The sequence below is a fragment of the Ursus americanus genome, chromosome 36 (genome assembly GCF_024610735.1).
Source record: "Ursus americanus isolate L20-20 chromosome 36, mUrsAme1.1.p, whole genome shotgun sequence".
Classification (NCBI taxonomy): Eukaryota; Metazoa; Chordata; class Mammalia; order Carnivora; family Ursidae; genus Ursus; species Ursus americanus.
Window position 1 is genome coordinate 19320250 of NC_142162.1, and position 144179 is coordinate 19464428.

At 37.5% G+C, this 144179-nt stretch overlaps 2 protein-coding genes and 1 long non-coding RNA gene across 5 annotated transcripts; 1 reads left to right on the forward strand and 2 right to left on the reverse strand.

Moving 5' to 3' along the window:
* Positions 1-8451: 8451 nt before the first annotated feature.
* AQR (aquarius intron-binding spliceosomal factor) lies at positions 8452-92312 on the reverse strand. The gene is made up of 35 exons (XM_045815898.2): positions 92046-92312; positions 89288-89344; positions 86274-86314; positions 80857-80892; positions 78016-78136; positions 75901-76041; positions 74439-74507; positions 73999-74099; positions 70440-70516; positions 67218-67282; positions 65932-66048; positions 64286-64399; positions 62595-62698; positions 59412-59514; positions 56628-56748; positions 53387-53528; positions 50087-50265; positions 46876-47043; positions 44884-45053; positions 41005-41246; positions 39489-39635; positions 38633-38702; positions 36087-36197; positions 33486-33595; positions 30696-30831; positions 28417-28626; positions 26511-26648; positions 22651-22722; positions 21403-21590; positions 20559-20730; positions 18248-18418; positions 14355-14440; positions 12810-12984; positions 10257-10370; positions 8452-9068 (listed from the first exon to the last, which is right to left on the reverse strand). Exons 1-35 carry the CDS (start codon positions 92118-92120, stop codon positions 8736-8738), a joined length of 4476 nt encoding a protein of 1491 aa, XP_045671854.1. The 5' UTR covers positions 92121-92312; the 3' UTR covers positions 8452-8735.
* A 2165-nt stretch (positions 92313-94477) lies between these two features.
* Positions 94478-103274, reverse strand: ZNF770 (zinc finger protein 770). Of its 3 annotated transcripts, XM_087859109.1 has the most exons (3): positions 103156-103274; positions 97998-98803; positions 94478-97862 (listed from the first exon to the last, which is right to left on the reverse strand). In XM_087859109.1, the coding sequence occupies exons 2-3, from the start codon at positions 98748-98750 to the stop codon at positions 96672-96674; spliced, it is 1944 nt and encodes a 647-aa protein (XP_087715235.1). In that variant the 5' UTR covers positions 98751-98803; positions 103156-103274; the 3' UTR covers positions 94478-96671. The 3 variants fall into 3 exon arrangements, with proteins under 3 accessions (XP_087715235.1, XP_045671870.1, XP_045671867.1); XM_045815914.2 differs by having other exon boundaries at positions 94478-98803; XM_045815911.2 differs by having other exon boundaries at positions 94478-98803; positions 103074-103244.
* Positions 103275-103310: 36 nt separating this feature from the next.
* LOC148107046 (uncharacterized) lies at positions 103311-114755 on the forward strand. The gene is made up of 4 exons (XR_015723176.1): positions 103311-103378; positions 103887-103962; positions 108801-108992; positions 109731-114755. It is a non-coding gene; the product is annotated as an uncharacterized LOC148107046 (long non-coding RNA).
* Positions 114756-144179: the final 29424 nt, after the last annotated feature.

A 144179-nucleotide genomic window follows, 5' to 3' on the forward strand; every position in this document is an offset into this window, starting at 1 on the left:
TATAATCATCTTGATGAATACAGAAAAAAAACTGTTAAAATTCAACATTCATTCATGTTGAAAAAAACCCACTTGGCACACTAGGAATAGAAGGAAGCTCTTAAAATCCGATACAGAGCATCACAAATGCAACAGCAAACACTGATTAGTGACATAGTGAAAGACCGCCCCAAGAGACTGAGAAAAAACAAAGATACTCATTCTGATGGCCTCTACTCAACATTGTGTTGGAAGGCCTCAGTAGGTTAATAAGGCAGAAAAGGGAAATACAAGGTATATCATTAAAAAGGAAATAAAAACTATTAAGATTATAAATAGAAATCAAAATACCGTCATTCACAGATGACAAAATTATGTGTGTAAAAAATCCAAAAGAAACCACAGTTAAACTATAAGAAAAAGTAAACTATAAGAAACACTGAATTCATCAATATCAGCACATACCAAGTCAACATACAAAAATATATTGTATTTCTATATACCAGTAACAAATACAAAATGTAATAAAATGTAATAAAAAGTACCATTTACAATAGCATAAAAAAAAAATACCTAGGAATAAATTTAACAAAAGGTGGCTAAGACCTTTGTATAGAAAACTACAAAACATCACTGAGATTAAAAGGCTTAAGTAAACAGGAGATGCCGTGTTCCTAGATCGTAAAGATGTCAATTTCCCCCAGATTGATTTATAGATTCAATGCCATCCCAGTAAAAATTTCATCAAGTTTTTCCATTGTTTCTGTTTTTTCTTTGTTGAATTGACGAGATGATTCTAAACTTTATACACAAAGACTAAGGCCAGTATCTTGAAGCATATACACAACCAAACACCACTATTATATAGTGACAGTAATTAAAGCAGTGAAATGTTGACATAAGAAAACTATACAGATGAAACAAGTTCAGAAATAGACTTACCCATAAACTATCACCAGATTTATGACAAAAATGACATTATAGTGTAGCAAGGGAAAAGACGGTCTTCTAATAAATAGTGCTCAATCTTGATCCCTATCTCACACCATATGGAGAAATCTATTTGAAAGTACAAAAAAAAAAAAAAAGCACATTCTGTATGATTCCATTTATATAAAGCTCAAAACCAAAACGAATCATGGCAGAAGACAGGATATTTATTTGGCAGGGATAATGACTGGTAAGGGGCCTGACAGTAAATTTCCGGAGCTGGCAATGTTCTATTTCTTGATTTGGGTGATGATTATATGACTGTATTCACTTTACAAAAATGTACAGATTTGTTCACCTGACTTGTGTACCTTTCCATATATATAATACACTTCACTAAAAAGTCTACTTAAACACAAGAAAGTAGTCTATACATGGTTGGCATCAAACCAAAGGAGTTTGTACATTTCACAAATAAAATACCCTCCTTCTATTGTCATTTTTTCCCTAAAAATTATGTCAGTGTTTCACACAATGTATTACCAGATATATCCCTTGGGATCTCAAAATGCCTACTGATACATAGCACATCCTGCTTTTTTGCAAGGTCCCATTAACTTAGGAACTCCTCAATACTGATATTTTCAATCTGTTCTGAGAGTGCCAAATCTGATGTCAGAGATCTTTACATTCCTTTGTCCAGCATTTGACATTTCAGGATAACCAGGTCAGAGTCAGGTGACTCCTGTAATTCAATTCTAGACAAGGACCAATAATTGCACTTCCTATGCCCAATATTAATAGTACTATTGGCAGTTTAAGAGAACCACCTGGCCAGTTTAATTCCTTAAGTATCAGTGACCGCCGACATTCATGACTCTTCACCAAAGCCAGGGCTGTGTTCCCGCAGAGGAAACACATTCTCTCCTTCCTTAGGTGAGCCCATTCACTCACTAACAGTTCAGCTAGACGAAGAGTTACAATGGTAGCTTCTAAAAAACTTATCACTATTGATTTTGTAATTGTATGCGTGTCTTGCTTTGAGTTAACAATAGATTTTTACTCCTGCGAACTTTAACTCACATAGATTTTTCTTTTCAGCTCCTAAGTGTGCTGAGGGTCCATACAGTTAAAACACAGTGGTCCATACAGTTAAAATGGGTGGCTGAAACAGGTAATGTACAATGGCAATTTAAAGAGCAGGTTTTGGTAAATCTTACCTTTCCCCCTTACTACATGTTACACTTTTAAAACTGTTGTTTAACCTGTTCTGACTGTGCTTACAAAAAAACCAACAACTTTAAAAAAGTGAGAGGCAAGCAAACCATAAGAGACTCTTGGAGAACAAACTGAGGATTGATGGAGGGAGGTGGGTGGGGGATGGGCTAGATGGCTGATGGGTATTAAGGAGGGGACTTGGTATGATGAGCACTGGTGTTATATGCAAGTGATGAATCACCGAATTCTACTTCTGACACCAATATTGCACTGTATGTTAACTAACTAGAATTTAAATAAAAATTTGAAAAAAAAAAAAAGATTATTTAGAAGGTCTTCCCACACAAAGACTTTAGGCTTTAGCATTTCAGAGACACAGATTAAGTACTGTTTACTAGAGTTTCTTCCCGTTCTATGTTTCTCATACCTTTTTCAGAACAAAACAAGCATTAATTTGGCTTTCACCCATAAGTATAAACATTATAAACATCAAAGCATACTTTCTATAGATGTCTCATATTCTATCCTGATCTTGGCAACCTGGTATGCCTCTGGTGCTCCAACCATGAGAGGAATTCTTTGGGAAGCTAGCCTTACTCATATGCAGAGTGTAGGTGTGGCTCCTTTTACTTTGTCTCAAGCAAATAGGTTTAAAGAACAGCATCCTAAGGGATTTGCCTGAAAGCTGGAGGGTGGTTCTAGTCCCAGTTCAACTAACTGTAGTGTCCTAGGCAAATCACCCAAACCTTTGTGTTCTTTTGTGTTCTTATCTATGAATTAATGGGGTCGTTTCTGGCATTGTTGCCTGTCATACAGTAGGCCCTCAATGGCCTATGAATGCATAAGAATTAAATGCTTTCAAAGACATTTTCCAGCTTTTTTACATATTTAACTCAATTCATTTCTGTGAAAAGTAGTAAGCCAGCAAAATAAAATGCAAATTAACCAGGTCTACTCCTGTTCCACTACTATTCTTGGGACAGTCTGGGATTAGAAGAACCCACAGGAAGGTGCTATTGGAAGCAAAGGGGTAATGAGAATTCAGTAGCACAATAAGCACATTTATTCATGAACAACTGAATTAAAAGAAAAAAAACCCCTCCCAAATGGCCATAATGAACCAATGAACTAAAGTAGAAAAAGATAGTATTTTATATAATCAATTCTTATCCAGAACTCTGAATTTTTTGAAAAATGTCAGTAGAATCAATTTCTCAAAAGAGTTTTTTATATTAAACCAGGCATCCCCCAAGGAGAAGCGGCTACCATTGAGGCTCTTGAACTGAGATTTACTGCAAGAAGAGGTAAGTGGTAGGTGAGTGTATTACATAAGCCAAAAATGGAGAGGAAGTCATCTCTGGAGATGAACCAAGAGAGAATTCAACATGTCTGATACAAGGTAACTTTTGGGGTCCTTTATGTTAAACTTTCTTAGGAAGGGGGGATTTTCTTCATTTTCTATATTTGCCTTTATTTTCTTCTGTTATTTCTGGCCCATTCTTCTTGCCCATTCTTTTCCTTTCTTGAAACTTAAAACTTTTCAAAGAAACACACATTTAAAGGGCTGAGAAAACAAGGTATATTGGAAATATGAACTGTTCTTACACTGCACGGTAAAGAATGAGAAAGGCCTAAAGTGTGAAATCCTGGGGTCTAAAATTAAAATCTAAACAGAGAATGCTCAGTGACCTTTTCTTAGGAGGCTCACATGAAAGAATGTCATGGTACACTGATCAAACTTTGATTCATCTGCATTTTCAGGATGTTGCTATTAATACCATATTACACTCAAGAAATTACACTACAATGCGACATTTTGTACAAATCACTTCACCTCCAGTTTCCTCTTTAGCTGTGTTACTTCAGACTCTGGTTCATTAGGAAAAAAAAAGAGAGAGAGAGAGAGAGAGAGTGTGTGTGTGTGTGTGTGTGCAGGGGAGGAAAAACTTTAACTTTACCTTTTTAGGGTTGGTGACTGAGGCCTGTGAGTTAAATGGACAAAAGACAGGTTAACAGAAGAAGCAAACAAACTTATTTGATATTTAAAACTTTACTTTCATGGGGGCTACGCGGAAAAGAAAAACCCCAAGGAATCTGTTAGGCTCAGAAGCTTATACACTGTTTTAACAAAGAGTGATAAATTGTGACCCAAGCAGGCAAACAAAAAGGGGGGTTGGACTTTTAGAGGTGGCAAATGGAGGGAAAGTAAATATATGGACAAAACTAATGGAAAAGAAGGGTTATTTTAGTAAGGTTTATTTATGTAGACTCATCTCAGTGCCATCTGTTTCTAGTAATAAGGGTTATTTTCCTCTTCCTAGTACAGAAGAGAGGGGACACCTTTACAAATGAAAATTTATGTCACTTTTACAAAGGGACATTGATGCCCTGGTTGTTGCAGAAGCAGAGGACAGAGAATTCTTCCTGCATCTGCTGCTTCTCAATTGCCTTTAGGTTGAAATAATCCTTTTGCCAAAGTGGCATATTTCAGGGTGGCATATTATAATCCCCTTAATTTTCTAAGGGGAAATCAAAGTTCAAGTGCTCCAGTAGAGATACTGGTTCCCAAACTACTGTATTCCACAGTTAGTTTCCTAAAGTGACTTAAAAAAAAAAAATGCTGGGTTAAACAAAGTTAAACATGATTTTTTTCCCAGCCGGAGTTCTCAGAACCTTTAATTAACTAACAATGCAACATGATTCTGCAAAAAGGGAATAATTTCATTGTGTTCCCCAGGCTTATTTGACCACGGAGCATGTTTTTCAGGATTTTTCAAGACAAGTGTTTTCCTGTAATGTATGTTGCGAAGTAATGCGATTAGCCACCCTTGCATGTAAGGGCAGAAGTTTCAGCAGACACTGAAATAAGTATAAGCCAAACTAACTGAATAAAGGTGGTGCGGTGTCCATCAGCAGGAACCACGCTACTTTCTGAGTCATGCTCCAGGGACTAAGCTCTGGTTTGTCCCTAGGAAGAAAAACTAAAGTGTCCAAAACTTCTGGATCCTATTAAATTAAAACTCCTTCTCGGGCACTGAAGAGTACTGATGGATGAAGAAAAAATGGTCTCACGTGTTCATTCCCATCCTTGGCTCAGTACAGCTCCAGTTGCATTATTCTTAAACATCTATTAACATGATTGCTTCGTAATTACAAAGGCTAACTGCCAAGCCTTTTTCACAGGAAGCAAGGCACTGCTTGTCTTTAGCTGCTCTTCTGGCTCACGCAAAAGGGTCAGCTTTTAAGAAATCTTTTCAATCTTATGGTAACTGAAGAAACATCTCTAAAATGTCATTTGAGTGACTGCAAGGTAAAAAGGAAAAGGCACATTCAAGGCACAGAGCTAACTGAATGCAACAATTAGATGATTTGGAGTTGGGGGAGTGCAGGTCAGATCTGACGGAAGGCATCAGACGCATGATGGTACCTGGTGTCTTCCCTCTGGTTATCCTGTTCTGTCAGAATTTTAATTTCAGCAGAGACCATCCTCAATTCAGATTCCCAATCAGTTGACTTGATCCTCGATCCTCTGTTGTCAACTGCTGCCACGTGTCCCCTTCATCTTCCTCCATGCTCTCGGAATAGGGGCAAAGCTAAGCGCCCAGGTCAGAGGATTGGTTGGCAATATCCTATAATGTCTCAAGGATTTGGGAAGAAAAGGGAGAGAGAAGGACTAGTATCTACTGAGCATCCAGGTGCCAGATATCTTCACAAACATTACTTCATTCACAAATAGACCTTTTTCCAATTTTGAGAAGAAAGAAAACCGGGGCTTAGAAAGGTTCTAAAACGAATCTGAGGTCAAACCAAATGCTGATGAGCAAATGAGGTAAAATTTGAGCCAGGTCTGCATGAGTCCAAAGTCAGTTTTATAATACCATGCTGTTTCCTGACCATAAAAAACTCCACTTATATAGGCGCATGAATGACCCACTTATGCCATTTTCCTCGGTATCTAGTGCAACGTCTCAATTTTTATCATCACACTAACTTCAAGAGACCTGATAATGTTTAGATCATCTCATTCATTTACCCAAATCAATGGAGCTATTTATTCTCAACTGCTGGTAATGAACTTCCTTAACTCAGCATTTTCTGGAAAAAAGTCTACATACTTGGAATTGCTTCATTTCATGCTCATTCTCTTGCACACATCTTTTTGGTTTGCTTTTAAAAATAGATTCCAAAATTATGACATATTCAGATCTGAAAAACAGGATGGAGGGCAATGAGAACACTGATCTGAAATGGTCACATGGCTGGAGTACCTGTGTCTGTTGTAATCCCGATAGAAAACTCTTGAATTTATGAAGCAATCACGCTTGTGTGCTTGATTGAAAAGAACAGTAAACAAAACACAGCCCTAGGACTGTAGACTTGGATTCTACCCCCTCTTCCACAGTTGCCACCCTGGTTAAGACTATCTGATTCAGTTTCCTCATTATTTAAAATAAGAATTGATCTCTTAAGTTCCTTAAAAATTCCATAATTCTATAGTCAACTATAACTCACTGACCATTAAAATAACTCAAATCCCAACATGACTGTCCTTTTTAAAATTTCTTTGACAAAGGCGAAGGACTCACCTGTCTTCCAGTTAAATTTTCTCTTTAGCGTGACAAAAAATCAAACAGCAAAGAAAAAAGCAAGTCACTACCTAGACAGAGTGATATATGGTGCCTGGAAAATGGTTTACTTAATGAGAAAGCAGTGTAATAGTTTGCATATTTTGGTTGCAGGTATCATGATTTATATCCTCTAAAGGGTAGAGAGAAAAATCAATCTCTTCCAGGAAACACAGTAATACAGTAAAGCTTCTTTACCTCTCACTTGGCCTGCTACTAGAATATTCACAGAATGAGAATAATTCTGTTGAGTGCTATTCCTCATACAGATGCCCACAACACCTGCTTCCAAATTCTTAGCATCAGAGAAATTATGTAACACACTATCTGGCTCAGTCCTTACTCCGGCGGTACAAATAGACCAAGGTTTCCTAGGACAGTTTCCCTGGCATGCACTTTCCTTTTCCTGTGTTCTGATGCAGTAACACCTTGTTATATGAGGGCCTGACTCGTCTCCACCACAGCTAGGGCCGAGGAAACGCTAGTCGGTCAAAGATATCATTGACTTGATTTTCTCGGTTTCATCTCCTTATGAACTCATTCCTTCAAAACGTCAGGATCAGAAGCATGTCAGTGGCAGTGTGCAGTTCTTGCCTATTTTTTCAAAGGTTCTTTGAACACTGTCAAGCCTTTAGGTGGAGGCATTAGAGGGGATATTTTGGGGAAATGCTCCCCATCAGCCACACCAGCAGATGCCGAAATGGGGAAGAGAAGTAGTGGGCACGTTCTCCCAACCTTCTTCATCTCTTTTCTGGCCACTATGCCCAGGAAACTTTAGAAGCAGAGGTCCCATGTCAGAAAACACTGGTCACACTCACTATCAACCCCAACATCACAGACTCATCACTCTACCTCTCATTCATGCTGAGGACAGGTACAACACTCTCAGAACAATGCTTCTCGAACTACACAGTGCATATAAATCACCTGGGCACTTTGCTGAAAAGGAGATTCGGATTTAATAGGTCTGGGGTAGAGTCCAAGCTGCTACAGTTTTAACGGGCCTCAGTGGATGCTGGTTTGCAAACCACACTTGAAAAGCAAGGTCCTAGTATCTCTGCCCTCCCAAATCTTGAGCACATTCTACCTTAAGGTCTCCTTGTGGCTGGTTATCTATCAAGAGACCTAAACAGAGCAGAAGACTCAGAACCTCTGCCTTGTGAGAATTCTATCCTACACGGGGGAGTTAAGTTCACTGACTTTCACTGCCTGGATTCTGGATCTTTCTTCTTGCCCAAATGGATTTGCCAGCTTCTTCTTGCTTAGCTGAATGACATATCCTGACTCAGCCTTACCAGCTTGATTTGATGCCATTCTGCCAGCAGTGCAAACATTAGGTGCACTTACTAAAATACAGATACCTGGGCCCTAACTGTGAGATTTGATTCATTAGGTTTAGACTGGTCCCCAAGAATAAACAGACATCCTAGGTGGTTCTAATACATTATGAGACGTGGAGGAAGGAAACTCAACTGACTGGAGAAATCTGTATCTATCTGTGACTGTTAATGCCTCTGTATCAAGAAAGGCAGCCAAGAAAGGTAGGAAAAAAGGAAACACAACTTGAGTATCTGATACTATGAGAGAAGAAACAACTTCCTCCCAATTAGACCACTTAAGGGCGTTTATAGTTAATTTTGGTGTATTCTGTCCTTTTCTTTAGAGAAGTTCACTGAAAATGGAAAGTACGTCTTGTGTATTTATAGGAAATTCTTTTAATATAGGTATGATTACAGATACATTCAATTATAAAAATATCAAAGGAATGGCTATTTGCCCTTCTGACTGAACAAATGAAACTGAGGTTGTTCACACACATACAATTTTCTTTTAAATACATCCAAGAAGACAAACACTGAGATCGGTTACCAAAAGAACACTAATTAGTACCCTGAAAGAGCAGAGCAAATATAAAATACAAAAAAGTAGCTTTACTTAGACTTTATGAAAGAAATGTCCTCCCTAAGAAAGGCCACGGTTGGGCTACTTGGTCTCCTCTGGGGCCGGTGTGACATCTTGAGGGGCGTGAGCCTCTGCTGACACAGCTACAGGTCCTGCCACAGCAGCAGTGGTGTCAGATGCAGCAGGGGTGGCTTCCGAATGAGAACTAGCTCCTGTCTCACTGGGGGTGCTCTCCGTCTGACTGCAGGTGGCCTCATTCCGAGAGGCTGACGATTCTTGACTGGAGGTGGCATCTGTCAGACTGGATAGGTCAGTTTGAGCAGGACTGGCCTCTTCTTCGGTTTCCAGCTCTGTTTCCTGACTTTGCAATTCCTCACCTTCTTCTACCATAGCAGGTGGCAGCTGTAATAAAGTCTAATGAAAACCAGAAAACACCAATATGAACTCCAATGAAAAAAACACTGGCTTACAAAGCTAAGCTCTCACATGTACTTACTAATAGCTACCGTTCAATTGAAAGTTCTCTAAAACACTGCTGGCCATTTTATAGTAAAAACATAACTCTGATGGCAATGGCCTAGGTCTTGCTGACTCCAAAGATCAAAGTATGTATTAAATCTTCAGAGAAGAAAATAATACGAAAATCTATTAGCTTTTTTAGTAAATAAATTCGCTGTAACACTTCTGCAAAAACAGTGGCTGATTAGGACTAATCCACACAACTGAAGCAAGGGCCAACCTCAATCAAGGAGCCATGTGAAGGGTGGGGAAGAACCAAGCCTTCAGACAAAACCACCGCAGAGAGGGAGCAGCATGGCACGAAGCTTCTGTCCGCACTCAAGCAGAACACGGGAGCAGCTCTCTGTGCTTAGCCTCTCCTTTAGAACGGCTAAAATAAAAAGACCACCCATAACAAGTGCGGGTGGGCATGTGGAGCACCCGCAGCTCTCGCGCACTGCTGCTGGGAGTGCGGTGCAACTACTTCACAAGTGGGTGGGCAGTTTCTTAAAAAGCTGAACACATATTACTCTATTTTTCAGCTATTCTGCTCCTAGGGATTTACCCCGAAGAAAATACAAAGACTGGTACAAGAATGTTCATAGCAGCTTTCTTTGTAATAGCCAAAGTTGGAAAGAACCCAAATGTTCATCAACAGGTCAATGGGTATACCTGGTAGGTCCATATAATGGAATATTATTCGGCAATAAAAAGGAAGGGGCTACAGAAGGAGGGTAAGATCCCTGGCTGCCTAGAAAAGGTGGGAAAGGGACTGGTGAAGGATGAGAAGGGCTACCAAGGGGCACGAGGAAACTTTTGGAGATAATGGGTATGTTCATGATCTTGATTGTGGTGATGGTTTCACAGGTATATACATATGTCAGAACATATTAATTTAGATGCTTTAAAAACATGTGGAATTTACTGTAGGCCAAATTACATCTACATAAAGGTGTTATAAAAATATGGATGTTACATGAATAATGGCAACCTTGTTTGGTTTAGCTGGTTTCCCACAAGGAATTGAGTACTTTAAAGGTGTAGTCTGCAAAGAAGACTCCTTCTCCAACAAGAAAAGTAAGAGTGAATTCTGAGAAAGCGCACCTGATGATAATGATGCGTGGTCTGTATCAAATGCAGGTACATGTTGTATACAAAGTTTGCCATCTGGGGCATGTTCTTTATTATCTGTACTTCGTGAGATGGTCGCTCTCCATTCTAGAAGGCAAAGAGAAAGTTAGGGACACTGAAAGATTTGATATGCTAAAAGCGAACATTCCAGGTGCCCATGTCTCCACCTCATGGATAAGCACTACTAGGGTTTGGAAGACATCAGAATAGTACCAGAACGTTAAGATGAAAGTGTGAGAGCCCCATAACGACTTCATAAAGAGAAGAGAGATTCGATTTGAATTTAGCAAAAGGTAGAGACTAGAAGAGAACGAAAGTACTACCTCTTAATTTCAGGCTGGAAAGTAAAACAGGAGTTTGGGTCTAGGAACCCATTTGGAAGAGGAACAGATACATGGTCATTTGAGTAGAGAGAAAAATCAACATGGCCCGAAGTATGATCTCTACTACCTTATATGCTCCAAAGGCAATTTTCAAGTTTATTCAGAAAGAAAATATTAAAACTATTTTCCCTATTTATGTTTTTCTAAAAATAAGCTAACATTACTGTTATTTAATTTACAGAATGTTAGTCATGAGGGTGAATATTCAAAAGGTTTTTTTACTAATGAAGGGCACGGTCGGATACTGAAGTCCAAACTTTGTGGTACGTTTCAGAACTACTGGGGAGGGCTGTTAAACTGTGAGGCTGGCTCCAGCTCCCAGAGACTGAGATTCGGCAGGTCTGACCGAGAACGAGGGGATGCTGATGCAGTAGTTTCTGAACCATCTGAGAAACACTGCTCTACCAGTGCAGGTCAAGTGGTAAAGCGAATGAAGACCATAAAAAACTTGCACTTCTCCCTAAGCCATCCTAAAGATGAACAAGTTTCCTATTTATGGCCAATTATAAACTGTTTACATAGAGTCTCACCCTTTCTTACTGTAGATGACAGTTCAGAAAACCATAAAGGTAAAAAACTTCTATCAAGAGAAGTATTTTTACCATAAAGCAACGAATTAGCGCACATAACGTCAGAAATAGTAAGTGTATTAAATAGTATTTCTCAGAATTAAGCAGGATGGCAGTATCACACGTAGGCAGGTGTTCTTTTGATAGCGGTCACTTTCTGCGAGGGTCACACCTGTGTGCAAAGACTGCCATGCTGTTACAACTACGAAACACGGCCTTCACAACATGGAAGATTTTGTGTTTGGTTTATTTGTTTGCTTATTTTCTGGTGGCTCTGCTGGGAGCTGCCTCTTCTGAGACGCAGGCACTAGCTGTGCAGCCCTCTCTGCCTCCGACACGGGTCTCCTGAGCTGAAGATGGGGAGATGCTCTTAGACCTTAGTCCCCCACGTGTTGGGTAAAGCACTGGTTTTCAAGCCTTCTGTTCACTGGCACTGCCTGATCTCCATGTGCCTCCACTTGCCCCTGCGGCCTCTGCGTAAGAAGACTGTGCCTCAGACCTTGCATTAGGAATCTGCCTGTGTGATAATCAGCCCACAAAAGATTGAAGACTCTGAGCTACAGGACTACGTCCAGATTTCAGAGGCTGACATACAAGGCTTCACATGGCCCCACCCCATCATATCATTCCATCTTATCCTTCTATTCCTCCACAGCAGCATTTCTTAAAAAAAAAAAAAAAAAAGTACTCAGCCTTAGTATAAAACAGACACACATAATCTCATCTTTTTCTTCAGAGGGAGAGAAAGAAGTGTACTGTGAACATTTAAAACACCTTTATTTAAAACCCAAATGGACCTCTAAGACACTGTATTAAATGAAACATGCAAAGCCCAAAAGTCACAACCTAAAGATGAGTTAGTATGCTAACCTTTATGAAAGAAAGAAAACAATATAAGAAAATAAACACGTATTTGCTTCTTTATGCAAAAGGAGTATAGGAAGGATAAACCTGAAACTAAAGGGACTGGAGAGGCGGGTGGGAAAGGGGAGCAATGAGGAGGGATATGAAAAGGGTAGCAGGGATGAGAAAGGAGGGGAGTGGCACTTCTGAGTATGTCCTTTGTTGCTGTCCCCTCCTACATTCTCCAAAGTGTAGGTTTCTGAAGGGTTCTCCAAGAGCTAAGCCATTTATTACTCTGTTTTAATTAGTTAAGTTCTCCTTAAAGAGCTGAACAGAGGCAGTATAGTACAGTGATTAACATGGATTCTGGCGTCACACTGCCTGGGTTTTCAAATCTTGGATTCTCCATCTATGAGATGCATGACCAAACCACTTAGCTTTGGTAATCCCGTTTCCTCATGTGTAAAATGGGGTTAATAAGAAAACCAACCGAACAGGACTATTAAGTGAGATGAAATGAGATAACGTATGGAAAGACTAACTGCCTGATACATAGCGAATACTCAGTAAACGTCAGCATGTATTATTATTTTGCACAGGAAGTCTAATTCAGTTCCACAGTGTAAGGAGCACTCTACGCCAGTGATCGGATGATCCAGGTGAGGCTGTTCCTAGCTACTGTGGCCGTCTATAGGAAAGTGCTGCTCTACACCATGAAGAAAGAGTCCTACCTTTCTGCTGGTTGGGAAAGGTTCTGTTGGAATTATATGCAAATGAAGTGGACGGGCAGTAAGCTGGCTGAAAGCTGGAGTTAGTTCAAAACAGTTCTGGAAGAGGGATACTCTTGCGAAGATATACAGTCCAAGTCTGGCTCTAGACATGGCCACAACTAAGCGACGGACATCCCTTTGGGAAACAAAAGTAATTAGCATAGTTCAAGATTAATAACATATGTACGCAGCTTTTTTTTAATTTACTTATTCTACTAAATATTCCATTAAGCTATGGCAATAAAAAGTTAAGCTTCTTAAAAACTTGAAGAGAATACATTCAGTTAATCAATATTAAGTGACTAGTTAAACCAAGTAAAGCTACTGCTTTATCACTAACCTCTATGTTGATGTTTATGTTTTTGTGAGGGGAGAAATCATGACTAATGCACTGATTAAAAGGTCTAAGTAGCTACATTAGAATTATGGAACAAGAAGTCAAGTCACAAGAATGTGAAAAAGACAAAAGCACGACACAGTAAGAAAAAAGATGGGAGGGGATGAGGCATTATTCACGTCTTCATACTATGATTTTGGAGATTTTAATTATGTAAATCATAATGATGCCCCATTCAGACAGCAGCTCTAAATCTCAATGCGGAAAAAGAACTGCTTTTTAGAAAAATTCGTCTCCAAATACATGTTTGATAAGTAAGCAAAAATAAACTATTTTAGGATGCAATAGTTTTGAAACAATTTCTCAAAACATTACATCTTTGTTTACTCTTATGTAAAAGTTATCAGTCTAATGGAACTTGATCACTGGGCTAAGCTCCAAATAGATTTTGACTTAATGACAACATTATAACAGCTTGGAGACTTTTCCCTTTATATCTCCTAAATAAAATAATAAATAGCTTGGAGACTTTTCTCTTTATATCTCCCAAATAAAATAATAAAATGAACTCTCATTATATGTTAGTATGTCATATGAGATGAAGGTTTATATAAAACTAAACAGCTGCTTTGTAATAAGAAGATATTATTCCCATAAATCTCTAGCACATAAATACATCACAATAAATGATAAAAATAGATTATTGTTTGTTTTGACAATTCTTAATCCTGGGAGAACAAATGGTTCCTTTATCCTCTAACAGTGAAGCTGAAAGACTGTGTGGGAAAAAAGTCAGAAATCCTGTGCAATGAAAAACATACTCTGAAGACTCTTTTTACCACCTTACCTCTTTTAATTTCTGACACTGTTTCCAACAAATTTAAGATATATATTAAGATTTTATTATAAAATGCTATCTTTTGAGTGTTACTTCAGACTAAAAAGTAAATGTACTAAAATATTTAAGACTCAAAAAATTCAGAAGCAATGACAATAGTTAACTCTATGAAGAATCTGATATTGTTACACTGCAACAAAAAGCTTGCCAAATGCTGCCGTAACAATTAATTATGTTTTAAACTTAAAAAAATTTAAACCCACTAAGCCCAAGAAGTTCAAAATTGAAGCAGATAATACATCTCAATAATATAAAAGTTTTCCTTAGGTACCTCAGATGGCCCACTGCCCTGGTTCGTACTAGAGAAAGAAGAATATAATCATTCTGTTGACCTTGAAATCTGTCAACAGTTGTCACCTAGGAAGAAAAAATGGGAAAAACGGTATATTTTCAAAAGTGCTTAAATAATATGCTAGAAATAAAAATCTTATCATTAAAATAATCAACCTGAAGAGAAAACATGATCATATACTTGGAATTGCGAAAACCAGTTAATGAACACTAGGAAGTAAACCTCGGTAACCAGATTCGGCTATGTCCCTACGTTACTGCACTTACAGCACTGATCTTTACCTCTGCGGACAACCCAGTGACTATCTGTGGAATTAACTGTCTTTCCCCTACTAGACTGCCCAACTCCACGGATGCAGGGACCTGCTAATCTTATTACCTGGTATCCCAGCGTGATGCCCAGCAGTATAACTTAGTATGCTCACTTATTATTTAACATATTCTTAGTTCTCATGGATAGCACCCTTCTGACACACAAAAAATAAGTAATTTTCATAGTGCTTCTTGTTCAGTTTGAAACTATACGTACAAATAGTAAAGTTCATGCAGGTTTCAGTCTGATATTGGCACTCAGGCATTTCTCTTTTTCACTAACTCAACAAAAAAAGTTTAAACGCTTATCTGCACAGGCTATAATTCATGGTCCGTACCTTAAGGAATTTTATAAAACATTTCTTTTTAATCAACTTCACAGAAGTATAATTTACATATAATGAAATGCACTCACTTGAAGTGCCTACTTTGATAAATTTTGACAATATATGCTCCTAGATAAGTGAAGATTTCCATTACCTCAGGGCTCTTTGTAGTCAAAACCATATCCCCAAGCCCTGGGCGAACACTGATCTGCTTTCTGTCACTATGGATTACTTTTTGTCTAAGATTCCTTAAAAATGGAATCGTATTCTTTTTTGTTTGGCTTCTTTCACTTGGCATGTTTTCGAGATTCATCCATGCACTGTGTCCGTTAGAAGTTCCTACCTTTTGACTGTTGAATAGTATTCTGATGAATAGATGTACCACATTTGTTGATCCATCTACCTGTTCACGTCATTTGGGTTGTTTCTGGTTTGGGGTTTTGTTTTGTTTTAAATTTTGATTCCAGTGTAGTTATCATACAGTGTTATATTAGTTTTAGGTGTACAATATAGTGATTCAACAATTCTACACATCACCTGGTGCTCGTCATGGCAAGTGCACTCCTTTTTCCCCAACACCTATTTCACCCAACCGGCCATCCTCCTGCCCATCAGTTTGTTCTCAATAATTGAGTGTTTCTTAATTTGTCTTTTTCCACCCTTTGCTTATTGGTTTTGTTTTTTGAATTCCACATCAGTGAAATCATATGGTATTTGTCTTTCTCTGACTTACTTTGCTTAGCATTACACTCTCTAGCTCCATCCATGTTGTTGCAAACGGCAGGATTTAATTTTAAATGGCTGAACGATACTCCATGTGTGTACGTGTATACACACACACACACACACTCACATCTTTATTCATTTATCAATCGATGGACACTTGGGCTGCTTCCTTAATCCGGCTATTGTAAATAATGCTGCTATAAACACAGAGGTGTGTGTACCCCTTTGAATTAGTGTTTTTGTATTCTCTGCGTAAATACCCAGTATGTGATTGCTGGATCATAGGGTATTTCTATTTTTAACTTTCTGAGGAACCTCCATACTGTTTTCCACAGTGACTGTAGCAGTTTCCATTTGGTTTGGGGTTATCTTGAATAAAGCTGCAATTCATAGTGTAAGTATTTTTGTGGACATATGTTTTTCACCGCTCTTGAAGGAATATCTAGGAGTGAAATTGCTGAGCTGTATGGTAAGTGTATGTTTAACCTCATGAGAAACTGTCAAACTGTTTTTCAAAGGTGCTGTACCACTCCACACATTGACCAGCGTCGTTCCAGATTCAGAGTTCTAGGTGCTCCCATCTTTGTCAACAACTGGTACACTGTCAATCCTGTCAATTTCAGCCAATCTATTTGGTGTGCAGTGTAACTCACTGTAGTTTTAACCTGCATTCCTCTGACACAGAATGATGGTAAGCACTTTGCATGTGCTTACTGGCCACTGCTATGTCTTCCTGTGTGAAGTGTCTATTCGTTCGCCAATTTTGTATTGGGCTGTCTTTATTTAACAACGACTGTTATAGGAGTTCTTATATTTTGGATTTAAGTCTTTTGCTCTTACGTTTGGATGTAATCCCCGAAAATTTCTGTTGCCAATCTGACCATGTGGAGAGCTTGTCTGAGAACTGGGCTCACACGCTCAGAATGGCAGAGCAGAAGGATGAAATGAACCTCGGTCTCTGATGACATCATGGAGTCGCTCTGTAACCCAGCCCTGGAGCCGTTTCACTTTTGTCTTCTTGTTACAAGAGGATAACTTTCCTTTATTATTTAAGTTTTTCTGTTATAAATAAAAGGACTCAGATACTGAGGTTGTTCTACTTCTAAGCTTTCTATATTTCAAAGTTATTAGTTTTTCATTTTTACTTTCTACATGGAGTGTTCAGTGTGTCCTTGCACTCCTTTCAACTGTTTCCATTTCTGTGTTTTTATTTTCTTCTAGCGCACATTTCATCTCTTCCTGAGTTATTAAATTTCTCTGCTTTGTAGTCTTCCCCCATAGAAATGGTTACTTCATTAAACATTTTAAAATTCACAGCCAAATGTGTATTCAAAGTTTTCATCTGTTCCAGGCCAACGTGTTTTTGAAGCAAATGTCTTGTCGGTATGTTTTGATGCCCTCCTTTTTCTCTATATAAATCGAGCTTGAGCTAGGTTCCTTTTTCTCACTATTTAATCGCTGAATAAATGGTTTCTTAGATTACCTATGTGCCAGAGGCTAAGGTGGGGTGAGCTGGATGGCTTCCTAAAGGCTGGGTGGTTTTCACAACAGAAGGTTCTCTTTTCCTCTGCTCCTGTAGAGACAAGTCTGCTTTTGGGTGAGCATGGCTCACATGGAGGCTTCTTAGAACCAATTTGGGACCAGAAAGGCTTCTGCTCACCCCAATTCCCACATTCATTGTTCAGTAACAGGAATGTGGCTCTTATGCTTCAGAGTGTGCCACTCACCTTCAGAAAGTGTTTTTGCTGCTTTCAAGACTGCTCCTCTAAATTCTCTTCTTCCCACATTTTCTTCCTGATCTTAGTCACCTGATCTGTGTCATTTCACTAAAAATGTCTTTTGTCTTTCCCTCCTCCCATTTTCCTGTTACTTTTGGATCATTTCCAAGAAAAAGTGAAAGAGCTTCTATACAGCCATGTCTACAATCAAAATCTTAATTTCATCATTAGTAATAGATTTGTTATTCTAACCCTTCAGTCCTTTATTGATATAATCAAGCATCTTCATATTTATTTGATATTACTCCATACTACACAAAAAATAAAAAAAGTATAAAACAATAATCCTCAGGTCTGAAGGTACTCTACAATCTTCCCTCACTCTCAAGAAAGAACACACATACAATAAAAAGCAGTACAAATTATACCTCTGCAAAATAACAAAATAAAAAAATGCCACAATCCTATTTCTACTATAACAGTACATAAATAATATAATTTCATTATCTTTCATTTTATCAACAAAAAGTTTTAGGATCATTTATTTCTGATTACCATAAAAAAAAATCTTCAATGTGGTAATTGAGATAGAAGTTCACAGCAAACCCATAACACTGTCAGACAGGCCTGTGAGAGAATTATTTATAGTTCCTATTATTTCATTTTCTTACGTCTTAAAAGGATATAGCAAAGAGACAAAGTAGAACAATATAAATAACTCGTAATAAAGATAAATTTTCCCATCTTGCCAGCACGATGAGTAAGAGAACCTATCATATTCACAAAACTACCTTATTTGGTCTTCCAATCAATGGATTGCTTCCACATCGTCTATTGATGATGTCACGAATAAGATGCTTCTGCCCATTATATGTTGTCAAAATACTGATCTTATCAGCAGGGTACCCAAGTAAACACATGTACATAAAAAGTGCCACGACATACTCTGCTTCTCCAAGATTCTGTAATGTAAAAATGATCAGATTAGGCATTTATTTTTCTTTTGTTTCAATTTTGCAGAAAGAATGGTTAACTGGCACAATTGTTCATTTATCACACCTCAAGAAGTGAACTCAACTTGGACAAGTGAACAGCTTTCATAAAACTAAAGAATAATCCTATCCTAGGTTAACACTGATAAATAAAAAGAGTATATATGGAATAACCATAAAGTAAAAGTTACCAACTTAAAGGCTTAATATTTCTGGGACCACAACAGTCATAACACCGATCAGTAATACTGTGCTACGGTGTACTGCAACTGGAGGTGTAAAAGAAATCTTAATACAAAGAAGCAAGGTGACCATCTAAGAAGCCAGGAGAAAATCTAGTCTAACAGCCCATGTATCCAGCAGTACTGTAATGGACTCTCAAAATTTGGGGTATTGTTTTTTCTTTTTCCTTACTCTTCTTAGTATTTTTTGTGTTTGTTCTCCCCTTATAGAGAGACCACTCTCAGTGGGGAGAGGATGCGGCCTCAAACTGGTTGTCTGGCTTACATTTATGCTTAGCTGAACCTGAAAGCGACGAAGCATACACAAGGCTGCTCTGCCCAGTACAGCAGAGACTAAATTAAAAGCATTAGATGAGAGAAGAAAGTAAAACAAGAACATAAAACATAACATGAAAATCAAAAAAGGAAGACAAGCTGGTTTTCATGTAAAGGCAAAAATAAAATTCTGGAACACCTTCAGGAAAATCATTTAAATATATTCTGGTTCTTGGTTATGCTCTCACAGCTTGAGTTAACCTCTTTCATTTAACTTTTCTAGTTCTTTGGAAGACAGGAGGGAAAAGAAGTCACATGTCTGTAAATCTTTCCACTGTCTGTACTGATAGCAAACTACCTTTATCTAAGCATCAGCTCTATTAGTATAGATAAAAACAAAACAAAACAAAAACAACCTTTTGGTGTATATGCTGCTGGATCTTTTTATAGACATTATCTGTATATACTTCTATGTTTTGCTGTTCCTCTTAATAAAATCAGATGGGGCGCCTGGGTGCCTCAGTTGGTTAAGCATCTGACTCTTGATTTCAGCTCAGGTCATGATCTCAGGGTTGTAGGATCAAGCCCTGTGTCAAGCTCCATGCTCGGGGGAGTCTGCTTGAGATTCTCCCCCTCTCCCTCTGCAGCCTGCACTCCCCCACCCCCACTCTCTCTCTCTCCTAATAAATAAATATAAATCTTTAAAAAAAATAGGACACTATAAAATATATTTTGCAACCTAGTTTTTTTCATTTAATATTTAACATAAACATTTTTTCAGTAAACAAAGTTATAATGTTATCATACTCAGTGCCTATTCATTATATGGAATAGGCAATAATGTAATTAATCCCTACTGATAGGTACTTTGGTTTCTCATTTCTAAAATAATATGCAGTGAAAGAAAAAGATCTGATGGACATTTCAGTATATAAGTTTTTGCAAACTTGTCCATTTATTTTTTAGGATAAATTCTTCAGAGTGAGGACACTGCTTTTAATACATACTGACAATCTGTTCACCAAACTGCTTTCCTTCCAGCATTGGTTGAGTATAGAATTTCCCTAAACCTACTCCACACTGAGTATTATCAGAGGTGAAAATGCAGTCCAGTGGCTTATACTTGCTACAAATCTCTTTTTTTGTGAACTGCATATTCTTAACCTTATTCATTTTTCTGTTGGGGTGTTGATTATTTTAAAAAGTGATTTATAGGAGTTCTGTATATATATTCAGAATTCAACCCACAGTCTGTTAAGTCTTGGAAATAAATTTTGGTCTCCAATCAATATTTTTCTTTATGATTTCTGTTTTTGGTAATGAGCTTAAGACCTTTCTTACCCTAACGTTATCTATTATAAATATATATATACTATGTCTGTATATATTATATATTAAATCAGTATCTTCTTCTTTCTAGTGTGTTTATAGTTTCTTTTCTTTGGTGTATATATCTTGAATCTACCTGAAACAGAAATTTTTGTGTTGTGTGTGAAGTGGGAACTTAATTTTGTTTTTTCAATGGCCAGCCAAATGGTTCAGTATTACTGATTTAGGTAGTAATTCAGCTAGTTAATGCAAAATAAACTTAAAAGTTTTATGTTTTTTCTTACCTGATAAAAATAAGGATTAGGTTCAGACTCTCCCACTCCTTGAAAATCTTCCACATTGATGAGCTGGAAGTCGTAAAGCAGGCCAGCATTTGCTGTACTAAACTCTGGCAAGAGCTGCACGTGGGGTAGGTTTCCCAGATTCTTGTATCGCCAGTTGTAGAGGTTACATAAGCTTTCCAAAGACAACCCCCCGCAACAGGAAATATTAGTGATGCAAAATCTCCTTTTAATATACATAAGGGGGTTCCTAAGGAGCTGTGCTCTTCCTTTTAATTTTCATGTTCACCATTTTGCACTCATCTTTTTAGCAATAATGGTTTTTCAACTTGCCTCCCTGCTTCAAGTGACCAAAGGTCAGAAGACTTGATATTATAGAAATGAAGCTCTATTGTGTTCTGAGGTAAATGCTATCTTTACTCCTTAAATAAAAAAAATTAGGGAAGAGTCTGTAAATTGAGGAATATTTTGAGGTAATTATGAGATAGGGCCTGTACACTTAATGTAAGTAAGAACTGGTGTGTTTTCCTCTTGTTCACCTTTTGCTTTAGATTTCAAAATGATATTCATATTAACGATATATCTTCTGGGGGCATGGAGAAAGAGGAAGGGACCGTGAAAAGAAGCTTTAGTTTACAAGTCATATAAATTAATCTCAGTGAATGAAGTGCAGAAATAACTCAGTCAGTTCACACGCCATGCAGAAAGCAATACAGGTGCTTTCAGATTTGTAGATGGCAGGTTCCTAGACAACAGAGAACTCTAGAGTCTCTACTGAATATGCTATCAAATAGTTGGATCGTGGAGCTGGGGTCCTTAAATAAAGGAGTACTTAAGGCTCCTTCACCTTGCCCTGGCTCTTCCTTGGGCATCAAGGTCCACAGTAGGAACTCCAACCCGGACAAAGCGAGTGAAGAGAGACTGCTCCATGTTTGAATACTTCTGAAAGGCCATATTCTTAATGACTGGAGGCAACTGGTGATGATCACCGATCATAATCCAGCGTTTCAGTCGGCTAAAACCATCTTGAGGGTTCTAGAAATGAAAAGTGAAGAGATGACAAAATATTCTGATCAATATATTGTCCTTTTAGTCTCTAATTAGTCGCTCAAGAGTCCCGCTATTTAAAAAACGGCTTTATTGGCTTACTAATTCTTATTCAGCAGCTCCACAGAGAGAAAGCTGGAAAATTTACAGAATGACTTGTGAACCACAAATACGTGCCATCACCCTTGTGACTGACAGTGGGTGAGGGAAGGTGGAGGGATTGAGAATGCAAGTGTGGAATTACCCTAATTGACAGGTAAGGCAAGCCAAAGGGGTCTGGGAGACTCAGGTCAGAATTAGGCAAAGGGTGCCCAAGCAGGGAAGTGGACAAATGTCAAAGTAGATGCTTTGTATTACAATTATGCCAAGAGCCAGTCTGAAAACCCCCAAAGCAGTAAAAATTACGTTTTTAATTTCCCATACTACTACTTCGATTTTCTACTTTACACATCTCCTTGTTCCTTGAAACATACCCTGATAAAACGCATGCCAAGTCCCAAATAACTTGGCTTATAAAACAACTTTTAGAACCCAATTTATCTATAAATTAAAGCAGTCTCTATTCTTAAATTGGGAATTCCACATTTTGTTTTTAATTCTTCCACAGTAAAGACTATTGTACGATAAGAAATATTCTTAAACATCGGTATTTAGCTCAGAAAAATTTAGGCATAAAATAAAGAAAAGCAATGTACTCAGTGAACATCAAAAACAATTCTAGAACCAACTCTAACAAAAGAAATGAAAAAAATAGCTCATCTACCCTCCAGACTGCATAACAATGTAATTTTCTTGATTAAAATTACTAAGTCTTTTCAAAACTTAAAGATAAACTACGAATTTTTAAATAGTACTCCCGGAAACAAAACAAACTACTAAATAACCAGTGAATAGATTAAAGGAAGTTTATAGGCTTAAAATAGAATAGCAAACATAATGAAGTTAAAGAGAATATATAATTATGACAATTAGCACCCCAAAACTGTGTAGCTTTTTGACACTGCCCCCCGGAATCCTTCTTTCTTTGTCTCAGATCTCCACTTCTTACCTGTAGAAGAAGGGGTATAAAAGTTTCTATCTCCAGGATCTGTGCAGCCTCTTCCATTAAAATGTTGTCATACTGAGAAATGGAGAAAAACGAAAGCTTGTCAAAAAGACAGCTTGAAAGCCAAACAACTACCACCATAACTATAACAACTATCCAAAAAAAAAAAAAAAAAAACCCCAAATAATTTCAGATTAAAAAAAAATCATACAAATTATTCAAACAGAAAGTTCATGATCTTTTTTATCACGATGCCCCTGCTTTTTTAGTTCAAGTCTGTAACCGCAGGGAAGACCCCTGAACATACAATTCTACCTTGAAGAGATCCTGCATCATTTCTTGCACTGCATACCAATTAAGTTATTTTCAATTCAGTTCATTAAGTTCTACATAAGCAAGAATCTATTTATGATTATATATGAGGTCATTTCCATTGGTACTCTTACCCTAGGTAGCATTTTGGGGTATTTTTTCTCCCCTTATGAATCCCACCCAGCACTTGACGATCTACCTCTGTTACACTTCTGGATTCAGTCTGTCATCAAAGCATGCAATTTTGTCTTCAAAACTCTTTCTCCATTTCTACTACCACCACCACTAAAATCTAAGCCACTGCTCTGACTACTGCCAGAAGTCTTTTACTAGCCCCTCCCCTTCCTGGTTTACCTCCCCTAAAACACTGATACAACTGGCATCAGATCATGTCACCAACTGGTTTCAAACCCTTCATTAGCTTCCAATTACCTTAGGAAAAAAATCCCTGAACATGGCCTGTAAGAGATGTATTAATCTATATTAATACAGGCCTATATTCAATTTGGCCTGTCTTCCTCTCCTATCTTAAATGCCACATTCTCCTTTACTAATTCAACTTCAACCACGTTGGCCTATTTCATTTTCTTAGAAATGGCAAAACCACTCTGGCCTTAGGCCCTCTGCAATACTACTCACTCTTCATTTTTTGTCTGCTTGGGTCTTCCTCATTCTTAAAGTACCAGCTTAAAACCCACTTTATCCACATATTCTCTGACCTCCCAAGTTAAAACTGATTTCACAGAACTCTGTTCCTTTGTCTCACAGCACATCACAATTTGTAGTTCTATCTGTATATTTACTTGTTTGATGCCTGCATCCTTCCACTAGCCCAGTTTCCAGTAGCATCAGGCACTGCACATTTGTAAAATAATGTAAAATCAAGTCTTTCTTCAACATAAGGAAATTTCATTCTCTCTTTGATGATTACTGCTCTCCCATCTGCTCAATTCTCTTCTAGATCTATTCTCAACATGTTTTCCTTCCCCTCCACTTCTAATTCTGCTTGTTACTTAGTGTGACATCCTCTTCCTTGTCTTACTGGTAAAATACCTTCTTTGAGAATCTCACTAAGGACAAATTAGAGTTCCTTTGTTTTGTGTTTTTAAAGTTTTCTCCTCTTATTTTGTTTCCTAGGAAGGTGGAAGGTAGGAGCATATTTACTCTTAATGCTTAATTAACTCTTTTATTTTTTATTTATTTTATTATGATTATTTTTTCAGTTTCAGCTATCCTGCCAGGCTACCCTATTAACTCTGTTTTTAAATGAATTGTTTACATACACTATAATTTCTGTTACTCATTTTTACCAAACTGTGCTTGCATCTCTTTGTCTAAGACAAGTAGCTGACATGAATTTCCATTGGACATCCAAAGATGAAAGTTAAGGTTCAATTCTGTACTGTTATTGAAAATACCTAAAAGTATGTGGACAGGTGTCTTCTCTAGCTCTATCTGATGCTGAATTTCCCTATTACAAGGATTAATTAGGTCATCCTCATGGGAGCTTAGGAGGAGGAGTTCTAGGATCCACATTTTCTCACACATCCCTGTGTGGACTCTGAAGATAACAGACACGATATGCAAAACAGAGTGGCAGCAGCTCAAGATGGCTTAAAGAGCCTGCTCTCTGAAAAATAACTCTGAAAACCTAATGCAATTTAACTTACAAAAAATGTATCTATAGATTCTGCTTTTTAAAAAGTGATTTTAATCACAAAGCAAAATTGTGATTAAACCTCACAACCATATTGGGCATATTAAGGAAGGAAAAGACCACATGACTTTGTATGCATGTCTCCCCGGGGCCTGGCACAGGGTCAAAAGACAATGTTGAAAATGCAAATTTATTTATTTATTTATAAATAAAGATTTTATCTATTTATTTGACAGAAAAAGAGAGAAAGAGCGTAAACAGGGGGAGCGGCAGGCAGGGGGAGTGGCAGGCAGAGGGAGAAGCAGGCTCCCCGCTGAGTAGGGAGCCTGATGTGGGGCTTGATCCCAGAACCCTGGAATCATCACCTGAGCCATAAAGGCAGATGCTTAACCAACTGAGCCACCCAGATGCCCCTAAAATGCAAATTTAACATTCTTTATTGATACAGATAAAAAGAACACAGAAAATACTAAGAGTTGAAAGAATGGTTAATCAGGGGAGTAGGGGACTGCCCTTTCTTCATGTTAAATACTCTACAAGTTTTTAAATGCTTAAACTAGATGTAGGGGAAGTTTGATAAAAATAAAACTTCAAAATTAAAAGTATAAAAGATCTAAGGAATACTATCAGCGCTCATGCTAACTATGTACGTATAGCACTATGTAAGTAAATGGTTAATGGAAGTTTGATAAGCTCCAAGTCGTGTTTTCAAGAATATGATGTGAAAAGCTGCCCAACACCATAAAATGTTAATTATGATTGCATCATTTCCTTTGTTATTAAACTGATATGATTTAATATCAAATACAAAGCATATTGTATATGTCAGCTCCAAGAACAAAACAGTTAGGTGAAAAATTCTCACTAATAATTTGCAAAAGGGTAAGTTCACACCACTACCGTAAGTTCACAGTACCTTTTAAGAAATTATCATGCTCGTGCTAACCTTGCAGCTGAGGAACCTTCCATCCAAGACAGCAACTACTCTATCACCTTGAATTTATTTAGCACTTATCCTCCAGTGAGCTCACAACATTTAAAAATTGTCACTTACATTAATAACAAATGCTATGCTAAATTTGAATTCAAACCAGTATGCAAACCCTATTTTAAACAACAGATAAACCAACTGCAGAGAAGTTAAATGACTTGCATTAAAGTCAGAGTTTAGGCCAGTATCACTAGCAAAGTTATAAAGAGTCTGCAAGTTCAAATTTACTGCTTATTTATTACATTCCACTTTAAACGAGTCATGGGTTATCAGGCTCTCCTGTCTTTATCATATGATGAAATCATTTTAATATCTCATCTACAGTCTTATAAAGAAGTGTATTCCATATCCTTATATGGAAGGCCTTCCATCTACTGAATGAACAAGTAAGTGAGAGTGGATGTGTATTTAAAACATGAACAATGTAAGCATATAAATGTGTAATAGGTGAAAAACATTGTCAAATATTATATTTATAGCTTTTAGTTATGTTTGGAGATTTTTTAACATAGTGAAAACAAATCAAGTTGCTTTAACACATATTAGAATTTGGTTAGACAATGATAGCGTTATGTTACTTAATGGACATATTACTGTTAAGCAGACTTCGAAAAATCAGACTTAGAGTTCACTAATCATATAAACATCAGAGGTTATCATCACTTTCAGAAGAGACATTTTTAAGTAATTATAAATATGAACTTCAATAAGAGGTAAGCCAATCTTCAAGGGAAATGGCCTTGGTAAAGGAAAGGAAAGGAAGAGAAAAGGAAAGGAAAATTTAAATAAATAAAAATTAAAAAAAAAAAAAAAGGAAAAAGAAAAAGAAAAGGAAAGGAAAGGAAAGAGAAACCTAACAGTTGAATAGATGCTCAACTGAAGAATGAAACTGTAAGCCCCCACCTTGAAACCTAGCTTGACTAAATCATGTCGTTTTAAGGCAGCGTGAGTACAAGTCATAGCAATGATTTTGGCTTCTTTCACCAGGAGGTATTTAGATCTGTCCAGTCCGCTTCGAAGCAGTTCAGAAGCTCTGAATTCCTATGGGAGTGGGGGGTCAGTGAGAGAGTATTTTAGAAAAATAAACATGTTTCATGCATACATTTATACAATCCAGTTTATCAGACTTAATTCTGGATTAACATAAATATATCATAAACTAAGCCTAATGAATCACAATTCTGTTCATTATTAATTAGGTACTAATTAAGTTCATATAATAACTGATACTCAAGCTAGAATTTGGACTGTTGTTTTATATAAGGTAAAATATTGACAGTTATCAACAAGAATACTGAATAAATATCTATCACCACGGTATCTACTCAAGGTCCCACTACGAAAACAGAAACTTTTTCAAATATTCATAACAAAGGGAATTTAATGCAGGGGTCTGGTTCCATAGCTGACAAAGGAGCACAAAAGCCAGCCAGGGAATGAATGGTTGAGGTAAGCCGGAGATTAGCGATAGCAGGAAGTTTGACTATTCCTATGCTAGGACAGATAAGGGAAGGAGGCAGTGTTACCAGAGCCCAGGGACTGGGGTACCAGAATAAGCTAGAAAACAATCACAGCATCCAGGCCAACAGAAACTGGAGCCATGGAAGAGATGAAACCCAAGACAACTGGTAGAGAAATATCGTAGCTTCTCTATTTCAGCCACCTTTTTATTGGCTAAACCCAGCCAGAAGTCAGCTGATATGGGAGGCCAGGAAATTAAACCTCCAAGAATCAGCCCCACCTCTGATCATGCAGAGTCCCCCACAGAGCAGGGCAGAAGAATGGACAATAGATATTAAGCGAGAAGCAAACAAGCCCAAGCAGAGTACCTCATATCAAGTATTATAAATTCTGAACATTATGTCATACGTTAGATATTTTTAACATTTTTGTTTTTAAATAAAACATGAGAGATACAGGAGAAGTACTCTGTTTAAATCTCTCCCCACCCCCACCCAAGACAGCTACTATTATGAATTAAATGTTTTTATCCTTTTACTTTATTATAATCATAAACATACTCTAATAATGTTTTGTAGGTTCTAAAATTTTATTTATTATTATACCATATATTTATTATTCTGTACCCACCACCTACCTACCTACCCCCCTACCTATATCATACATCGGTATTTATTGAACATATACTATGCGCCAGATACTCCTCTAGGAAATAGAGATATCATCTTACCTAAAAGGTAGAAAGATAAAACAGACAAAGTTATTGCCCGTTTTACCTGGAGGAATCCTAAATCATCTTACTGAGGAATCTGAGACTGAATGTGATCCCTTACTGGCTCTGCTAGAGTCTTCAAATGATGTTTTCCATAGAGAATGATAAACGAGGAAAGCACGGGAGGTGGTTTATGTGCCTGGATTCCAGACATTTTCTTCTCTTCTTATTTTACCTTAATACTCAAGATAAATCAACCTGCCTAACAAAGCTACCACACTTTTTGCCACTGGTCAAAAAGTATGAAGAACTCAGAAGGGCCATGCGGCAGTCTCAGATTCCAATTCAAAGAAACACTGTTGACTCTCTTGAGGGAAGCATTCCTTTCTTCAATGCTAGGACTTTTACACCAGAATAGTCAGAATAATGGGGATTCAATTTATATCTTAATTTTTACTCACTTCTTGAACTAAAACTATAAATGTTTTCAATAATCTCACTTAAAAGTAACAATCGGGTTTGTAAGATGTGAATATTCCACATTTACTTCATTGAAAACAAAAAAGAGCAACAACAAGAAAACCAACTAAACTTAAAGCCTTTAAAGGCAAGTTAAAAAAACCTGAGAATCCTTACCTCAAGCTGAGTGAAGATTTTCTTAATATGCCTGAAACATCCTTCAGCAATCTCCATGTCTTCTTCATAAGATCGGCCTTTAAAAATGGGTTGAGGGGCGTTTGCAAAGTACTCATGAAAAGGGAAGAAAGTGGAGACTTCCGTGACATCTGGCAGCGTATTACCTTTATTTTTCACTTTGCTGATATATTCTTCCCAACGAGACATGACCTATGAAAAAAAGGGATTTGAGATTAAGTTTCCTAGGTAACTATTATGTTTTAAATGACAAAATAAAAAAAAAGAAAGCTAGTAAAAATAAGATCTACTAAGTAAAGGGAAAGAAAAAGAAAAGCAATCCCTTACCTAACAAGACTATTTCTTATCCGAGTCACTGACATATTGCCCTTTTTAAAAAGTGACCTTTAAGATTATAGAAAAAAGTTTCTTTAATCAAAAATAGAAAAACTAGGGGCGCTTGGGTGGCTCAGTCAGATGTCCGACTCTTAGTTTCCGCTCAGGTCATGATCTCAGGGTCGTGAGATTCAGTTGGGTTCTGTGCTGGGTGTGAACCCTGCTTAAGATTCTCTCTCTCCCTCTGCCTTGCTTCCTCACACCGCCCACCACACACTCTCTCTCAAAAGAAAAAAATACATGTGTATATATAAGGATAAATAAAAATATAAATAATTTATAACTATATATAAACTGGAAAGAATCTCAGGGTCATCTATGGGACCTTATATCAGACATTTCAGATTCTCCATGTATACTCCAAACAGTATTACTGATGCTTAGAAAACAAACAAAAAAACTAATTCTCTGGACAAAGAAATTCTGTATTTTTTCATTATCTCAGTTTTTCTCCATAAACGGTAAGTCCCACTTTAGCGGCATTTTAGTAAATGCCAACCCGTCTTCCAGACCTTTACATTTTTCCAATTCTCTTTAGTATATTTACAAAGCACTTCTGTTAAACTGAGTATATATTTGAAAACTCATTTTATGACTTTTGTGATATAGTTCAACTACATACTGGTATGTTTTACTATGCCTCTACCATGCGGTTCCTACTTAATCTCAATTTTGGTAATTCTCCCAGTCAGGGTTTCTCCAAGTGTGGTTCTTAGGCAGAACATCTGAGAGGCTAAATAAAGATGTAGACTCCTGGATGCCACCTCCTACTGAAAAAGAATCTCCGGGGACAGAACTTGACAATTTCCTTTCAAAATAACTTTCCCAATGTGATTCTTACATGTTGAAAATTGTTGATCTGCACTGTGAAGCTTCAAGTTCTTTTTTTCCAAATCGATTATTTAAGCCTCCACAAATTTATAGATTATTTCTCCTACTTTTAAAGGTAGTTTTCACTGAGAGCCTAGTGATTTTTATTTTGTGCCAAATATATATTTAGGCATGTTCTTTACTCCATTACTCAAAGTGATGAGTCCAATGCAGGCTACTTTGCAAGATAATTGTATATCTTCTCTGTGTCACATGAAACCATGAAATCTGATCATTTTGAATGGATTGAATTGGTCTGTGTATCTACTTACGAGCGTTCACCTATTCTTTCATACACATTTTAAAATTTCTATGTTACAATTTGGACTTAAAATATACAAATATCATGAGTACAAAGAGAACAAAGTTATATAAAATTCTCCATTATACGATTATGCCTTAATCTGCTTAAAATTATTTGTAAACTAACTGACTATTAAGGTTTACTTTTGTTCATTTAATTTAGTTTTCTATTACTCAATGGTTTTCACACCTAAAAAATTAACCCTAACCAAAGCAAAAGCACACCTCTAAATTGAAGTCAAAAGAATTTTTAACTTAAATTCCTACTTTGAAATTAGTTCTAAAACATAATTTATTTTTGGAAATTTGAAAGGAGAGTATGTTTTTCTTCATTAGTTGATTAATATGAATAGAAGTAGGTTAGAGAACTGTACTTTGTTACCACTGGGTAGCAAGCATATTTAGTTATATTTCTACAGTAATGAAAACAAAGAGAGACTAGAAAATTTGTCAGTAGCAAGAAAGAAAAAAGAAAAAAATTTAAAAAGTAGCAACATTGGCCTTTCAGTGAATGAGTCATCAAGTGAAGCTATTTAGCCAAGAAAATCAAAGATAATAGGAAATACAAACATTTAATATTCACAAATATAGCTTTGGCAACAGCATACATTTTAATCTACTCAACGAAAAAATAGGCTTTCAAGAAGGATTTCAAGAACCCATCCCGGTTTCCAACTGAAGACCATATGATTTAAAAACTCTTAATTTCTTACCTGATATAAGAAGAAATAGCCTGCAGTTTCACAAGTATATGAAGCATCTCCTGGAACCCCTAGACTCTTTTGTAATCTTTTGACTTCTTCTAAAAGTTCTATTCTTCGAGCCAGGACATAATTAACTCTTCCATATCTAGAAATTTCAATTAGGCAAAAAAGCAAAATTATGTAATGAAGAGATTTTTAAGGAAACTGACAGCAAAACGTTTAAGAAAATCGTATAAGAAAATCGTAATGGGGTGGCTTGGGTGGCACAGTCAGTTAAGCATCAGGCTCTTGGTTTCAGCTCAGGTCATGAAAACGAGCCCCTCCCTGGGCTTCATGCTCAGCACAGAGTCTGCTTGAGATTCTCTCTCCCTCTTCTTCTGCCCCCCCCATCTCTCTCTCAAATAAATACATCAATCTTTAAAAAAAATAATAAAAACTATAAATGGCCAAATAGAAAAAAAATACCAGTAGAAAACACTGTTTATATTTAATATAAGTGGTAGCTCTTGGATCAGTGTTGATCTGCAAACATGTCAGTGGTCTGTGAGGGAGGAAAATCAACTGTATTACCAAATGCACCATTTAATTCTTTTTTTTTTTTTTTTTTTAAATAACAAGGTCTTCACAAAGAGGGAAACAGGACAGTGCCTTCTGGTGCTAGTTCATCTCATCACAGACCAAGAATACATAGTTTACAGATTGGCTGCTTTGAATGACCCGGTTTAACCTATCATAGAAGTAGATTAGTTCTAAAGGCTTCGGGAAGTAATTTTAAAATGTATTTGATCATTCTTTGTTATCCTAGCATGTAGCCAGGCACCTGAACCTAGTAGGTTCATAAATATTTGCTGAATGAGTAAGAAAACTGGAATTTGAGGAGTACCTGGCTCAGAGGCACGTAATTAAGAAAAAAGCAGTGAATCAGAATTCTTTCCACAATAACAAAGTGCCTCCTCTAACAACCTTTTAACATTACACAAAAAATAAAATAGTATAAACACTGCTGCTGTCATGTTTAAGGACTGGACAAAGAGAGAAATCTTGAATGCCCCACAGATCAGAAATTCACCTTTGAGGCAGCAAGAATGATGGAGAATAAAGGGATATAAAACAGAGTCTATGTTTTAAGAATTTTCCAACTTAGAAGGATATAAACGTTACACCAGGTAACCTCTTTCTGTTTGGTTATCTAGAGCTTAATATACTTTTTCTGTAATCAACACTTTGGTAATGAGAAAAAAACTGAAGATGCTTGTAAGATACCAAAATTCTTGTGATATAGGGTTAAATTTAAAAAGTAATATACAATGGAACTCTATGTACTATTTACTCGATTACTCTGTAAATCTAAAACTATACTAAAAAAATAAAATCTTAATTTAAAGAAGCAATGTATACAATTATAAATAATAGCATGTTTACAGATGATTATTAAGAAGACTAACAAAAAGTTGTTTTGGAGTAGTGGAATTATGGATGACCATTCCCTTTCTACTATCTCACAAAGTCTGAAAATTTTTCTTTAGGGAAAATGATATTACTCTTATTATGAAATGATACTATTTTCCTTTTTAATTACAACAAAAGGAGAGAAATGAAAGAGTAAGTCCAACGAAATGAGCACACACCTACTAAGAACCTGGGGCTTGGCTTATGTATCAGAAAGCAAAAAATATTTTTTTCTTCAGAAACTTGGTATTACCTTGGTATTTTAAAGTTCTACTGTTCTATTACAATATTTAAAAAAAAACTATAAATTCTACTGCAGTGTAATTATAATTACAGTATTTAGCATTTCACCAGCACCTTTATGTTCACTGAATGCTGGATTATTAAATTTTAGAGTCTAGACCACTTTTGTAAGTTGAATATGAGGAAATATTCACAGCAGGAATTCAGAGAAGTATCTCTGGCTAATCCAAAATTAAGAATCCAGAGCCCCAAATAACTTAATGGGTGTTTTTCTTTGTCCTATGATTTTTTAGAAGCTAACAAATGTCTGGTGAGCTCTCTGATAAAAGAACTCAAAATAGATGCAACATAATAATTTAATACTCCTTCAGCTCTTTTGATGTCTATGATCAATTTAGTCAAGGGCCACGTTTAATAGCCAAAGGCTGTATTAAATATGTGCAGCTGTCTTTTATGATGATTATCTGAAATCATGCTTTAAAAATGTATTTAAATATAAATATATGAACTATTACAATGAAAGTTTGAAGAGAAAACCTAAAATACTAACAGCAGAAGAAATCTGATTTGTAAAATGTTAATCACTTTATTTCATGTAATGTTAAATATAAAGTCCAGCTAAACAGCAATTAACTAACTGTCATAAGACTTCTAACCCCAAAGCTTATACTGTCATTAATCTTCAATCGTGTTTCATTAAATGAACCAACTTCTTAATTGATACCTAAAATATACACAAGTTAAATGTCTGGATGAAATGTGGAGAGAAAATCAGGTAAGCTAATACAGTTTGAGTTGGCAACATTAAAAATTACCTCAATAAGTAGAGAACAAATGGCAATTTGTAATTTTAAAAAGATGAACAAGATAACTCTCTTTACTGAAATAACTGTATTCTTTAGAAAAAAGTGGCATAAACACACAGAACTGGAGTTGAGGGAGATTATGACCAGACTTTTAGGTGAACTCCAAGTAGGTTATGCTAGAACCTTTCAGAATCAAGTTATATTATTCATGACACTTGTCTCTTGGTGTTTTTTTAATAAAGAAAAAGAAGGTTAAAAATTGTTTTGTATGTCATTTCAAGACTCATCCCCGTTTGCCCACCTGCTGAAATCTTTCTCTGTCTCCAGCTCTTCTTCCCCATGACCAAGACGCAGCAGGTGGCGCTCATCAATGTCTAAAGCCATGATCTTCTCAAACAACTGGTTCAGGGCCTGGAGAATAAAACAAAAAGGATAAGGATGAATTTTAATGAACCAGCAGCTCCTTTAAAAGTAAGGAAAACTAACATTTAGAAGGACAGAAAAGAATGAGCATTGTCCAGTCAGATAAGAATCAACTTCAAAACACAGAAAGAAACAAGTCTTACGTTAGGTCATTTACAATTTAAACAAAACAGTGTTTTTCTTGATTTCTGATATTGTTGCCTACATATATTTGGCCAACTGAATAACTGAAAACCATAAAAATCATCTAATCATTAAATATTTGCTTCTAATTTATGAAAAAAAGAAAGGCTTTAGATCAGTTTCTGTTTTCCCCAAATAGTAAGAGTTACTAAAATAATTAATAAACACACCAAGATTTCACTCAATCGAATATCCATGGGTTGCAGAAAACTGAAACATTTTTGTGGTTGGAGGACTCTCAGGCAGTGAGTGTGTAGGTGGAATATAACAAGAAGACCAAACACTGGAAAGATAAAGCGCATCATTCAAATCTTAGGCCAAAGGTCTAGAGTTCTCTATATACAACAATGAGCAGAGCACTTATTCATTGCAAACTATTCTGATGGAGGCCATCTAGAAGTCACTCCTTTCTACCTATGAAATGCTCATATTTAGGGTTCCCTTAAATCCTAGTATTAATTACCTAAAATCTGCAGTTACAGTGTTTTGTAGAAAGGCAAAAGTTTCATAGTGCGGAAACATAATGCTAATTTTAAAGACATCATTTAAAAATCAGCCAAACATCTCTCTTAACTACGATCAATCTAACCCCACCCATGAAGACAACATCCAGTCTTATAAATATCCAGGTTATATAATGTAAAAACAGATATCCTTTGCTATCAAAATTCTAGCAATTAGAGCTCAGATACTGAAGAAATTAACACAAATTTTCAGAAAAAAATTCCCCACTATCCAAACTTGATGCTCTCCATCCACAACCTGGGATCCAATGGATCAGACTACGTGGCATTACTCACTATCCACACTCAGGAACCACAAAGATTTAGGGAACAAAAAATACTCCCACACTGAACTCTCAGAAAAAACTGCAAGACTTCATTATGAATTAAAGTAATACTGAAGAATTGTTTGCAGTTAAGTATGCAAACGAAGATCTGACAAATGAAACAACTGTACAAAGCAACCAATCAACAATTTAATAGACATCACTGAGGATGGTATGATTATCGAGGATCATTCATTAGCAAACAACGAAGTCTTCGGTCATATTTGCAAAACAACCTTCTCTGTAATTATACTATGCAAGTCAATCATAAGTAGAAGATCCTACGGAAAGTCATTATCAAGTTATGACAAAACTTACTAAAAATACTATGTTAAAACAACAAAAGATGAATTACTCTTTATTCATCTTAAGAATCTGGAAATAGGTAAGATTATTACAGATTAAATTTTACTAAATAGAAGAAAAAAAGGCCTTTATATAATTTGTATCTTTTATTAAGATAAAGCCTCAGTCAACCTTTTCCCTTGCAAAATGGTTGTAAGCCACCATTGCTTACAAACTTCAAAGATACAAAAAAAAGTGAATGAACTGGATAGCATTAATCTTAAAAACCTGTAGATTAAAAGTTGACAAATAACAGAATTAAGTGACATTTTGCATTCTAAAAAGCCAGTGCTTCTTTGTAGATCAACTCTTTCAAAGAAATGGCCAACTGAAATCATTAGTGAGAGAACGTAAGTACCTTCGGAGGTTAGACTATCCTGCAAGTTTCATGATGTTCTGAGAGCTGCCTGTCACGTTTTACAAAAGAGCTACTGAATGTTAGTTGTCTTACTCATTTCTATGATAGTTGACAGCTTTAGAAGAACTACCATAGCACACACATAGATGTAAAGATAATTTTTCAGATGTTATGTGAAAAAAGTTTGTTTTTATTACTTAGTTTATAAATGCCTTATGTATTGAATCTACAGCATAAAATCCATGTAATACATACTCATATGTAGACTTCATAAGGATATACAACTTAATCCAGTATTAATACATTTGAGCCTTAGTCTTTTGGTAATATTCGTTCTACTGAAGGATGAATAATGTTACCAGTAATGGTAATGCTTTCAATCTCAAAGTAAAAGGTTTAGCTTAGCATGGAAGATGGTGGGAGGTGGGGAGCAATGTAATTTAATCCAAATATTTACCATACATCCAGTATTCTTCTTAGCTTTCCCACATTTTGACCCTCTCCATTAGAAATAAAAGATTGTTTTATATTTTCATAATATAGTCCAGTCATGACCAGTAACAATCCAAGAGTGACTCAACAGCAAACACTATACTCATCAGCCTTCCAGTATTCTATCGTACCTATGATCAGGTTATCATATAAGCAGAAATCTCCACTGTTGTTTCTTTCATTCATTCCCCACTCCTTTATCTCCCCTACCATCCATCCTATATATGTGTGTGCACATGTGTATATACACACACACACACACACACTCTTACCTGATTAGAATGAGTAACAATCAGAGTCCTCTGCTCTGGGAAATTATGGTAGATGTTGGATATGATTTGGACTGCAACGTCTGTTTTTCCAGTACCTGGTGGACCCACAACCTAAAAAGGAGATGAACACATATCAAACTACTAAGTAATCACATTGTTAGAAAATGGACATTCTAACACAGATAAATTTTAAAAATTGCTGGATGAGTTCAATAACGGAATGGACAAGATAGTCAGTGAATCTGAATATAGAGCAACAGAAATCACCGAACCTAAAAAATTAGCAGAAAGAAAAGATTGAAAACAAACGAATAAACAGAGCATTATGAATCTAAAAGGTCTAACATTTATGTTACTGAGGTCTTAGAACAAGAGGAAAAAGTTTATGGTATAGAAAAAATATATGAGGAAATAATGGCTGAAAATTTCTAAAATCTGGCAAAAGACTTAAATCTACAGACTTAGGAAGCTCAGCAAACTCCAAACAGAATTATCCCAAAGAAATCCAAGCCCAGACACATCATAATTAAATAGCTGAAAACTAAAGAAAAATTCTTAATAGCAAAAAATGATACATTACATGTAACAAAAGGATGTTTCAAGTGACTGAGGGTTTCCCTCAGAAACCATAGAAGCTAGAAGTAGAATAATATTTTAGAAGTGCTGAAAGGAAAGAATGCCATAGAATTCTATGTCCAGTGAAAATCTTTAAAGAATGAAGATGATTTAGAGACACTCTCCCATGAAGAAAAACAAAGATATTTCACTGCTAGCAGACCTACTCTTAAAAGTGGTAAAAGAGTCCTTCAGACAGAAAGGAAGTGATACCAGAGCAGACTTAAAATATCAGGAATGAAAGATAAATGGCAAATTCACATAGGTTCTTCTCCTCTAGAGTTCTTTAAAATGTTTGACTTTCTGGGGTGCCTGGGTGGTTCAGTCGGTTGAGCGTCTAACTTCTGATTGCAGCTCAGAACATGATCTCAGGATTGTGAAATCGAGCCCCGTGTCAGCTCCTCACTCAGCGCAGAGTCTGCTTGAAATTCTCCCTCTGCCCCTCCCCCTGTTTGTGTGCACACGCATACTCTCCCTCTCTCAAATAATTTATTAATTAAAAAAAAGTTGGACTTTCTAACACTGTCTGACAGTATTTCCAAAGTATATAGATGTAATATCCATAACTACAACATAAAAGGGAAAGGGACCTACATGGAGGTAAGGATCCTTTATTCAACTTAAGAGACAAAATAGTGATTCAAGTAGACTGTGAAAAATTAAGTATCTATACTGTAATTCTCTAGAGCAGCCACTAAGAAAAAAATATATATGAGATATAAAAGAACACAACAGATAAATTAAAATGAAAACACTAAAATCTATGTAAATAACCCAAAAGAAGGTAAAAACAAAAAAAGAGAAACAGGAACACAAAACAAAGAGAACAAAGAGAACAAACATAAACAATAAAATGGTATGCCTAAATCCAAACATATCAATTGCTTTTAATGTAAATGGTCTAAACACACCAATTAAAAGACAGAGACTGTAATAACAAAGAAAATAACGTAGCCCAACTAGATGCTGTTTACAAGAAGTTCGCTTCAAACATTAATAGGTAGGTTAGAAAATAAACTAATGGGAAAAGACATACCATGCAAACACTAATCAAAACAATACTGCAGTAGCCTTATTAATATCAAAGTATGTTTCAGAACAAAAAAAATTACCAGCGATGAAAAAAGGCATTACATAATAATAAATCCATCAATTCATCAAGAAGACATAACCTTAAATGTGTATATATCTATCCATAAAGCTTTAAAAAACATGAAGCAAAAACTGAAAGTAATGAAAGGAGAAACAGATGGATATGTTATTGTAGCTGGACACTTTAATACTCCTCTTTAATCAACAGAAATAGTAGATGGAATATGAGCAAGGACAGAGAAATACTGAACCAAATGAATCTGACATATACAGGACACTCCACCCCAAAACAATAAACACTCTTTTTAAGTGTGTCGAAATATTCACCAAAACAGAGCACATCCTGGACCACAAAACAAACTTGAGCAAATTAAAAAAATAAAAAATTGAAATCACACGAAGTATTTTCTTTGACCATAAAGGACTCAGACCAGAAATTAGTAAGTGGAAGATTAATAGGAAAGTTTCTAAATATTTGGAAACTAAACACATTTGTAAATCAAATTCAGCAGGCTTTATCTGTAAAAGGCCAGCAAGTAAACATTTCAGGCTTTGCAGGCCATAGAATCTCTGCTGCAAGTATTTTAACTCTGCTGTTCCAGCACAAAACTGGGCAGGGGCAATTTATAACCAAATAGGCATAGCTATGTTCCAATAAAACTTTATTTATGAATACTGAAATGAGCAGTAAGCAAACTCTCCACATGCAAACAATGCCACAATGACTTACAAATGCTCAAATCCAGTTGGGTTTTTGTGCTTCAAAAATACTCTAAACATCTGAGGCCTACTTCTTGTCTGAATCCATGTAAAAACACGTGTAACAATAATTTGCTTACCATCGTTAGCCCAGGCTGCATTCCAGCACGGATAGCCTCTATCTGTGTGTGAGTGAACTGAATTGTATTACTGCAAATAAGAATAAATAAAAAGTTGGTTAAAAACACAGATGAACAACAGTTAGTAAAAATTTAGACAACAATGACCAGAGGTCTAAATGTGTCCTCTGTATACACCCTTGTTCCCCTAAATACTTCTTCCCCCCCACCAGCCCTTTGGGTGGGTGTGAGTGTGCATGGGAGTATATGCGGTAAAACAAAAACCAAAAAACCACGAGATCACCCTCTGCTGCATAGTACAGTATTGTTAACTATACGAACAATGTTGGAAGGCAAATCTCTAGTACTTTTATATCTTACATGACTGAACCAATCTCTTCTGAATGATTTCCTTCACCTCCACCCCCTACTGACCAGCTAAAACTGAATGAATCTTAAGGAAAGAAAAGACTACAGTTATTTTTCAATACACATCCTGCATTTCACTTAGAATGTCAAAGTTCCAGTTCCTATTCTAATACCAAATATAATGCCACTTATATAGTCATGGCGCCCATGCATGAAGGTAACTGATACAGATAGCACATGGTCATGAAGAAAGAGTGCTGTGCTCAAATTAAGGTAGCCCTTTAATATTTATTTCTCATAGTACCTCAAAATGTTTCTTTTGGAAATAGGACTACAGAATGGCCAAAAATGTCTGAGCTATTCAGCTGTCTGACAGAACACAAGGAAAGAGGGTCCAGAAACAGAAGTTTCCTGGGGTTTGTAAAGGGTCAGTAAAATTTAAACTATTATTAATCCAAAATAACAAACTATTATTCATTATTTCAATTAACACATACAGTAAAATTACCGTTTGGGTTGGTTGTAAGGATAAGGACCCCTATTAGGAATGACATGAGGCTCAACAATTAAGGTTTTTGCTTCTTCAGTATCTTCATCTTCACCATCTGCATCTTTCCTTTTCTTCCCTTTTCCACTCCTTACTGGAAAAGTTATCCTACAAGACCAAAACCGTTGTTCACATTTTTACCATTAACAACATTTACCAAGCACCTACCTTGTGCATGACATTGTATGGAGTATAACCAGATCAGAAAGAAACATATATGGCTTGAAGGAAGTCACTATCTATACATACATTCTGAAAAGAGTAGACTTAAAAGCACTAAAAGGTGTGTTGATGGTGTTCAGATTAGAAAAAATCAACTGATTAAGGGAGAATCAAAGACCCAAGTAGCATTTCTATACTTATATCCATGAACTGTAAAGTGATTTACACATTGTCCCTCCTTAAATCGGAAAAGGCTTCATGGGAGAGATGGCATCAAAGATGAGTTTTAAAGAACTTAAACATGGGAGGGAAGATATTCTGAGAAGAAGACTACAGGTTCAAGTACAAGTGGACAGTTTTGCCAGAATGGATACAATAGAGAAAATAAGGCTAGAGAGACAGGCTGAAGCCCTGTTTTGACACCCTTGGAATATCAAGCCTTTAATGCAGAAATTATTTTTTTTTGTAAGGTTTTATTTATTTATTTGAGAGAGAGCACAAGCAGGGGGGTGGAGGGGAAGGACAGAGGAAGAGGGAGAAGCAGACTCCCCGTTGAGCAGGGAGCCCAATGCGGGCTGATCCCAGGACCTGGAGATCATGGGCTGAGCTGAAGGCAGTCGCTTAGCCGACTGAGTCACCCAGGAGCCCTAAGGCAGAAGTTCTTAGCCTGGGGTCAGGGACACCTCAGGAGGTGACTCCCCCTAGTACCTGGGGGAGTCAATGAATACATTAAAATTAAACTAAAAAAAAAAAAAAGGATTCTCTATGTGTACTTTTTCCATGTAACAGAATTCAGGGAAGAGTGATGAGTTGCTGCTCTAGGTACTTTGTTCCGTTTCTACTGAAAATTAAAACCAGAGTTCCTTTAACATGAACTATAACTATATTGTGACTATTTAAGTTTTGTGAAAGCAAGTAAAGTTAAGAGAAAAATAGGATTTTTTTCCTGAAAACAAAAGAAAGTTCAACATCCCATGACTATGTCCATTAATTAGGAAATATACCAGATTATACATAATAGACAAAGACATATTTCTTCAGTCAAATGCTAAAATATGTGTATATAATGCTCTTCAGACAACAAGCGTTTACTGATCCTTTATTAGACGTGAGGCTACTTCTATTATGGTCTTAAAATCGTTTTCTGTACTAAGAAATAGAGACAAATAAAATAAATTTATCGCAGTCATTATATGGTGAAGGGAAAGACTGTCCAAACAAAACCAAGATATTCCAAACTTTAGCTACAGTCCTATGGCCTATCTCACACTGCCTACAGAAAGCTTGAAAGGAGCATATCCAGTTCCGACTTTACCTGAAAGGGGGTATCTGCAGAGCTGGGTCATCCACAGTTACTTTAACATTATGACCAGGAAAGCTGGTCTTTAAATGCTCAATGGAGAGAAACGTATCATTGAAATCAAGAGTGGCAATCTGATTGGGCATTTTTGAATAATGTGCACTACTTGGATCCCCGTAACCTAAAATGATGTCGTGCAGCCAGTCAGGTACCACGCAATCAGTATTCATCAGGTTCCGAATGGTCTCCAGCACAGCCTGTCAGTGAAAGGACAGAAAAGGGTTGTGTCAAAAAGCCATCTCAAACATTTGCACTTCAGTGGAATGCAGAGCTGGCTGCACTAATCCAGAATTCCCGAGTGTTTCAGGGCAAGAAGCTATTTTCTGCTGACAGGTGCTTGGCTAGACTGAATCAACAGCTATATTTTCAGCTGATACCATACACTGAGTTAAACAAAAGACCAAACTTAGCAAGGACAGTTTATCCGTTAGGAGTTCATTTAGACAGAATGTCATTTTAAATGAGTTCATCACTTGACTCCCGTTGGGTAGAATGAAAATCCGATCAGGACTACAAAACAACAAAAAAATATTATAGAACAAACCCTTAAAGAGGATGCTTCCTCTTAGAAATTCCTGGAGTCTTTTCTTCTTTATATTCCATAGTTCCTCAAAGCTAAGATGACACACAACCAGAAGCCTATTAATACAGGCCTCAGTTGTGAAACATAATTTAAAAATATTAAAATTAACACTGTTAGGAGAAATAAAATTAGAAATAAATAAAAAATAGAAAGAAAAAAGTGAAATGTCAAATACATTTCAAAATGAAACATTCTATAATAAAAAGTCATTATAGTTATTAACATACATTGTCAAAATTACCAAAAGTCAAGGCAAACTTTCAGACTTTCTAATAATTACTTTGACAAAGTGCTCTATCCCATATATGGAAATCAGAAGGCTAGGCTATTAATTACAGAGACTAAAATAGCAAAGCCAGCCATTTTTATGTCATAAACGCTATACACGACAACAGGACAACCGAGTAACAGGATAGGGTATGTTAATCACACTCTTATCACATGACCTTATTTTTTTGCACTAATCACTACCTGAAATTCTCTTATTCAAGTACTTAGTTACCTGTTATCATCTGTCTAACCCCCACTAGAATATCACTTCCACGAGAGCAGGGATCTGGGAAGTTTGACCCTGAGAGGGGTAAATCACTGGATGGACAGATAAATGAGTATGTTCACATAATGAGAGTAAGACAAGAGCTCTACTCGCTAAGAAAGAATTTTAGTAGGGAGATGAAATATGTCTGTAAGCAATGACACAAAACAGCAGAATGTGGTCAATAATACAGAATATTACAAAATACAACGGGAACACAGGTCCAAGTAGGCGAGAGACGCATGCAGGGGAGACTTTTGACCTTAGGAATGGTTTCATGGAGGAAAGTGGCATTTCAATTTAGCTCAAAGCAAAGGATCTGTGAAGGAGCCTTGGTTTATTTCATCATTAATGGAAAGTCACAGAAATGTTTTGAGAAGCTGACTGAAATGATCAGTGGAGGCATATGAAAAACAGGTGGCTGACCAGGAGGAGAACAGGGCTAGGGCAGAGGAAGCGATTTAGTGCAACTAGTTGGGCAATGGAATAGCCACGTCAGAACAGGCTGTACGAACTGGGGAAGAGAGAAGGAAATAAGGGATGCTGCCCAGGTATGTAACAAAGCACTGACGACACCAAAAGGACATCTGTCCTTTCCCAAACACAGGAGACTTAATCACTGCCCCTGTTTCTTGGATCAGAATCTGAATGCCTCTTTTGACCTCCCATGACACTTTTGTTGTTGTTGTTGTTTTTTAAAGTTTATTTATTTATTTTTTTAGTAATCTCTACACCCAGCATGGGGCTCGAACTCACGACCCTGAGATCAAGAGTCGCATGCTCTTTCAACTGAGCCAGTCAGGCGCCCCTTCCATGACACTTTTATCTGCATCCTTCTTATGACTTTTGGCACTTTCTAACATTTCATGGTAATTATTTGTTTATATTTTTAACTGCCTTATTAGTAGTCTAAATTCCCTAAAAATATTAGCTGTGTCTTACTCATCTTTATTGGCTCCATACAACTTAGCACAATGCCAGACACACGGTTGGGCATTAAATAAAATGGTCAAATGAATGAACATAAGGAAGGAACTTTCTTCGTTTTTAGGAAAGTGACTGAGATTCAATCATTACTGAGAAACAAAACAGAGACAAACAAATGAGACCCTGCCTTCACAGACCTGTATTCTAATGGTGAAGTCAGATAAATAACAAATATAGAGTCATCAGATATAAAAAAGGCTGTGAGGAGAAATAAAGATAATCGGATTAAGAATGAGGAGAAGGGGAGATGCTCCTTTAGGTGAAGTTTCTAGAAAAAAGCTTCTCTCAGGAGGTAACATCTAAGCATAGTTGCCCACCTGCAGTGAGGGAGCGAACCACGTAAATACCTGGGAGGAAGACTGTGCTGGTATAGGGAAGACCACGGACAAAGGCTTGGATCCTTAAAGAACAGCGGAAAGGTCAGGACATCTGGCATGGAGTGAATCAGGGAATGGTGTTAGAAAATGATGCTGGGAGGGGTGGCCGGAGGACAGATAATGAAGGAGCCTCTTGACTATGGTAATAATTTTCTCCTGTGATAGGAAACCATTAAAGAGTGCTGAACAGGGTACCGAGGCATAATTTATATTCAGTCGCTATGTAGAGAATAGCAGAAGGGGAGGAGCCGTCAAGAATGGAAGCAGGGAGGGGCGCCTGGGTGGCTCAGTCGTTAAGCGTCTGCCTTCAGCTCAGGGCGCGATCCCAGAGTCCTGGGATCGAGTCCCACATCGGGCTCCTCCGCTGGGAGCCTGCTTCTTCCTCTCCCAATCCCCCTGCTTGTGTTCCCTCTCTCGCTGGCTGTCTCTCTGTCATATAAATAAATAAAATCTTAAGAAAAAAAAAAAAAAAGAATGGAAGCAGGGAAGTGAGAGATGAAGGTGACTCGGACGAGGTGTCAGTGGAGGTGGTGAGCTAACCAGACTGATTGATGGACTAGATGCGCAGCGTGAGACAAAAAGAATCAAGAGTACTTCTGTTGTTTTGTCTTTTACAATAGGGCAAAATGCGGAATAAATTCCTTTATATGTGAAGTCGTTTTTTTTTAATCACAAGAACAGGAAAAAAAAGGTAATAAACTGATAATGCATAAGAAGCACTATGTTTTAGGGGAGAGAAAAAAGAAAGGTACTTGTGCAGAAGGTAGTGTTATCAAATGCTAAAACCATTCAATGCTTACATTTTATAATATAGTAGTTTCAAATAATTAAAAAATCTTTTGTCAAAACCCCTTATCTCCATTAAATTATAAAAGTAAAATTCTCTAGCCCCCAAACCTCCCTTTTCCTGCTAATGAGTAAAACACGTTATATCATAAAGTAATTCAGAGCCACGGGGTTTCACATCTGTATTCATAAAGTGATTTGGAAGTGCACTTACTTTTGATTTAAAAAAGAACTCCCAGTAAACAAATAAACAAGCCGTTTCCTTTACCTTATACTGGCTATCCTGGGCATCTAATATACAAAAAGCAAGGAAAGAGGCTGACCTGGATTAATTTATATTGTAAGTTTCTAAACTCATCTAAAGACAAAATAGATTTAGTAAGTAAATCTTAAGTTTTTATATTTAAGTCTACATGTTAAGAATATAAAAGAATTGTTTACAAGCAGAATAAAAGCAGGGATCATTTCCTTAATAAAACATTCTTCTACCTAGTATCCACGGATTTGTGTTCTAGAAGTTACTCAATTAGGACACAGTGTTTTCAGTTATATAGCCTAAAAATTACCTTAAAGTTATTTTCCTTTGGTTTCCTCCTCATTATGATATTGAAAGTTTCATACACATCTTCTGCTCCATTTTGTATAGTATTTGTCATATCTTGTTGATACTGGTTTGGATCCAAGAACACTCTAAATGTCCTTGACTCTCCTCTAAGATTGGGTCTTGGCTCAGGTCCTAGACATTTTGAAAAAGTGCGGTAAGTGAAATATATACTTTTCAAGTATCAAAGTCAGTCGGCAGTATTCCTTTTCTAGAAATGATGAGTAAACTGTCCACACTGAACCCCAGTCCTTCCCCTGAGCAGAATGTTTTCCACTCATCCATCTCAAATGCCTAGAAGCTGAAAATATTTTCTTCTTTCCCTAAATTCTTACCATTTCTTCCCCCGAAAAATGTTTGTGATGTGATGTTTATGATGCAGTGCCATGGACTGCAATTACCTGTATATGTTCTCAACCAAAGTAAGAGCATCGAAGTCAAACAGCGTTACTTCTGTCAGTTACTTATAGCGCCTGCTACAGCCTTACCTAGAGTAAGCATTCAACCGATCACTCTCTTCATCCTTCCACATTCCACTCCTAATTATCACCAGTGTAAAAGGAAATTTCATATACTAATAGCTGATAGCTCAGAGGCTTTTTCTTGCCCCTTTGCCTCTTCTCCTTACTTTTGTCTTAGCTGCCTAACTGGTCCCAATATGTGGCCTTATGTTTATTCCACCTTTCCTATTTTCTTTTATTCCAGCGATAAGATCAGTTTAGTTTCAGCCCTTTTAGCAATGGTGCAATCTTAAAATCACAGGTAGTAGAAGCTAATTCAAGTTCTGAGAGAAGTTTGGCAAACAAATTGGAAAATAAGCACTGGATATAATGCAATTATAATTTAACAGTAAGTATAACAAAAAAGTCAGGACAACATACGAAAGAATTTCAAAGAAAAGTCAATGATAACCCTAAGAACTCAAAGAACTGACTAATCTTATATGGCAGTATTTCTAAATGGGGTAATGTCTGCATGTTAGGTATGACAATTCCTTCTACAAGGCAGCTCTGTTTAAACTTTTTCTTTTTGAGAGAGAAAGAGAGAGAGTGGGGGCATGTGTGTGCACGTGAGAGGGGGATGGGGGAGAGGCAGACAGAGAGGGAGAGAGAGAATCTTAAGCAGGCTCCAAGCTTGGCACAGAGCCCAAAGCGGGGCTTGATCTCACGACCCTGAGATCATGACCTGAGCGGTAATCAAGAGTTGGACACTTAACTGAGCCACCCAGGTGCCCCAAGGCAGCTCTGTTTAGATGTTTAGCATCCCTAGCCCCCATCCATCAAATGCCAATAGCTCACCATCCCCTACTACTATCCTGAGCACATAACAAGATAAATACCATGATGGGGCGCCTGGGTGGCACAGAGGTTAAGCGTCTGCCTTCGGCTCAGGGCGTGATCCCGGCATTATGGGATCGAGCCCCACATCAGGCTCCTCTGCTATGAGCCTGCTTCTTCCTCTCCCACTCCCCTTGCTTGTGTTCCCTCTCTCGCTGGCTGTCTCTATCTCTGTCAAATAAATAAATAAAATCTTAAAAAAAAAAAAAAAAAAAAGATAAATACCATGATACATTTCAAAATGCAGGGTAGTGCTATTCCCAACTGAGAGCCACTGCTACAATGAATCAAATCAATAAAACTAAAGAAGGAAGAATTAGGCAAATATGTGTTTAGAGGTTTTAAAAAAGCAATGCTGTAAAGTATTATAAAAGGAAAGTTTTAAATAAAGGTAATTTCAAAAGCTCCTGTCCTTTCCAATATCTAACAAAAAGTTTAGAAACCATATTATTTATTTCTAAAAGTGGGTGGTAGGTACCTTACACATATTTTACATATAATCCTTTGTGTTGATTTAGTACGTAAAGTAACTAAAAAATATTACCTAAGACACAAAAAGAAAAAAAGGCACAGAAACTTATTATGTACACACACTCTTTCAAAATTACAGATCGCCATACCGTCTTCAATGACACGCCCTTTATCATCCAGCATGCCCTGGATTTCACAGCCTCTGACATAAACCAGGCCAATCTGCTCAATAAAAGGTCTCCTCCGGTCAAACTTAGTACCGTAAGGCTTCGTGGGCCGTACAGTAATTAAAAAACATACATCATGCTTACGAAGACCTGGTAAAACATAAAGACATTTTCACTTATTAGAATGTTATTGCTTTTAGTCTTTTGTTGGCAAATTCTCATCCTCTTAAGAGAGATAAGAAACATTTAAAGTACCAGAGGTGATCAGTGGTTATATTTGCATTGTAATATAATTACGGGTTTTCCTATAATCTTTAAAATTCAATGTTTGACAGGAATAATTAAAATGAAAATTTCTCTTTATATTAAAATTAGAAACTTTTATGCCATGAATACACTACTGAATAAGCCCTCCAAGTCATGTTACAGCTCCAAAATTGGGTGCTCATCATCATTCTTATTTTTAGCATTCTTAATAAGTAACCAAAAATATGGTTGGCATATAATCCATCTGTATCATATTCAGCAGGTTTCTAACATCAGTTTAAACTATCCATCACTGTCATTCCAACAACAGTCTAACTGCATTCCCTGAAAGAGGTCAACTCAAGAATAATTCATCAAGGCACAAAAGCATTGTTTACAGATACAATATTGAGAACATGGTTGAATATATATAGTTTCATTTGGCAAATAAAAATTTTTATAAGTAAATGTCAAGAAATAGGAAACATGTGCCCAAGTCCATAGCTTCTCAGTCATTAGACCAAATACTGGACTCGACTGGATCCCCAGCTCTATTAAAAGTAGAGATACAGAAGACAAGGGACAGAAATTTAGACCACATATCCATGTGATGTCAAACCACTTCATCTTCATCGCTTTCCTGATTCGTTTTGTTAGCCACTGTAGGACATAAATGCAAACAAACAGTCTGCTTGCTCATAACTTTGGTAATAAGATATACAACTAAATCAAATCAGCAATGTCAGTGTGTGGCTAACAGTACTGAGACCATTCTGGTTTGTTTTAATATGGAGTGGGGTTTAAATGTGCTAGTAATAACTGCTCTGATTCATAATAATTACTTTATTGTTTATTTCCCAACAAATTAGAAGCAGGAGAAGCAACGAGAACTAAGAGGAACTGTTCTACTGAGTTGTGCTGCCTTTCGGACTCTGATCTGCACAACTCATTACAACGTCTAAGTCTTCGAGTGAAAGGGGTGGCCCTGAGATTTAGTACCGACCAGTGTCACTTTTTGGCATCACTGAGGGATGACTGCCTGTTCCCTACTAAGGCAGATCATCTCCCTGTGGGGCATCTCAGATCTACATTTAAAAAAACCCTTATGTAATAGCTCAACTACCTTTCTCCTTTAAACCATTATGTATCCACTCCATCCTGGCTGTGCCTTCCGGAGCAGAATCCAGTTATTTCTGTGTCGTTAATTCAGTTTCCTTAATTTTAAATGGGGTAATGGAGAAGATATGGCCTGAACTTCATTACCTTTTTGAAGGAATAAGAAGAATGTTTTATGTATTTAGCTTAAACTCTTCAAAACTACAGGACAAATTTCTACAGGACAATATTCATTACTACTTACAGAACCTCCCTCTCATTTTTTGCCTCCGTTTTCTAATTAGTTACTCCATTTGTGATCAACACAGGGAGTGATTTTGGCTTTGGCCTCCCAGAAAACATTCCTCTCCCCACCGTGCCCTATCCTATGAATCACCTGTTCCACAATACCCTACTGTACTCTCTCCTGCCCATCAAAAATTTATCCACTACATTTCTCATTCTATCAGAGAATCGTTAAAAGAACGAAAGGGGGGAAAAAGACTGTTTAATGTCCTTCTGATAAAAGTCTCCGAAGTAATGACGAAAAGGAGTTTAGGTAACTGTGTAAAACAGTATTTATTTTAATACCTTCTTAAAAGCCAAAGGTAGTAAGTATAAAACCTTTTCCAGCAACTTAATGTCTTTCTTAAGATTTAGCAACAATAAAAATATACAGTATTCTAGACGTGTAACACACTAGATTAGATTGGAACTCTTTGAAGGATATAGGAATCACAAAAACAATCTGTCACAAACTACAACCACTACAGTGGCCATTTGTTAAACATGTGGCCAGCTTTGCTGCTGGATTCCTTCAGAATTACTAGATAAACATACCATATAGTCCCTATGGCTATAAACAGCTATATTAGGAGTAATATTTTCTGAAAACTGATCCATTAAGGGACTATCCCTTTCCCTCTGGCATGCCAAGAAGGTGGAAGAAGATAAAATCTCCCAGCTACTGTTTCTCACAACAGAAGAGCAAGCAAGAGCTCTCACAGACAGCTGGGAGAAAAATATAAAAGTGCCACTTAAAAATTAGGTCATGCGTCATTTCTGGCACAGGTGTTATCAATGCTTTCAGTCTCTACTTGGCTTAGTAACTCTGAACATATCTGCCTCTAAATAAAATTCCTTGTGACACAGAACTCCTGTCCCTAAAATCTTGCCTAGGAAAGAATAGGGGAAATAACTGCTCTAATTTCCCTGCATCTATTATTTATCCTTGAATACACTTAATATCACTAATTCTTCATCTAACTTCCTCCTTTGGTACAAATTGTTAAAATATTATTATTTCTTTCTGAGTTGTTTTACCATATCCCCTTCAAATTCCTTTTGAGTTTGTCTAATTTTGATTTTGTATCTTTATATTCCAGCAACTGTATGCATCCCTAGTCTCTTCACTTTGGTGGCTTTTTATCTCTTAAAAATGCCAATTTTCCTTACTAGCTCTGCATGTGTGCAAGTTATACGTGGGTTTCCCCCTTTCTTGAGTGAACAGTAATACTTTGATTCTCTTTGTATTGGTCCTACAAATTCATAAATATTATCTTACTAAATTTGGGATTTAAAGAGCTCTACTTTCAGCTTTGCAAACTCCAATTTTCAAAATACTGTCATTTGCATGCTATTTTGTTTTTTCCTAAAGTATTAATACATTCAATATAAGTTCTTGTATGATTCTTGATATTTTTACTACTAATAATTATAAAGACAACTTTTAAAGATAAAATTTCATAAATGTTTAGGAGAGTAATGCTTAGTAAAAGTGCTTCATCAATTTTCTAAGTCTATAAACTAAAAAAGCAAAAATGTAACTTTATTTTTTGAAATAGAAAATTACCTTCCCATTCATCTTTGATGTGATCTCTGACATTCAGATTGATGGTAACATCCGCACGAACTCGGGTTGGCCAGTTTTCACCTATGTTGGGCTTGGCAACCTCAACTACAGTGAAAGCTACAATAGGCTGGGCCATTCGTGCCCAACCACCAAACACTACACCACCATACTCAGATTGCCTGAAAACCAAAGAAGTGCATGATTACTCCAACAAAAAATGACTTTTCCCCAATTTTTGTCAAGTAAAATTAGTAAGGAGGAACACAAACTTAGTTACTAAGCCCTGACATTAATAACTCTTATTTCTAAACTTTAAAAAAAAAAATTAAGTCCCGATATATAGGGAATACATTCAATAGGATGAATAGGCAAATATGGTCCAATGAAGAAAAGGAAGTAGAGAGGAGTATCCCACATACACAGAAAAAAATTTAACTCTACATTCGTAAGAGTGGAGGCATTTTGCCAAAGAATAATCTATTATAATAATAATTATAAAATATAAAAATATAAAATATTACTATTTTTATTATAATCTAGATTATTATAATAATTCTTACCCTTTTCCTCTCTTCATCAAGATAGTCTCAACTGTTTACATTTTATGTATTTAGGTATTTCTACAAGCTGTTTTAGAACAAGGTAGAATTTTAAAAATTAAAAACAAACCAACAAATAATAGTATCTATACAAATGCTTCCTTTAGGGCGTAATATTTGAGTCATTTAAAAGATACTGCCATGGATTGGGGGTAAAAGTAATCAAGCTAGGGGCGCCTGGGTGGCTCAGTCATTAAGCGTCTGCCTTCGGCTCAGGTCATGATCCCAGGGTCCTGGGGATCAAGCCCCGCATCGGGCTCCCTGTTCAGCGGGATGCCTGCTTCTCCTTCTTCCACTCCCCCTGCTTGTGTTCCCTCTCTTACTGTCAAAGAAATAAATAAAATCTATTAAAAAAAATAATCAAGCTAGTTGTAATAATCAGAATTACTAATATTCAAATATCATTCTTTCTTCTTATGTTAATCTAACTGGTGCTTTAGATTTTACATTAAGTCTGGGAAATTTATAACATAAATACTGCAGCAGCACTCCAAAACTGGGAAGTACTGCCAAAAATGACACGCTTACACAGATAAAGAAAAACTACATCCCAGGTAAAGGCTTTGTGCTGTAAGAAAAAACTGTAGAACTTCACAACATCAAAGAGTGAAACTAATTAAAAATAAATGTTCTGCATCCAGTGACTTGCTTAGGACAGGGAATTTCTAAAAGATATTGCCTTGTGTCTAACCCTTTTTAATAACTATCACCTCCTTCATTTCCTACAATTTTACTACATATAGATTACATACCATAAAATTCATTCACTGTGAATGCACAATTCAATAATGTCTAGTAAATCTGCAGAGTTGTGCATCCATCACCACAATCAAATTTGAGAACATTTCCATCCTGTGGATAAGAGATCCCTCTCATCTGACTACAGTCAGTCCTGTTACTACCCCAGGCAACCACTGACCTATTCTTCCCAACTCTTTTTTCCTCCCTTATAAAATCTACCTGCAACATGAAGGATTAAAAAGGAAAGATTTCTGCCTCTCATAAGTACCCTCTCCCTTATGTTGCTCGGCGGTTTCAGCAGCCTGAATACATGATCATTAGTATCAAGTGCTGAGTAAAATTTATGCCCCTACTTCTCCACCTTCAGCACATAAGAAACAGGAAGAAGCCTGGCCTCTTTTTAGATCTCATCCTTTTTAAAAGCCTTCAATAATGGGCAATTAGGAATGAAAATCTAGAAAAATTTATTATCGTAAGTTAACTTCCAAAAGTGACATTTTCTTTCCCTTAGCAGAAAATAGTATAATTTGAAAAAATGTCCTTTACTAATAGACCATAAGAACAATTAAGTATTTTTGCTTTATTGGCATTTAAGTAAAATATAAGTGAATTCTATTTGATAAACTGCTAGTTAATAATCCCTAGTTTGCAAAATGGCCAAAATTAGGTCCAGAATCTGAGCATGTAAACCCAAGGTAACCGTAAACTGAAAGGAAGCTTTCTGATCAAGTACACCCCCGGGGTGCCGACAATGGGCACTAATTCCAGCAAAGCTGTGGGCAGGGATGATCAGCCAGCAAGTACACAAACCTCACAGTGCTAGCCTGCCTACTGACTCAACTGGTTATTATGTTGTGTTTTATAGTCTCACCCAGAATAACTTGTCACATAATAACCAATTAAAAAATAGAACTGTGTATGAAATAAAACGTGGAAGTGAAAAAAATAGATCATAATCATAGTGTCCACGTAGCTCTTTGTAATTAGTCAGGAGAGAAGCCTGGAAGATACCTGAATCCGTTCACATTCAAAAACTGTTATGCTTTTCATACAGAATGCAGTATAAGTGTATGTGTAAGCATGGTGTGACCAGAATGTAATAAAAATTCATTTTATAGAATTAATGTTACTAGTTTATAGTCATTATATATAACTTACCCTCATCAATTTCATACATAGAATGAAATAGTGAATGAAGGACATTTATCTTATATTAGTCATGTCTAAAAATCAAAATGGACCTTCGCAGATCTCATAATGCAGAGCTGCCTACGATAACTAGAATGCAAGTCTTTTCTTAGCTAACAGAATCCCAGACATGAGCTAGCAAGTGGGGAGCTGAGTTTAAGCATAAGACTTCCTCAAATGAAAAGACCTGCTCAACTGGCCCCCAAAGTAAATCCTGACGGTTTAGTTTCTTCAAGGTAATCTATGGATGGAGGACCAGGGGAGACTTTGCAACGTCTCTGTGATGCTCAGCAATGCTCCTCATCTCTTGCCAAGTTCTTTAGAGAGGCTAACTGAGATACTGGTGACAGCCACAAGAGCAGCTGGGGTAGAAGACCCCTTTATCATAAGCGCCCAGAGCTTAAACCATCCTGCCCTAGTACACGCCTGCTGGTCAGCCCATACCCTCCCTCTTTACCCTTTTGCTAATGTCCAACCTACTGTCCCCTCTACAGTTCTCCCCGCACCATCCTCCAAGAATGAAGATCTCTCCTCCCTTATCCCCATTCTCCCAGCCCCACCCCCAAGTACCCAGATACATATCATGTATTTTAGCTCTTTTGATATACTCTAATCCACATTAGAGAATTTCTCAAAGAGTAAATATCTTATATGTTGGAGGGCATCTTCATGCCAGGCATACTGCTTCTAAATACACTTATGAGGTTTCTGACAGAAGTTATGTCAGTCACTGTTTGCACCTCTTCATGACAAGTGGAACCAATTTACTAACCATGGCTTCATTCTGCTGACACTATCCTCGATGTCCTGCCTAATTTCGTAAGTTGATTCTAAGCGGAAGAGATTAAAATTCCTTAAGAGGTAATCATGAAGAGTCAAAAACTGCAAATTCAACTTGGGAAGAGCAAGACAACCTGAAAAAGAAAACAACATCCACATTTGAATTAGTCTTTTAATCAGACAGCTGCACCATGTATAAAGAAATGCACTACAAATTTGGTGAGAGTTTAATTTAATGATGTCTGAAATATAGCATATTTGATAAGGTCCTATTTTTATTTTCACACAGAAATTGAAAAACCAAGTTAACAAATGTTATCTATTAAGAGTTGGGAAGGATAAATCTCATTAATACATATAACAGTGCATATGGCCATAAACTAAGCCCATGACAAATTTACCATGAAAGCTAATTAGTCAGTATATTACGACGTATTACTCTATCTCCAATGAGCACTATTGTACTCTGAATCTTTGCTGTTTGGCTAGACTTCAAGGATAAGGTATTGGTATGCTATGCCTGGAGTTATTTCCCTTCTCCGACTGTATTAATGAACAATATTCTTTCTAATATCTCTACTAACTGCTATTTCCCTCGGGTAATAAGTGAATAGGCACTCAGCTGCAATACCAAAAGGGTTTAAAAAAAAAAAAAAAAACCTCAAAATAAACACATTTTACTGGAAAATCATATTATTTTCATCATCTGTATCCATTCTTACCAAAGTAATAACAAACCTAATGGCAAAAAAACATCAATGTAAAAAAAAATTTTACATCATTTATGTTAGCAAATTCTGATTTATAATCTTTCTCAGTATCTTTCAGGCCAGAAGCTGAAGGAGTATCTCTTTGGACAGCATAATTTTATTAAAAAAAAAAAAAAGAATTAAAATGTCACCATTTTACAAATGCCACTGAATTAACAAATCTAGCCATTAAGCAGCAATGGCTACTTATGTCACACACACACACACACACAACCACCAGACATTCTGAGCCTCTTATGAAAGAATACAGCACCACCAAGAATCTTGCCAGACAGAAAACGTCAGCCTGACCAAGCCTCTGCATTCAGCTGCCAATCTGCAAGAAAAGTAAAGAGCAGAGAGACATACTCAACTGTACACTGAGTAGTCAATTAGAAAAAACTAGACTGTGGGAAACCATACAAATCAAACAACTCAGGATCTTCAAAAGAAAAGGAAGGGCTGCAGAGGGCATTTGTGAAGTTAAAAGACATTTTAAAAATGGAAAAGATTGACTATCATACATGGATGCACAGTAGGTGATAAAACTATGAAGAATATATAGTGATTGCTATAGAAGTAAAAAAATGGTTACTTTCAGGTGGAGGGAGAAGCAGCAACTGGGAAGGAGCCTATGGGAAGGCTCTGGGATAGCTAATAAGGTGGTTATTTCCCTTATGGTAATTCGTTAAGCCCTATGTTTACATTGTGTGGCTTTCCATATTTGTGTTTATTTTCTTAAAAAGGTTCAAAATGAGGGTGAAAAAATTTTACAAGGATTTTCTTTACAATTCTTAACTGATTTTTTTTTAAATATCTGTACCAATTTCACACTTATTTTCTCTTCTTGGGAGCTAGAAGCAGTCTGCATAAACGTTCCGTATTAGCTTTGATCTTTGCCTATTTATTAGCATCAGACATTGAGCCCCTAAACAAAGTGCCATCCATGGTCACTAAAAAACAATGGCATGACACAGCCAAGTATCTGAAGACAGCTTTATTACAGTTAAACCACTTGACAACTAATACTGTTCTGCCATACTTTCCTTAACCTTCATTAATTACAGGAGGGAGAGAAGAACAATACTTCATATCCTAAGTAAATGTATTTTAAACCCAGAGCAGCATCACTGAGTAGCACCAAAAGCTAGATGTAGGACTATGCACATGTTTAAGGACACGTAAGCTCTGTACTGACAAGAGAGAATACTAAGAAGCATCTGCCTTTTAGGAACTGATCAGACAGAGTTAGATACATGGGTCGTAAATGCTTTTAGCATGAACAAATTAGAAAAGTGAAAAAACAAGGCACTGACCTTTGTAAGAACAACAACAACAAAAAATACGAAGACTGCCTATTCTGAAATCTAGCACGACTTCGGTGCCCTGGCTTTCCTGAAGTTACAGCTTCAGGATAGGACTCTGAAGTACCCATTTTTTCTTTTAAGTAAATTAACACTGGTGCTGTCTATAACATAGCCAAACTTCTCATAATGATGCCGTTGCTCAAAAAACTTCCTTAATTTTTTTTTTTAAATATGCCTTCAAAATATGTCAGAATGTACTTCAGCATACACTCAACTGTGGCAAATTCTCATCCTTAGCAGATGAACAAAGCATTTAGGAACAAATCTGTTGAAATAGATAAGTAAACAAACCAGGGAATAACTACTTTTAATCAACACTAAGGGTTTATTATTAACTAATGACAATTTTGGGTGGTCATTAGTTGGCTTAACAAGGAATTCAAAAGAACTTCTAAAAAAGGCTTTGAAAAAAACACTACTAAACAAAGCCTTTCACAGTGACATAATGAGAGCTAAACTTCTACTATTAGGTCTCCTTAAAATATAGTTTTCATGCTTACGGTCCTATTTTATAAAGGATGATATATGGATGTATATATATGTATATTGGGATGATATATGGATGTATATATCACATCCATATATGGATATATATATCACATCCATATATGGATATATATATCACATCCATATATGGATATATCACATCCATATATCATCCCAATATATGTTTACACGTGTGTGTCCGAGCATGTGTGTGCAGCACACGCGCGCGCGCACACACACACACACACACACAAATTAGGGCATGGTTAAATTTAATAAAAATCCAAGGAGCGCCTGCCTTCAGCTCAGGGCGTGATCCCGGCGTTCTGGGATGGAGCCCCACATCAGGCTCCTCCACTGGGAGCCTGCTTCTACCTCTCCCACTCCCCCTGCTTGTGTTCCCTCTCTCGCTGGCTGCCTCTCTGTCAAATAAATAAATAAAACCTTTAAAAAAAAAATCCTTAATACTATGCATTCAATATACTGAATAGTTTCTAGTTTTAAAACTGAACTTGAGGGTACCAGAAAATGATCCTAACGCATGTAACAGATAGGAGTATTTTTAGTTACATCTGATAAATTCTACACTAAATTTCATGGTACACCTGAATCCTGTACTTCTCTGCCATACCTTCCCCAGAATAGTACTCAGTTGGGACAATATTTTCATCCCATATGATTTTCTCAGTTGGATACAAAGGCATCTGGTTCAACTGCTGAATCTGAGAAATTCGACGTTCATGACGAGATACCTGAAAGAAGCAGGACCATGCAGAAAGTTAGAAGCACATCATTTTTTAATCAAAATAATGTATGGAGAAATTCACATAAAGTACAGAATGAGAAGTTTCATGTCTTTCAGTTATGGTAGCACTTAAAATGAGGTTTTTTTTCCTTTTTCTACTTTCTCCATAAATCAAAGACGAGAGAGGCATCAATTATGATGGGCTTTGGAAAATCAGGCAGATCAGAGTTCAATGCCAAGTACCTCTAATTTATGAGCTACGTAAAAACTGGGCACGTTCCTTCAACTTCCCTGATCTTAGCTTCTTTTTCAGTAAAACAGATAAAATACCAATCACCTCTCGGGTTTCTTATGAAAATGAAACGGCATACACAGCATCAAAGTGCCTGGCATATGCCAAGCCCTTAAAAACCACAGCACTTAATATTCACCAATATTAAGCCCTAAGTCCTAGATTATAGTTTTCATTCTTCTACTAATTAAACAATCTGGAAAATTCTGTTTATTAAAAAACCTGGGGGTGCCTGGGTGGCTCAGTCGGTTAAGTGTCTGACTCTTGGTTTCAGCTCAGGTCGTGATCTTCAAGTCAGGAGACAGAATTCAGCGCTGGGCTCCGTGTTCGAGGGGAATCTGCTTCCCCTCTCCCTCAGCCACCACCCCCCACCTTGCTCACGCTGTCTCTCTCTCTGAAATAAATAAATCTTAAAAAAAAAAAAAAACCCACACACAAAAACACCTGGCCTCAGTTTTCCTTGTAAAATGAGAGTTGGACTTCATGACCTCTATGTAGATTTCCATTGTTAATATTACAGTCATCTATCTCAAACACAGAAATAAGCTTGTTACCTAAATAACATGTTAAAATAATGATACATGTGAAAAATGTGTCACATTCTCTTCAGTGGAGACAGTATTATTTTAGGAAAGAAAATAGTGAGATATCATCTAAATAATACTCATATTTCTACTTCTTTATCATAATTCAGATTTTAGAAGAAGCCAAAGCCTAAGGAAATCCTTTGAGAGAGAGAGGAAATGAAAGATAATGCTGTAGCGCTATAAATTTTTAAAAATGTTTTCTTTTTGGCATAAATATTTAAATTTCAAGGATGAAATCTTAGGTGTAAGACTGTAAAAGGCATAGGATCAGCCTTATACTTAAACCTATTTTCCATTAGAAAGATTCCTAAAGAAATCCTCATTTCTTTGTATAGTAAGGATTTATTATTAATTCCCCAAACCTGACTTATGAGAAAAGATTTCATGTTGTCAGAAAATAGGACTAGGCATTTTTGGAAAGCATTTGTAGTCAGAAATAATGAGAAGAAGGCAAAGATGGTGACCTAAGACATACATTTCACTTAAGTAAACATATCAATAAAAAAGTATTTCCCATACTTGAATAAACTTAAAACTCTAAGAATTTCTCTCCAACTGGCACTTAAACACCTGTCATTAGGCTTAAAACACCTGCTACCAACAGCTTCTGGTTACCTCCCCAAAACTAGCATTATCATCTTCTGTACAGTAAGAGACTGTATCTCACACCCTATATTAAAAGTATTAGCTTGGAATATAAGTCACAAAACTGTGTGCCCATTATGGTGCCATTCATGTAAAAAAAATGCATATACACACCCACACAGTGTACGTTTGTAGAGTTATAAAAAAACAAACTAAAAACTACTCAACCTATAGCATAGCAGACAGAAAACAAAAAATTAAAACAAGCTATTATTTCTTTTACCCACGCAACTGCAGAAATTGGGATGACTCCTAACATCCAGTGCTGGTAAGAGCTTAAGGAGACACACTCTAATACACTGTTGGTAGGAACACACATCTTTCAGAGGATAATTTGGCTGCATCTTATCTTTTAAATAAGCACATGCTTCGATCAAATAATTTCACTTCTAGGTACCCTCCTAAATGTCCACACATGGGCACAAAGCGGCATGTGTGAGGATCACATCATTACTTGTAAAAGTGAACATTGCAAACAACTTAGATATTGATAGTGGGGATATAATTACTCATGCATCATATGAATTATTTTACTAGAGCTAAAATACATTCCTTTCTCTCAATTTTTTCTGTGAACCTAAAACTGCACTAAAAAATAAAACCTTACATAAAAAGTATTAGTTTGAGTTAAAGTCCATTATTTTCCAAAATGACTGAAAAATCCCTTAGTATTCTTAAACCACTAAGTTAGTGGCTGACACAGAAGCTGCTCATAAATGTTTGCACAGAATGAATTCATGCCATAAAGCAGTTTTAAAAGGTAAAAGACTTGGGGCGCCTGGGTGGCACAGCGGTTAAGCGTCTGCCTTCGGCTCAGGGCGTGATCCCGGCGTTGTGGGATCGAGCCCCACGTCAGGCTCCTCTGCTATGAGCCTGCTTCTTCCTCTCACACTCCCCCTGCTTGTGTTCCCTCTCTCGCTGGCTGTCTCTATCTCTGTCAAATAAATAAATAAAATCTTTAAAAAAATTTTTTTTAAAAAGGTAAAAGACTTAAGAAATCTAATGGATAAGAAATCTGATAAAAATTAAATGATGATATAATTGTAAAACAGGTAGCAATGACCTACTTAACCTTTAGTCCAGGAAAAAATTTGTATCAATCCATGTCTTTAAGATAGGGAACATTTAAAGAACATTAATATTTACCAGCAATTCTAGAAGAAATTCTTTATCAAAAGTTGTGTCTTCATTTTTAGGAAGAGTTGGTAACAAGCAGAGGTATGATGCCACCTGGTGGAGTGTATTTGAACTGCAGAATAAGGAATATTCAGATCAGAATATTTTATTAACTTATTTTACTTCATTTTTGAAACACGTAATTTTATAGACTGATTAAAAAGTTTTACCTAGCAAATGTAATCCTATGATATTACAGCAAATAAAAAAATCAGCAATGAAAGCCCCCTTAATACAGGTTCTCAAAGTGTCTTCTGCAAACCCCCTGTGGTCCTTGAGACCTTTCTAGTAAGTCTGCAAGAACAATACTTTTTTCTATTAATACTAAGACATTATTTGTTTTTCTCACTATCTTTACATACACAGTGAAAAGCAGTGGTGGGTAAAACTGCTGGCACAGGTGAAGGCAGTGGCACCAACCAGGACTATAAGGAGCCATAGCATTCCTTATGGCCACATGCAGAGGGGGAAAAGAAGCCACTTTCGTTTAAGAATGCCCTTAATGAAGCAGTAATATTAATGTATTAATTAAAAGTAAACTTCTACTTAAAATTTATTACTAATGTAATTAAATTTGGACTCTTGAGTATCTGTTTTTAAAAAATTCTGTGTGACAAGATGGGAACTACACATTTTACACACAATTTTTACTTGAAAGAACTAATGACAAACCACGGTTATTCAGACTTTTCAAATCTGAACAAAATAAACCAGTAACTTTAAGGAAAACAACTGACAGTATTGTTACCAAAGATAAAATTTGAACTTCCAAGTGAAAAACTGGAATTCTGGGAAAACGTGCATTCACCAACGTGAGCTGAACAGCTTTCCATTACTGAAATAGAGTTTCATCACCTTTGGCCAAAGGCCCTCACACACTCTATCCCAGCCCCTGGTAACCACTAATCTGTTTTTGATCTCTACAATTTTACTTTTTCCAGAGGGTCATATAAACGGAATCATACATTATATATAGCCTTTTGATACTGGTTATTTTCATCTAGCATAATGCAACTAAAATTCACCCATACTGTGTGCATTTTAGTTGGTTCCTTTTTACTGCTGAGTAGTACTCCATCATACAGATGTAGCACACTGTGTTTATTCATTGACCAGCTGAAGGCTGTTTTGACAACTATAAAGCCACTATACATATTTACCCATAGACTTTTGCATGAACATAAATTTTCATTTGGTGTATCTGTGAGAACACTAGATTGTGTAGTAAATGGGTGTTTAACTTTACAAGAAACTGTCACATTTTTCCAAAGAGGCACTACCACTTTGAATTCCCACCAGCAAAAGTATGAGAATTCCAGCTGTTCCATATCCTTATCAAAAGTCAATACAATGCATGTTTTTTACAATTGGTATCTCATTATGATTTAAATTTGCATTTCTCTAATAACTAATGATGCTAAGTATCTTTCTCTGGCCTAATTGAAATGTATCACCTTTAGAGCAGTATCTGTTCAAATCTTTAGCTATTTTTAAATTGTTTTCTTATTATTGAGTTCTGAGACTTCTGGATACCAGTCCATCATCAGATATGTGTTCAGTCAATATTTCCTCCCAGTCTGGGGTTGTATTTACATTCTGTTAACAATGTCTTTGAAATAGTAGGTTTTAAAATTTGATAAAGTCAATTTATCAATTTTTTTTTTCTTCATGGATTATGCTTTGGGGTCTATGGAAATCTTTGTACAAATCACAATCACAAAACTTTTCTCCTCCATGTCCTATTAGCTCTGGTTCTGATAAATGTCTATGATTAATTTTGAGTTAGTCTGTGTCTATGGTGTGAAGTAAGTGTCAAGTTTCATACTTCGCATATAGATGTCCAACTGTTTCACCATTATTGAAAAGATTACCCTTTCTCCAGGGAGTTGCTTTGGCATCTTAGTCAGAAATCAACTAACATATATGTGTGGTCTATTTTCAACTCTACTGTTCCAGTGATCTATGTGTCTGTCTGTCCTTTATTCAATACCACAATGTCTTGATTAATGTAGCCATATAGGCAGTCTTGAAATTAGGTAGTGGGAATCCTCCAACTTTGTTCTTTTTCAAAATGGTTTTGTTTAGTCTAGTCTCTTTGTCTTTCTATATTAATTTTTGAATAAGCTTGTCAATTTCTAGAAAATATCCTGTTGGGATTCCAAGTGGAACTGAATTATACCTATGGATCAATTTGGGCAGAATTCATACCTTAATTGAGTCCTCTCATCCATAAGCAAGGCAAATATCTCCATTTCTAAAATTAATTCACTGTTAGTAATGGCCAAAAATTTAGAAAGTAAAGATCTGTCAACAGCAGAGTGATTAAAAAATAGTATGGTATATCGTCCAATGGAATTTTATACAGTTCATTAAGAGAATGAAACAGATTTCTGTGTTATTGTAAGAGTCATTATTAAATCTTATGAAAACCAACAAACAAACCAACTTTCAAGTGGAAACCAAGTTTGTTTCATTTCAAATAGCCAATGAACTAAACATAATTTCTCCCAAGAATTAAGGACAATGGGGAGATAAAAGAGCACAGTTAAAGGTTAGACTGCCTAGGTTTGAAATCGGGACCACCGAGGTAGGAATCCTAGCTCTGCCACTTACTTGCTATTTGATCTAGGCAAATGACTTTTCAATTCTGTGTCTCAGTGACCTTATTTCAAAAATGGTACCTACTCCTCACATAAATGAATGTCTTGAGGATTATTTATGCAGTTAGTAGAGTGCCTACCATGTATATAAATGTACTATTACCATTTTCAAAATAGTATATTAGCTAAGTGTCAAAGAATATTACTAATTTCATAAATTTTAAACATAAAAATTTTTTTCATCTTCTAATATCACACATGACCATTTACTGGTTTCTGTTTTATGTTATGATTGATGGGATACCAGTTTTATGTTCTACTCTAAGAAAATTTATGATTTAGGAAAAATGTTTAAGTTATGAAAAATATAAATTTTGCCCCCCAAAATAGAAGATCAATAATTATATCTAAGTGACTTAAAGATACCAACTGCCAGAAAGAAGCACTAGTTTTAGTTGTCAACAGAGTAGTACAGTAAGTTTCACTACCTAGTAGTACAAAATGTTTAAAAGCAAAAAGAAAATTAAAATTCAGTTCTTTCATGTTGACTTACCTAAGAGGTCCAAAGAACTTGACCAAAGATTCCCGAGTATCTACTTCTGCCACATTTGAGAGGGCAAAATCATAGAGCTCAGGGAAATGTGCAAAAGCAGCTCTCTAGAAAGGAGAAAAAAAAATAAATAACTAACGCCTACAAATTAATACAATCAACTACAATTTATATACTACATAATAAAAATAATATTTTAAAAATATTAATGCACTTCTCTTTCTCTTATATGCTTCTCATATGTGACCTCTGCCTTATTTAGCCAGAAGCATTCAATACAATGGGAAAAAACTAGAATTATTCCAACAAGACTGCAAAACCAGTCAATGTTCAGTTTTTTATTTCTAATGCTGTATTTTGAACATACATGAAAATAGCCATGAAAGCTAGCTTCACTGACACAGAGGGAGAAAAATAAAACAATACACTTTATTATCAAGAACTGGCCCAACAAAACTAAAGGGAAATTCCCACTGAAGAGATAGCTTGAGGGAGAATTCAAAAGTACAGTGGTTTGTGCTTTTACTTTGGAACTCTGGAAAGATAGGACCTCTCAGGGTAACACCCCCAACCAACCATGGGGTAAGCTGCAAGAAAACAGAAATAGCATTACAGTGACTGGGTAAGAGTGTATAAGGTAACATCTCTAGTCTTCCTTAATGCCCATGGTGCACGGAGAAGATCCAGAAGTTTTCACATGCCCCATGACAGATGGCACCACGAGTTGCCAAGGTTATTGATCAGATGCCATGAGATTACTACAGGTAATAGCAAAATGACAATGCAACCCAAGTCTCAGTGAGCTGTTTAAGCTAGGAAATGAATGAGAGTCAGCTCTCAGGAGAACTCTAGCAACCACTAAGCGCAACGCTGGAGCCTCATCAGCAAGGAGATAGCCAAACTCCTTGGGAACCATCATCATGCCTTGCCTGGTACCAAGAGAGCAGACCACATGCCACACCAGCTGTGGTCACTTCAAGGGCAGAAGCAGAAGGACAAAAAAACACTACTGCTCTGAGAAGAGCAGGAAAAGACATCGGAGCCGGGACACTGTGCAGATCAGTCCTCTGCCAAAACAATGAGGCTACCATGGTGCCTCCACATACCCAGATGGCATTCTGGGAAAGAAGAGGGAGAGGCGAGTATCTTTGAGAGATAGTGGAGTTGATTGTGAAAGACAATTTTGACTGAACCTTTACCCGAAAAGACTCTTCAAAACAGAAAGAACTGAATTTCTTCAAGGTGACAAATAAAAGCTTCTTTCTCCCACCAGAGGGAGTAAGATGAGATCAGTAATACAAAACAAACAAACAAAGGTACTTTGTTGACACAGATGAGCTGTACTGGCAAACTGCAGTCCCATTATGTGTGTTTATTTTTAAAATGTACAAAATGTTCACACATACTTTGTCAATATATTGGAATACTTTTTCATAAAATCAAAGTGGTAAGTATATACATCAAATTGGTCTAATAACTGATAGAAAATTTGAGTGTCAAATATCAGTATCTGGATTCTCAAGACTGAAGAAAGCCACTTTTCCCATGGATTCATTGGAATTAGCAATATTTAAAAAGCTCAGTACGAAAACACTATTGAATTAGTACTTTCTTCTACCTGTACTACATGAACTAAATTACATATGACCCAACTTGACGGAGCAGAATCACAGGCTGCAGTGCATTACAGTTACCTGGAGAGAAGTAATTCTGTCATAGTGAATTGTGGTCATCTCATTCTCTGTCAGAGCATTTCCAGTCTGGTCGTTAATCTCAAAACCAGTATAGAACTTAAGCATGTCCAAAAGCTGAAAGGATACATTTACATTACTAAACTGTCTGAACATAAGAACAAGAAACCATTAACAAAAACTCTTATAAAGAATAAACAAGTCCACGTAACTTCTCCGAGGTGCTGAAGAACTCTGGAATATAAACACCGTAACATGTATGTTAGAACATACCAAACGTGTTATTTGTCTGCGAATAAAGTATGAGTCTAGTAAATAAATTGCTGAAGTCTATTTCATACACATGGTCTACTTCTACAGAGAGGAACTTAAGCTGCAACCTCAATAATGAGCAGACATTAAGGATCTAATCAAAGGAAGCCAAACACTAATGGAAAAAACACAAACTCCATGACTGCAAATTTACAAAACTAGACCAGTGGGGGGAACCCGTAAGGTCTTTTACTTATGCCACTTAATACAGAATTTTCTGAATGAAGGTTTTGGAATTCATAATTGGAGATACTCTCCTCTGTGTACTGCTTCTTTTGGGAAAAGCAGCAAGGTGAGGAAAGCTAAGATATTTATTCTTCTCATCAGTCTCCATGGCCATTGAGCCCTTTCTTTGGCCTAGTTACTGCTGCTAATGAAGGCCTGCTTTCCCTTCGTAGCAATGGCATCAAGAGTCTACTGGCTGCATTCACCCCAAATCTTTATTATTCTTAATTCTAATCTATGGAAGATCAGAGATGAGAATTTAATATGTTGTAATATATGTGGCAAATCACTGGATAGAAATTTAGTAAGAGAATGAGAAAAAATACAGATATAAGATAAAAGAATTCTTGGGGTGCCTGGGTGCCTCAGTCAGTTAACTGAGGTTAACTCTTGGTTTTGGCTCAGGTCACGATCTCAGGGTTGTGAGCCTGAGCCGCTCCAGTGGGGCTCTGCGCTCAGCGGGGAGGCTGCTTGAGATGAGATTCTCTCTCTCTCCCTCTCCCTCTGCCTCTCCCCTGGCTTGTTAAAAAAAAAAAAAAAAAAAAAAAAAAGATAAGAGCATTCTTAAAAGAATACGTGAACACACTAAAATTACATTTCCATGTACAATCTCATTGAAAGGCAAGGGTTAGAAGTCTGTTAGAAGACTTTCCTCCCGAAAAGGAGATGTGAAACAGGAAATGTAAAACAGGAATACTTCTTTCTACCCAAGGTAGCAAACGAGCACATCCATGCTATCAACTGTCTCTGTCACCATCATCTTATGGAAAGACAGCCATAATATTAGGGCAGAGTTCTCTTGAAATTAACGCTCATCATCTATTGTATTCCACAGTGGTTACCAACATAAAATATAGGAGTATGTGGGACTACATTGCCAAAATTATAATTTAGTCCAACGATAAAATCACATGATTAACAAAAACTCTTCATTCATTCATTTTCTACATTAAGACTTGATTTTACTTTAAAATGACTAATTAGGAATTTATATTATTCAATTCAATATTTAGCAAAATTTCCTTTATATCATCCACTGGTATTCTTAGTTACATGGCAAAAAAAAGATCAATTTAGAAATGAAAACATAGTTCAGATATATCCATGCTCACCTGGGAAAAAAGGTGGCCATCCTCTTCCCTATGAACAAGATTGGAAAGGTAACAGTGAACCAAAAGGTGGGAGTCATCCAGGATGGTATTAAACCAGCGCCTTGTGGGGAGCAGGGCCTAGAACAAATAAACACCAGGGCAATAAGTCTGTATGTTCTCCGCAGCTAGAGGTAAAATCTACTATTTTGCTTAGAAGTGTCAATCACATACAAAGTACCCTCTAGTCTCCCAAAAGTCATGGTGCACAAAATAAGGGGTCTGAACAATGCTGTAAATAAACTCAGTGGCAACGTTTAAAAATAAAATCCAGCACTGGAAGAAATTTCAGATATATAAGCCAGTAGTTTTCAAACAAAATCCTACATGAAATCCCAATATGTATTGTGTATAGACGTAAAAATGGTGCTACTCTGAGAGAAAAGGGACTGGGGACCCCTATGTGGAGACTTCTTTCTCCATATCTTCTTCCCATATCCCCCCCGTGATAGTCAGCAAGACAATGCCGAGATACTGCTATCAGTTTGAAAACCACTAATCAAATATCCTCATTTTACAGACGAGGTTATCGAGATCCTCAGAGGTTATAAATTAGTTACTGGCAGAACTAGAATCTGAATAAAGATCTCATGAATGGCTGCTAGCCCAATACTCTAATCCTTATGTCAAGAAACCACCCCGTCTCTCCAGATAAGAAATGAACACAAAGGATTTTCTTTCAATTTCCTGCAGTAAAGAGGGAAAGGAAAGGAAATGAATTCAATCTGAATTACACCAACTCTGCATCTGAACTTTCTGTCAAAATCTTGCACCTAATAATATGAAATCTTCTTTAAGAATCTTAATTTAAAAAATTGACAATAGCAAATACATCTTTTTTCATCAACAATATTAGGCACATTTAGACAAGTGAGATTATTAAGAGATGGCCATAAACCCATAACTTCAGCCGCTATTAAAACTCTGTGATGGGGGAAAAAACCAAACCAAAAACAAAAACCTCTATGATGGGGTATTAAAATATGACAGAAAATAAAAAGCTATTGCTAGACTCATGTTTAATAACTACACTATATTCATATTTTTTTCTACAAACAACAGCCATCTGACAGTTATTTGAAAACCTCAAGGGCCAACTGCTTTTGACTTGCCTCTCTTTGTGACACCTAGAAACAGGTAAAAAACCCAAGGCCAGTTTGAAGTAATGAAGAAATATTTCATATAGTCATATGCTTAACCTTATCCCCCTTAAAGATGAAGTAACAGAAGAGTCACTGCACATTTTTTACCTCTAGGTCAATCATAAGTTCAATGAATCTTTCACAGTAATGAACTTTGTCCATAGTGACTGGTTCTAGACATAACAGAGAAAACATGTTAGAATTTTCTTACTTAGGCCATTCAGTGTACTATATCTTACAACTGGCAGTTATTTAGTTATTGAAACTGTCATTTGTCTCTTACTCATCAGGACAGGATCATGATGCAGAGTAAGGACCCAACCTATATTTCAAAAAAGGCAGGCCTTACCCTTATGTTTAGCTCTACAAATATAAGAAAATGAAAAACCTATCTTGGGTTAGAAACACATTTTAAAAATCAGGTTTGCAAAAATATTTTAAAAGTGCTTAGATCTACTAATGTCTGTAATAATTAGTCATAAAAAATGACTTGTATTAAATGACTAGATTTGAAAAAACCAAGTGATACAAAAACTAAAAAGGGAGTGTAAAACAAAACAAAAGTAAACAGGCGGTTCTTCCTCAGTTCTTGACTCACTTTCCTTCTTGCTTTCGCACACTAAACTTCTAGAACTTCTCTCATAACATAAACACATATAGAATATGTGTACATGCAGACATAGACAGATAATCTTTAGAATGCAAAGAAAATGGATGGGAAAGGTATGCACCAAACTAATTAATGAGACAACTATTATGAGCTTTTTTCCACTATATATATATTACTTTTGATATTAAAATGTCAATGACAGAGCAATAAAATATTTTTAAATCACCTTAATTTATGCTATTCATGAATATTAACGTAATGTTTTTTAAAAACATTTACTTTTGTTTTTAAATAATCATAACCTTGTAACATGATAAACTTTTAGAGTACAAGTTTTGCTTTTTTTTTCTAATGCCAGGTAATAGTCTACCATTTTACCAGCTAAACCATCCTGCCAAGATTGTGTCAATTAAAAGGTAATTCCAGGGTCCCCACTGCTGCTTAGTCTAAGGACTCCCAGCAGCGACTAATCCCAGTGCTTACATTTAACCTATCGATGCTTAAATAAATCCACATAATTTAATTTACTTGTAGCAGACAGGAAAACAGAAGGTTTTATCTGAAGAAAGAAATGTGAATACTTTTGTGACTAATATATAGAAATATTAAGTAGAACTTTTCTAGTTAACACATGCTCCAAATCCAGATCTTGAAATAACATAACCATAAAATTTCACAGCTGGAAAAGACCTCAGAGAATGCCTGTTCTAGCTCTTCATTTTCCAGGTGAGAAAGTGAAAACCAGAGAAAACGACCTGGTAAAAGTGTAGAACAAAATAATGGCTGATTAGAACTGGAATCCAGGTTTTCTGAGACATAGTCTAGTCACACAGATGTTGAAACTAAAGAATTTAAAGGAGCAACTTATAAATTAAATCCATTCAAACTAGTCCTCTGCTATTTTTTATTCTTGTTACTGTAAAAGAAAAATATTTTTGTCCAAAATTTAAAAAGTGAGCAAACTCTATACTCTGTATTTTTATTTATAGTTTGAGAAAATTACTGGCAATGACCTATTTAAAATTAAAATTAGAACATGATGCTTGCCACTCAGCTTCTGAGCTCTGGTGAATAAAGCTGCATGTTTTTATGTAAGTTGGCCCTACTGGGCATATTGTTTAGAGCTGAAACCTTGTCATACGAATTTCAGACACCAAGATATCCTTATCATTTGCTTCTTCCGTATATTGTGGGATTTTTTTTCCTTTCTTCTGACAGCAGTCCTGACATCTCAGATCAACCTACACAGATTTCCTTTATAACAACTGATATGGATATGTTGTTTTTCATGATGCTGTAAAATGAAACTATAATCCTTATTTTTTTAAAAAACAGTTTTCTGTTTTCTCACTATATAATCCGTCCATCTTTACCCTCCCTGAACTGGCACACTACTTTCATCATCCTGTTGGTTCCTGTGCCAGAGAGTTAACAAATTGTGATTAAAGCTCAAGGTCAATCTAAGACATTTTGTTTTCTGGCAATAAGTGAACTAAGGCAACAGCTGGTGGTTTGTAGATTGTTAAAATTATGGCAGGTCCTGTGTTGCTGTTGTTACTTGATTTTCAAACCTTGCTGATGACCCAAGATTAACAACATTCCATAGAGATGTCAATTTTTATGGCCCTAATTATTACAGGTATTAGTAGTTCTAAGCACTCATTACTACCTTTTGTGCCCCCCCCCCAAAAAATCTAAGTTTTCCTCCTAGATTTAAGCCACTTAACTGAAAGACTTAAAAATACTACTATTAAGTGACTTAGATTATTAGCATATGACAATTTTTTTTTATACCGATGCTGGGAGTAATCTTAGGCCTCAAATCAGGTATAGCTGATGGACAGCATTAGTATCTATTCCTTGCTGGATTATAAGTGTGGTTTTCGGCTGTAAAATATTACTTGGAAGGTCGGCATTTATAAGTAATCCTGTTGTATTTTAGTTTAAAAAAAGCTACAATCTCTGATGCAAAAATATAAATATGGTATATCCACAGAGCTGTTCTTAGATTACATCCCACTTAGAAAATTTTATTAACCAATGACCTATCTTATATAGCATATATACACCTTTATTAAGTAAAAAATAATCTATGTACATTGAATAAATGCTTATAAAGATCTGACAAACCCAGCATAATGGAATTAACCCCTCATGGTATACAGGCGTTATCACATATACACACAAATACAGTATAATCATGGTATATTTTTAAGTAGATCGTCTACACAGCATATATTTGTTTCATCAATAAATGGAGGCCATGTTGGAGGGAAATCTTTCCCATTTTATCTTGTAGCTCATACCTCAAAAATAATTCTCGCCCCTCCAAACAGTATTTGATGCTATTTAAAAACACTATTTAGCACCATACTGGCAATGCCACGTTGGGTATGTGATGGTCTTGTTCACCACTGTATCCCAGTACCTTGTTCAGGACCTAAGTCTAGCAAGCAAACTTAAAAAATATTTGCTAAATCAATGAGTATTTCAATAACCATGCAGGTACCTTTAAAATATATGAACTTTTAAGGCAGTCACAATATTCACACTGGTAGTCACAATATTCAGACTGGTAATATACATGAAAAGGGGAGGACAGATATGTTGTCCTAATGATTTAAAACTATTCTAAGAGCAGGTTTTAGACTAGAGACTAGTAAGCACTACAGGGGCACCCGAATGACAACCTCACAAATGAGCTAAGAGAAGATAGTTACCAGAAAGTGGCACTGATTTCAGCACAGAGATAAACTTCTGTATGAGTTGTGAAAGAAATCTTCTTTCTTGATAGGCTCTAAAATCAGAGAATAACATTGACCAAATTATTTTTGAAAAATAATTATTTCAAAAGTAAAATTTAAATGTCGAACAAGCCTTTCCTACACTGTTCAAATGTTCCATTTCTCTCTGAAACTGGGACCATAATTTGAACACACAGCTGCTTCTTTGTATGTAAATAAAAGGCTACATGGAGAAAAGAAGAGCCTCATTACTGGTATAATAAGCCAGCCATGAACACACCCCTTTCTCTTACTGTGGAAGTTTTCACTTGTGATTTAAAGGTCAGAACTAGAAAGGGGTTTTCAAAATTTCATTTAGAGTCTGCCCTTAAGGTTCAAAATTTAATGTTTAAGTATGTAATTAAAATAAGATAAGCAATTTTATACTTTTAATATGTTTGAAGTATCACACATACTAGAGTATTACAATGTCTAAAAATTAAATGTTGGTTTAAAAAAACAATTTGTTACTCATTACTAACTTAAGATACACTATGTACCAATCAATCAACAAACATTCACCAGGTATTGGACAGCTGTAAATGATTATGCCAGTCCTGCTGGAAATACAAAGTAGGGGAATGACTAAAATGTGCAAGTATTATAAAGATAATCAGTAACAGAAAGCAACATGTAATTAATAAAACTGGCTGACATTAATTGAGCACTTAGTGTGCCAGGATCTAAACTGTGTTAAGTACTTCATATGAATAATCTCATTTAAGACTAACAACAGTCCTATGAAACAGGTACTACTTACTGTCCCAATTTCACACTGGTGCTGAAAGAGGTGAGGTTAACTTGCCCACAGTTACATAGCAAGCAAGTGTGGAGTCTAGTTAAGTGTGAGTGTAGAATCTTTTCTCTAAATAATTATCCATATTCTAACCATTACAGACAGCCGGCGTTTCAATCAAAAACACACAGCATGTTTTTGGAATTCAGAAGAAGAAAGCACTGTGGCCTAAAGTAGTTTGTCTAGACGTGCTCAGGTTAACCTTCAATTAAGTAGAGTGGAGGGGAAAAGGTACTTAGGGAAGCACTGTTTAAGAAACAATGAATAGGGGCGCCTGGGTGGCGCAGTCGTTAAGCGTCTGCCTTTGGCTCAGGGCGTGATCCCGGTGCTCTGGGATCGAGCCCCATATCAGGCTCCTCCGCTGGGAGCCTGCTTCTTCCTCTCCCACTCCCCTGCTTGTGTTCCCTCTCTCGCTGGCTGTCTCTCTCCGTCAAAATAAATAAATAGAATCTTTAAAGAAAAAAAAGAAGAAAAGAAAAGAAACAATGAATAGATGAGGCCAAGGATTTAGGGGAGTCACAAAAAATAGTTGGGGGTTTCTGAATGCCACTACAAGGAGTTTAGAGTTTATCCTATGGGAACCAGGAAACCACTGAAAGCTTGCGAATAGGAATATGGCAAAGAAAACAACATTTTCTTGTTGAAGAAATCTTCATCTTGATGAAGATGGCTCATTGTTGTGGGAAAGCTGGAAGAAACATCAAATAGGAACTTATTGTTGTGCTTTAGTCAGAAGCCGTGAGGGCTTGACTTAAGACAACAGCAGTGTGAATAGACAAGAAAGAAGAAAAAGGACTAAAGATGATCCAATAGGACTGGGTGATGGGATATGAATTGCTAGTCAAAGGACTGGAATATTCCAAGCCCTACTGTCTGGAAGCATTAAGAGAAATTGGCCAGAAAGGCAAGTTTAGGAGGAAAAACAATTAATATTACTTAAGCCAAAATGGGGTTCATAGCAAATAGAAGTACAACTGATCCTTCAATGGCATGGGTTTGAACTGTACAGGTCTACTTACATGTGGATATTTTTCAATAAATACACTACAGTACTGTGAATACATTTTCTCTTCCTTATGGTTTTCTTAACATTTTCTATTCTCTGGCTTACTTTATTGTAAGAGTACAGTATATAATAAATATAGTATACAAAATATGTGTTCATTGACTGTTATTAGTAAAGCTTCTGGTCAACAGTGGGCTATTAGCAGTTAGGTTTTTGGGAAGTCACAAATTATATGTGGACTTCTGACTGTATGGTGGGGGGGAATGGTGCCCCTAACCTCCATGCTGTTCAAGGGTCAACTGTATACAGCAAAGAGTTATACGAAGATAGGAAAGCAGAGAAGATAGGGCCACAGAGATTTACGGTTAAGTCATATTGCGGTAATGGGAAGAGCGGGTTTAAAAAAAAAAAGAGTTGTCAAGTAATACAGATGTCATGTGACTAGTTCAATCAAGAGGCTGTTGGGTGGGAAGACATGATGAGAGATGAGACTAGAGTTGGTAATTAAAGAAGGAATTTTCCTACTCTGACCCTAATATTTTGTCCTTATAGCTCACTCCCTTACACACAAACTCATTTGTCTGACATGCGGCTTTTTACAGTTCTTCCCATTTTTTGTAACCACCAGCATAACTCTAGGTTTCACTTCTCTTTGTACTCAACCCTCTTTTCAGGGTTTATGTATCTTACTAAATCATCTCACCCATACTTATGGCTGTCGTTATTAGCTACACATGTATAGAGCACTCTCCTAAGTGGAAGAAAAAATAAGCTAGAGCTACAAAGTTATCCTAGGTCCAAGGGAAGGGAGTCTTCAGCATATTTACATAAGTAGAGAAAAAGGAGTGAGTGGAAAAGAACAATAAAAGATGGAAACAGAACAAGGAGTGCTGCTGCAACAGTCACCACGTACGTAAGGCAAGGTCACAGTCAGACCAGTTAGCCTGAGAGAGAGAGAGAGAGAGAGAGCGAGCTCTTAGAGTATGCAGATCTTTCCTCCTTGTGTCCTACTAATACACTTTGTTCAGTGTAAATAAATACTTGCTGCCAGACTTACCCAACTGATAATAAATATTACTATTAAAAGAACCCATAACCCTCACCTGCTTCTTTAATCCTTATACTTGATTTATTCTTCTCCCTAGCATGTATCACCATCTAGAATACTACATAATTGATGTTTGCTGCTGTCTTCCCCAACTAGAACGTAAGCTCCATAGAGAAGGAATTACTTCCATTTTGTTCTCTGTTATATCCCCTATACCTAGAATAGTACCTGGCAAAATATAAACATTCACTATTCGTTGAATGAATGAATGAATGGTGGTTGGAGTGTCTAAAAGTCATTGTTAAGAGCAAGGGAGTAAGAAAAGGAAAGAAAAGTTGAATTGACAGCCTGACAATTGTGGAGAAATAGAGAACCATCCATGACAGACAAACTATGGTCAATAGGCAGGGAGAAGATCAGTGATATACTTATCACTGGGGCAGACGGAAGAGAAAGAAGAAAAACATGTTGATGTTGTGACTTCCCCTTCAGATCTTTATGAAAAATATTCCTATGACAGTCAAAGCACTTCTTAATTACTTATTTGGTTCAACCTTACATAAAAGAAACAACAAACCAGTCAATATCATCTAAGACTCACAACCAGCATAACAAACCAACATGGAACAAAGCTTTGGCAACATACTGCTCTCTTGCTTCTGGATCCATCTTTTCATCATTCTTTTTAATCAAGTTCCAGAATTTTCTTAGCTTAGGTGTCTTTTTTAATTCTAACTCCAATCGTGCCTGAAAGAATGATGTGATATTAAATCAAAGACACACATGAAATAATGACCACATTTTGCTAAATTAACCCTTTCTTTATGAGCTCAATAGATATCACCTTATTTTACCTCATAATAATGACATTAGGTGAAACATCTACTAGCTTACACATAAAAACTCTAAACCTAAAAAAACTACATGTATGATAAGTTAATGCATAGTCAGTTAAATATATTTTCTAAGCAGGAAAGGGGATTTTTAGTTACCACTTTATATCCATATTAAAGCTACATAGTCTTCAACTGCATTTTCCACTTACATAACATATATACACGTAAGTTCCTGAAATTAGATACTTACAGGCTGTAAGCCCATCCACATTGGAAGGGAGATAAGCTGCTGTACTTGACTTCGTATCAAGTCTACTTCCTGTTAAGGCACAAAGAAAACAAATTTATAAGCACACCAGTATTTTAACTTAAATCTTTAGATAAGATTTCTTTACATAAGGAATAGACTACCTTTTTTAAGTCCTGGGGTGAAAACATGCCACCAATACTTTCAAATTAATGATATTTTAATACTTCATATTAAGGACCTGAAGTACCGGTTAGTGTTCCTATGTGCAAGAAGGCTGTGATGTGTCTTATGGAGAAAACACGTGTTACATAAGGTTTATTCAGACTTCAGTTACAGTGCTGTTGGCCATGAGTTCAATGTTAATAAATCAACAATATATTATTACATATGGTATCTTTAAACAGAAACACATAAAACAAGATTATGTATTGATCAACTGATGAAAATGTTGTGACTGTAGGCTTGTAGGCACCTAACCTTGTATTTTCCCTAAGAGCAATGGTTCAGTTTTAGCCAAATCAGTGTTTACAACTACTTCACAGACCTAACTACCTCAAGTAATGAGAACTGATGGCATACTGAAAAAAATCAAGTATTTCAATAATAAACTAGCTTTTAAGGTAACCAAACCTAGCACCAAACTACTAATACTAAATAAATCTTGTTTTTGTCCCATTACTGATAAAGAATCACGTCTATATGTTAGAGATGTAATAGTGGCCTCCACTCAGGGCTTCATAAATCTTTTTTTCAATGTCTTTACAAGATTCATGCAGGATAGTACCAACAACAAGTAGTAACCATCCATCAGTATCCAGTCTTAAGGTAAGAAAGAACCGGGGGCGTTCTCCTGCATGGGTCTAATGCACTATCACTTCAGAGGCACTTATTTTTAAATAAGTAGGTACAGACCTCCACATTACCACAGAAGAGAAGTGCAAATGAAATATTAATTACTGTAAATATTTAATTCTTTTGAAGATACTCTTGTGAAGGCTGAAAATGTGTCAGACACAACCCAAGAGATTTTCAAGATCATCAGCACCTGTCCCTGATCGGTCAACTCAAAACAGCACTCTCCTGCTGACCCGGCAGCTTGTGCACGAGGCACGTCCGAAAAGTAGTAAGGCTAGCTTCTGTGTCCAGCTGCGGCACAGATCTCATCACTCAAAGTTCATACTAGCCAGACGCTTCGCCGCTCTACCTTTGGAGAATTTCAGTTCTGATTATCATTTTTCTTAGAGTCTAGATAGAAAAAAGGAGATCCAATCCAAATCTATTTGAAAAATGAATGGATCTTCTAAAAGGTTTTTATTGAGAAGTGACTGAAATTAAGCTTTTGGAATTATCCTCCTTCTCCCCTATCATGGATAAAGAGTTGGCTATAGAGGTAATTTCATTTATGTTCAACTTAAAAAACAAGAAAATGTTAAAGTTTTCCCCAAAGATAGAGTAAAATTACCAAACTATTGAAGCAATGATCAAGAAAAAGCAGTAAGACCGTCTGTTCATGGAGTGAAAATTCACCATCAGTTTCAGCTAATGCTGCTTTCAAGATACACTTAAAAAAAAATGGGAAGTGGTCTGGTTTCTTCTTAAAAGTCTGAAAAGAGAAAGAACAAAAATTTATTTTGAAATGGCTTACTCTCCATTTTTTCCCCCTTAAACAAACATCAGTAGACACTTCAGGAGTCTATTAACAAAACCAAATAATTACAAAACATTTTTTTAAAGTAATCTCTATGCCGAACACAGGGGCTTGAACTCATGACTCCAAGATCTAGAGCTGCATGCTCTATGGACTGAGCCAGTCAGGTGTCCCTAAAATAATGGTTTTACTTCCTTTATTTTTTTCTTTTATGGATTATGCTCACATTTAGCTTAGTGTTTGTTTTCTAAGGATCTGAAATGTTTTAATTCTAAATTAAGCAAAAGAAACAACATCTTTAGCAAAAATTAGTTTCCCACTAACTAATCTCAAAGACAGCCTCTCCTGCTTTGTACTAGCTCTTTACTCTTAACATGGGATATACAAGAAGTAAACAATGTAAATATATTCGAGCTTCCCTCTGATCTACCTCCCCATCTAGTTACTTCCACACCTCTCTTCTTTCAGAGAAGTGCTCCAAATGTGTGTTCTACACTAGTTGTTTTCATTTACTTCTCTACAGGCTTCCACCCCCAGGACACCCCTGAGGCTGTTAGGGCTGTCAAGTCCAATGGACTCTTCCAACCCCCTATTCCTTTTCAACATGCTGAGGGCTCCTCTTCTTTTGCTGTGTACACAGCAGTATTCTAGGGTTCTAACTTCATTCTTTTTTTCCTCCTCCCTTGACTTCAACAACATATGCTAATAATTCCAAATACACATCCTCAGTCGATTACTCTCATTAACTCTACATCGCAGGATTCCTCTGCCTACTAGATAAGTTCATCTAGATATTCAAAAGGCAATTTAAACTCAGTAAGTCCAAAAATCAATTCAACAATTTTGTACCCTTAGCACTTGTCACCCCTCTATTATTACCTGTCTTGGTAAAGGGCAGTATCATCTCTTACACTCAGTTGCCCAAGCCTGGAAAGTTATTGAAAATAACATCCTTCCCTAATATTAATTATTCCACTATGAAATCCAGTCAATTCTACTTTCCAAATCTGTATGTATCCTCTTCTCTTCATCTGTATTTCTCTACTTCAAGTCCTAATCACCAAAATGGTCTTTATAAATGCGAACTGATCGTGTCATTCTTTAGCTCAAAAAATCTTCCCTCTCCCTTCCTACAGTAGCTTGAAGCAACTTCAAGAAATCCCCAGGATCCTTCAATAATACACAAGGCCCACAGTTTACTCTGGACTCTAATCTGCCCAAAGATGGCTCTTACTTAGTGAATATTCAAGAGAAGTGCCCATGCTTTTATCTTAAAGAGTTTAATACTTCCTCAATTTAGAGACCATTGCCATAAAAAGATGACAAATACCCATGCCTTTTCTTCATTTAAAAAAGCTGATGAGCTGACCATTTTATGCAAGAAAACCTAGATTTTGGACTCTACTGACCAAGCCTCTATTACACTAGCACAAAGGGAAAATGTCAGTCTACTTGATATTTCAAAAACGGAAAGCAGATCCTAAATTGGGGATAAAGAGAAAACTGAAATTACAATGTAAATATCTGTCTTGACTTTGGCAACATTACTTTATGTATGGAAAACTACAAATATATATTCCCTGTTGTGAAAAAAGACATTGGAAAATATTATCTCATTTGAGCATTATTTGTGCTAATATAAACTTCACTTCAATCTGATGAGAAGTCTTTATAATCCATGCCATTCTTCAAGCCCAAAATAGAAAAATAATTTCACTTTCAGAATTTTTCAATTCATAGTAAATTAGTTCGAACAAAGTACTGAAACCAAAAAAAAGAACAGTATTCTTCATATATCCATTTTCTTCTCAACCCTTACTTTATTATTGGGCAAAGTTCTGTTCTAAAAGCATTATTTATTATTAGTCAAAAGTTCTACTTTTTAATGGCTTAAAGTGAGCACAGGATGAAGTAATTTAAATCTGTTACCTCCCATGCAGGGACATTTTCTCTGAATTTCTCATTCACCATACAGCAGATTGACATTAAATAGGCCTTGCTGGACACCTCTGGAGAATAATTCATCCAGAGGTAATTTTCAAGATACTGGCTGTGAAGAGTGAAAAAGCACAGAATATTTTATTAGTTACCACCACTCACTATGTCACTTACCTGGAAAAGCATGATTATCTACAACTTTCTGAAAACTTCTTACAAACTATGTAACTTGAAAATCCTTCACAAATTTATCTGTAATCTAGGTCACTGCTATCTGCTACCAATTTATTTATCATGATTGCAGCTTTGGAGAATGAGAGTTTGTACTTTCAAGGTAGGAAGACAGCAAAGATTACTAACTTCTAATTATCACCATCAGAACACTGGATATTCCTTATCTCAAATACTTTCTGAAATAAAAAACCAAAATGATATAATGGGCAATTTCAGCAGATAAAAGTATCTGAGACATTAATACTACCTCATATGAGGACCAAATGACTTCCAGAAACCAAGAAAGAGACTTAATAAAAAGAAGCATTTTCATACTTAATTTACTAGTATTCAACATAAGTCAGTTTTCAAGGTAACCGGCAGTTTCCTTTCAAGACACCACAATTCTTATTTTAAGACTGTGGTGAAAATATTCCTTAATAAATTTAAGTATTTCTGATTTCTACAACATAACTTAGCTATTTTTTATCATTTAACATCAATTACCATACTCAGGTTAAAATACTCTTGAGCACCAATTAAAAGAAAAGCAAGGTGTTTTGTTCCCACTTTAAATCACTCCACATGCATGTTGCAATCACTCACATACATGTCTGCAGACCTATGTAAAAACCCACATAGTTAAGTGGTTTAGATTCTGCTGTAGCACTGTAATTTTTCTACTTCCTTTTATGCTCACATCAGTATTTCCATAGGTCTATCTTTAGCAATACTTACATTATTTAGAAGAACCTAGGAAACTGGGTAAGTGGAATTTTACTTAAAATGATGGTCAAAAGGCTCCAAGTAAGACACTTAAGTGCTCTTTCAGAAAAATAAAATGGCCAAAGCTTCATTTCATTCCTTTCTTACAAGTTTAAATTCCTTTTTCCTGAATTATACCCTCAGAACTTCTCTCAGCAAGTCTGTTGGTATTATTCTAGCTGTCTGAAATTTATTTCATGACAGGTTAGCTGGTTATATAATTCTTTCTGGATTGTTAGTGATTTTTTTTGTATTGGTCTCATTCTATTACATTCTCTATTACTACAATTGAGAAATCTACAATTAATCTATGCATTCTTCTTTGAGTAATGTCTTTTTTATCCTTCAGCAGATAAGATCTTCATTCCATCTCTGTCAGTCTTCAGTTGCTCTATTCAGAATTATTTTACTTCCTGAATCTAAAAGACTCATGTTTCAACTGTAGAATATTCTTAACCACCATCTCTTCTAAATTGCTACTCCCTCATTCTCGCTAAATCTCTTTTGAAATTCTTATTGGATTTTCTAATTTTCACGTCTGTATCTCTGAATTTCCTTTTATATCATTCAGCTCTATTTCTCTTTGCTATTATCTAATTAGTTTTCTATATTCTAGTTCACTAACCCCTCTTCAGTTCTGTCTAATGCACCTCAGGCCTATGTTGTTTTATTGTACTTTGCTTTATTCAGTTTTGCAGATGTTGGATTTTTCACAAATTGAAGGTCTATGGCAATGCTGCATTGACCAAGTCTATTAGCACCATTTCTTCCCAACAGTATTTGCTGTGTGTCTGTCACATTTTGGTAATAAGAATTACCAAAGAATCTGGCAATAAGAATATTTCAAACTTTTTGATTATTATTATATTTGTTATGGTAATCCATGATTAGTGATCACGACTTACTGAAAGCTCAGATGATGGTTAGCATTTTTTAGCAATAAGGTATTTTTAAATTAAGGTATATAGATTTTTTTTTAGACATAATGCTGTTGCACACTTAATGGACTACAATATAGTATAAATATAACTTTTATATACACTCGGAAACCAAAAAATACATGTGACTTGCTTTATTGCAGTGGTCTGGAACTAAACCTGCAATATCTCCCAGGTGCCTGTATTTAATTTTAAATTTCAATAATTTTTATTTGTTTTCCCCAAATCTATTCATTTTTAGTGTCTTGTTCCATGTTCACACGATTTCTTCTTTTATACTCATAGTAACTTTAAACATAATGATTTGATAGTGTATATCAATTATTTAATTACCTAAGGTCCTGGGTGGGTGGAGTGGGGATCTAATTCTGTTCTTTGTTATTTCAATGGACTTTTGCTTCTGGTTGATTATTATCCTAACATGCTTTGTAATTAGGGAATATGAACTCACCTTTACCAGGATTCTACAGGAATTTTTCTGCAATGCAACTGGAATACATATCTTCCCAGAATATCCTTATGTTTGTTTCTGCTGGATGCCTCAGAGATATCACTGGCTTGTCACAGTTTTTAATAGTAATGTTTTATCTTGGGTGTTAAACTCCAAACCCATTCTTAACATTTTCAGATGAGGAACTGAGACTATGAGAGTAGATGATTTGCTCAAGATGATACAGGTAGGTGGGTAGGGGGATGGGTGACATGGGGGATGGGGATTTAGGAGTACACTTATCAAGATGAGCACTGAGTGATGTATGGAGTTGCTGAATCACTATACTGCACCTGAACCTAATGTAACACCGTACATTAACTACACTAGAAGTAAAAAAACATGATACAGGTATCTCTATGGTATACAGACAATACAGATCTGACACCATCTTTAACTTCATCAAAGTAAAGCCTTTTAACTCACCTAAATTCCAAGAGCATTATCTTTCTGATGGCAAACCTGAAGTATAAAAATAATAAAAATGTTTAAACAGGAAATATAAGTATTTCAGAGTCATTAATGCAGATGCATTTTGGAATCTTGTTTTAATATTGACCCACATATCAGAATCATATTTTAATATGCATTGAAGAAAGCTAATTTTGCTTTTATACTTTTTCTTTGTATTTTGTCAGGGTAGTTTATTTTATTTTTAAAAACTAAGAAAAGTTACTTAAGTGAAATCTTATCCTACCCATATTAACAAACACAATTAGCAGCATGACATACTGAGATACAACACATAGGTTAATAAGGCAAATAATTTTAATGAGAACACAAATGTTCATCATTTCATATTATTGGATCACAATTGCCAAAGGGTAGCCTATCTTAATTTCTTGAGCACTGACCAACATTCTTTCATTTAATATTCAAAAGGAAACATTCTGAAGTCATGCCCTCCTGAAAGCACAAGGGACACATGTATCTCTATCATAAACACTGGAATCAGACTTTTCACAGGTTTCGTAAGTCTTGACCTAAAGCTACAATATGACAAAATTGTGAAAGGAATAGTAGACATCTCTCCTTACTAGACTGTCTTTTTTACATACAAGGACTTTGTTTTATAAAAATAAATAATGCTGTAGCTACCAGGTATCTCTCCAAAGGCAGGTTCAAATGTCCATTCATTCAGTTTTATCATTTTGCATATTGGAAATAAAGCAGTCAGACCAGAACACTGCCACTAGATAACAGCCTCCTGCTTTGAAAATTAAAAATGTAGGCATTATGAATTTATAATACCCCAAGAGACCATTATCCTGTCAAAATACTATTCCACTGATTTCTGATCTCTTCAGTAGTTTCACTAAGCAAGCAGTGTCAGAGATCTTTAGTGAGAACAGAATGTAGGTTTTTACTGTGCAAAAGCACAAAGATATAACACTGACAAGGTACTGGCTTCTACAGCCAGCCAACCACTGAGTGGATATAACATCCTGTGTGTCAGACACACTGTCTCCAGCTGCAGACATGTTGGGGAACAGAATTCACTCAGTGCTCACAATGCACTCAAGGGCTTGCTTAATTTCTTCAGCCACAAAAAGTACCTCATGATGAAAGAAAGAAAAAAATACCAGCTCATGAGATAGAAGATAGTATTCCGGGGGTGCCCAGGTGGCTCAGCTGGTTGAGCATCTGACTCTTGGTTTCAGCTCAGGTCATAATCTCAGGGTCCTGGGATGGAGCCCTGTGTTTGGCTCTGCACTATGCGTGAAGCCTGCTTAAAATTCTCTCTTTCCATCTCCCTCTGCCCCTCCCCTGCCCTCTTGCTCTCTCTCTCCCTAAAAAAAAAAGAAAAATAATAAATTAATTAATTAATTTTAAAAAAGAGGATTGTATTTTGGTCATGACTCAGCGTTACTCTCACATCTTTTAAATATTCTGGGACCCAGCTTCCTCATATTCAAAGTGGAAAAGTGGCCAATTTATATTTGGATGACTGAACAAAAGAAAAGTCAAGATAGGTCAAGATAAAGCAAAAACACTCAATTTCTCTTCTAGCAGTCTTGGTGGTATTCATTAAATTTGGAGTTTTATTCTGCCAATAAGCTTTGCTGCTATAATGCCACTGCATCTTCTCTTGGGAAATAATTGTGTGAAAACATGAGGTCTGGAGTTGTGGCAGTCCTCTTGCAGCCACACAGGGAAAGCCAAAAAAAAAAAAAAAAAAGGAAAAAAAATCGTGAAAAGGCTGACAAAGGCCCTCACATTAACTTCTGAACTACCCATTTCCAGATTTACTGGAAAGAAGATGATTAAAAAAACAAGTAATAGTGAATAAAAGAAGCCAGCCACAAAAGAGTATACACAATGTGATTCCATTTATTTAAAGTTTAAAAATAAGCAAAACTATAGTGTTCATGCTTCCACACTTATATCTTAAAATGTTAAAGCAAAGGGCCATGCAAGGGCTTCTGGGATTCCGACAAATTTTGGCTTTTATTACCCTGGTGGTGGTTATGAATGATAATAATTTAGAAGGCTAAACATGTCTGTTTTATGCCCTTTTCTGTGTTATGTTTCACAGTAAAGGGGTTTAAACATTTTTTTAAGTTTTTAAAATTTATTTAAGTAATCTCTACATGCCATGTGGGTCTCAAACTCATGACCATGAGATCAAGAGTTGCATGCTCTTCTGACTAAGCCAGCTAGGCATTCTGGGGTTTAAACATTTCAAATAAAAACAAATATAAACACTGGCAAAGTAAACTACACTATAATTCACTCTTATTTGCTGCATAAAAACCCCTTAGATGGATTCCTAACAGAATTAATAGTCACACCAAAGTGTGCTGGTTAAGGGAGTTCTAAAGGGCCATGGACCCTGCACTACTTAAGAAGAGAGTATTGGATAAGGGTCAAAGAACGAGGATTTAATACCCAGCTCTTCCTCCAACTACTGGGAAACATTTTGGGCTACTTAACCTCTCTGTACTGTAGTTTCCTCATCAATAAAACGAGGATAGTACTATCACACGGTTGTTGTGATGAAAAATGAGCTACTATATAAGCAACATGCTTAGTACAGAATCTAACATAGAAAGCACTCAACAAATAACAATTATGATTATTTTTAAGATGTTAAAATCAAACAGATAAAAATATTAAGATACGCTGGCCAAATTTGATAGTGGTAAGGATACCTAATATGAATCAATTGTGTAACAGACCACACATTGCATGGCTGACTGGGTGATATGGTATTTTACTACTTTTGAGATCTTAAAAGTTATCATTTATACCATAAGAATATTAAGAACTGATTAATTTCCCAGATTCCTCCTACAGAAATAGGGTTGATATGCAAAAAATGTGTATTACAGGACCCTTAATGTATACTAAGAGTACCTTATAGCTATAAACTGCCTATTTTTTTTTTTTTAAAGATTTTATTTATTTGACAGAGAGAGCACCGGCGAGAGAGGGAACACAAGCAGGGGGAGTGGGAGAGGAAGAAGCAGGCTCCCAGCGGAGAAGCCTGATGCGGGGCTTGATCCCAGAACGCTGGGATCACACCCTGAGCCAAAGGCAGACACTTAACAACTGAGCCACCCAGGCGCCCCTACACTGCGTATTTTGATAGCCTACAAACAAGTTAATAAATCTTACATCAAGCCATTCCCCCATAATGAAGATGCTCCCAGCACATAATGCAGCAAGACAGCTTCCTCAGGCACTAGTCTAAAAAATGGTCATTTAAAAATGTAAACACACATTATTTACCTTAGGGGATGGGAATTCAAGAGTACACTTACGATGAAAACATACATATACATTACAGTTTATGTATTACAGAAGTGCACTTAACTTTCTGAACTTTGAAATGTGAGGGCAGAATGTAGTCAGTTTACTTTTATTTAAGTATTCAAATGTGTACAGGTGAGAAAATGACTATTAAGAGTGCTATGATAAATCCTAGTGAGCCTGGCCAGCAAGAGTTACTTCCTTCACAATTAAAACCAATGTAGCCAAGTATGTACTTTGAAAAATCACTGGCAGCTTTTGGTTATTAGTTACATAAAAATTATCTTTAAGGAAGAAATATTAATAGCTAAGGTTTAAATGAAACAAACAAAACCACAAACAATTACTTTCCACTGGAGTAAAAACCTGCTCTGAAGAGACAGAAAACTAGCTGTGAAGGCTCAAGATAATTTTCAGATTGGTATTCTCTTAGTATGTAAGAAAAAAGAATCCTAGAACTCACGCACCCACTCGTCTTAACTTTTATTAGGCAATCTCATTCATACCCATTCCCAGACCAACAAGTCATACGTTATATATGCTCAAATATCCTTTTTCAGAGGATTTTTCCCTGATCATTCAATCTGAAATGGACCTTGTCATTGTCTATCTAGACTAGAACTAGAACATAAGCTCAGTGAGTAGAGACTTTATCTACCATGTTCACTGTTGTACCTTAGCATTGAAATGGTGGTTTAAACAAAGTAGGCTCAACCCTATCCTCTTTTCTGAGCTCTGTGCTGATACCAAATGCTTATTCTACATCTCGATCTGCAGGGCTCTTTAGTACACAGAATTCAACATTTCCAAAAGTGGACTAATGATCTATGCCCAACTCCACCCCTAACGACAATAGCAGAAATCAGTAATGGAACCACTACTTACCCGGCAACCTAAGCCAAAAATGTAGAGGAGTCACCTTTGATTCTCCCCTTTCCCTCTACCACCACATCCAACCACCTACCATCTTGTCATTTCTATCTCAAGCTGGCACACCTCTTTATCTCAGTCTTCCAAGCTAGTTCAAGCCATCACTATAGTGAACATAACTACTACAATACTCACCTAATTTCTTATTTCTTACGCCCTCCAAATTCCCTTTTTAAAATGTCACCATCACGCTTACATGCTTAATTGGCTTCTCATTATTCTTCAGATAAGAAACAAAATCCTTAGCATGGCCTTTGGTCCTGCCTCCTTTTACACGCTCACAAATCAATCATTAAAGCCTCTCATTTTGATGCTGCCACGGATTTGCTTTCATAACGTTTAGTAAAATTAACCTTCTGGGACTCAAACACATGAAAAATAACAAATCTGAGATTTTGTAAGTTTTTTTACCTTCATAATCTAAATGTTTTCATTTCATATTAAAACATTTAGTTAATTGTTCTTTTAAGATACTCACTAGGCATATATGCTTACAGGTGCAGATATAGAAATATGCCCAAAATACGTCAAAAAAAAAAAAAAAAGATGAGATGGAATGATGTGTAGACTATAAACTTTCTGTATTAAAAAAAAAACTGGGGGGGGGGACTGGATACATATGTACATAAATAAACTGAGGGTTAAGGGATAGGGAAGATTTCTCAAAAGTTATCCCCTTCTGTACATTGTTCAAAAACAATTTCTATTATCTATTTTTATTATTTTACATATATTCTATACATTGTATATAAAATATACTTTATTATTTTGTATAAAGTGTTATGTATGTTTTACTTTCATAATTTTTAAATAATCTTTCTGAAAGATTTATCAAAAAATAAAAAAAAATAAGAAAATAAGTATCAGTGAAATTGAAATAAAATCTTTATGTTTATTCTCCCTCACATTTCTTCAAAAACAAAATAAACCTGATGGGATTTAATTCCTCTAAACTAAGCCAAAAATTAGAAAGCAAAAAAATAATTTATGGTTCTTCAGCAGCTAGATATAAAAGTTTTTCTGGCCATCGTCTCCCTGATGACCAAATCAAAAAGAAATAAAGAAGTTCCAAGTTACGATCACATTTAGTTGAGAAGTGCAAAAGAGATCCAACTAGGTCCCACTTCATCCCTATGTATGAAAATTAAACTCATTCTTACCTCGATTTGACAATTTCTTTTTCATATATATCTTCAATGACCTGTTACCAAAAATATTAAAACATTTACTATCTCAAACAGCATTTTTTTAGATCCTAAATTGATAGTTTCCAGTTACTGAGATTACACAAAATAAGCTGGTTTAGGATAGATATAATAGAAGACAAATAGTAAAATATATCTACATAAAAAGATTCCTAGAAACAATCGCTAAAATGATGTATTCAAGGTGGCACTGTCATGCAATGGAGAGTGCACTGGACTTCTAAAGTGATATATTTATAATACTTCTAGGAAAAATAAAAATTCACAAATTAGAATATTTTTAAAACTTAATGTTAAGGTATATGCTATCAGACTCCATCTAAGAACAATATACTTTCAAAAGCCAGACAGACAGTAAATTAGAAGTACGAGGACATAACAGAAGCAAATTATATCCTGTTTTCCAAATACATGTGATAAAGCCTCAGAATTTCAATTCTTTTGGGTTAGGGAGGCCAGGATGGTGTGATACTTCAGAATTCAGCGCTGGTGTTACAAACCTGGTTCAAACCACCTACTTCATTGCAGACAGCTGGAACCCTTGTCTAGGACAGCTCTAAGGCTCACCTTCCCAATCCACAAAAAGGATCTACTAATACAAAGTATTCCACCAGTTGCTATGGATAAGATACCACATGTAAAGAATTTAGTGCAAATCCTGGCATATCGTAAGTCTTTTTTTTTTTTTTTAAGATTTTATTTTTAAATAATCCCTATGCCCAACGTAGGGCTCAAACTTACAACCCCAAGATAAAAGAGTTGCATGCTTTATCAACTGAGCCAGCCAAGTGTCCCCGTGAGTCTTTAATAATAGTTACCAGCAGAAGTCATAGCAGTGCTAGTGGCTAGTGACAACAGCAGTTAAAAAAAAAAATTCCTACTGTAAAATTATAAAGTACTTTAATACGGTATCATATTTTATGTAGCTACAAGTCTTTTAACTGCTCAAAGTAGATTCGTCAAGTAAATGTGGGTGATTATTTTATTTTTAAAGATTTTATTTATTTATTTGAAAGCGAGAGAGAGTACAAGCAGGGAGCTAGCAGACTGCCCGCTGAGCATAGAGCCTAAAGGGCTTGATCCCAGGACCCTAAGATCATGACCTGAGCTGAAGTCAGACGCTTAACCAACTGAGCCACCCAGGTACCCCAAGACTTGTTCAGTTTAAATAAAATTTCTGTTATTGCTTCTCTTTTTATCAAAATTTGAATTAAATAATAAAATGAAGTGCATAATCTTCAAATACCAACCTATAATAAAGTTCTTCTAAACAGGCATACATGGCTTCATCCAGAATTATAATGATCTGGATATAACCTCTGAAAATCTTTTTTTTTTTTTTTAAAGATGTTATTTATTTATTTGACAGAGAAAGACAGCGAGAGAGGGAACACAAGCAAGGGGAGTGTGAGAGAGAGAAGCAGGCTTCCCGCTGAGCAGGGAGCCTGATGCGGGGCTCGATCCCAGGACCCTGGGATCATGACCCGAGCCGAAGGCAGACGCTTAATGGCTGAGCCACCCAGGCGCCCATAATCTCTGAAAATCTTAATCTAATTAGGTTCAACTCGATCTAGTAGTGTCTTAATATATTCTTGTTATTAATGAAATGACCCTAGGAACCTCAAGACCCAACATATACAAACACATACAAATAGCATCTAAGAAGATAAAGCAACTCTACTGGTAATTAGAGTAATTAATGTATGCCTTATTAATGAATATCCTCCTGATGAATAAAAGGGATTGCTGGCAAAACAAAAATATATTTACAAATGAAACATTTAAGCTCAAGTGATATAAGAAATTTTGGGTTAAGTTCAGTTTTACCAAGTGTGCCTAAAGCAGTCTGCCGCCCCTGCTTATACATGCGCATGCTTTCTCCCTCTCTCAAATAAATAAATGAAATTTTTTTTTCAAAAAAAAGTTATACATGGGTTTTTGACTGCATGGAGGATCAGCAGTTCAGTTGTTCAAGGGTCAGCTAATAAAAACACACTTTAACCATAAAGAAGAGAAAATATATTTACAGTACTATTCTGCATTTATTAAAAAAATCTGTATAAATGGACCCATGCAGTTCAAGCTTGTGTTGTTCAAGGGTCAACTATAGTTGTGAAATGGCATGCAATATGTCATCTCTATTTTATTTTAAGATCTCTCTTTAAGGAACTATTTCAATGAGAATTAATCCCACATTTAGGAATTTTTGTTTTCATTTATTCTAAATTGCTCTACCTGAACCATAAATACCTTCCCTAACTGAAATATTACTGGTCTTTGGTCATCTAATCCTCTACCCTAAACGAATCCCACTTCTTCCACCATTCTTACAAATCTTTATATCAGCTCATCAACCTAAAAATAAGAAACAATAGATTCTACCCTAAATGAACTGTCAAAAAATTGTACAGAAATTTCTGTGTATTTACAAAAATTTTCATTACACAGTCATTATAATTCAAATTTAAAACAAACCAAGAATCTACAACAGGAAAAAAGTTATATACACGATTTAAAAAAATATATAACACAACACAGACTATGGACTCTGGGAAACAAACTGAGGGCTTTAGAGGGGAGGGGGTGGGGGAATGGGATAGGCAGGTGATGGGTATTAAGGGGGGCACATATTACATGGAGCACTGGGTGTTATATGCAAATAATGAATCATGGAACACTACATCAAAAACTAAGGATGTACTGTATGGTGACTAACGTAACATAATAAAAAATTATTATTAAAGAAAAAAAATTTAACACAACAAAATGCTAGTGGAGGTTATCTCTGGGTAGTGATTTTTATTTTCTAATGTGTAACTTCTGTAGTTTCCAAATTTTCTAACATGAATAATTGTCAGTCTGATAATTAGAAAACTGTAATTTGAACTTAAAAAAAATCATAGAATGCTTTTGCTGAATTAGCTCTTAAAAAAGAAACAATTTTATTGTTGTAAACCAAAAATACTTACCTTTATATCAAAAGGTGATTTTTTCTTGATATGAGGAGCCCAGTATTTACACGCTAACTGCAAAAGTAAACAGTATAAATAATAAGTCACAGGTTCATATCATTGTCGAGCTAGAAGACTGAGATCATATAGTAACAACCTGTTTCCTAACAGGGCACTAGAGGCATTGGGAAGACAAAGTAATTCCATCTTCTAAGAGGACTATATGGGCATGCAGGCCAGTTACCATCCTTGGGTCAACAAATACCAAATCTATATTCAAGCCCAAATCTTGCTCAGGTACTCTAGACTCACATATTCAACTGCCTTCGCAATATTTTCAACTGAATGTCTACTAGGCATCTCACATTTAACAAAGCCCAAACAGAACTCCTGATACCCCCCACTAAACCCTCTCCTTTCCTATCTCAGTAAATGTCCAAACCATTCACCTAGTTGTTCAAGCTATGCCCGATTTGTCTTTTCCTCCATCCTTCCCCAATTTTTTTTTAAAGATTTTATTTATTTATTCGACAGAGACAGAGACAGCCAGCGAGAGAGGGAACACAAGCAGGGGGAGTGGGAGAGGAAGAAGCAGGCTCATAGCGGAGGAGCCTGATGTGGGGCTCGATCCCATAACACCGGGATCACGCCCTGAGCCTAAGGCAGACGCTTAACCGCTGAGCCACCCAGGCGCCCCCCATTCTTCCCCAATTAATCAGCATCAAGTCCTGCTGCCTCTACCTTCAGAATATACCAGTCTACCCTAATCTTTATTTTTTTAAAAAAAGATCTTATTGATTTATTTGACAGAGCACAAGCAGTGGGGGCAGCAGAGGGAGAAGGAGAAGCAGGCTCTTCACTGCGTAGGGAGCCCGATGTGGGGCTCGATCCCAGGAGCCTGAGGTCATGACCTGAGCCGAAGGCAGATGTCTAACCGACTAAGTCACCCAGGCGCCCCTACCCTAATCTTATTAGTAGAGGCCACCATCATCTCTTACCAGGAGTAACTGGTAACCCTATTACTACTTTTGCTCTTTCACTCCCATCCAGTTCCCACATATTAGCCAGAAGATTCTTTCTAAAATAGCATTTCCTGGATTGCAAATAAAATCTACTTCACCGAGAATGAAATCCAAACTTCTTATCTTGGCCTTCAAAACTGTATATGATCTGATCCCTACATACTCTCTGTCTTCATCTCATACCATTCTCTCTCTTATGTTTTTATCCTGGCCTTCTTTATATTCACACCATAAAGCGTTTACACTTGCTATTCCCTGGATTCTTTCCCTGCTCTCCCCAAAACTGGCTCCTTTTTTTGCATTCAGGTCTTAGCTCAAATGTCACCTCAGAGAGAACTTTCCTGACTGCCTCTCATACACCCTAACCCAGTCACTGTCATAACACCCTGTTTCATTTTCCTGACAGTACTCATCTTTGTTTGAAACTATACTGTTAATCCGTCTGACTCATCTCTAAAAATCTAAGCTCCGTGAATGAAGGAAACTAGCAAATGGCTCTAACCACAAAAACACAGGTATATGGGAAAAGGAAGATCTAACCTAGTATAATAGTTTAAGTTGTCAGGAAGGCTTCTCCAAAGTAATGTAGCTGGATGACAATGAATTAACCGTATAAAGGGAAGTGGGAAAAAATGAGGACTCTGAGCAGAAGGCACAATGTTGAAAGACCAGGAGGTGAAAGACAGAGTGACAAATTTAAGTAAATGCAGGTCAGTATGGCTAAAGCAGAGTTACAAAGAGAGAAGAAAGTGGATATAAGCACAGGCCAGATTATATAATACTTTGAAGGATCCTGGTCATTATCCTTTGAGAAATGAGAACTGTTTAAAGATTTTAAGAAGGTAAGTAATATGATCGGATTTTCATTTGTGTAAAATCACTGGCAGCAATATGCAGAATGAGCTGAAGGAGAGCAAGAGGAACCACAAGACAGTTTAGGATGCCTAAGTCCAGAGAGTAAACAAGGGCAACCTGGCTTCGTGTACAGAGAAGCAGACAGATTTGAAAGATATTTAGAATGTAAATATGCAGTGGTTAAGAGAAAGGGGGGCTCAAAATGACCCTGAGGCTTCTGCCTTGGCAAATCTGAGACAGAGGCCACAGAAGAAAGAAACAGATGGGATACTAACTTCGGCAGGGAGTTACTTGCACTCTTAACCAACACCCAAAGCAGCGTCTGAGGATCAGGTATGTTGTTGAGGGCTACAGGACTGTGTTTCCCATTCACAGCCAACGACGGTTCACAATGCAACACAGTAAACAGGTTCTAAAGGAACGCTCTCGGATAACACGACCTCTCTCTTCATAGATGCATCTACTTGGAGCAGGTGTCTTGTCAGACTCTCGTCACTCCACTCAAAAGCCTAGGTCACTCTACGGCTAAGAAAACTCTACCCCTCCCTCTCTGTTAGGCATCATCTCTGCTACGAAACCTTGCCGGTCTCAGATAGGCTGGGGTGCTGTTTCTTCTGTGAATCCATCGCTTCCGCGACAGACTCCAAAATAGAAAAGCTCGCTTAGTAGCTTTGTTTTTGTCTACCTTCCTTGGAACCTGTACTCCGTAGGGCAAGGCGGCCTCTTTCACTGGTATCCGCGGCACCTAACACAGTGGCCGACATAGAGCAGATACTCAGTTAAAAGACCTGAGCGAATGAACTGACGAACGAATGCCTCCTGGGTGCTCCCAGTCCCAAAGAAAATCCCCCCCCCCCGCCTCCTCCTTCCACACACACACCAGACTCGGCCAAGCTCACCTGGGTGACGAACTCCGCGTTAATCTGGGACACCGTAGGAGCCACGATTTTCTTGGGCTGAGCAGGGGCCGCCATGGCAGCACTCTCACGTCGCTCCAGTGGAAAGGAAAGGTCCGCTCAGCAGCGGTGAACCCGATGCGCTTCCCCTAACAGGCAGCTGCGCGAAGCAGGAGCCCGCGGGCCGGGATAACCCCAGCCTTCACAGACTCAGAGGAGCGCGTACATCAGCCCGTACATTTCCCCGGAAGCGGAACGGAACAGGGCCGGAAGTTCGTGCAGGCGTTGGGTCTGAGCTGCAGAAGGCGAGGGCTTCGGCCTCCTCCGCATGCGCCCCCTAGCGGGCATCCGAGAGAACGCACCCGCCGTCCGGATCGGTTCTCCATGACTGGGCAGGTAGGTGGTGGTGGGTGAGGAGTTGTCGGGTTGGGGGAGACTTGGCGGTTCTCTTATCCCTAAAAAAAGCAGTAGTGAAAAAAACATAGGCTGGGTATGAGGGGCTCGGTTTTTTATGTTTTTAACAGATTCGTGGAGGTATAGGTTGATATACAATGAACTACATGCACGTATTTTGGAGTGTAAAGTTTGATCCGTTTTCAGCCACACATCGGTGAAACCACCATCAAAATCAGGATAATAAGCATATTCAACAGCCCTAAAAGTTTCCTCATGCCTTTTGCAATCCATCCCTATTGCCATACTAGGGGAAAAAAGGGCTACCTGGTAAAAAGGAGCTGACAGGTTAGTGAGTGAAGACGCAATGGAGAAAGTCGGTGTAAAATGCATTTCAGCATAAAAGACAAAAAGATAGTAACAGTAACCAGAAAAACAGGCAAAATTCAAGTTGCTTGTCCCAACTGTTATTTCTTTTTACACTAGGTGCAGTGGAATCTTTTTTTTTTTTTTTTTGCCTATCCTCCCTTCTCTCCAAACACCAAATTTGACCTAACGGCAAACCTGCATAAATGCAAATTCTTGGGTCCAACACCAGACATGAGAGAAACTCTGGGATGTGACTTAGCTATCTATGCTTTTAACAAACCGTCTATGATTCCGCGGAACACTAAAGTTTGAAAAACAATGATCAACAGTGACAATTAATAGAGTTATGAACAAAAGGCAGTGGGAGCACAAGGGATGGATCATTTGGGTAAATCTAAAAGGCTTCCAGAGGATTTAAGTTCAAACTCAAAGAACGAATAGAAATTTGCCAGGGGAGATACAAAATATTACATGTTCCATATTCCTTTAATAATACCATTGTGCCACTTTTCTTTTTTCTCTTAGTGCTAACAGAACTCCAGCAGCTAACCCTGAAATTTAAGTCCTTCAAGATAGGAATTAAATGCTCTTTCCCTGCTACTAAAAAGCAGATATTCTGTATCATCAAACAGCCCTTGAGGCACTGGGCTGGCTCAGTAGGTGGAGCCTGAACTCTTGATCTCACAGCCATGAGTTCAAGCCCCCACGTCCAGTGTATAGATTACTAAAAAACAAACAACAGTCCTTGCAAATGTTACTTCTGACAAAAAATTCTTGTATGTTACCCCGACTTCAAACATTGTTGCTCTATCTTAAAACTGTAGTTCTGATTGGTTATCTAACATAACATGGAAACTGAAACATTTTGGGGCTTCCTGGCTGACTCAGTCAGTAGAACACATGACTCTTGGTCTCAGGGTTGTGCGTTGAAGCCCCATGTTGGGATAGAGATTACGTTAAAAAAATAAATAAGTAAAAAACTTCATCATTTTTTAAAAAAAGTTTTCTGCAAGCCAGTTTTAAATACTGGTTTTTTCCCCGTAATCACAGAAAACCAAATAAAATCTGGCTTAACTAAATTTCTTCTTTGAACAGAGTGTGAAAGTCTGTATCTAATTTAAAATAATAGTGGGTAGACAAGATGGAGACAAGAATAACAAGAATATACATGGGAGGAACTAATTCTGTTATTTCTTTAGCACGAATCTGGAAGAAGGCCAAAGAAGATAAATGGGTAAGCAGGCAGATCATGTGACATGTAATGCATTTAACATCCTTTTGTAGGTGATAAGAACCTATGAAAGAAATGTACTCAAAAGAAAAAGTAAAAGGGAGATGATTAAATATCCATATTAGGAAATTCAGTGTAGAAGGTAGATTGGAGTCGGTCCAGTAAAGTGTTTGGCAATCAGTACCTCAGTCCAGTATTACGATTTTACCTTCTATTAAAAAAAAAAAAAGTCCAAATTGTGTAATTTGAAAGTTTATTTTTAAAATGCTCTGAAATTTAAATTCTTCAAGACTCTTAACCACCATCCACTTTCCTTCAACACACACACATTTTGTCCTAAAATTGTTGGTTCCACTAACTCAGCCAATGAAACTACTTCAGTAAGAAATCATGCTACAGCTTGGAATCACCCAAACAAAAAATTTTAATAAATCTCTTTAAAGATATTTATAAAGTTTATTTTTTCAGAAAACCAAAGTAATTGATTCAACAATACTAACAGTTCTAGCATGCAGCAAATCATCATTTAACATCTAATGTTTAATTTTCTTATCATGGATGTATACAGTTTATTTTCATTCCTATAAAGTTTCCACAAGAAGCTTGCAGGGATAAAGGTAAATAAGGATTTTGTTACAGGTACTTCAAATAGCACTACAGTACATCTTTGACAAAATTTTTACAATATTCCAACTTTCAATATGAAACAGCTTAAAAAGGCATGGGCCAAAAAAAAAAAAAGTATAGTAGTATCACTTAAGCAAATAAAGTCTAATAATCATACAAGCACAACACTGTTAGGACTCTCCCTGTTTGGGTTGGGAAAGGACTGAATGAGACATTTATTCAAATAAAATTACATAAATAGCTTTAGAAAATCCCCAAATACATAATTTTAAACAAAAAATCCTTGAACCTATATTCTTGGAAAATATGAACTAATTATTCTTTGCTTTTATGTAATAGGTTATGTTCTTGACATGTTTTGTGTAAAGCAAATTCTGTAAACCATCATCTTGCTTGCACTGGAGGAACATATCTGGAGGAAACCTAAGAAAAATTATTCTTTAAAACATATGATTCTCCTGCACATTTATACATCATTGGGCATTTTATCTGTATTAATCTAATTAATCCTATTAAACCCAAGTTTCTCAAAACGCACTTGAAAAAGAAGGTACCAACCTCTCCTTCCCCCTCCTTCTACACAAAGACAATTCTTAGAGTATGACAAAGAGCTTACAATGCAAAGAATGTTTATTTATCCATCCTCAACAGAGGGCTTGTCACTATATTTAAGTGTGCTGGGACAAACACCCACATGTTCTTCTCTTGAAAGATAATGGTTATTTTATTACTAAGAAATGTCATCTTTAAAGATTTTATTAAAAAATGGCAAATACAAAGGACAATTTGTGATTATGTCTTTTATAGCTTAAGATTCAGTATTTCCCAATCATGACAGTGCTGTTTAGAACGATACCCTCAATTCCATAACCACTTTATTCCTATATGGGAATAATTACCTTACCAATTAAAACAATTTGCTAAGGATCAAAATAACATTCTTTAGCATTAGAGTCTTGCAAGAAACATGGAATTAAACACTAGAGCTAGACCTAGTCACTGCCATTTGATCAAACTTAACAGAATAGATTTAGTTAAGTCACAGGACCATTCAATTCAAGAGGCATTAAAACAAAGTTTTACTGAAGCAAAATAGAAGTCTTGTGGAGATTCAGGTCTATAGGTGAGTCTAAAGTCTATACAACTGTTGTCAACCATTTAGTAAATAGATGAATTTCATTTATTCTTCTGAAAAGATAATACTGCATACATATCATCAAAAAGATTATGGCACTTGGACAATATTCCTGATAAGTAAACATGATAAATGTGTACAGGTGCACCCTAGTCTCTCTCCTACTTTCAGATCTTTTGGGAAAGACAACAACAGGTTGGCCAAAAACAAACTCTAATCCTCTGTGGAAAAGGAGGTGAAGCTACCAGAGTCCTAAGAATAAATAGCTTGCAAAAGACCAATGAAAATAATGCCATGATTTTCTCATCCATTTTCACTTTTACTGCCTTCAGTTTTTAAACCTACAAGAAAAAATGCCTCAAAGGAATTTGAGCCATAGGTGGACAAAATTATGCTTTCATGTGAAACATAAAATAAATAAAATGTAGTGGAGTTATTTGCTGCAGCCAAAACCCAATTTTTACCTATCAGTCGTTTGAGTATATCTAAAAGGAGATGGCATACATTAAGGAATAATTCCTTTAAAAAATGAATGAATTGAGTTATTGTACCGTATCATGGATTTACATTTTCAGTATAGCCGAAGTATATATTAAAATAAATGCTTACTGTATGGCATCAAACCATGTTCTTCCCCCTAAAAATTAATTTGGCTGTTCCTAAAACATTGTATTAATTTTCTATGTATCTTGGCTCTTACTTGCTGGACAAGCAACTGCCTATGAAATCACTCAACCTAAGGAAGGCCTTTTAATGAAAATACGTTTTAAATGACACAGGCTTTAAGAACAAGATCACCAGAGAGACCACAAATGTGTTACTGGTTCTGTCAGTTACATAACTGAATTTGAGAACCACTTTATCTTGTGGTCGGTCATTCCTTAAAGTGAGTAAGTTGATGTCTCTTCCAGTGAGGAGCCTGTCTGAATGTTTTGCCACAAACTGAGCATTCAAATGGCTTCTGCCCTGCATGAATTAGATAGTGTCTTTCCAGTTTAGATGGAGATCTAAAACTTTTGGAACAAACGCTGCATTGGTAAAGGAGGCCATCATTCCTCTCTGCACGCCCTGAATAACTACAACAATGACTGTGTTGGCTCTGCTCTGACTGCAGAAGTGTACTAGAGAGATAAGGCTGCCTGTTCCTGTAGGGGGTACTAAGAATGAAATCCTCTGATTCTGCCTTAACTTTTATTTCTGGTATTTGATCTGACTCTGACACCTCATATTTTTGGAAACCAAGAGTCTGACATTGTTGGGAAGCATTATAGTTAACATTATCACCTGGATGAATGAGAAGTTGGTTCAAATTTTCAAATTCCTGGCAGAGAGATCTTCTATAAGGAATTTTATCAATATGAGTTAATTTGTGTCTTTTTAAGTGAGCTGACTGTCTAAAAGATTTCCCACAAACATTACAGCCAAAAGGCCTCTGTCCAGTATGAATTAAATAGTGTCTTTGTAGTTTGGATATAGAAGGAAACACTTTCTCACATTTGTCACAAGGACACATCTTATGTCCAGTATGGATGTTTTCACTTGGAACTGAAAAACCACACTGAAGCACTTCACAGTTATCAAAGAATTCCTCACCTGATGAACCATAGATAGATACATCTTTATTATTCATTGAATTATCTATAGTTAACATGTTTTCTGTTTTAAGGATACCTTTCAAATTTTTACCCATATTTTGGCTCTGGAAGTGCTTTTGCCAAGAAAATGGCAAAGTCAATGTTTTCTTCTTTTTATTGCCAACTGTCTTATATGTTCCATGTTTGCCAAGAGAACCCATAAATGTTCTCTGGGTTTGTTCAGGACTCTGCTCACCAGAAATAAGATCACAATTTTTCAAGAAATTGTTTTTAAATACTTTTTTCTCAGATCGGAAATTATCTAATTTCTTACCCCCAGCACGTTTAAGTTTAGCCAAGATCTTTTTCACAATGGTTTTATAGTTGTAGCTTCTTTTGAGCCTGCTTGGAATTTTGCCACCTCTGGAAGGAAAACACTTGTGTCCACTGAGAATCTGCTCTGATTCAAAACACTCTTCACACTCCGGACACTGAAAAGGGACGATATAAATAGAGTGGACATCAAGTTGATTATTCTCCTCAGATTCACCTATATCACCATTTTCAAAACCATCCTGCTTTGCATTTAATTTATTAGGCAGGGGGCATGATTCTGGACTCTTTACCTTTAATGAAACAGTCTGAAAGGTCTTATTCCTGGTATGGATTTGTTTATGCTTCAGAAGTTTGCTTTGAATCTTAAATCCTTTTTGACAAAAACAACATTGAAAAGGTCTTTCTTCTGAATGTGTGAGTTGATGAATTTTTAAATGAGTTGACTGTCGGAAAGATTTACCGCACAAGACACACTTAAAAGGCCTCTGACCAGTATGAATAAGTGCATGCCTATCAAGTTTTGATTGTGATGGAAACATCTTGCCACAGATTGTACATGCATGAATATTCTTTCTTTTCTTTGTAGGGCTGTATGTAGGATCAGACTTAGAGCATGGGTGTAATGCCCATCTTTCCTCTGTAGCAAAAGTATGATACATCCCATATACTGGCTTTTCTTGCTTGGCCTCCAACAATCTTCTGACCTGTTTAACATCATTCTGGTAGGTTTCATTATGAAGTTGTTGGTGCTTCACAAACGTCTTCAGATTTTTAAAGTGGCGTTGACAAATACTACATTTAAAAGGCAGATTATGAGTTAGCTGATGTCTCTCCAGATGAACCAGTTGCCTAAAGGTTTTATGACACACATCGCATTCAAACGGCTTTTGACCAGTATGAATGAGATAATGCCTAGCTAATTTTGATGGTGTTTCAAAGTGCTTGAAGCAAATATTGCAAATATATGGCCTGTTTCTAGGTAGTTTGTTGGCTACTACACACTGTTGAATCTTTAGCATTTTTAAATTGTTTTCAGCCATCATATTCTTCAGTGATATACTCTGATGAACTCCATGTTCTTAAACTCCACAGATGTCTAAAAATTAAAAATAAAAATGTATTAATTTAAAAATTATTTATTCATATGAAAAGAAATAATTTAAGTTATCCTTTGGTTAAGATATTAAGGGTATAGGGGAACCTGGACTTTTTCTATGTTTAAAACTAAGCTAATAACCATTTTAGATGAATACTTTAGAATCATAAAACTAACTTCACACACAGAAATGATGAGTCTTTAAAAGAAATTTCTAGGGGTGCCTGGCTGGCTCAGTCGGTAGAGCAAACAACTCTTGATCTCAGGATCATGAGTTCAGGCCCCATGTTGGGTGTAGAGCTTACTTAAAAAAAAATAAATAAAATAAATAAATAAATAAATAAATAAATCTCTAAAAACCTATATAATTTTAAGCTATATTTCTAATTAACTGAGATAATACATTAAAAGGGGGATGAGTTGAATTTCTTAACATTAGACCTTTCAATTCCAATTTTCCTAGTTCTCTATTAAGTAGCATCATCAGTATTTAGTTGCTTTGTCATTATTTATTTATTTATTCATTTTTAAGAGAGAGAGAGAAAGCCTGTGTGCGGGTCAGGGTGGGGAGGGGCAGTGGGAGAGGAAGAGAATCTCAGTAGGCTCCACCCTCAGCACAGAGCCCGATGTGGGGCTCCACCTCACGACCCTGAAATCATGACCTGAGCCAAAATCAAGCTGGACACTCAACCAACTAAGCCATCCAGGTGTCCCGCTTTGTCATTTTTAAAAAAAATTAAGCTGGAAAGGTAAGGAGTGTAAGAATTAAAATACAAAACTAAAAATAAGATGTATGTGCATTTAATTATAGCATACCATGGGTATGATCTGAGAGAATGTTTCAGTTACCAAGGCTGGATTTCTTAGCCACATCATTAACAGTATTTACTTTTAATTACTTCTTTGGACCAACAAAGACAACATGGACAACTGGGAGAATATGCCCCAGATAACCTGGATTCTAGTTCTGATTTGCTACCATATGATCTCAGTGGCAGAAAAAAGGAAACAGATTCTTCATCTCTAAAATGGGGAAAATGCCTGGCTGCCTACCACATCAAGTTGTGAGAATCAATGGAAATAATGGGTCTAAATGTGTTGGAGAACCGTGAAGCCATACACAAACGGGAGGTATTACTTAGCTCAACGCTAATCAAATTTTAAAACTTTATCCTTGTCTACATAATATATTTTAAAAGTTTCTAACTAAGAAATAAACACACTAACTAAATTTATAGTTCTTTGTATTCCCTCTTTGCATTTTGTCGTGGAATTCCTGAAGGACAGATACAGAGGTAATAAGGCAAATTGGCTACTTATATTTCTTATCGATGGCTAAGTAACTGAAAGTTAAGTGTGGTTCCCTGTTCAGACAATATAATAAAAGGATCATTTTGGTCTTGGAATTCATATAAAGATAAATATGCTTTCCCTAATATAACTCTTTAGGACACATGCAAAAGTTTACTGGGCATTTTTACAAAAAACTGTATACCCTATCTTCTCTTTTATCAGAGAAACCAATTTTCTTCTCACCCTTCTTCTACTATTGCATTTACTTTAAAATGAAGGAGTCGGAGACTTAAAAAAAAAAAAAAGCTGCTCTACCTCTCTGATTCTAATGTTGTATCTTCTAGTGGAGATCAGAAAGTTGAAAAATCTACCGGAAACTCAGTGTTCTTTTGTCAGCTAATGTGGCAAACATCCAACATATATGCTATTTGCTATTTACTGTCTTCTCCTAGAAGACACCTTAAATACAAATCACAAACACACCCACAAACACACCCACTGTGGTTCTCTTCAGCAATGTGAATTAGAAACAAAAACATTCATTTATTGAACAAGTATCTCTAGTAGTTGCTTTATCAGTGTTTTTCAGTGTTGAAAAACACAACTGCATGTTGCTACCGTTAATGCATTGTGAAATCAACAGCAGTTTTGTTTAATAAAGAGTAGAAAATATCAGATTGCATTACATAAAGATGAATAGTTTTGTGAAACTTCTGTAGAAAGAGGTAAGAATGTCTGTGAAAGCTGTTCCTGGTATATCTCTTCACACAACACTAGACAGAGAAACCCACAACAAATCAATCACTTTATTCAAAGTAACCAAGTAATCCATTAGGTAAGATTGGGGCCCATAGGATGAGGCAGGATTACTAAGGAAAGCAACAGTATCTAATTTTCTTCACTTGGCCCATATAACCCGGAAATATTTACCAAAAATGTAATTAGAGGCCAAACGGATAAGTCACACAAGTCTATTTAAATAAAAGAATCTGACTCCAAGCCACTATAATAATTTATAAAATATACCATATAACCCAGATATCCATGTTAGCAACAATCCACTGTTGGTGCTATTCATATGCTTTTTCACTACACTGAGTTAGAGAAATTACTGGTGAACAACCTCCAAATTCCTAAACATGCTAACACCCCAACAGTTATGAGGATTCAAATTAAGTCATGAATCCATTAAATTGCCAAGAATTTGGCAATTTATTTCATTCCTGTCAAACTATCAGGTGTCGAGGTGGTCAATTAGGACAAAGAGCCAAAATGAAAATAATAATCAAGCCTTTATTCACTTACTGCCACAGTGCAAGCATGAGGCAAAACAAGTACTGGTTCCCCAGGGTCCATTAAACAGAACTACACTAGGTGAGGATCAGATGAATGCAGTGCACACAATCATCTCCCTGCAGAGGAGGCCAGAACAAAAGGCTTCTGCCTCTTTGTGGACCTGCGGGCCAGAAGAAAAGGAAGGGCTGGGAGTGGAAAGGTCCTGAGTTAAAACTGAGAAAAGTACCTTAAGCAAGCCCTGCCCCCAACCCCCAAGGAGGTCTTGGTAGAGAACGAGGGGCCTGGGAAGTACCCCTGCCAAGATCTGAATGGAGGTAACTGAGCCAACAATGCAGTCTAGTATAAAGCATGGGTAGCAGCGGGAAAGGGGTGAGTCCTTCACTGCAACTCCCTCCAGAAAACTGCAATACACTGGCCATGCACAAGTCTGGTGTGAGGAGGGCAGTTTCCCCCACTAAGGCTGGCCAGCCAAAGCCACACAATTGTCTACAGTCAGGCCTGAAGATCACACAAAGGATTTTGGTCTGGAGCAGACCTCCTCAATTCCTACTGTATATTTTTCCTTCTCTTTAATAGTTCTTATGGAATAATCTCGAAAAAAGTCCCAGACTAGAAGCACACACCACAACCATCTCTGATTAGAACGGGAATTGACTACCTATAGTTCTTGGCCAAAAAGTGTCTATGGCTGATCAACTACCACCAAGACCGGATACTGTTGTCGTTTGCCTTCACACCATGTGGGAGAGCACTGACTGGGAGCCCTGTATTGCTAGAACCATTAGTGGCAACAAGTGATCTCATCTGCTATTTATAAGTGATAGCTCAGGGATCCCCAGTGCTCCAAGTGCGTCCCATATGTACTTCCACAAGGTGCAGATTAATTTGATAGAGCTCCAAATCCCACTTCGACTGATTCTTTGTGCTCTCAATTGATTTTTTGTTGTTCGTAATATTAAAACAAACAAAAACAAAACAAAAACAACAAAGCCAACACCGTGTACTTTTTCCTGTTACACTGAAAATAAAAAGTAAAATAGTAAATCTCAGCGGTTCAACCTGAAGATTATTCTGACTGCAAGATACACTCTGCTGGAAGACTGTGGAAACCAATTTAAAAAAATTCCAAGGACGCTTCCCGGCTGCAAGCCTGTTGGCTTTTTATTAGCGATCACCGTAAGAGCGAAGTGAGGACATCACAAAAGCAAATGAACAAGAGACGAAAGACCTGAAAGAACCTTGGACCACTTCCAGCTGGGGAATAATCTCTGGTGACATTTATCACAGCCTTTCCCTCTTGGTGGCGGCTTCTGCCCCACTCCCCTGGCCCACGCTCTTAAACCCTCACCTCCCGTCCCAGAGGGGCAGCAATGGACAGAGGACCCTGACGTCCGGCCGTCGCCCTAATCGCCCACAACCAGTAAGCACCTAGGGGGTCGAGTCGAGCCCAGAGACTGCAAAATCCCACACCACGAAAGGAAGGGCAAGGGTGAAAACGGCTTTGGCCGCAGCAAGGGGGGAAAATGTCACATGCGATTCGACCCGCAACAGGGGGAAAGCATCCTTTCTGCGCCTTCCTCACAGAGATTGCCGCTCCCCAAGAGACGCAGTCGGGAGGCGGAGAGCTGGGAAAGGAATGGGAGCCGAGGTCGTGGCGCCCCCGCTACGGGTCCCCGGGCACCTTGGAGGGATCGAGGCAGGCCCGACCCTTCCCGGGGCTCGCTGCACCTCACACACGGATTCCTCAAGCCTTCCTCACGCACCTGGAGCTGGCGCGGACCGGGCAGGCGCGCATCTCCGGGCCCAGGCGCCGCGAAGGCAGCGAGCGCACGTCCGCAGGGCTGGCGCGGCGACGGGCTGAGCGCGCAGGCGCGGCGCTCCGGAGCGCCCCGGGACGCGGTCCGGCTGGAAACAGGCTCCCCCCCACCCCAGGGCCGCCGTCGCTCAGCGCAGTCTGCGAGTCGGGCGTGAAAGGGGGCTCCACAGGTTGGTGCCCCCCGCTGGCGCCGCTCACCGCGCGCTGCAGTTTCGCCGGGAAGAGAATAGAGGAGTGAAGAAGGCTGTTTCTTCAGATAGCTGACAATTAGATAACAAGGATGTAAAGTGCCCAACACAGTGCCTGGAGCGTACTAAGCCCTCAAATAGCTTTGTCGTTTATTACCCTTTTTATATTACAACTTTATGAAGTGATAAGATCTCATTTTAAAAGGAGGAAAATGAGATTGAGGCGTTAAGAGACTTACTCAGTGTCACACGGCTGATAGACGATGGAGGTGGGATTTGAGCACAGGTAGTCTAGTACCAGACCTCACTTTAAATTCGCTACTTGTCCCAAATTATAGCTGTCTCAGTATTTTATGTGGACACTATTAAGGGTTAAACGTAGTAGTCCAGTTACAGATTTGGGTGGCACATTATTAGGTATAAGGTGCTTAGGTATCTACAGAAGATTTTAGTACAAAAGACATTGGAAAATTATTGTGGCTTTTTGCAGGTTCGGATTGTAACTGTCTCAGCTTGAGAGATGAGGACATGAGAACTGGTAACCACAAGCACATTTTCTTTCAACTGTAAGTAACTTTTTGCGTTACTTTTCAAGAACCACTGACAACAAAAACTGTTATTTCTAATGTTGGTATACGTTCCTCTATTTAAAAAGGAAAAAGTTGGGCCAATGAAAAGTCAGCGTCTATTTTCCATGTGGCAACATGAGGAAATGGCTAATAGGAAATAAGCATTGGATTATTATGTAGCAAGCTTGGAGGGGTGACATTTGGGGAAGGTTGAAGCCCTTATTTCCAACAGAAGCAGAGACAGAGAGAGGAGGGGAAAAAGCTTCCGTGTCCTAAGTGCTAACCTCAGGGACTGTGTGTTCAGATAACTCTTGGAGACTTGCTCCATTCTGTAGCTTCTCCCGGGAGCTCAGCTCAACCAAATCATGCAAACAATTGCATCCAGCACCAGCCACACAAATCCTCAGGAAAGATACGCAGACCATGAGAGAGTATTACCTGAGGTTGGGAACCAATGGAGGGCGCATTACCTGCAAAATAAGTAGGCCGTTGCACCAAGATCCTGAATTTGGAGTGTGGAACGCAGATGAGACATGGATAAGCTATTCTCCAAGGCCACATACCCTACCTTATAACCTTCCCCATTTACCCAAAAGTCATCTCAGGAGCCTTCTGGGGGGAAAAGGGAGAAATTACCATGAGTAAGTCATCAGGAAGATTTCAGTGAATAGGTGAGAGTTGAACTGGGACTTAGCAGTGGGTTCAATATGGATAAACAAAGTGTGTGGGCAGGCTAGGACATTGTAGGGAGAGATGGTAGTAGTGACAAGGAAAAATAATGGCGTGGCATATGTTTGTGTTAATATCTTACCTCTGCAACTTACTAGTGTGTGTCCTTAAACGTTATTTAACCTTTCTGAATCTCAGTTTCCTCATCTTTAAAATGGGGATATAATTAATCATTCATTCAATAACCTGTCATGTACAAAGTACAAAGGATTCACTTGTAAGCCTATGAAGATGAAACGGCGAGGGCCCTGACTTCAATGTAGTTTTCAGCTCAGAACGACATGCAAAGAAGTATAATACGATAAGAGAATATATGTGCAGGGCATCAGTGGGGAGGAGGGATGTCTAAATCTGCCTGGGACTTCAGGTGGAGGTTGTTTTGAGCTGAGGCTTTAATTATCCATCCACCCACCCATCCATCCAACATGTATTTTAAGCACTTGCTATGTGCCAAGCCCTGTTCTAAGGTACTGGAGATAGAGTAGGAAACAAATTAAAAAGTCAACAATTCCCATCTTCATAGATTTTTCATTTATAGTTTTTTAATATATTTATATGCCTATGGAGGGAGACAAGCAATAAACTAAATAAGGAAACTATATCATATCTAATATGTAAAATAAGCACAGAAGGGGGCTATGAAGATTTGGGTGGGAGGGCTTGTCGGTATTTTAGTAGGTGGCCGGGGATGACCTTCCTGAGCAGTCCTGTGATTTTTGAGTGGAGCCTGATAGAAATGAGAGATCCAGGGCTGCTTATTTCGTGTTTAGAGCAGCTACTGCTCACCAGGCACTTTGCAAGAGGCTGAGAAAAGCCTTAAATGCCTTGCAGAGGTCTTCTTGTTTTCTTCTTTATTTTAATTCCGTAGGCAATGGGAGAGTGTTGAAGAATTTTGATCACGGGTATGGCACTCTTCCATTTGTGTCGTAGAAAACTCACTCAGAAGTCAGATGGATGACAACACAGCGGTGGCAAAATTAGAATAGCCACATTGTCAGCTAGGGGCTTCCTACTCCTTGCATATCTGGTTAACTTGGATGAAAATCCAGTTCTGTGGCCTGTGACAGTCTTCATGATACCTGTTCTCACAGTTTGCTTCTAGTGTGTGTGTGTCCTCCTTAGTAGTTCTTAACTTTTAGAGCTATCTATCTCCTTTTTAGCAAAACATGTTGAATGTAGAACTTAGCTTCCTCATCAGTTTCTTTTTTTTTTTTTTTTTAAGATTTTATTTATTTATGTGACAGAGAGACAGCCAGCGAGAGAGGGAACACAAGCAGGGGGAGTGGGAGAGGAAGAAGCAGGCTCCTAGCCGAGGAGCCCGATGTGGGACTCGATCCAGGAACGCCAGGATCACGCCCTGAGCCGAAGGCAGACGCTTAACGACTGCGCTACCCAGGCGCCCCTCCTCATCAGTTTCTGAAAAAATATCCACTCATACTGGTGTGTGTGTGTGTGTGTGTGTGTGTGTGTGTGTGTGTGACAGAAAGAGAAAGAGAGAATACCTCACTGAGGATTCAAGGGTCACTAGGGGGTAGGGTTTCAACTGAAAAGATGGGGGCGCTGAGAGCACCCCAGCCAGTACCAAGTGCATCCAAGATAACTGTACTTGAAAGGAGTCCACACTTTGAGCATCTTTCATATGTCTTTGGAATATTTTAAAGGCAAAAACTATGAAGTTGAGTTTTAATGCTTGCTAAACCTCTTCCTGCCCACAAGTGATTGGCCTGGCAGAGAGTTCAAATCTCCTGCTTTCATCCTCCCTCTTATTTTCCTCTCACTCTCCCCCTTCTTTCTGTGGAGCAACCAATAAAACCATCCACTTGCCTCCGTAGATAATCCATTAAAACCTGTACCCCTCAAATGTCAGTTTCCACCCCCCAAGGGATTATCAGAGTTTTTCCAGCAAAGACAGCACAACCTTTCTAAGAGGATTTTTGGTGAATAAAATTCTCTCTTTCCCATCGTACATTTTCTCAAGAAAAATATTTGCAGACTGTTGTATGTTTTACTACAGGGCTTCAGAGGGGGTGGCGGGGGCTGGAGGGGAGGAGTGGTGAGTTGGGATCAGAAGGTAAAATGTAGTACCGCTGTATTTTACTTAAGGCTGTTGGACCACATCCATCTTCCAGGCTAGTCCCAGTCTCTTGAAGGTCTGCTAGAAATTTTCTCTAAAGCTCCACTGGTGCTAATGCCTATAGGATTTCTGGGTCTGTTTAGGCAGCAGCATCCTACCCCACCCACTCCCCATGTGTTAGTTGAAATTCAGTAGCCCTGGGGTTCCTAGGTTACCCTGAAAGCAGGTGGGATTCTCAACATAGGGCATTGACCACATTTGTTCACCCTTAGAGTCGGGGCTGACCTCTGGACCCACATTGATTACAGAAACCCCTCCTACTACATTAATACTGGGGTGTAGGCCAACCAAGGACTGAGGGCAGAGCTGTGGTATCTACCAAACGTTTTTGCTTATGGGGTCAGGAGAGCCTGACTCTGTGACCTCTCTCCTGTTTCTGGATCTTAATTTCTTGAGTTCTTTTCATTCCTCCAAAAAATACTTATCCTTACAAGAGCCAGAACAGATGGAAGAGTTTCTCTTCTCAGCCTCTAACCCCATGTAGTGCTATGGGCATTAAATCTGCCTCTCGTGGCTGCTAGATTGCAGAGGCAAATGTGTGAGATACTACTGATCTTTTGTTTAGGACCCGGCTTCCCAACTAGATAAAAATTCAATAGTCATGTTCAGGCCTAGGGCTTTTTCCAGTGTGTTCCCTGACCCAGAGTAAGTAACTCACTTACCCCATAGCGTGGGGTACATATAAAATATGTAATGGAATGCTTATAGCATTGGTAGTTGGGTGGACTACCCATGTGAACTAAATATCTGAACCTGGGGGGCTGAGCTGTGCACACTCTGCACGTTTACACTGATACCTTCACCTCTAACCCCGAATAATCTTCTCTCTTCCTCCCTTTGAATAACTTCTTTAAAAGCAAGGAGTAGGAGGATAATCCAGATTTTCACAGGAAGTTCTGAGCTTTTCCTGTAATGTTTTGCTTTAAATTCCTCCTACAACAACTTAACTCCAACAAGCCTGATTTTCCACACTACTTTCCAACAGCAATGTGGGGATGCTTTGTGGCAAAAGCCTCCTAAGTTTTAACACAAATGCAAAGGTCACTTCTCCTTCCAGCTGTTACATTGCCTAAATTCTGGTTTACAAATCCAGACATTTACCACATTGCCAAGCATTATTGCCATTAACAATGCTATTGTTAAGCATTCAGCTACCCAGTGTTCCCTAGTGATGCACTGGCAACTTTGCCATCACATAAATTCCTAAACCTGGATCCTGCAAACTTATAATTAATCATTGTCTACATTCCAACTGTTATTCCTCTAATATTTCAGAGGATGTGAAAATCCTTTTTCTTCTAAAATGACTTTATTTCTCGTGGCATGTAGCGTTCACTAGGGGTTTTAATAGGCAGTCCCCCGTTCAGATCTTTGAGGGACCCTGACTCAGTAGAAGAAGCAGTCATAATAGGAATCTTTCATCCCCCTGTACAGAGTTTAAGTTAAGGATGTTTTTTGTCTAGCTGCTTTTAATATTTTTTCTTTATCACTATATTTTGCAAATTTAATTACAATGTCTTGGTGTTTGCCTGCGTTTGTTGATTTTGATGGGAGTTCTCTGTGCCTCCTGGATCTGGATGTCTGTTTCCTTCCTTAGGTTAGGGAAGTTTTCAGCTATTATTTCTTCAAGTAAATTTTCTGCCCCCTGTTCTCTCGCTTCTTCTTTTGGGAGTCCTATAATATGAACGTTCTTATGTTTGATGGAATCACTGAGTTCCCTAAGTCATTTCTCCTGTTGCATAATTCTTTCTGTCTTTTGTTCAGCTTCATTATTTTCCATTATTTTGTCTTCTGGGTCACTAATTCATTCCTCCTGCTCTTCCAGCCCGCTGTTCGTTGCATCAAGCCTGTTTTCAATCTCGTTGATTGTACTCTTCATCTCTGATTCTTTTTTAACTCTTTTATCTCTGCAGTAAGGGTCCACCTGATGTCTTTTTTTTTTTTTTAAAGATTTTATTTATTTATTTGACAGAGATAGAGACAGCCAGAGAGAGAGGGAACACAAGCAGGGGGAGTGGGAGAGGAAGAAGCAGGCCCATAGCGGAGGAGCCTGATGTGGGGCTCGATCCCAGAACGCCGGGATCACGCCCTGAGCCGAAGGCAGACGCTTAACCGCTGTGCCACCCAGGCGCCCCCACCTGATGTCTTCTATTCTTTTCTCCAGGTCAGTGAGTATCCTTATGATTGCTTTCTAATTTCTTAATCTTCTCAAGAACTTTGAAAGGAAATATTTTTGTCTCTATTTATGAATTAGGAAACATAAAGACCTAGAGTGTAGTTGACTTGTCAAAGTCATGCAACTAGTGAGTGCAGGAGTAGGTTTCTTTCTTTTTTTTCAAGATTTTATTTATGTATTTATTTGTCAGAGAGAGAGCAAGAGCATGAACAGGGGGAGGGGCAGGCAGAGGGAGAAGCAGGCTCCTTGATGAGTGAGGAGCCCAGTGCAGGACTCAATCTCAGGACCCTGGGATCGTGACCTGAGCTGAAGGCAGATGCTTAACTGGCTGAGCCACCCAGGTGTCCTGAGGAGTAGGTTTCAAATCCATATTTGTCTTGACTCCAAAACCTATATTCGTTCTACTGTATAATATAAAATATGTAATGGAATGCTTACAGCATATTTGGTGCTCAATATATTGTACTTTTTGTTCTTATTTTTTTTCACTTAGAGTCAAATGTTTATATATTTTAATATATTTATCTAAATATATTTTATATAAAATATGTGATATATGGTTTTGTACATTTAAATATTTTTTATATTTGAAATATGTGATATTTTATGTAAATACTTATCATATATAATCTGTATATGTTATGTATTATATGTTTGTTATATATGTATTATGTGTGTATGTGTCCTTTCTTGTGGTTCTGCTTCTCTGATTGAATACCACTGAAGCAGGGGCAAAAGTGAAGGCTGGTACACTTGTGAAGAGGCCAATACCATTTAGTCCAGGACCAAAGATCCAAGATGTCATCATGGAGACGGAGAGAAGTTTACTAATTTAAGAAATGTTTTGGAGGTTGTAGTATGGTTCTCCAGAGAAACAGAACTAGTAGGATAGGGAGAGAGAGAGAGAGAGAGGAAGAGAGAGAGAGAAAGAGAGAGAAGGAGAAAAGAAAGAGATTTCTTACAAGGAATTGGCACGTGTAATTATGGAGGTTGAGAAGTCCCAAGATTGGTAGTTGGTAAGCTCGAGACCCAGGAGGGCTGATGGTGGAAGCAGGCAGGCTTGAGACCCAAGCAGAGCTGAAGTTTCAGTTTGAGTTTAAGGGCAGGAAAAGACTGAGGTCTCAGCTCAAGCAGTCAGGCAGAGGGAGGTCCCTCATATTTTTTGTTGTTTTTGTTCTAGTCAGGCCCTCAACTGATTAGATAGAGCCCACCCACATTAGAGAGCAATCTGCTTTACTCTGTCTACTGATTCACATGTTAATCTCATCCAGAAACATTCTCAGAGACAAACCCAGAATAATGCTTAACCAAATGTCTGTGCACTTCATGGCCCAGTCAAGTTGATGCATAAAATTAACTTTCACATAGATGTAAAGGAAAATCTCAGTTTTTTTCCTTCCTATGTAGAGAAAACCCCAGTTCTCCTCTACTTTGAATTTCTTTCCTGTGAGTTTCCTACTAACACAAACCACTTCTGACATTTCTAGTCACCAAATGTGTGTGTGTGTGGGGGGTAGGGTTCAAGCCTCTGATGCCAGCTGGATGTCCTGCCATTCAACTCAGTTCTGACACTGTCTACCTGGAGACAGTCTCAGGTCTCATGGGTAAGCCTGCCTCTCCCCACCACCACTTCAGATGCCAGTTGCAAGCTTAGTTATTGTTTGTGCTTCTGACCCTCTGGCTCTAGATCAAAGGTTTCAATGACCCCCTCCTTGAGTACATTTAATTTGCTAGCGGGACTCACAGAACTCAGGGAAATACATACATTTACAGGTTTATTCAAAGATACGATAAACGAGATGGGTGAACAACCAGATGAAGAGATACCTAGAGTGAGGTCTGGGAGGTTCTGTCCCCGTGGAGTTGGAGTGCATCACCCTCTTGGTGTGGATGTGTACATCCACTTGGAAGCTCCTTGAATCCCATACTTTCAGGACTTTATGGAGGCTTTATCATGTTGGCATGATTGATTAATCATTAAATCCATTTTCAGCCTTCGCCTCTCTCAAGAGAATGAGGCTGGGACTCAAAATCCCAAGCTTCTAATCATGCTCCCTCTTTCCAGTGACCAGTCCTTATCCAGGAGCCATCCAGGAACCTACCCAAAGTCACCTCATTAGAACAGAAGATGCTTGTACTGCTCTTATCACTTAGGAATTGATATGGGTTTCAGGAGCTATGTGCCAGGAACTGGGGACAGAGACCAACATACGTATTTTCTGTTATCTTGTGATAACAGGGGGCTCTGCATGTTAATTTTCAACAAGGGGCCCTGCATGTTAATTTTTTATTGGGTCCTGCATAATATGTAGCAGGTCCTGACTGGATATGAGGAGTGAGGGGGAAAGAAGCTCAATGATTACACTTAGGTTTTCGGCTTAAATGACTATGTAGATGGTAATGCATTTGGAGGTGCAATTTGGGAGAGAAATTAAGAATTTTGATTTGAGCAAGTTAACTTAGTGCTGCCTTTTAGACATTGTGGTAAGATATTTGTTGCTTGCTTCCCCAGCATTCATTTCCCTCTTCCTGGTTCCTGGATAGAGCCCATTTCCCAGCTTTGTGGTTAGGATTTGATTGGCTCTAGTTCCAGCCATCCACATGCCATCCATATAACAAGTAATCAACTAAGCCGAGTAGACTAGTGCTCTTTGTAGTTCCCTTTATCCCTAGATTCAAGAATAAGGGGGAAAAAGGATAAGGAGAGACTGTTTGAGAAGGAGAGGCAAAGCCTGCAGAAATGGAGCCTGAAGGTTTTTTTGTTTTGTTTTGTTTTAATCCCGGGCCATGGATACTTATGGGAGAATCTGCTTATTTTCCCAGTATCTATCCTTGCCATCTTCCTATGTAAGAGACCTTCCACTGTTTAGCTGGCTACATGGTCTCCTGGTATAAAGACTATATTTCCCAACATTCCCTGAAGCTAAGTACAGCCATGTGATTATATTCTGTTTAATGGGCTATAGGGGGATGCGATGTGTACAATTTGCTGGACATATTCTTAAAGAGAGGGGGCATGCCATTTCTCCTCCCTTCTACTTTCAGCATTCTAGAATTTGAATGAATTGACAGAAACACCAGTAGTAAGCCACAGACAAGAACCCTGTCCTTTGACCCCATACAGCCATGCCATGCTTAGATTGCCTACCTTTTATCTTTTATAAGAGAGTTAAATACTATCTTATTTAAGACAAGACTATTATCCACCACTAGTTTGGATTTCTGTCACATGCAGATAGTGTTAATCCTAAATGATACAATATTCAGATAATTAACTCCTTTTCTTCTCATGGTACCTAAATAATGATCTGTTTCTTACAAACAAGACTCTAATAAGGACAATTTTTTCTTACTCAGGCCATGTGCAATTTGGTGTACATACACACTGAAAAAACCCCTATCCAACCCATCTTTTGCTTTGCCTCTTAAGTCCTCAAAAGAAATATAGACACTTTACTAGGATCTATATTATTAAAAGCCCACTACTTTCTCTAGGGAAGCAACAATTGATCCACATTTACTGGCACCAGCTCACATTTCATAAACCCTTGTTTAAAATTAACCCAAACCGTTAAACAACACAGAAAAAAAATTCTTTTTAAATTACACTATAAAAACTGCCTTCTGAGAAACTGAAACAGGTGAGTTTATATGTAATCTCAGATAAGGTGACCAAATATCCAAAATTGGCTAAGACAGTCCCAACTCCCAGATTGCTGGCTGCTCTGGTTTCTGTCTCAGCACACGTCCTGTGGTTCTGGCCAGATGTCATCCAACTTTAGGACAGGAATTCCTGCCCCTACTTGGGCGAACAAGTTACTAAAAATGGGGAGAAACAACATGAAAGTGGAAATGGTGAAAAACTAACTAAATTTTGGTTGCAATTTTAGTTACATTTTGGTTCTTTGTTTGACAGTGCTTGTAAGCATTTGTCAACCCGTATTGTTTAGCTTGGAGTCTTTCAAACTGTATGGGATGATCCATTTCTAGGGGTTCAATCAGTATTTCTACAAAGTGGAATTGATTATAATAGGCTAGAAAATGCCAGTATGCATTTCACATACTAAAGATGAGCATTTTTCAAAAATTTCTATTTATGTTTTATCTGTGAGCCTTTGGTTCAAGAGGGTGGTCAAAAGAAGTTTAGAACTCACTAAATTTTAGTCATTTAGGAGTGCACTCACCCACTGTCTCTCGTGTCATGCAGCAATATTAAGAAATTTTAAACCTTTCATTCAACAGATATTTGACAGATGTAACGTTAACACTGCTTGTGCATTGCTTCCCTGGATAGGGTTTCCCTAAGCCCAATTCTCACACAAGTTTTCCAGGGCTGTTCCAGGGACTTTGCAAGTGTCCAGGACTGTAGGATGGGGGTTGTCTACAGGGGATTGGTCAGTGGACAATTCAACTTTGAAGTTCGCTGGATAGATGGTGTTTAAAGACTAAATTTAAGTTAGCCAGTGGGGCAAGGAGAGAAGGGCATTCCAGATAGAAGGAGCAGTATGTGTTAAACAGGAGAGAGAAGCAGTAGAGTATATGGGTTCACAATATCTTAGATGTAATTCTGAATTCCAAAAAGTTCTAAAAGCTGAAAGCATTAGGCAAGAAAACCAATTCGATCTGAACTCATTGGTGTGCTGCATTTGTCAAATGAGTTCAGATTGTTTTTCTCATACTACACTGATATCCAGTCAGTCTAAAGTATGGTTATGGTCCATAAGATGTGTATTTGAGTTCTAAAAGAATATATAATTATAAAAGACTGGTGCATTAACTATTTACTCATCAGTTTTATAGAAGGTATTATTTTTTCCCTCTTTAAGTTTTTTTTTTTTAACGATTTTATTTATTGGGGGAGAGAGGGTCAGAGGGAGAAGCAGACTCCCTGCTGAGCAGGGAGATCAACTCAGGGACTTGGTTCTGGGAGTCAGGGTCATGACCTGAGCCGAAGGTAGACCCTTAACTGACTGAGCCACCAGGGACCTCTCCTCTTTAAGTTTTAATGAAAATAAAACCTCAGGAGCACCTCGGCGGCTCAGTCAGTTAAGCGTCCAACTCTTGATTTTGGTCAGGTCATAATTACAGGGTTGTGAGATCCAGCCCTGCATTGGGCTCTTTGCTGAGTGTGGAGCTTGCTTAAGATTCTCTTTCTGCCTCTGCCCCTCATCCCACTCGTGCTTTCGCTTTCTCTCTATCTCTCTCTCAAAACAAAAACAAAAACCCTTAAACCTCAAAATCCATAACATTAGCAAAATAGAAATCTAGTAAAGCCAGCACAGTAATTTATGCATAATTATGGAAGAACTAGTGCATAAAGTGGTTACATGATAAATCTCAGGGATCAGTTTGTCAAATTTATACACAGCTTACTTATAATTGATGATTTCTTAATCTTTCTCCAATTGTTTAATGGTTTCCATATGCTTGCTTGTGCTTGACTCATGTGCATTTGGTGAATCTTACCTACCACAAGCAAGTAGAAGTCTACAAAGTAAAAAATGTTCTCCTTTTCACCACTATCCTCCTCCCCTTTTAACACATTGTCCAGAGGTAGCCACTCTCAAGAGGTATGTATGTATTCTTTCAGACCTTTTTTAAAACTTGTATGTGAGCGTGCCTTATGTCATAGATACACAAAAACAAATGTTGGGTGATGGGCGTTAAGGAGGGCACATGATAAGATGAGCATGGGTTGTTATATACAACTGATAAATTATTGAATACATCTGAAACTAATGATGTACTATAGGTTGGCTAATTGAATTTAAATAAAAAAAAGAAAAAGATACCAAATGTTTCTTGTGTCATTCCCTCACAGAAATGGCATAATGCTATGAAGGTGTTTTGCAACTTGCCCCCTTCACTTAGTATGTTATATATGTCTTTTCATGGAAATATGTATTGATCAACCTTCTTTTTAATGATTGCTTTGTGTTCTGTTGCATGGGTGTTCTTTAATTTAACCGTTGTCCTACTGACAGGTAAATAGGGTTTTTCTATGTTCTTATGATGGCAAATATTCCTTCAGATTTACATCTCTGTACTACCTCTTAGTCATACTTAAAGGACGTCACTCTCTAAGGTCCTTAGCCAAAGCATATATTTTGTAGGAACTGGTAACTTCTTTTCTCTTAAACCAAAGAGAAGTCATTCATGTTAACCTGTAAATACAGCAACAAAAAGCATTGTGTTGATTTTTTATGAGAATTATAAGGGTGACTAAGAGGGCTCTGACATGGTAGAAACCATTAATGTCTTGCTGTTGACTCCTTTAGCTCACCAATCTCATCTTCTGGTCATTCTGGAGGTTACTCTTAAAATTCTTCCTTAGTGTTCACTTCATCATATCTTTCATTGTAGGAACATCTAAGAAGCACAGACCTGAGAAGGAATCTGTAGGTTAAGGAGGTGGAAGTTGCTAGAATTTAAAAGCAGTGTTTCCACACTGGAGAAGTGCCATGGCACAAGGATGCTTTCTAATTCTTTGCCTCCACCCTCTGCCTCAAATAATGACCTACTCTGAGAGGAGGGAAGTGTGTTGGTTAGGAGCGTAGGCTCTACAGTCAGAACCCTGGGTTCTACCTCTTGTTAACTCTGGGGCTTGAGCAAATGACTTACCTCTTTGTGACTCAGTTTCTTCATCTATTAAAATGGGGACAGGGATAGTGATGATGATATCACCTACTCTGTAGGGTTGCTATGAAAAAATCAAAGATTAGTATTTGTAAAGCTCTTACAGGGTCTGCTACATAATAAACTCTATGTAAGTATTTGCTAAATAAGAATGATATGGGCACTGTGACTGTTTTTCTGAGTTTCCTGAAGAAACAGCTATTCATGAAATCTTCCCAAAGCTCAAATGTAGCTGAAGTTCCCCAAAATATGGTGTGAAAAATCTTCCTTTGCCTTCACTGTAGAGGTGTCTCTGTTCAGTGCTCACAGAAGTCCTTATTTCAGTGGTCTGCTCTGGATGTCCAAACTTCTAATGAGAAATGATACCTTATTTAGATAAAAAAGAAGATGGACTGATATTGGATGTCTACTTTCTAGATCGTTGTTAGCACATTCTTTGTGTTCAACAAAATACTCTCACAAGCAGAGGAGCTTTACAAAAACACATCACAGAAGAAATTGAGTTAGATTTCAGAAACATAAATACAAAGAAAATTGTCTGGATTCACAGGAAATCTGTGACTTTCTGAATGCAAGAAAATGATATGAAATTCATTGACTATATATTTATACCTCACATTTTCAGATTTTAATATTACAGCTATTAGAAATGCATCCAATTTGGGGCGCCTGGGTGGCACAGCGGTTAAAGCGTCTGCCTTCGGCTCAGGGCGTGATCCCAGCATTATCGGATCGAGCCCCACATCAGGCTCTTCCGCTATGAGCCTGCTTCTTCCTCTCCCACTCCCCCTGCTTGTGTTCCCTCTGTCACTGGCTGTCTCTATCTCTGTCGAATAAATAAATAAAATCTTTAAAAAAAAAATGCATCCAATTTTTATTTATACAACAGCCGATTAGCCAGATCTGATATTTTACAAGGTTTTTTTTTTTTTTTTTTTTTTTTTTTTACTATTTCCTTCCCACCCTAAACCTGCAATTTTCTGCATTTTGATCAATTACAGAGCATGTGAAGTCGGTGTGAAACTGGTTTCTCTTAATATGGTTAGACTTCCAACACAGACCGTATAGTTCCTCACTTTCTCTTTAGCAGGAAGTTACAGGACCAAAAGATCACACCTTCTGGGGAGCCTCCATATTCTCTGGAGTAGTTTGTAGCTTTGGGTTGAACACTCTGACCAAGTAGTTTCATATTCTTGTCTGCTGTATCATGATTTAGTTTCCCAACAAAGTTGAATGTCTTACTTCCTCATATTATCACTAACAGGTTTGACACCAGCTTTAAACCCCAGCTTCAGGATAGAATTATACTTGTAGGATTTTGGGTGGGATTTCTAATACTGAAAGAGGGAGGGAAATTTTGCTTGCCGTGCATAGCCACCGAAGTACCCATGGAGAGTTGGCATTCAAGCTTTTAGACTTTGATTCAAACACTAGCAAGGAAGCTGTAGCAGAAACAGCTGTAATCAACTTATAATTGGATATTTTATGTGTTTGGGTTTTTTTATATCTCACCTTGTTCCCAAAAGTCAAGCAGTACGTGATTCCCCTTCTAGGACAGCGTCAGGAAAAGATGGAGCTCTCTAATTTCTTTTCTTTCTCCTCGGCCTGCACAGGCCTGTGCTTAACTCTGTAATAATTTCTTTTCAAACTCTAGTTGCTCAGGCAACTACACTCTTTGCCCTCTAACTTGACCCCATTTCCTGATGAATGGGCTTTTCATTTTTTCACTAAGTCCTAAAGGCCTTCACATTCTCCAATTTTCTCTGCTAAATAGCTCAGGCATAACTGCTTAGAAAATCATAGGCAATCATAAAAAACCTTAGATTTTTTTTTTAAGGAAACGTAGAGATCCTTTAATCCAACCCCCTCATTTTACAGTTAAAGAAATCGAGCCCCCAAGAGGGTAAATAACTTGTTCAATGTCATCTAGCTAATTTGTAAACTGGGTAGAATTTTTCCGAAGCTAGTTTTTTGAATTGGGTAGAACTATAGCTAAAACCATTTTAAAGGGCACATACTTTTCCATCTTGATCCTTTTGAGCTGTCATATGAATATAATTTATAGAACCAAATTTATGAAATCATGACTCCTAATCCTAAAAAAACCACTGTGATGTGAGAAGTAGTTAAATGAGGTTTGGAATTACCATGTTTTTAATAGATCATTTATCATAACTATGGTCTCAGATGTGGTAGTTAATTGAGGGTTGACTAGGTCCAAGGAGATTGCTTTGCTTTACCTAAGATTTTATTTTGGTGGGGGAGGGAGAGGAGGAAAAATGGACCAACACATGTAGAGATAAATAACGTCAACATGGGCGTTAGGTTAGGCTCAACAATCTATTGTCATTACTGTTAATAAAATATCACACTTTATGTCCACAAGATCACAACTCTAGTTTGGGAATATGAAGACCAGATAAGAAATTATAAATTATCTTTGTGTCTAGAATTTGCATCTGGCTAGAACCAAAGATGAAAAGTCTGTGGCTTCTCCATGCTCTTTCTATTGCCCACTCATTCCAGTTAGTGAGTTCTCCAGCATGGCCACAAATCACTCATAGAGAAGAGCCACTCTTCTTTGCTGCCGTATGCCGCTCTGTGCAAAGCAGTGTATCTCACAAGCAGGCCCACACTTAACATTTGTGAGCCTGAGGTAAATGTGCAAATGGTTGTCTCCAACCTTCCCCCTACTTCAATGGGCCACATACCCTTCTGTCCATACTGACCTCAAAGACTCTTGTGTATAAGTGTGTAGACTTCACTCTACATATCCAAGCTCTCTCCACCAGTCTGCACCCAAATTGCCAAGTAGTCACCTCTTGTCCTCACGGTGGGTAATACAGTCTGCCCTTAGGAGAATAGAGAGGAGCAGAAGCCCAAGTAGGCACCTGAAGGAGGCTCAGGGCTTCATGAGCAGGCAATTCTAGGTTTCCTGGATAAAGAGATCTTGGTTTAGAAGAGGGAGAGCAGGTTCCAGGACGGCAAATCCTGACAGACCTGTCACCTTATGGGAGGAGGAGGGTAGAGGAGGGTCAGAATAGGACCTAAAGCATTGGACCCAGAAAAGACATCTTGGTTGATTGGATCAAGAGCAGTACTGCTGACAAGAAAACTCTGGAGTGGAACCCTCCTGTAGGCATTGTCTCTTGTGTAGGTCCTGTACAAGAAATGGAAGCAAAGGTGTTTGATGGCCAGGAAGAAGCCACTTCAAACAAGTTCTTTTTTAAACCGGGCAGTTTCAAGAGGTGGTGTAAAAGAGCATCTAAAAGAACAGCACTGTTCAAAGGTGTGACGTGTCCAATTGGAAGGGATCTTCAGGATCGTCTAATGAAGATGGAATAGAGACCGCAGAGACAAGTGACTTGTCCAAGGTCAGGCTGCAAGTAGTAATGGAGCTCAGCTGAACACTTGTAGCTTGGGCTTCCAGGTTCTTAGGACTGGGTGTTTTCCGTGACCTGGTGCTGAGCCCCCTTGAAGTATGACTCTAAGCAGCAGGGAAGAATAGACACAGGGTAGCTCTTATACTGTAGGCGTATTTTTAATGATGTGACAGCAGAACAGTTTCTACAGAAAATCAGATAGCAGTCAGACATTGAGAGAGAGAGAGAGAGAGCACACAAGTGAGTGAGCGAGGGAGCTGGGAAATCGGGTGAAGAAAGAGGGGAAGCTCTATAATATAAGGGTCCATGCTGAGCATCAGAGAAACTTTATCTCTTCTTAGGAATCAAAAGAGAGTGATATTATCACTATTAGGTGATTCATTCAGGAAAGTTGGTGCAATGAGAAAAGGTAGAAACAAAGAAAGGGGCTGTAGGGCCTCTGAATTACCCCCTCACTCCCAGTTACACCCACTTTGGGAGTATATAGAACTTGATTCATACCCTCCTACCCTGTCAGTAATGTTTATTTTAAATACGAAAGCCAGGAAATGAAATGTATTGAAGTGGCAAGTATGGTCTAAATATTGATTAATAGTTTTAAAACAAATTAAAGTTTGGTCTGTGAAAAAGAGAATTAGGTTGGAGTACAGAATTTGTGTTCCCATCCTAGTCCTGCAGCAAGCCATTTAACCTCTGCAGTGCTGTTTTACCAAAGGTAAACTGAAAATAGCAAAGCTAGCTCTTAATATTTATTATGGCAAAAAATAGAGGGAGGGAAGCGAGTGTCCAATAACAGGGAAATAGATTATGGAATATTTATGTAGTACAATATTATCAACATTATAAATTACAGTTTTGAAAAAATTTAGCAATATACTAAAAAGCTACAATATAAGGTTAGGTGAAAAAGCATGATTCAAAAACTATATATATTGAGTTATGCCAACTTTCTAAAATATACGATCATAACATACTTGAGGGGGCACCTGGGTGACTCAGTAGGTTAAGCATCCGACTCTTGATTTTGGCTCAGGTCATGATCTCAGGGGCTCAGATTGAGCCCCATGTCAGGCTCCAGGCTCAGCAGGGAGTCTGCTTGAGATTCTCTCCTTCTTCCTCTTGCCTCCCCCCGCCCCGCCGCTCGCTCTCTTGCTCTAAAATAAATAAATAAAATCTTAAAAAAAAATAAAATACTTGAGACAAATACATCAACATGTTAATTTTATTGTCTCTAGGTGACAGAGTTGGTTTTAATTTTCTTCTTTATATAGTATTTTTACTATTTTCCAAATTGTGTCTAATGAACATACAGTATACTAATTTTTTTAAGTTTTTATTTTAATTCCAGTTAGTTAACATACTGCATAATATTAGTTTCAGGTATGCTATAGTGATTCAACACTTCTATACAGCACCCAGTGCTCATCACAACAAGTGCCCTCCTTAATCCCCTCACTTATTTCACCCATCACCCCACCCATCTCCCCTCTGGTGACCATGAGTTTGTTCTTTATAGTTAAGAGTCTGTTTTTTGGTTTGTACAGTATATTGATTTTGCCACTAGGAAAAGAGGTTTTTAATAGAAACAATGTACTCTAGCCTAATTCATAATGATGTAAGGAAAATGGAAATAAAATAAATTTTAAACTGAATCCTGACAAACATGTGTTAAACAGCTAAATATGTTAAAGGAAAAGAAATTGATGTATGTCTCCGTGTGCAACTTTTTTCTTAATAATAAATAGATATGCCTATAAATAACTAGAAGTCGTTCCAAGGCATTAGAAGAGCACAGTATATGTGCCATGGCCACTTGAGAACTCTTTGTGTGTGCTGACCCTGATGTCTAAGAAAAAGTCAAATTGACCTTGATCAGTATACAGCAACCTTATCCAATCATCAGGAGGGATGGCTAGCTGAGGAGAAGCTGAGGGGCAACCAGTGTCCTCCCTGCCAGTTCTTCCCCAGGCTAATCAACTTCTCCTCTAAGTAAATATTTAGTAAATATATTAAATATGCTGGCTTGAAGAGGCACAAATCATTGACCTGCCTCATGCCTCCCCATGTTTTGGTCTGCCCTCCCTCTGACACCATGCCCACATCACCTTTTCTCTCCTCCAAATCTTTGCGCATCTAATCCCATTGCTTGGAATATTCTTCTGCTCTCTCTGACCCTCTTTCCCTTCACCTGTATTATCATTAGTCTTGCAGGTCTCAGCTTAAGCCTTCCTTTCTTAGAAGGTCTCCCCAACATAAAGGTTAGAGACTCTTAACGTATGTTCTGACAACTCTGTGATAGTACTCATCACATTTTATTGTTACTACATATCTAATTGCCTATTTCCCCCTACACTGTGAGCTCAAGGAAGGCAGGGACCTTTTCTGTCTTGTCCCTCACAGTTTCCTCAGAGTGAATCCAACGTTCATTCAATTTGCATTGAGGACTGAATGAGCTGAGAATGTGAGACTGTGTGCATAGTGAGCCCTTCACCTAGAAGGATCAAAAGTTGGGGCTGGAACTGTGATCAGTTCATAGGAAATCCAGTGGATAGAATCTCTAACTTTACCAGAGCTCAACTTTATCCAGATTATGATGCCAAGAATCCCGGGAAGAGAATCTGGAGCACAAGGTATGTGACTTTTGGCCAGCTGCTTAACATCTTTCTCTCTCAGAGCTTTTCTGAGCAGCAAAGGGAAGTGTAGGAAAGTACTTTAAACACAATATAAATACGAGTGCACAGTTGTGGAGACGTAGAAGAAATGGGGTCATCTCTAAAGGGCTGTGGTTGGGACTAAGAGGCCACATTCTGGTTCCTGTTTTTCCCACCTCAAGCCATACGTCTGGGCAAGTCAGCACAGTCGGTACGGTGCAGCCCTCATCAACCCCCACTCACCACCGCCATTATCTGGTTGATTAATACAGTTTGTGTGTTATTGCAAGGGAGAGGGGAGGAGGAGAGGGAACAAAGTGGCTGCGTTTGCGGGTGTGAGAGTGTGGTGGATCTGTCAAAAACACTTTCCAGATTCCTTATTCTCTAGGGGATAATTTTCCTGCTGGTATTTTGAGATCCCAAAATTAAATACCTGTACCTGGACTGCCATCTCCAAGGTGACAGTGCTAGAAATCTCTCTTGGCTTCTTCACATGAGAGGTTTTAAATAATAGTTGCCTTAATGAAGCACCATATGGATAACATTTTAGGGCAGGTAGTCAAATGGTGGAAGAAAAAAATTCAACTAAAAAAACAAGTGAAAGCATTTCACAATATACGCATATACCCAATCATCACATTGTACGCCTTGAACTTACTTAACGTTATATGTCAATTACATCTCAATAAAACTGGAAAAAAATAAAGAATTAGGAGTAGGGTTGCCAGATATAGCAAATAAAAATATTTGGGACATACATTAAGAAATTATTTGTTATTTATATCTGAAATCCAAATTTAACTTGGTGTCCTATATTTTATCAGGCAAATTTTAATGGAAAACATCTCCTTTTCCCTTAGTTCTGTTTTAACTATTCCAAAGTGAAAAATAAAATGTTTTTATTTATTTATATATTTATTTTAAAAAGATTTTATTTATTTGACAGAGCAAGCACAAGCAGGAGGAGCAGCAGAGGGAGAGGGAGAAGCAGGCTCCCTGCTCAGCAGGACTCCATCCCAGGACCCTGGGATCATGACCTGATCCGAAGGCAGACGCTTAACTGACTGAGCCACCCAGGTGCCCCAATAAAATGTTTTTTAAAAATATTCATTCTGTAGTATCACTGCTTATATGAGTTGAATGTTGTCGTTTAGTGTTTTAAAATTACATTTCCCTTCAAAATAGCCCTGGGGCACCTGGGTGGCTCGGTCAGTTAAGCGTTGGACTCCTGCTTAGGATTCTCTCTCTCCCTCTCTCTCTGAAACCCCTGCCCTGCTTCCGTCAGTGTGCGTTCTTTCAATAAATAAACAAATAGATAAAACATTCAAAATAGCCCTTCGTTTTTACTCATATTTTCATATTTCATTATATATCTGTAAAAAGAGAAAGATTTTTAAAAAATACATCTATAAAAATAATCATACCTAAAACAATGAATAATATTTCTTTAATATTATCAAATATCTATAGAGGGTTCAAATTTCTCTGATTGTCTCATAATTTTTTTATATGTGTGTATTTTTTTGAATCAGAGACTAGAAACCCAAATCCCTTTTTTGTAATTTATAGATAGGTTTCTCCCTATTTTTTTTTTTAAGATTTGACTTATTTATTTGACAGAGACAGGCAGAGAGAGAGGGAACACAAGCAGGGGGAGTGGGAGAGGGAGAAGCAGGCTCCCAGCGGAGCAGGGAGCCCAATGCGGTGCTCGGTCCCAGAACCCGGGCATCATGACCTGAGCTGAAGGCAGACGCTTAACGACTGAGCCACCCAGGCGCCCCGGTTTGTATTTATTGAGGAAACTGGGTTATCCACTTGAGTCTTCTACATTCCAGATTTTAAAAATTGTATCCCTATAGTATTATTCAACATGACCCCCTATCTCTGTGCTTCTTATAAAGTGGTAGTCGGATGTGGAGATGTGGTCTAACTCAGGTTAAATATTTTTTGCAAGAGTACCTGGTCAGTGGTGATGTGTATTACGAGGTATATAATATCCAATTATGTCTCTTTTTGTGGTATCAGAAACCACTGATGATCATTGCCTAGATCCATTAGTTAACTAGAAATCTGCAAAACGGTGTTTGGCTATATCATTCTTTTTCTATTTATTATTGAGAAAACTTTCTCTCACCAATTATTTTGTTGCTTTAAGGTGTATTTTATAAGGGTACGTAAGTGGCCTAGGTCAGTCCCCTGGGAAACAGACTTTGAGGTGGAGATCGCCTGTCAGAGGCTTACGGGGAGAGTTCTGGGGAACAACACCTGTAAGAGAGCGAGGGAAGCAGGGCCTGGGTGAGGGAGAGGTTGAATGGGGAAGGAATTGCAAAGGAGGACTCAGTCAACCCCACAGGGAGCTTTGAAGCTGGGAGAACTCTTCAGACTTGAGGCTGTGCCTTTGTACCCCCACTCTACCCTTGCACGGACAAATCATTGCTTGTGGGCTGCCTCTGGGTTGAGCATGTGTTCCCGTGTAAGACAGCAACCTCTATCCAAAGGCAATTCCTGCGGAAGGCTCAGCTGGGAACCTTTAGCAGTAGAGGCTCCAGGCGGCGGAATGAGTGTCTCAGTCTTGAAGGGGGCATTGGGCAGTACACTGAAGTATTCAACACAAAAAGGCAGGTTAAATGCTTGATTCTTTCTCAGTATTTACCAGATGTAAGAATTATGAACTGATTCCTTTACATCCTCCAAAGGCAAACAATGAGTTTTTTTTTAAGTGTCATAAACTCATGGATGTTAACATATTTGATGTGTTTGTAATCCTCGGCAGTAGTTATTTATATTGATGTCTGTCTTTTGCCAGGAGTAACGTCCTCAAGTTGGCCTATGAACCCTTTGACTTGACCTCCCCCTGCCCCTGGCCAATAGCTTTTGATAGCTCCTTACTTTCTTGGTGACAGAATGTTCAGTCTCAGGTGCTACAGTTCCTGTCCCAGACCTGCAAATGACCAGGGAGAAATTGTGTTTAGAGGCCACAACCAGTTTAGGAGCGGTGCTCACTGCTACTGGGTTGGCTATTGCTTAGCCTTTACAGCAGAAATAGCTAGGAAATAACACAATTTCTTAAGAAGAGAAAGGCATCAGCAACTCTTCACTGGTATTTCTAGCTTGAATTTAGGATTATAGGAGTTTATGAAACTTCTTTGATTTTATGTTAATATCTCTTTTCCTCTGGAAATCCTTATGTTAGCTAGAAAGCAATGGGAAGTTACTCAAATAAGAAGGCATTATAACAGCTATCAGCAGAAGGAAGGAAGGGAAAGGACAAAAACATGGAAGGAACATGTTTTGTTTTGCAGAACCAACAGTTTCAACCAAGGAGACGCCAATTAGGTGTCCTGCCTGATAGCTCCTTACCTCAGCCAGTTTGAGCTAGAGGGGAGCTCAGGACCTTCTCAGAAGTTGTTCCCCCCCACCCAAGTTGTCCTGAAGTTACCTTTAGCTCTTTATAAGACTAAGGTCTCCTCCTATGGTCAGAGTTTTCTGCTATTTTTTGAATATACAATGTATACATTACCATACTGTCTTGCTAGGCATGCACATTTGAACCAAAGTGCCTAATGCAAGCCTCCTGGCCCTGCCCCCTTTCTGCTTTTTGAAAGCTAAAGTGATCTCTTAAAAGTTTTGGTGTTTTCTTTTTGAACAAAAACCAGATGCCGGCTTTATATATTCTGCTTGCATAGAAGTGGAGAAAGAAGAGGAGAAATGCAACCTGCCTTATTATTCCAAATGAAGTTTTAAAATTAATGGCCTTGATTAGTGACTCAGCACTTAACCTTGATTCCCAAATTGGGCCTGCTTCAGGGCTTCCCAGGAAAGGACTTTTCTTACCTTTTGATGATTTGTGCTATAGGTTTCCCTATTCTTTTTCCCTATTAGTCTTTATTTTACTTTTTCCTCTAATAGCAACTTTCTGGTCTGATACTGGCTCCTTTTCTTGTTTTCTGGCTCAATGTATATTAATAAATATGACTTTTAATGACACTGGGAACTTATAATCAGATATGCCACACAGCACGTGTTCAATCTGCCATTTTGAAACCATCTTTTTAATACCATCAAAAATCAAAATCTGGTTTTCCTACATAACACATCAGGTTGTTTCCAATTAAGAAATATATGCAGAAACCTGACAGTTTGGGGCACCTGGCTGGCTTGGTTGGTGGAATGTGCTACTCTTGACCTCAGGGTTATGAGTTTTTGTCCCACACTGGGTGTAGAGATCACTTAAAAACAAAAAAATAAAATAAAATGTAAAAAAAAAAGAAAGAAACCTGACTGTTTTTGATGTATTTCACTCACACATCTACTTGTATTTAATTCTGCATTTACTTAGGAACTACAGTGTGCCATAAACTGTGCTCTTATGATCTGTTGCTGGCTCTCTGACCCAAGTTCTGATTCTTGACCAGGTTGCTTAACTCACTATTGGAAGTAACAATAGAGAAGAGTCCGACTTCAAGGCCATTTTTTTTTCCCTTAATGCTTATATGACTGCTGGGTGTTTTGGAAGGTTGAAGAAGGCAAAGCTGGATTGCAAAGCTCCAGTGATGATTTCTGCATTTTCAGAATCAGAGTGTGTAAGATATTCTTAATTTAATCTCGTATTAGAAGATGGTAACCTTATAGGATATAAGACAGTAATCCTTATAGGATAAGTGGATGTCATTCAGATGAACCTGTCGTATTGGTACTGAGAAATACAGGTCTGGCACGAAGGAAAGAATTCAAGGAAATGCTGCATGGGTCACAAGGCTGACCAGCTGTTTTCATTCTAGAACAAATGCACATGTACTTCAGGTGAAGCCAGAATACCTTGAAAAGAATTTCCTGGAAGAGTGAGGATCTTAATGTAGAAGATAGTTTAATAGCTTTCTCTAGAATTTGGGAAGGTTTGCATCTATACGGGCCATAGATTCTTATCCGGGGGATGGGTTCAATAGCTAATAGCTTCTCCAAGTACTTTCTAGCCCCAGGAGTCAGTAATTTAGTGTACTTAAGTAGGGATCTCCTTGACATTTTTGCATTGAATATCAGAATAAATAGGTAATAGCGTAATATATAACTTGCTAACGTGTCATTTAGGCCGCTTGAGGGCTGTAGTAAATTGCTCTGCTGCCTTTTTAAGTCAATATACAAATGCTAAGCATCAGTGATAAGACCATCCTGTGTTTTATTATTATTCCTCCCCTCTGGTGCTGAGAAATGAATTGCTTATGAGAGAGAAGGGAGGATTGGCTTAATAACTCGTAATCAGATATGCCACACAGCAAATGTGAACTTCCTTTTTCCTATTTTAGCCATCTTTTATCCCAAGAAGAACAGCTGAATCTCAAATATGGGAAAGGGCAGTAGTAATCCTTGAATGTAAACTGCTCACAGGAATTAGACACAAGTGAGAATAAGACAGTGGAATAAGCTTGTGATTGGTGACTATCTTACCATTCTTCCTAAAGAGTCCCAAGGGACAACTAATAATGGTATCAACACACATCTTACTGTTCTAAACATTTTACTACTAATAATTTATGCTTACAACAACTCCATGAAGTAGACGCTGGTATTATTTCCATTTTATGGATGAAGGAGCTGGAACACAGGGGTTAAGTGATTAGCCCACTGTCACATAGAGAGTACTAGAGAGTATGCTAAACTGCCTCTAATGAAATACTGATTTCCTGACTGTATTTGAGTGTGTTCAATACTATGTTTCTAGGGAAGACTTAATCAGTTTTTGAGAAAACATGGCATTCAGTCCAATTTCAAATTAGGAAGAATCTTTGGCTCAATCCTTTAGTCTCTGAAAGTCCCTCAGAGCCTTTACTTGGATAATTAGTTGTGAACAATATCAATTATATCTAAGTGGACAAATTTAATTACTACAGAAGACCAATTGATTTTTTTAATTATCATTGATTGCTCAGTGGTTATCTCAGTGTAAAGATTGGTACTTTCTGAATCTTTCATTTAATTGGTTTATTAAGTAGTCCAAAGGTTGACACCAAAGTAGGAGAGGTGAATTTTCCTCCTGCTCCCTTTTTATCTCCATGAGGGGTAAACATGATGGAAGCCTAAGACATTCAACAACAAAAACAACAACATAACCAAAACAGCAATTAATATTAAATTTCTTGTAGGTTTTGGGGATCTTCTAATTTTTTGTTTTAGTGGACTTATTGGAGGCAGTGATACCCTAATTTTCCTAATGGTGAAGATAGAACTTGCCATGTTAGCTGGGGTACCATGATTCTGATATTTTTAATCCTTAAGTCAAATTCACAGTGAAGCCAGTTAGGATCATAAGGATTATTGGAAATTGATGTGGACTTAGTGAGAAGAGAACTGGATTCTACACTTTAATCTATCCTTACCCCCCTACCTCACCTCAGTAATAGCTGGCTGCATGATTTAATTTTCCTGCCTCAGTTTTGTTACCTTTAAATTAGGATAATCACATTTGTCTTCTTTATCACACAAGCGAAGTTTGTGACAGTACATTAAAAAATATCAAATGTATGTTGGGGTGCCTGGGTGGCTCAGTTGGTTTCGGCTCAGGTCATGATCTTGGGATCTTGGGATCAAGCCCCACAGTGGGCTCCACGCTCAGCAGGGAGTCTGCTTAAGATTCTTTCTCCCTCTCCCTCTGCCCCACCCCACTCTTTATCTCTCTCTCAAATAAATAAATAAATCTTTAAAAAATATCAAATATATGTAAATTTAAGGATCATTACTATTTAGAGATTACCATAATATTTTCATTATTTTGCTCTAGAAATATTGTCTGACACCAATTTGTATCAGTTATCTATTATTGCTTCATAAGAAACTACCCCAAACCTATTGGCTTAAAACAACCATTTATTATTTGCCATAAACCTACAGATCAGCTGTGTGGATTGTGCTGGCCTGTGCCAGGCTCAGCTATTCTTGGGCTTGCTTGTGCATCCGTGATAAACTGGTGGGGTAGGATGACCCCAGCTGGGATGATTTGGCTCTGTTTCACATGAGCTCTTATTCTTCAGTAGGCTAGCTCAGAATTGTTTTCAGGGCAAAGGAACAGGAGCAAAAGAACGAGTAAGTATGCATAATGCCTCTTGAGGCCTCTGCTAAGTAAGGCACCCTGTCATGTCATCCACATTCTAGAGGCCAAATCAAGTTGCAGGACAGTTCAGTTCAAGAGGGGGGACAAATAAATGCCACATCATGATGGGAGGAGCTGCATAGACATGTTATAAGAGGGGAAATTGGAGCCATTTTTATAATTGAGCTATCACACTAATTGAGTCACTTATATTTAACTTAAACCCTTAATTATTTTTATTTACTTTACTAGGACAGCGATTTTTTTTTTACCTTTTCAATTTTTATGTCGCTGTGTTATATATCTTTTATATAAACACATATATCCGTATCCATGGCTTGTTGCCCGTATATAAATCTAACATAAGACATTTGAATATATTTGCAATTATTGTGACCAACAGGTAAGAACCTGGATAATTTATTAGATATACTCTCATTTATGAACTCTTATTTGTTATATTAGCATTTGCATAAGGAAATAAACAAACAGAAGATCCGATTAAAATAATTGTTGGAATTGTGAAGCCCATAATGTTTTCCACTACTGAATTCTCTATTACACTGAAATGATTACCATGCTTCATTACTGGTCCTGAAATAGTCAGATTAAATGAAGAATTGAGGGGCGCCTGGGTGGCACAGCAGTTAAGCATCTGCCTTCGGCTCAGGGCGTGATCCCGGTGTTGTGGGATTGAGCCCCACATCAGGCTCCTCCGCTGGGAGCCTGCTTCTTCCTCTCCCACTCCCCCTGCTTGTGTTCCCTCTCTCGCTGGCTGTCTCTATCTCTGTTGAATAAATAAATAAAAAATTAAAAAAATTAAAAAAAAATAAATGAAGAATTGAGACAATATAAATTGAAAATTCAGATCTCTAGCCCTGCCCTCAAGAAGTTTTGTTTTGGCTTTGTTTTATTTTGTTTGAGCCCGAATGACCCGACTAGATGTCTACACCGGTTAAGCTCCCTAACTATGCGTTTAACTCATGACTCTTCACTTGGATTTAGGCATTTGGTTGTATGAAGCCAAACATCTGGATGTTTTTTCTCAGCAGTGCCAAATATGCATCTATGTGGAGGAGTGTTCTGACTTGGGCATTTAGTTGGCATCTTTGTATATGCTTTTCAATCAGATGCACTATATCACCAGGGCAACTCCAGAAGTTTGGGTCAAAAGGATGTATTCCTGATTAAGCTGAACTCTATAAACTGTAAATATAAGCTATCTGAATTACACATAGGCCCTTGGCAATATCCTGTAGATTCTAACATTCCCTTTCTTTATGTTGGCATCACGTTCTGGAACATTTAAAATATATTTCCATAACATTTTCTAAATGACTGCATTGTAATTTAATGTTATATTTGGCAAACACAACCTAAAATACAGTAGCTAATAGAGTAAGCTCATTTTATTTGCATATCATTGTTAACCACTTTCATGTAGCACTTACCCAGTGTGTCAGATTATTACGATCTATTTAATGACTTAATGGATGAGGTACATTGTTCTTAAATTCAATTATACCCTTTGCACCTCTAGAATTAAGGTCATGTCAGCATTTCGATTTTATAAGTGACTAGGTTTAGCAGTTTTTAACTGAGCTATAAAAATTGGCTTCCAAATCAAATCTTAGTAATAAAGGTCACTGCCTGGGGGAATTTCCCCCCCAAATTTAGTATACGTATAATTTTATGGTGCATCTCCTGCTTTCTAAAATAGTCTTTTAGGGAAAATTCCCTTATGTTCTTCATGTGGCAGAAGGAAAAGTCCTTGATTTCCTGTTTGCTTTATAAGACTAGGTTTTTCTTCCTTGCTGCGTAACAACCATCTTAGACACTTTGGCTTTTAATACGCTCCCCACTACTTCTTGTTTGTACGACCTTGTGCCATCACTTAGCTACTTTGTGCCTCAATTTGCTTATCTGTAAAATGGACTATTGATGTTACCTACCTCATAGAGTTGTAGTGAGGATTAAATGGGATAATATACACATGTATTTAGGACAGTACATATTAATTGCTCAACAAGGGTTAGCTTTTGTTACTATCAGATAGGAGATTTAATACGAGTCCCTTCAGCAGTAAAGAAACCTCTGAAAAGAACACGCCATTGAGGTGAGATTTGGCATTTACTGAGAAGTCTGGAAGAGGCTATTGCTATCAGCGATTATTACCCTGTTGTCCATAAAATTTTTTCTTTTAGAAATGGGTGAGATCTCACTAAGGGATGAGTGAGATCTCCTTGGGGAAGAATGAAGGTAGGGAGGATGAGAGGAACCAGGACCAAGCTCTGAGGAGAAGATGAGGCTGGAAGGATCTTTGGGGAGGAACGGGGAGAGTGAACAGGAAATGAAGGCGTGTAAGTACAGTACTGTGGTTCCGACACAGACAATTATCAAAATCAGTTGGAGGGCTTGTAAAACCCAGAAGGGCCTGGAATTTCTCACTCAGCAGGGGTAGAGTAGTGCCTGGGAATTTGCATTTCTAACAAATTCCCAGGTGATGCTGCCAGTACTAGCCTGAGGACCACACTTTTTTTTCCTACCGTCAGAGTGAACACGTTAAATATGCTTGGCTCTGAGTAGACATCAGAGAACTGGAGCAGAGTAGGAATAAGGGAGGATTTCTAAAGACTGAAGATGAAAGTAAAAATCGTTATTTTTATTGTTCATCCCCAGATTGCTTAGGAAGAGAACAAGATTGTATTAGGTGGGTTATTGGTCCTGCAGTGTTAAAACATTACTATATGTGTTGCTAATGAAACACTCTAGGCAATTCCCTGCAGGTGCATATAAATTACAAGAAGATGGATGTATTTTTCTGGATGCAGGAAAACAAATCCACTCCTTTAATGTCTTAAAAAAATAGTTCATTGATACTTTCTGATTTTGCATTGAACAAGTGCTCAATTTGTTCCTGAATACCTGCAGAGAAGTTCTCTTCTAAAAATGGGAAAGAGGCTGCTGATCCATTGATGGAAAAATCTGTTTTCCTCCGTCTGTATTCAGGCCATAATCACTGGTTTCTTAGTTGTCATGACCTCCTGTTTTGTCAGGGGACAGGTCACTGTGTGAGAAACCACACACAGAGGCATTAGAGTGGGGTGATTACACATGACTCGGTGCAGACACCTCAGCACGGATGTGCCATATTGCAAAAGATTCCAAAAAATAAAATAAATCTGATGGGATTCAAAAGCCATTGTGAAGAATCTAATTAACATTTTTTTTAGAAACTTTTATTCAATATGTGATGTCTAAACACTGAAAAGTATAATTCCCAATTCAATTAATTGACTAAGTTTTCACCTCCATTAAAAATTTTTGGACTGTACTGTTCGATCTGATTCAGGATGAAGTTGTTTTTCTCTAACACAGATGACATTCATACGGCTACATCTGTTGTTTTCACTCTGCCATTATACACACAGAATCCTAGAGCTGGAAAGTCCTGCAGAACTAATTCTTATGAGTGCATATTGAATGTTCAGGCCGCTCTGTGTAAATGAATTTCCTTTTCTTCAAAAGCTGCGGATGGGCAAAAATCTAAATCAGGGAAAATGCTATTGTTTAGAATCCTGGCCAGGCAGACATATCAAAGTTAAAGAAATCCAATGGTATAGAGGAGATCCAACATAAAACTCTGAAAAAATGAAGTAAGACTGTAGAGAAGAACCATTACCCATCTGTTTCAGATATGTAAAAATATCCAAGCATAGTTTAAGATAACCTGCAGTATTTATTAACAAAGGGCAAGCACATTCAGGAGTCTAGACAATAGACCATTTATGCCCTGATTTACCATCAAAAAAGAAATTTGAAATATATCAAATTCCTTTTCAAAATTCAATTAACGGTTAAAAAAGAATACATAGCATAGTTGATGAGGAATCTCAAAGCTGGTATGATTTCTGAAAAAAATCTGGCATACATCAATTGACCAGAAACCATCAATATCAACCATACAATGGAGATTTACATTGTTCAGTGATCCATATTATATCAATACCAGTAAGAAATTGAGATAGGTGATGATATAGTATCTTAGAAAATCATTACTACTGTTCTAGAAATTCTATTTAACTCAATTAACTGGAGCAGTGACCATTATAAATATTAAGAAGCAATTTTTTTTCTTGAAATTCTACTGTTTAGTTCAACTGGAAAGGAAAATGTGGTATTAAAATAGAATCATGTACAAGGTAGATGGCAATAAATACCTTAAATCCACAGATGTGCAGAGGACTGCCCAGGGACCCCTGGAAAAGTGTGTCTATAAATGGTGGCCTCTGTAGCTGGGCATCCTGACACTACCAGTACACAGGTAAATTAATCAAGGAGCTTCAGAATTAAGCTTAATGTTTATTGATCAACAATGAATTGTTATCAGTCCACTCAGTGGCAGGTGCAGCAGAAGATGATGGTTTGGTGAATTTAAAGAGAATATGGACTTCACAAAAGGATGATGAACTGGCTATGAAATCTAAAGATATTTTTAATGTTATAGTCAGCATATGATATTGTGTGGCTTCATACTATTAATTGAAGAAAAATATCTAATCATAAAACAAGGGACAAAGTATTATATGTGCATAAACCTTCCCATCCCCTTCCTTATGAAAAATTGTTCATCCTTTTAGTCCCAACTCAGATGACTCTTCCTTTGTGAAGCTTTCTCTTACTCATAGGAGCAAAAATAATACTTCTGTGGCCCCAAAATATGTGCCTGTACTTCTAGTATTGCACTTACTCTATTTGATTTTAATAAATTGTGTATGTGTTAGTTTTTCTATTTATTAATATAATGGGAGTTCCATGGGACCTTATCTTATTTAGTTTTGCAGTACTGGGCACATAACAGGTCCATAATAATGTGTATTAGATGCATGTGGTTAGTCAATATATAAGAACAAGAAATGTTCATGATGTCTATTGATACTTTTAATTCCAAAAATAAATGGGCTCACAGGCAAAACAAATCTCCCAGATCAGATTTCTGCTTACCAAAAACACCCGCGTGTCAGATTAAATTATTCAGGGATCATCAAAGACAAAACTCTAAGAGATCTTGAAAAGTTGGAGAACTCCTCTATCAAAACTCAGGATGATGATGAATAAAAGAGCCAGTAACAACTTTTAAATCTTTGATCAGATCCTGCACCCAAAAATAGGCAAAGAAAACTTAGGGAGCAATGGAAAATCTACATTTAAAGACATATGTTTATGCTAATATTTAATTTATAAATATGTAACTTTTCTCTTTGTATTTTAATGGGACAAAAGGTAGTGAAGAGAGAGACGGTTGACTCTAAATTATCCTAAGTGTGTTCATTTCCTCTCCCTATGTCCTTGCCTCGCCACGCTGATCACTGGTTATGTCACATGTTTTCCCTTTGAGGACAAAAATATGTTATAGAGGGCAAATTTTAAAAATACCTTGATATCTGAAAGTGCCAAAAACACGAAATAAGAATTCAAACACTGAGGGTGTTATTTTTGACTGATATTGGTAAAATTTCTGTTTTATTGAATTATTTATCTAAAGCTGTTACAAAAAGTTTTTCTAAGCTAAGTCTTTTAAGTGCTATTTAAATATTTGCCCTTTTCAGTTTATAGATGAAACATCTGACTTGTCAAATGAAAAGACTTAATGGTTTTGCCAGCACAGTAGCCTTGTGGCCATCTTGGTGGTGTATTTCGCAGGAGACGGGAGACAGTTTAGGCGAGGAGTTGGGGCCCTGGAATGACGTCTTGCTTCTGCTCTTGGCCAGCTCTATCACCTTGCACCGTTATTAGACCTTCGCCTCAAAGTTCCATATACAAAACAATGATAATCAACTATTTCACAAGGCTGTTATGTCTATGAAATTATATGTACAGAAGCACTTTTAAACTGTAAAGTAACCATACAAATGTTAGTTACGATTATAGCTTCATCTACCATAACATCAGGAAGATGTTCATGGAATACAGAGAACCTATTTCCTTTTTTCACGCGCAGGCCTCTGCAACACAAATAGTGGAGATTTTTTTCATGTGCTTGGTCATTTTTCCCCCAATTTTTTTTGGTGGTAAAATACAAATAATGTAAAATTTACTGTCTTAACCATTTTTAAGTGTGTTGTTCAGTGGTATTAAGTACATGAATATTGTTGTGCCACCGTCACCACCATCCAGTACCAGAACTCTTTTATTTTGCAAAACTGAAACTCTATACCCAATGAAACAATAACTCCCCATTCCTCACTCCCTGCTTCCTTATTTTTTTCAGAGAGTTTAAAGTTCTAATGCGGCTCCCACCTTATCCCTACCACAAAATTCATTGTCAACCAGAAATATAATGGTGATAATCTCAATTTTAGCTACTACCTTCATTGTTTTGGTCTTGGTAAGATAGTCAGAAGAAGTGGTGAAGCAATACTGTAATGTAGACTTTGCATGATAGGAAAAATTTGCCACATGTAAAAAGATTTAGTATTTTGCAAACTTCTAGGCATAATGACTCTGCTGAAAATGTATCCTAAGGAAAGAACAAGGGAAGTATACAGAGTTATCTGATAGTGGGTAAAAAATGTAACTAGATCTTCTAAATTCTCATCAATTGCAGATCAATTTAAAAATTGGTGGCATATACATACAATGAATATCATATAATCACTAAATATCTCATTATAGGATAATACTTAAAATATGGAGGTATGGTCATGCTATAGTATAAAGTTAAAAAAATTTAGAAAACAGTATTATGATATTACATCAATTAAGTAATAAAAATTATATATAATTATATATATATAATTATATATATATATATATATATATAATTATATATATAAGAAAATCCTAGTGGGTATACAGAAAATGTTCATGGTAATCTCTGGGTGACAGAATTATTAGTAATTTTAATTTCTTCTTTGCAATTTTTTATGTTTTGTAATTTTTCAATGGCTGTGTATTACTTTTATAACCAGGAACAAAATGTAATTAAATAAAAACTCAGGCCTAGGCCACCTCCAAAGCAAACCCAGCAATGAACTCTGAAGTATTTCAGCTATGAACATTTTAAGTAATTGGAAATTGGGAGGACCATAAAAAGTGGTCACTGGGGGCTAGTATTTGAATGAAAAACCCAAAGAGCTTGTTTCGAATCATGTCGTCTTTCACATTACTAATATAATTAAAGCAAGTAAATCAGTTGGGCAACATGCCACTCACCCTTCAGACACACGTCACAGCTGTCTGCATGCTCACTATCTTCACCTTGCTCAATTTTCACAGTTTTTAATATGAATATCAATTCCCTTTTTCATAAACCTAACCTATAAATGCCACAACCCCTCTGAGGGATTTCCCCAGGCTTCATTTTAGGCTCCACAAGAAAGGATGTAAAAGAGACCTTTCTTTTGTAAAGTGATTCTATAATTCTGTCCAATATCCATCATTTTCAAGGCCAAGTAATCATATTTAATAGATCCTAAATTACATTCTGTCAGGCAAGGATTCCCTTGATGATATTAACCAGAGCAGAGGACTGACAGGCAGAGGCCTGAAAGTAAGATATTGTTCTACAAAGGGCTTACGAGCTTTCCTTTGCAAGGCTTGACCTCACTAAGTTTGGGGTGGTGCAAGGTCTGTGCCTTCACTGCAATCCTCAGCCTTCCCTGAGTTACCCACAAACCAACTCCTGATTTCCTGTCTTAAAGTCACTTTTAAAATTAAATTACGTGGCTCGTTTTTGACCCTTTCCTTTGAGGAAATTGCCATCGTGAATTTATTTCTACGATACTTCACTAGCAAGACAGCTAGAGGTAGACGCATGTGCCTACTCGAGCTCCTTTTTATCTGCTGATAGGAAACCTGAAAGAGAAAGGCTGAGGGATGTGAGAAAGTTGGAGAGATGCCTTCATGCTTTATGCTGTTTAAATGAATGTTATAAAGCATAAGGTTGGAGATTGTTTCTTGACGTGAAAGATTATAAGGTCATGATGCTGGAAAAGAGTACAGGGACAGATTTTCCTTTGAAAAAGGAGGAAATCTTGGATCAGGTTTTCATTAGGAAGGAAGTTCTCAGCACTTTTTTGAACATCTCTATTTTTATTGTGTGGGTGTTACATCTCAAAGCTTCTGAAGAATACAAAGGTAAAGAAAGAATAAACATTTCCCCAATTTAAACAAAATGTAAGTTTTTAAAAAAGTTTATTTATAATGAAAAGTTTGTTTATTTATAATCTATACACCCAAAATGGGGCTCGAAATCATGACCCTGAGATTAAGAGTCACATGCTCTACTGACTGAGCCAGCCAGGTGCCCCACAAAATTTCAGTTTTTAATGCTTCAGTTATTAAAACAGTTCAAGTACAAATCTTCATTCAAAATACAACTGTTGAGGTCTTGCTATGTGCCTGGGCCCTAGGGGCTTTATAAACATGAACTCGTTGCATTTTTTTTATTATAATAATATTTTTAAATTATATTATGTTAGTCACCATACAGTACATCCCTGGTTTTTGATGTAAAATTCAATGATTCATTAGTTGCGTCTAACACCCAGTGCACCATGCAATACGTGCCCTCCTTACTACCCATCACCAGTCTATCCCATTCCCCCACCCCCTCCCCTCTGAAGCCCTCAGTTTGTTTCTCAGAGTCCATAGTCTCTCATGCTTAACTCCCCCTTCTGATTACCCCCCCTTCTTTATCCCTTTCTTCTCCTACTGATCTTCCTACTTCTTATGTTCCATAAATGAGTGAAACCATATGATAATTGTCTTTCTCTGCTTGACTTGTTTCGCTTAGCATTATCTCCTCCAGTGCCATCCATGTTGCAGCAACTCGTTGCATTTTTACAAAGACTCTGTAACCTATAGATACATTTATCCCAGTTTTAGGTGTGACGCCTACAAGTCAGCCATTTCAAAAATCTTAGAGTGGCTTGGACTCCAACAGTTTAGACCACTCTTAATTTTTGATCATCTGCTTTCCCACATAGAATTGCTTGTTTTTGTTCTGGAAAAAATAATCCCAACCCCAGTTGCTCCACACTTCAAGATATATGGATCTTGAAATTCTTGCCTAAAGAAAACTGTGAGAACACAAAAGGGCAGAGAAGGAGGGAGGAAATGATGGTGGTTAGTGTTTAACATTTTCGAACAGGAAGTACGATGATGAGCGTAACTCAGTAGAAGAAAAACAAAAATACTAAACCATTATTGAGGTATTTGTCCTATGATTTGGGGCAAAAGTACTTTACACAAAAGGACCAATTCTACCTATTTTCTAGTCAATTTTCTCACTTTTCTCCTTTTTTTAAGTTCTCAGATTTCTGTGTCTTTCCTTTGCTCTTATTCACTAATTCTTTTATTTTTACTCACAACTCTCCCTTCTTATTTCTATCTTACCATCACTCTTTCCCTTATTTTTTTTCCTATGCCTAAAAAAGAGAAAAGATAAGACAAAATCAACCTGGCTTTTGTGCTCTCCTTTTAAGTGCAATAAAACATAGGTGCAAAAATGGAGGGAAGGAACTGGCTGGTTTCATGATCATTTCTTCCCTCTTTCATCCTCATTAACTCCTCTCGCTACTCTCTTCTTCTTTACTTCCTCCTTTCCAATAAGTCACTTCCTTTGTTTCAGTAAATCACTATGGCGAAGATTTAAAGGCACTTTACCACGTTCTGATACACTACAGCAGTTTAATTTTCATATCAGTCTAACCCAAATTGATTTCTCATTGACAGAGCTCAGCTGCCACCAACTTACCCGCTGTGTTCAACAAATGGAAACTTGCAGTAAAACCTGTATTGTCATTTATTTCCACTGTGGAAATATTAAACAAGCTGGAATGCGGTGATGTTTTTAATTTTTTAAATCACAGCACAATTATGAGGATGATGAAAATCTCATAATTTTCTGGGGAATGAGGATGGATTTCAAAGCCAGTGATCACTTAGACCGACCATTAGCGCTGCAGTAGACTTTGGTCCATGTCGATGCATCTTGCCTGGACATGTTAATACATTATCTACCTTCTTCTCAGTGCTGCTTATTATTAACAAAAATATAGTGACGCTCTTTTATCTTCTAATGGGGTTATTTTAAATGGGTTTCTCTATTTTTAACTCCACTGAATAAACAATTACAGGGTTTGTGTGTGTCACATTTTATATCTTCCAGAGAACTTTCATAGCGTTATCTATCTAATCCTCACTAAAACAACAAACACTTGTGGGCACTGTGGTAGGTATTGTGGTCCAGATGAAAATGTTCCACAGCTCCCTTTTTGACAGCCTGGGGGAGAGCTTATGGGGGCACATGTAACAATTCCAGACAGACTAAGGTATTATGGATTTTGATAACTGTACATATAAGGTACCACATGGACACTGGGTACCTAATTATTAATCATATTGCTATCTGATAGCATTTGTTACCTTGTATTTTAATTTGATACATAGTATCAGTCAGTTTCTCCCACTAAATTGTGATAGAGAAGACGTCTTATGCACCTCTGCATTCCCGTCATCAAACACAGGGCCTTGAACGTGATAACCAGTTACTCTTCAATGAATGGACGAATGAAATGGATGGATATATATAGCTAGTTAGCTAGCTATATGGACATTCATTTTATATATTATAAATGTATGTATAACTGTATAGATACTATACATTGATTTATATGATACATATAGACCTATGTGTAAATTATACATCACATATAATGTATACAGATATAATATGATTATGCATTATTATATATAGTATCTATATAACATATAGATATTTAAATTAAGAATTCCAGGAAAGAGCATCTTTCATGTACTATGGGAAAAGAATTGTTTTTGGACCAACAAAAGTACTACTGTTTGTGTTAATACAAGGTCCATGTATAATAGGTTCTTACATTAGTTTTGAAATCCTAAGGATGTAACTGTGATGGTCAAGGTCAGACTCCTGAGAAAGATCAAATTCCAAAATTTCCTTTCACTTCAAGGAGTGAGAGCCTTCAAACCTTTCTCTTGTTCTTGCTCTTCCTTTCCAACATGACTAAAATCCATGTCTCATTTCAGATTGTATATTATCTTGCATCTTCGATTAGTAAATACTTCTAATTATGTGCCACATTCCTGTTCTATGCATATTTTCTTCAACTGCTTCACTGCTGCTTACTGACCACCATCCTAACTAGGCTCCATTATGCATTTGGGGGGAACAAAGGAAGAGCTATTAGACATAGGAAGAAAAGATAAACTTAAAACCTTGCTTTCTTGTCCGTAAGTTGCACAGAAAATATCCGGTCAAGTTGTTGACAGGGATTTATCCCTTTCTTTTGCTCTTTGATATATCATATTTGGAGAAATGTTGGGCTTTACACAGTTTTACTTAAATGGTGAGGGGCGCCTGTGTGGCTCAGTCGGTTAAGCATCTGCCTTCGGCTCAGGTCATGATTCCAGGGTCCTGGGATCGAGCCCCACGTTGGGCTCCCTGCTGAGCAGGGAGTCTGCTTCTCCCTATCCTCCCTGCTCCTTCTCTCTGTTGCTATTTCTGTCTCTCTCTCTCTCAAATAAATAAATAAAATCTTTAAAAAATGCTGAAAGCAAGATGAGGATATTATTCCTTTTTGTGAACATGCTGCCTAAAAAACTTTTTTTTTTAAAAGATTTTATTTATTTATTTGACAGAGATAGAGACAGCCAGTGAGAGAGGGAACACAAGCAGGAGGAGTGGGAGAGGAAGAAGCAGGCTCATAGCGGAGGAGCCTGATGTGGGGCTTGATCCCACAACGCCGGGATCACGCCCTGAGCCAAAGGCAGATGCTTAACCGCTGTGCCACCCAGGCGCCCCTAAAAAACTTTTTTGTTGTGTGGCTTTTTATCTAGATGTAGTGGAAGAATGCATTTCAACACCCCACCAGCTGCCTCTAGTTAGGATCTCTGCTTAACTGCCCGCTCTGGGCCTGCCTGCCATAGACACCTGCTCCCTAGGTCTCAGGAGTCCACTTTGTCTTCCTTGTCCTTTTTCCTTTCGGCTAATTTATTTCAGGCCCACTTCCTAGATTCACATCTCCTTTCATAGAACAATCATCTTCTGGCCATGATGACTTCCTGTGTGGCACTCTGACTCTCTCCAGACCCTGAACATCTCAGTTTTTTTTCCCAATGGTTCAGCCTTCTCAGTTTTTCTGGCTGCCCTACTCAGTTTTGTTTAGGACAGTAAGAGAAACTCAGATGTACTCCTCTGTTGGAAAAAAGAGAGAGTTAACTAGCTTTTTTAGGGTCACCAAAATGATGACTTATGCAAAAACCATTTAAATATACTCTGATAAGCATGAAGAAAGCTCCTCGGGATCATTTCATCCAGAGATTATTAAGGCCGGGGACTTGGGACCTGGAACAAAATCTCAGAAGGATTCCTTATGGCCCTTGTTTATTATCAAACCTCCCTTCAATGTATGCACTCCTTGGCTGGGAGGTGAAAGTGGGAAAGAGGAGGAAAGTAGTCCTAGTTTACTTCTGCATTGTTTCTCATTTGCTCACCGTTGGCCTTTGTACTTTGTTGCATTGCCCGATGTAGAGTCTTGAGATGCTGAAGGTATCAGTCCAGGTCCCAAAAGACACAGAAGTCACACTTAATAGGGCCATATTCAGGGAATTTAATGAAGAAGCTATCTATAAGAGTATAGACAAGTGTAACGGAAACCAACAAAGGGTGGTGAAGTATCCCCAGGGCTAGCAACAGTGGGAATCTTCACCAGCCATTGGCTTAAAGGGATAGAGGATGGAAAAGCTACCAGAACCCTGAGAACTGAAGCTGTAGTATAGTGGGGGCTGTGGCCTTTTCCAGAGGGAAGGAGCTACTGCCAAGCCTCGGTCATGCAAGGAAGGACCTCTGACCTCCCTCTGCCTCCTTTTCCTCCCTTCCTCCCGTCCCCTGTCTGTCTCTTGCCGGTGCCTCCATTAGCCGAATCTAACCAGAAGGCAGAGGGGATGGGAGCCGAGATGATGGAAAGCACAGGCCAGCCTCTCTCAGGACAGAGCAGGCTGGAGGTTGGAAAGAACATCTGGGGGCCGAGGCTGAAGACATCTGGCACATGTGGTAATTGATCCTTAGCTGAGGTTGTCTCTTTACACAGCAAGAGGGTTCTGACGCAGTGAGGGGAACATGTCTTTAAAGTCTCTCAGGAGCTTATATAGCCATGTTTTTCTATGAAAACTTTTTTTTTCTACAATAGTCCAAGAATATGGTAAGTAGATTTCCTACAGCCTCAGGGTCCCACCGGATCTCTGGCTTGCAGATTGGTCTCCTAGCCCTTTGGCCTCCAGCGTCTTGATCTTGTGGAAGTTGCTCCCGTGGTAGCTGCATTGGTGACAAAACCAGTTTTCTTTGATGCGCCTTTTAGTTGTATTCCTTTCAGTGATGGATACAAACCACAAACCAAATTCCTCTCTTCTCTTTGTCTAGAGATCAACTTTCCTTCTGAGACATGTCTGGTAAGTATTGGAAGGCATAGAGGGTTGTCTCCCTTTTCTCTCACCTTAACACACACACACGTGTGCACACACACACACCCACCCCAACCTGTGGAGAATTTGAAAAAGCGGAGTCTTGATCTTTGGAGAGAGGAACAGATTCTCTGGAGGGGACTGAGAGATTACGGAGTTGAGTGGCAGGAGACCCACCTAGACACAGCCTCTTCTGAGCTGGTACAGCTTTTTGAGTGTTTCTTCTGGAGATGATTCCGTGAACTCGAGTACACCAAATCCAAAAGGGACAGAGGAATGTGCTAGTGAGCTCCGGAGATAGGCTCTGAAACAAATGCAAGAGTGGGGAACAATACTGAAAGCAAAGGATCTCACTATTTTTTTGGCACATGAAGTTCCTTAATTCTGTGTCAACTGAAGGCGTTTAGACTTTTCTAAAGGAGAGGCTTGGAGATGGTGCCCTCTGTTTTCCACTGTGCCTGGTGTCTTGCCACAGTTGTAAAGGAGCTGTAACAGGGCTGCTTGGCCCTCCTGTAGACATCTGCATCTGGGAGGGGAAACCTGAGTTTCCAGTGCATGGGGGGACGCCCCTACAAACTTCAGAAAGAGGATGATTAAATCATAGAAGAAGATTAGCACTAATGCTGATGCTTTGGCAGGGGCTCTAGTGAGAAGTGCTTTGTAACCTGCTCCCCTCCTAAGAGCTTGGAGAAGCTGTCATCCCAGACTGAGCATATGTAAGGTTCTCCAACCGTGAAACCCTGGGTTCTACGGCATGTGCTAAGCAGCATGTTTCCTGTGGCTCTGCCGGCTAATGTTTTTTTGCTCCCTTGGTCTGTGGCATTTGGTGTTCATTTCTCTTAGACTTAGGGTGACCAACTCATCTGGGTTTGCTTGAGACTTTCTCCGTTTTAGCCCTGGAAGTCTGATGTTCCAGGAATCCCTTCATTGTTTGCCCGAATTGGAATCTTGTGTCTGTGCGGTGTGTGTGTGGGGAGGCCTGGAATGTGGGTGTCATATACCTGAGAATTAGAAGCCACAGAGGTCAGATCTCCTCTAGGAGTCTGGCTGCAATATCACGTCCTTCTATACCAGCTTCCCAGCAACAGTAAACTGGATAGACTTTGTCCTGTCCCACAGAGGACGTTGGGTGGTTGTTGGTGAGCTGAGGTCCAAGTGTAGGAGTACATGTTAAAGCTTTTCAGAGATTATTAAGCACTATTCTGACATAATTATTGTGGTCACATCATGCTTTCCTCAATGACAATCCCTGACCCTGAGCACATGTGGATCTTTCAAATTTGGGAGAGAGAAGGAGCTAATGAATATTATCAATTGAGTATATTAAAAATAATTTAATACATTTATTAACAATTTAATATATTAAAAATAATAAATATTAAGTACCTCCTGTGGCCACTGAACATTGTGCTAAGTACTTTGTATACATCATTGCTTTTAATCCTTCTAAACATTCTGTGAAATTGTTATTATTATTTTCCATGGCCCCTAAAGTTAATTTCCTTAATACAAGAGTCCGTTCTCTTTTGGTGTAGACTCAGTGCTGATGAAAGCAGGTAAGCCTGTATATGTTACCTGGGCTGGCTCTCAGAAGACCTCTAGCTAGTCAACCCTTGGGTAGGGTGAAGCCCTTGGTGGCTTTGCTCAAACCTTGAGGTCTGCAGGTCTAATTTAGAGCCATCTTGAGCCATTTGGCCCAATCTAGTATCCCAAAAGGCATAGGAGTATGGGCTTAACTCCATTGTATAAGCTCACATATCTTTCCTTGGTAACTAAAAGAGTTTCCAGATAATGGCAACAAAGTTTTTGTATAGATGTGATAAAAACTGATTTTCTGAAATGCATGTTATACACAATACATAAAATATACAACCTAACTTCTTACTATATTTTGTTCAATTTTTATTTATTTATGATC

Excerpts from the sequence above, each read along its gene's own strand:
- ZNF770 (XM_045815914.2), bottom strand. The coding sequence starts at position 98,750 with ATGATGGCTGAAAACAATTTAAAAATGCTAAAGATTCAACAGTGTGTA.
- AQR (XM_045815898.2), bottom strand. The coding sequence starts at position 92,120 with ATGGCGGCCCCTGCTCAGCCCAAGAAAATCGTGGCTCCTACGGTGTCC. Across the intron at positions 67,283-70,439 it reads GAAATCAGTGCCACTTTCTG|AACCAGTCACTATGGACAAA; the intron begins GTAACTATCTTC and ends TGTTATGTCTAG. Across the intron at positions 12,985-14,354 it reads AGGGCAGTGGGCCATCTGAG|GGATGTCCGTCGCTTAGTTG; the intron begins GTACCTAAGGAA and ends TGTTTCCCAAAG.